Source organism: Cuculus canorus, chromosome 13, assembly GCF_017976375.1.
Source record: "Cuculus canorus isolate bCucCan1 chromosome 13, bCucCan1.pri, whole genome shotgun sequence".
NCBI classification, from domain to species: Eukaryota; Metazoa; Chordata; class Aves; order Cuculiformes; family Cuculidae; genus Cuculus; species Cuculus canorus.
Window position 1 is genome coordinate 20,990,839 of NC_071413.1, and position 101,672 is coordinate 21,092,510.

General features: G+C 48.3%; 6 protein-coding genes and 1 long non-coding RNA gene across 9 annotated transcripts; 4 read left to right on the plus strand and 3 right to left on the minus strand.

Moving 5' to 3' along the window:
• Positions 1 to 1,537: 1,537 nt before the first annotated feature.
• Positions 1,538 to 2,703, minus strand: LOC128853527 (metallothionein-2). The gene is made up of 3 exons (XM_054079125.1): positions 2,558 to 2,703; positions 2,369 to 2,434; positions 1,538 to 1,777 (listed from the first exon to the last, which is right to left on the minus strand). Exons 1-3 carry the CDS (start codon positions 2,586 to 2,588, stop codon positions 1,683 to 1,685), a joined length of 192 nt encoding a protein of 63 aa, XP_053935100.1. The 5' UTR covers positions 2,589 to 2,703; the 3' UTR covers positions 1,538 to 1,682.
• Positions 2,704 to 7,385: 4,682 nt separating this feature from the next.
• Positions 7,386 to 8,630, minus strand: LOC128853528 (metallothionein-1). The gene is made up of 3 exons (XM_054079126.1): positions 8,509 to 8,630; positions 8,192 to 8,257; positions 7,386 to 7,657 (listed from the first exon to the last, which is right to left on the minus strand). The coding sequence occupies exons 1-3, from the start codon at positions 8,537 to 8,539 to the stop codon at positions 7,563 to 7,565; spliced, it is 192 nt and encodes a 63-aa protein (XP_053935101.1). The 5' UTR covers positions 8,540 to 8,630; the 3' UTR covers positions 7,386 to 7,562.
• Positions 8,631 to 17,888: 9,258 nt separating this feature from the next.
• BBS2 (Bardet-Biedl syndrome 2) lies at positions 17,889 to 39,653 on the plus strand. Of its 2 annotated transcripts, XM_009557134.2 has the most exons (17): positions 17,889 to 18,116; positions 20,064 to 20,291; positions 20,681 to 20,806; positions 21,076 to 21,138; positions 24,639 to 24,716; positions 26,867 to 26,971; positions 27,893 to 27,979; positions 29,114 to 29,249; positions 31,496 to 31,635; positions 32,378 to 32,522; positions 33,080 to 33,251; positions 34,238 to 34,367; positions 35,688 to 35,819; positions 36,358 to 36,495; positions 37,245 to 37,357; positions 38,052 to 38,200; positions 38,830 to 39,653. In XM_009557134.2, the coding sequence occupies exons 1-17, from the start codon at positions 18,000 to 18,002 to the stop codon at positions 38,934 to 38,936; spliced, it is 2,166 nt and encodes a 721-aa protein (XP_009555429.1). In that variant the 5' UTR covers positions 17,889 to 17,999; the 3' UTR covers positions 38,937 to 39,653. The 2 variants fall into 2 exon arrangements, with proteins under 2 accessions (XP_009555429.1, XP_053934505.1); XM_054078530.1 differs by lacking the exon at positions 26,867 to 26,971.
• A 3,829-nt stretch (positions 39,654 to 43,482) lies between these two features.
• Positions 43,483 to 54,165, minus strand: OGFOD1 (2-oxoglutarate and iron dependent oxygenase domain containing 1). 2 transcript variants are annotated; one of them, XM_054078532.1, is made up of 13 exons: positions 53,993 to 54,164; positions 53,771 to 53,916; positions 53,648 to 53,694; positions 52,535 to 52,635; positions 50,894 to 51,010; positions 50,311 to 50,402; positions 47,956 to 48,084; positions 47,510 to 47,623; positions 46,713 to 46,792; positions 46,285 to 46,580; positions 45,412 to 45,534; positions 44,527 to 44,585; positions 43,483 to 44,012 (listed from the first exon to the last, which is right to left on the minus strand). In XM_054078532.1, exons 1-13 carry the CDS (start codon positions 54,144 to 54,146, stop codon positions 43,851 to 43,853), a joined length of 1,620 nt encoding a protein of 539 aa, XP_053934507.1. In that variant the 5' UTR covers positions 54,147 to 54,164; the 3' UTR covers positions 43,483 to 43,850. The 2 variants fall into 2 exon arrangements, with proteins under 2 accessions (XP_053934507.1, XP_053934508.1); XM_054078533.1 differs by having other exon boundaries at positions 43,875 to 44,012; positions 45,408 to 45,534; positions 53,993 to 54,165.
• Positions 46,550 to 47,949, plus strand: LOC128853468 (uncharacterized). The gene is made up of 3 exons (XR_008452003.1): positions 46,550 to 46,688; positions 47,106 to 47,172; positions 47,772 to 47,949. It is a non-coding gene; the product is annotated as an uncharacterized LOC128853468 (long non-coding RNA).
• A 661-nt stretch (positions 54,166 to 54,826) lies between the features above and the next one.
• NUDT21 (nudix hydrolase 21) lies at positions 54,827 to 62,138 on the plus strand. Its single transcript, XM_009557133.2, has 7 exons — positions 54,827 to 55,044; positions 56,945 to 57,145; positions 58,639 to 58,702; positions 59,349 to 59,438; positions 60,060 to 60,135; positions 60,498 to 60,612; positions 61,862 to 62,138. The coding sequence occupies exons 1-7, from the start codon at positions 54,929 to 54,931 to the stop codon at positions 61,881 to 61,883; spliced, it is 684 nt and encodes a 227-aa protein (XP_009555428.1). The 5' UTR covers positions 54,827 to 54,928; the 3' UTR covers positions 61,884 to 62,138.
• A 1,903-nt stretch (positions 62,139 to 64,041) lies between these two features.
• Positions 64,042 to 90,855, plus strand: AMFR (autocrine motility factor receptor). The gene is made up of 14 exons (XM_054078641.1): positions 64,042 to 64,246; positions 65,525 to 65,617; positions 67,614 to 67,778; positions 68,526 to 68,678; positions 73,442 to 73,482; positions 74,248 to 74,380; positions 74,946 to 75,079; positions 76,688 to 76,798; positions 80,345 to 80,535; positions 82,171 to 82,274; positions 84,035 to 84,169; positions 85,195 to 85,278; positions 89,159 to 89,340; positions 90,645 to 90,855. Exons 1-14 carry the CDS (start codon positions 64,076 to 64,078, stop codon positions 90,793 to 90,795), a joined length of 1,848 nt encoding a protein of 615 aa, XP_053934616.1. The 5' UTR covers positions 64,042 to 64,075; the 3' UTR covers positions 90,796 to 90,855.
• Positions 90,856 to 101,672: the final 10,817 nt, after the last annotated feature.

The window sequence follows — 101,672 nt, forward strand, 5'->3', positions numbered from 1 at the left end:
TTTGTTTGGGGTGCAGGAAGCAGGCACCCAGCCCCAGGGGGCTCAGCCCACAGCTGTGCAGACTGGGGATGCAGTCCTGCTGCACTGGGCTCCAACACCAGGGCCACAGAAGCCCCTGGCAAGCTTATTTTCCAGCAAAGTGCCTTTCCATGGCATTTGTTGTTTTATTAAATGGATTTAGGGCAAGGCAGACCCTTCTGCCCCACCTCCAGGGCTCAGCCTCTGTTCCAACAGGCAGTGCTGCGAGGCTGCTTAGGCAAAAGACATCCACTAGTGCAATAAGGCAACACATTTAAAAGGCAAATGGGTGCTGAGCCTGGAGCTTTTCTCACCAGCAAGGCTGGGCGCCGAACAGGCTGGCACCCACCACAGAGCTACATGCTGGAGATGAGCAAACCTTTGGGGAAGGGGCACGCAGCCCCCCCTGGGTGCTGGGGACCGATAGTGCCACTTTCCCCCCTTGCAGCCACCCCACCTCGTGCCCCCCAGAACTGTAGAAGGGGCTGCACAGGTACCCACAGGTCTCTGTTTCGGGGTTGCCCCAGTCTGCTGCCTTTTAAATTCATCCTGTGATGGGTGCCTGGCCACCAAGGGCTGGAGTGGACATCCCTGCCAGGCTGAGCCATGCCCCTACCCTGAGAGGCAGGGAAGAGGTGCCAGCCCTGGCAGCAGGGCTGGGAACCTGCCTCTGCAGCAGACATGGGACATGCAGGGGCACGAGTTCCTGTGCATAAAAAGCCTCTTTCACTTGGCAGAGACTTTTGGAAGCAAAGCGTGGCCCACACACCTTCCCATTACCTGCTCCCCCTGTGCTCCCAGTGCCCACCCACCAGCAGGGCAGCTGAGCAGTGTTTAACCCACACAGGGCTCATTCACTACTACTGTTGCCTGCCCTCCTGGGCTTGGAGGTCATCGCAGTTCCAAGCAAAGTGGTCCCAAAAAAATGGGCTGGAGAAAGGTGCTCTGAGGTCATGCCAAGGGCAGAAGGGGCCAGGCATGGTAGCTGGAGGCATCTGGCATGGGGATGCTGCAGAGAAAGTGTCCCTATGGGGACAGATCGGCTCTGCAAATGGGCTGGGGTTTGCAAAGCACGAGCTCTCGTGGAGGATTTGTTCCAGCCCATGAGACAGCCACATCCCCATCAGGGTGCAGCCATGTGCTCTTGAGCATTACTGAGGGGCTGGCAAACTGCCAGCCCATTCCATCCTCCATCCCATCACACTTGTACCCACAAGTTCTTTCATGCAGAGGAAGCCCTGGAGGTGGTGCAGAAACATCTCCACAAAGCCAGAGAAAGGCAAGAGGGGGCTGGAGCCACACCATCACCCCTTTTCCTCACCAAGGGACCAGCACCTTAGAGATGCCTATAGCCACCCCCATGCAGGATGAGGTTTGCCCCCAATCCTGGGAATGTGCTTTTTGCCCCCAGGAAGGTGCAGAGCACACTCAAGGATGGCCATGGGGCGGGGTTGCGAGCAGCCCACCAGCACAGGCAGTGACCGGGCTCAGCCTCCAGCCCAACAGCATCACTCATACCTCTGGTCAAAGTCTTTTATTTTCATCCAGTTTCACCACTGGTGCAGACAATACAAAACATTAAAAAAAAAAAAAAAAGTATTTTCTGTGCCCCCCACCTCCCGTCCCCGAAGCATGCTGGCTATTTACAGGCAGAGGCGAGCAGTTCAGTGGCAGCAGGTGCACTTGCTGCTGGCCGGCTCCTTGCACACGCAGCCCTTGGCACAGTTGGTGCAGCTCGCGGGGCAGCAGGAGCAGCAGCCTGTGGAGGGGGACACAAGAGTTAGCGGGGACGAGGGTTCTGTGGGGCAGGGAAACAACCCACCCCACAACAGGCAGGGCCGCGATCCCAACGGGGCAGTGGTTAGGGGTGTCCATGGGGGATTGGCAGGGCAGGAGCACCCCCATGGGGGAGAGGTGGGGTCTCCACAACAGGTTTCACAGGGAAAGGGTTTCCGTGGCGGAGGGAGGTCTATGGGGCGAGGGTCGGGAGGCCGTTCTATGGGGGTCCAACAGGGCAAGGAGGGGTTCCCTATGGGGCAGGGAGGACTCTGAGGGTCCAACAGGGCAAAGGCTGGAAGGTTAGGATCCAATGGGGCAAGGAAGGGCTCCTCTATGGGACAGGGATGTCCCCATGCAGGTCTATCGAAGCAAGGAGGGGCTCCTCAAGGGGGCAAGAAGGACCCCATGAGGGTCCAATGGGGCAAAGGCTGGGAAACTGGGATCCAACAGGGCAAGGAGGGTCTCCCCTATGGGGGTCCAACAGGGCAAAGGCTGGGATCCACAGGACAGGGAGGTCCCCATGCGGGCTCCACCGGGGCACGGCTCCGCCCATGCCGAGCCCCCCACTCACTCTTGCGGCAGCTCTGGCAGCGGCAGTTCTTGCACTTGCAGGACCCGGCGCAGGAGCAGGAGTCACCTGGGCGGGAGAGCAGCGTCAGCGGGACCGTCAGCGGGACCGGCAGCGGGGACCGGCAGCGGGGACCGGCAGCGGGGACCGGCAGCGGGGACCGGCAGCGGGGACCGGCAGCGGGACACTTACCAGCAGCACACGTGCAGTCCTGAGGGTCCATGGCTCGGGTGGGTTGGTTGACTCGGTTCAGCTCGTCCCGGCGGGTTCGCAGCGGTGCCGGGCAGTGCCGCCCGCCCGCTATTTATGGGGCGGAGGAGCGGGCGGTGCCGGGCGCTGCGCACGGCGGGGCGGGACGTGGGTCCGTGCTCAGCCCCGGGCCGTGTGCCCTGTGCCGTGCCGTGCTCAGCCCTGTGTCGTGCTCACCCCGGGTCACAGTCCTTCTCGCCTCTATCCCGGCTCCCAGCCATGGGATTCCACCTGCGCCCCTTTTTCTACACCCCACCCCCAGCTCACAGCCATGAGATACCACTCACACCCCCTTTTCTGTCACTCCTGGGATCCCACCTGCACCCCATTTTCTGGTGCCCCCACTCTCTAGTTCCCACCCACGGGATCCCATATGCGCCCCCTTTTCTATAACCCCAGGCATCCCAGCTACACCCCCTTTTTCTGCCATCCCCATTCCCTAGCTCCCAGCTATGGGATTCCGCCCATACCCCCCTTTTTGCCACTCCTGGGATCCCACCTGCACCCCTTTAATGTCACTCCACTGCTGTGGTTCCCACCCATGGGATCCCAGCTGCACCCCCTTTTTTGCCACTCCCTTGCTTGGCTCCCAGCCATGGGATCCCAGCTGCGCCCCCTTTTCTGCCACTCCCTAGCTCCCACTCATGGAATCTCACTCGCACCCTCTTTTCTGTCACCCCGGGATCCCACCTGCACCCCCTTTACTGCCACCGTCACTCCCTAGCTCCCACCCATGGGCTCCCACTCGCACCCCTTTTTCTGCCCCCCCACCCAGCAGTGTGCTGCATCCCAGGGGATGGAAATGATGGAAAATACCACGGGTGGAGGTGACAGTGCTAGTGTGGCGCTGCCACCAATTCCTGCACATCTGGGGCAGCCCTGCCGTGCTCTGCCCCCCATCCCCGGGGCGGCTGTGGGGCGCCTGTGGCTGTCCCCAGGGTCGGGACAGTGTCAGCACCGTGCCGGGGAGCGGGGTGGCCCCAGGCAGCCCGCCAGGAGGGCTCAGCACGGAGGTGCAGCGCCAGGATGCGACGCGGGAGCGTGGCCAGAGGCTGCTGGGAATCGCAGCTTCACGGAACTGCTGGGTTTTACCCCTCATCACGGTGTTTACATGTTGACTGGCTTCCACCCCCCCCCTCACGCCGCACACGGCACGGAAACCTTCGGCTGGGCCAGCGACAGGCTGTCCCCGCGGCCGGAGTTTGGGTACTGGAGGGATCTGTGTTGCACACGGGGCACGTCTGGGCTGGGAGCGGGCACTGCGCACGGGCCCTGGGACGTTGTGCCAGAGAATGGCTTACGCTTGTTTGGAAAAACACTGCTTTTTTCTTTTTTTTTCCTCTGGCAGTGTTTTGCACACAGCGGCGAGAGTGTAAACACGAGGCTAAGCCAGCGGGCGTTGCACCCGCCACGGGCCGAGCGGGAAAGGAGGAAAGGTGAAATCACGGCGCACGTGTCCTCTTATTGCACATAAACATGGGTTGTGAAATCGCTTCCTGGACCCCCCCCAGGCCCGGCCCTGCCAGCCCCAATCCCCCCTCACCTGTTGGGAAGGGGCTCTGCTGCACCCCTGTTTGAGGGCAGGAAAGCCCCTGCCCCCTTCGGGGGGTTGCACCCCGACATGGGGCCGTGCCTGGCAGCAGGGAGTGGGCACACAGGGGCCAGGCTGGAGAATTCATGGATTTCTGGGAATCCTGCATGTCACACATGGAGGGGCCATCCATGAGGCACGTGGCCCTGGAACCTCGTCACTGTAAGTGGGAAGGGGCAGCGCAGCATCCACACAGGACTGTGCTTGGAGCTGGGACGGGAAAGGAACATGGAAAATTCCCTGTTTCCCAATCGAGACATTTCCATTGGATGATGAAGTCATCCGGCAGTGAGACAGCGAGGGATGAGCTGTGTCTCCTGTGAACTGCAGGCTTCCTAAAATGCTGGGACGCGGGGCACGTGCCGGATGCTAATGGAGAGGGGCACTGTAGCGAGTTTCCTGCGTCGGTCCTCTGATTTCCTGGGTCTGGCACGGAGTGGTTAATCCCTTGGCTGTGCCCATGGAAGAGGAGTGCCATGTCCAACTCTGACTTTATAGCAGCTATAAAGTGAGTGGAGGAACCACAGCTGCCCAGCACAGGGCTCAGGGCTCAGAGCTGAGCTGCCAGGACCCCCATCTGTCCCCCCGTCCCACACAGGCAGGGGACGGCATCTGATCTCCATCACGCTGCTATGGGCATGGGGACAGGTGAGGGGCAATAGCCATGGGGCAAGACCGACACAAACCCCGTGTCATTGTGGGCAGGGGATCCAGGGAGATGCCCCAGACATCCTCTCTAAATTGGAGAGATATGGATTTGATGGCTGGACTGTTCAGTGGATGAGGGACTGGCTGGATGATCCTGTCTGGAGAGGAGTGCTCAGTGTCGGGCTGCAGACCAGTGATGAGTGGTGTCCCTCAGGGGTCCGTACTGGGACCAGTGCTGTTCCATATCTTCATTAGCCACATAGGTGCTGGGATTGAGGGCACCCTCAGCGAGTGTCCAGGTGACACCAAGCTGAGTGGGATGCCATCCAGAGAGACCTGGATGAGCTGGAGAGAGAAGTGGGGCCACATGAACCTCATAGGTTCAACAAGGCCAAGTACAAGGTCCTACACCTGGATCGGGGCAACCCTCGGTATCAATACAGATTGGGGAATGAAGGAATTGAGAGTGGACAAGAACTCAGCAGATGAACAGGTGGACGTGAGCCGACTCACAGCCCAGAAAGCTGATCGTACCTTGGGCTACATCACCAGAAGGGTGGCCAGCAGGGTCAAACAGGGGATTCTCCTCCTCTACTCTGCTCTGGTGAGACCCCACATGGAGCCCTGTGATCAGTTCTGGAGCCCTCAGCACAGGAAATTTATGGACCTGATGGAGCAGGTCCAGAGGAGGGCGACAAAAATCATCGGAAGGCTGAAACTTCCTTTGAGGAAAGACTGAGTTGGGATTTTTCAGCCTGGAGAACAGAAGGCTTTGGAGAGACTTTATAGCAGCCTTCTACTACTTAGAGAGGGCCTATAAGAAAGACAGGGACAGACTTTTGTTAGGGCTGGTAGCAACAGGACAAGGGGTAATGGTTTTAATCTAAAAGAGGGAAGAATTAGAGTAGATATATGGAAGACCTTTTTTTTCAATGAGGGTGGTGAGGCACTGGCACAGGTTGCCTAGGGAGGTGGTAGAAGTCCCATCCCTGGAAATATTCATGGTCAGGTAGGACAGGATGCTGAGCAACCTGATCGAGTTGAAGATGTCCCTGCGATGAGGGTGGACTGGATGGGCTGGAAAGGTCTCTTACAACCCAACCATTCTATGATTCTATGAAACCTGCCAGAGACAGCGAGGCTAGAAGGATGCTCTGAAACCCGCTGGTTAAACCACATGTTTGGGGATAAATACATTAGCAACCTCTCTTTTGCTCTTGTTGTGGGCTCATCAACAATGTTTTTGCGTGGACGGCACTTACATGTCTCCAGATAGGAAGCAATAAAGATAACCCTGCTATTGGCAGAGTTTAGTTTGACACTCTAGGGCTGAGGCTGCACCCTGCCTGCGGCAAGCCTGCCCTGCCCTACATTCAGCTGGCGTAAGGACGTGCTTCACACCCGTCAGAAGCAATGGGGTGATGGGGACACCTCAGGGGACACACTGGGGAAAGAGCTTTCCTGGAGCAAAAGCACCCCTCAGACACTGGCACTGGAAGCAGCTATGGGCAGGGGCAGCCTTGGCTGTGCCGAAATACCAGCTGAGTCCTGGCAGTGATGGCTGGATAGGGTAAGAAAGGTTTTGCAGCTGAAAAGAGACCACAAAGGGCTGAATTTGAGGGATGCGGGGACAGGCAGGACCCCTTGTGTGTCCTGGGAAGCAGCATGGTACTACATGGCACCTGCAGTGCAGCATCCTGGCAGTGATGAGGCTGTGCTTGGGCAGGGTGAGCATCACACCCCGGTGCAGGCATTGGGTCCCATCATGGGCATCACACCCTATTGTGGGCAATCCATCGCATCTCAGATATTGCACCCTGTCATGGGCATCATGTCCCATTGTGGACATTGCATCCTGCCATGGGCAACCCATCCCACGAGTGGGCATCACATCCCATCACAAGCTCCCATCTCCTTGTGGGCCCTGCACCCTGGCACGGGCATCACGGCCCATCGGCAGCATCGTGTCCCATTGTGGGCATCGCAGCCCCTCACGGGCATCGCAGGCATTGGACATTGGCATAGGGGTTACAACCCATCACGGGCATCCAGGTCCCCTGGAGGTGCCCCCAGAAGCTCCCTGATGGGCCGGCAAAGGGATAAGCAGAGTGGTTCTTCCCACCAGTTCAATTAAACTGCCAGAAGGAAAACTAAACCTGTTTTCCTGCTGCTCCACCTGCAGCGGAAACATTATCCCTGGAAAGGGGCAGGGCGGCAGTGGTGATTATGCTGTCGGTGAAGGTTTGTAATAACGAGCTGCTCATTAGCCCCGAGGATTTCTGGTGGAGGTGAGAGCATGGGATTTGCCCTTGGGTAACAACAGGGCTGAAGATAAAAAAAAAAACCTCTGTAAATTACCTTGTTGTGCAGGAAAAGTGTTAAAACAAGAATCAGAGCTACTGGTGAGGAGGACAGAGCCAAGATCAGAAGAGAGGAGCAGAAATAAGACAAGAGCTCTTTGCCATGACCCTCCCGGGATGCACTGCCCTCCCGCTCCCCAGGGAAACCTCCCCATCCAGCCAAACACTCAGGTTCTTTGTAGACCTTTATATACACACTTTATTTAGTAGCTTATTACACATTGCATGTGACAAACTAAAGATATCTGAACATATATATAAAAAAGAACCCCAACATACACAATAAAGTTATTCTTATTTGGCCCCTCAGCTGTGCAGCACCCCCAGATGTGCAGGCAGGCAGGGGTCCCTATTTGCAGCAGCTGCATTTGGCGGAGGGGGGGCCCTTGCAGACACAGCCCTGCGCACACTTGGCACATCCCGCCGGGCAGCAGGAGCAGCAGCCTGTGGGGGGAGAAAAATAAGTCAGGGATGTTCCCAAGGGGGTCTTGGATGGGTCCCATGAAGCACGGCTGCTTTGGAGACCTCCCGCCACCCTCTGCGTCCTCTCCCCATGCCTGGCAGCGTCTCCCAGGGTGTTTTTGCATCCAGGGCTGGCACTGGGAAGGCAGCAGGAGGGTGTGGGATCCCCTCAGGGTCCCCAGCCCTTGTCTGTGCAAACCCTCCCGCGCACAGCTCTGCCCGGCAACGGTGGCATCAGGAGCGGCGGAAGAAATCCCGCTGGTTTCCTCCCCGCGCAACGTCTGGTGCTGAGCGCGGGGCGCCAGCGAGGGGTACACTGAGTTCTGGGTGATGCCAGGCGGCTCGCGTTGCCTGGCAGGGGCGGACAATTCACCCTGTGCTCCTTGGGGGGCTAAAAAGTGCTGGAGGAATAAACTCAGCTCCGGCACTGCTGAGCCTGATGGGATTCAGCGTGCCCGGGGAGGTGCACTGAAACCCCTGGAAGGGGTCTGGTCCCGCTCGGGAATCCCCCCTTACCTTTTTTGCACGATGTACATTTACAGTTTTTGCATTTGCAGCTGTCCCCGCAGGTGCAGGTGCCACCTAACGCACAGAGAAAAGGAGAAAAAAGGGGTTGGGAAGAGATGGTGGGAGGGGACCCCCACATCCCCAGGACCAGCAAGGATGCGCCAGGGCGAGGGATGCGGGGAGAGCATCACCGTCCCTCCGAGCACCCCTCTACGGCAGCACCGGGCGGGAGGTCCCGGCGGGATTCTCCGGGACACCGAGAGAGGATTTGAGCGAGGATTTGAGAGCGGGGGAGGCCGGGGTCCCGCCGGGATGCTCTGGCTTACCCGCGGCGCAGGGACAGTCCTGGGAGTCCATGGCTACCTGGATACCGGTTGTGGGAGATGTCAAGCAAGGGAAAAAGCGGCTTTGGCAGAGCCGTCAGCCTCCTCCTATTTATCCTCGTCCAGGCGGGAGCGAGTGCAAAACCTCCGCCCCCCGCGGGCTGCGCACGGCTCGGCGCGGCTCCTGCCCCGGGGCTGCTGATTCACTGCCCGGGCGGCCGGGGGGGCCCGGGGCTCCCGCACCCCCTCAACCCCTCCCCGGGGGCGGCGGGGGGGGCTGTCTAGGTGACCCCCGCTGGGCTGGGCGCAGAGAACGGGCAGCTCATCGCGCTGATGGCACCTGCCGCGGCGGTGCTGCTCCGCATCCGGGGTTTATCGGGTGGGTGTGAATCCCGGGACCCCCCCCCACCCTCTGCCCTTTGGCAAAATCCATCTGCCAAGCCTTGAGGGGGGGGGGTGGGTGTTGACCCCAGGGCTGCCGCCACTGTGGGGAGGTTTCTGCCCTGTCCTCCCTGCGCTGGCGCATGGGGCGATGGGGAACCGGCACTGCAGGGTGACGGGGATGGGGTCACTGCCCCAAACCCTGCGACCGTGTCCCGTCACTCTGACCCCCTCCCCGCGAGCGGGAGCAGCGACAGGCCAGACTGGCCCAGCCACAGCTGGCCATGCCCTCCCGGCATGGCAGCGCCCAGGCCGCCTTGGCGCCGCGCTCGGCTCCTCAGGGCCCGTCTCCTTCCTGGCTGGGCGCTGTGTCCCACTTGTCTTGAGTTAATTTCCGTATGCCATTAGCTGGGTGTGCAGGGGAGGACACCCTGGTCAACTCCTCCGGCGGGTTTTACCCACCCCCTCCAAAGAGCAGTGAGGGTTTGGGGTGGAAGGCATGAAAAAAATGTTGCGTTCTGAGATTTTGGGTGTGGGGAGGGACTGTGGGGTGCCAGGAGGCATCGCCAGCCGTGGAACATCCCTCTCCTCACCCCTGGCATTTTCACATGCTCCCGTGTGTTGGTGGTACCCGTGCCAGCTGCCTCGTGCTCTCAAACGTCTTTGCTATGGGGTTTTGTACTGGTTTGTTGGAGGCAATGCTAATCCAGCCGAAACAGCGGGCCAGGGAGTATTTTTACTACCCATGCCTGGGCATGTTTGGAGCTTGTTGGGTGACCTGATTGGGAGTAGTGCTGGTGCCCCGGCTCGGTGCCTCCTCCAGCCCAGCCAGGCCAGGGTGGGAAACTGGTACATAAAAGCCTGAGGAAGGCAGAGCCGATGGGCCTCCTCTTCACCCCTGCCAGCCCTGCAGCGCCTCATTGATGCCTCGGTGTTCGAGCCCTGTAGTCGTGTGAGAGTCACGCTGCTGCTGATGCACCGCGGCGTGATGGCAGGGGACGGTGCCAGCGACGAGGTGCGTGCCAAGGGTGTCAGTCGCTCCTGAGGGAGCAGGAAAACACAAACGTGCTGGGGAACGCACGTGCAAGCGACCGCCTGCCAGGCCCGGCCGTGGCTCCTGTGCTGTGGGTGTCACAGCAGAGGGGGAAACGTCTCCTCAGGGTCCTGCGCATGCTCTTCTCCTGAGATACCCAGCCAAACTTTCCAGCAGTGCGGGAATATGCCCGGGGAAATGCTTCCAGCCATGTCATGATGGATGCACGGGGAACGGCAATGACACTGTGGCAGCCACTGTGTCCTCCTGCACTGCCTGACAACTCTTGACCATCCAGGCAAAGCAAGTTGTCTCTTCCCTGGCTGGTGGTGGCCCAGGACGTGGGGACCCTCTCCTCCTGCCCACGGGGAGGAAGGCAAAGCCCATGCCGGGGGAGCAGAATAATGTTGGCTATGCTGTGCAATCCCTGCCACACAAGGACCAGCAGAGGAAAAGTTCTCCAGCACCTATTCTCAGCTCAGGCCCCAGCTCTTTTTCTCTCTTTTCCTTCCTTTCTCTGGATGAAAGAAGAAAAGCATCTTCCAGGTGATGCGGGACAGGGGGTCAGGACTCTGGGAGGTCTTGTGTTGCTCCTGGTCTGTTCTGTAATTAGTTTGGAACAGGGCTGGAGCAGCGGGTTGTCGACTGGACACACATCAGCCAGGACCACTCTAGCAGCCGGTGGCTGGGGTGATGAGCTGCAGAGACAGGAACCCAGCAAGACCTTCCTGCTGCTTAAATCCCCTCAATTACACACCCTGTGAGCCCCGGTTTGCCTTCTGGTACCTGCCCTCCACTTGCTGGGAAAGCCTGGATCTTCATCCTACTAAAGCCTGCTTTAGTGGGATGTCCCTGCCCGTGGCAGGGGGTTGGAACTAAATGATCTTTAAGGTCCCTTTCAACCCAAACTATTCTATGATTCTATGATTCCCCAACTTTTAAATAGGCCCGATGCTGCTCCCCAGAAATGGGCAGAATCCCTGCTCAGCGACTATTTGCCAGCCCTTGCCATCTCAGAGCCGAAGCCCTCATCGGCCCTGTCACCTGTGTGGGATACATGGCTCTGCCTCCAGGCACATCCGTGGCAATCACCCCAACATTGCTGAGTGAATTAGTAGGAGTGAGTAAGCAGGATGCTCCGACGCTCCAGGCAGAGCCGGAGATGATGCTCCCCAGTGGGATGGTGATGGCTGAGCTGGGGAAATGGCTCTGCAGGGCATGGCAGGGACAAGGCTTCCCAGAAAGGAGGGAAAGAGGCTGTCAGCTTTCAGGAAGATGTGGTGGAGGCACCTGGCCCTACGGCAGGTGCCAGCAACACGCCGGGTGGCGGGAGATGGTTGCCAAAAGCCACAGGCTGGTGCCAGGGCTGGCGCCGGCTGCTGGCACTGACTCAGTGCCTGTGCCAGGCAGGTGAGGAGGTGACCCCGCACAGGTCTGCTCTGACTCTCCGCTGGAGGACGTGCGGCTCCAGTCACCCACCCACGGTCACGCAGCGACACATGATGAACCTGATTCTGCCTCCAGTTGCCCGTGATTTTCCGCAGCCATTCCACATGTCACCTTCAGGGGACCCTGCAGACAACTACAGGTCTCCTTCTCCCCTCTCTGAGGACACATCTCCCTGAAGCACTTGCTCCAGGCTCATTGTCCCCCCTCAAGCAGTGCTAGGTTTGGTGGCCAATCCTCCACCCACTGGCAAAGCACCACCGGCAACGCACCACCGGCAAAGCACCCTGGCTCGAGTCGCTACAGACCACAGGCAGGGATGCCAGGAAGCAAGGAAACCAGTGTGGGCACAGGATGGAGACCCTGGGGCACAGTCCCCGGGGTCCGCTGCCCCTCACCTTTGCCTGCTGCTCACCAGGCAGGAGCTGATGCCCTGTGGCAGTCAGGGCTGTCCCCGACACTGTGGCAGCAGCGAGGGCAGCTCAGCTCTGCCCGCTCCAGCTGCCTGTTCGCCCTGGACCCTGGAGGAAGAGCCATAACCCACCTGGAACCAACCTTTCAAACCGTAATAGAGAAAACAAGGGGGCTTATGCATTTTCCCTACCACCCGGTGACCACATGGCGCACTCAAAATGCCAGAACCCTGCAGGAAGCCATGGGAGTGATCGCTGCTTAGAAAGCAGGCTCACTTTTATTTGATGGCTATCTCAGGTTATTATTTGATGATGATAAATAAGTGTTTAAAACTGGAGAAATAGGTGCTGACGTCGTTTTGTTTTGACAGCCCTTTGGTAGAGGAGGAAGCGGATGAATCACCCTTTGCCTGTCCCGGGAAGCCATTCCCAACCTCTCCCCATGCACATAGGCAAAGCCTTGAAAACCATTTGGGAGCGAAACTGGGTTAGTGGGGTGACCTCACACTGTGAAGGCTTCTTTCTTTTCTCCCCAAAATGGTGAGCAAAGACGTGTTTTGGTCTCAGTGGCTGACATGAGCTAAGCCCATTATCTGCTTTCCCTCCTTGCTCCTTCCCCAGGAAATGCCTTGGTTCCTGCCAAACCTCTGCCTGCACCTTGATTCCAGCTTTGGGAAAACAGCTAGTGCTTCTCTGGGTGCTCGGCTATAAGCAAAGACACAGCGTGTGTCCATTTACTCAGGTAAATTCCCCTCCTTGGTGGGCTTCGCTGGCCCATGATTGTGTCCGGAGCCATAGAAACACAGCTTTGGGGAGGGCCCGCTCGCAGCGGGAAGGGGGTGAGCAGGTTCTCATTAAGCAGGAGTTGCACCACGTGCAGTACTGCGACGCTTTCACAACCCGGCAGCACGCTTTGATGTGGGCTTTTTGGGAGCCGCCTTGCAACCCAGCCGGCTGCGCTGGGGCTGGGACTCCCAAATCCCGGTTTCTGAGCTGGGCTCAGCCCCTGGCTCATCCTATAGCTCCGGGCAAGGGCTCGAAATTTATTCTGTATTTCTTATCTGGAAATGAGCTATCAATATCACCTTCCCCTTGAAAACCAGTGCGGAAAGCGTGGTGAATTGCTGATTATTTATCCTTAGCAGGAAAGGCAAGGAAGAAACGCTGAACCTATGCAATTGGGTCCAGGAGGGTGAGCCTAACCCTGCAATCTCCCTGCTGGTTTTGGGGTGTGCATCCTGGGGGGGGGGGACCCCAGAACAAGCTCCCACCTGGCGATGTGGGGGTTTAGGGCTGAGCAATGTGTGTTTGGGCACGTCTGGAAGATGAAAGGGTTGATTCCTCTTTTGATCATGAAGCTCTCATAAATGTTAATGGGAATTACTTCGAGGTCTAAAGAGGGCAGAATTGCAGCCCCCAAGGGAAGGAAGGGGGTGAGGACCAAGTCAGCTTTGGCTGAGAAATAAAAGGGCTCGAATTACCTTGTCCCCCACCTGCGAGAGCAGAGTACCGATGGGTCAGGGGCTGCCCTGCATCCCTGCAGACCCTCCTCGGAAAGGGGGTCCCCAGCAGTCCACCACCTCGTGCAGCATTGCTGGCACCTGCACAGACAAATTTTAACCATCGCCTTAATCCTACACATAAATTAAACTCTCAAATCTGATGTTTACCCACTGTACAAGTTGGACTTTCTTCCTTTTCCTGGAGGTTTTTTTTTTTTTTTTCCCTCTAAATTTTCCCTTCTCTTTTGCGTCTTTCAGGTTCCCACAGACTTCAAACTCATCTGCTCCAACTACTTGCCGCCTCCCTTGGCTGAAACGTGACTTGGAAGTTTCCAAGTATCGTTACCTTGGGCATATTTAATTATTTTTTTTCCCCTTCAGTTGCTAATTAGAAGCCAAGAGTAGAGGGGATGAGTAATCCCCTGGGATGTCGAGTAGACACTTGCCTGAGCTTGCAAAGAAAACACAACCTCCATATAAAGGTGTGAAATAAAAGGATGTGATGTTTTCCTTGATGTTTTCATAGCCCTGCTCCCAAGATCCAGAGATCATGGTTGTCTCTCCTGGGAATGATTCACGCAGCCACTGTGCTTGGTCCTGCCTCCTCTAACAGCTGAGGCAGGATCCAGCCCAATGGCTCTTCCCAATCCCATCCAAAGGCATCTCCCATCTCATCCCAGGGATGTGCATGGGATGGAGGGAGAAATGCTGCTCTGGCTTGGGACAAGGAAAGAGAAGAGCCCCCGCAGACAGCAAAGCTGGTGTGCTGCTGCTCAGACTGGCTCCGTCTTCATTTTAAGCAGTGTTTAGGTGTGCTGATGTTATTGCTCATCCCGCCCAACTCCCTCCAGCCATATTATCCCCTCCTTGAGGGTTGGGGGTGGTTATTTTTGCCAATGTTTTTCTAAGCTCAGTAAGTGCTCCTCGGGTTTAGCATCTCACTGGGGGAGACCAAGCAGGAGCATCCCCTGCCAGGCAGATAAAGCACTCATGAATTTTCAGTTAGATCTGAAGGCTGCACAAAGAAACAGCTCCAGGGTGGGTAATGATCCTTGTATTATATTAAATTATATTCACAGAATCATAGAATATCTCAAGTCAGAAGAGACCTGTAAGGATTGAGTCCAATATATGTTATGTTATGTTATGTTATGTTATGTTATGTTATGTTATGTTATGTTATGTTATGTCGTGTTATGTGATGTTGTGTTGTGTCATGTTATATGATGTTGTGTTGTGTTGTGTTCCGTTCCGTTGCGTTGTGTTGCATTGTGTTATGATTAGAGAAATATACACACACATATATATTTATTTTCCCCCAGGAGCTGGAACAGAGCAAACGCTTGTTTTGCAACAAGCAAAACTTGTTGCAGAGCAGCTCCAGGGTCGCACAGGAAGGAGGATGGTGAGGATGTCTTGCTGGATAAGGAGCCCCCTGCTCTGGTGACACAGCCGAGCCACCCCTTGAGCGTAGCCGCGCTGCCCCTGGCTGGGCAGCACTGGCACCCAGGGGCTCAGGAAGGATTATAGGGGGTTTTCCCCACTATGAAGATGAGGAAAGGGAAGGATTTCTGACCTGCGTGCAGCCAGATGGCTGCGACTTGAGCAAAGTCAGGACTAGATGCCGTACATATAATACAGAATCGTAGAACTACAGGATGCTTTGAGTTGGAAGGGACCTTTACAAGTCTTCCAGTCCAACCCCCCTGCAGGAGCAGGGACATCTTCGACTTGATCGCATTGCTCAGAGCCCCATCCAGCCTAGCCTTGTATGTTTCCAGGGATGGGGCCTCCACTACCTCCCTGGGTGACCTGGGCCAGGGCCTCACCAACTTCATAGTAAAGATTTTTTTCCTTATATGCAGTCTAAATGTCCCCTCCCTTAGTTTAAAACCCCTCATCCTATCACTACACTCCGTATATAGACGGCAGGCCTTTCAAATGAAGGGAAACAAGTACTAAAAAGGCCCAGCAAAGTCATTATTTCATTTTCAAGACTTTCAGAGACAGCAAATTCCAAGTGGCAGCTCTGCCAGGCAGTGCAATTTACCTGCTCTGCAGACACACCAAACCCAATACCCTAATTAAAGATGGAAAATAATATTTACAGCTCAAACCATGCATATTCAGCGAGAAGTTGAATTTTTCATCTCTTTACAATTTCACCAGCCTAAGGGCTCTGAGCGCAGTTTCCCCCTGGTTTGGCTTGGTTTGCAGAGCCTGGCAGAGCAATGCCTGGCGCTGCTGAGAGGGGAGCTGGGGATCACCCTGAGAGGGAAGATCCTGCTTGCTGGGCTCAAGCAGCACCTCATTGCCTGTCTGAGTTCACGCTGGTGCTTTGCATTTGTGCTCCGGTACCCAAAGAGGGGAGACCCTCTGCAAAGCCAGCACCGAGACCCACGTTTGTCCCAGATGGATGCAGAAAGGGGACACCCCTCTCTCTTTAATATGCCCCGTGCAATTGCTGCCACGTTATCCGCAAGCATAATGGCTCATTGAGAAAACTGCCAGGATAACTTGGTGAAAACAATTAAAAGAAAGAGAAAAAGGCGATTGTCACATTTAGAGTCGCATGGTCTCCGCTCGAGTTCTGCTTTTGAGAGCCCTTGTTCGCAAGCAGGGCACAGACACTGCTGCCGGCCAGGGCTTGGCTGAAGCACAAATAAACACGTGCTGGGACGTGCCTGCCAGCTTTCCTAGAAATAAAGGGATCTTTGCCTCAATCCGGTGGCCTCTGCAGGGAAGGGCTGTTGTCCCAGCGCACGCATCCTTTTCCAGCCCTGCCCCTTGCTGGGGTAAGGTGCTGGCCGTGCTGGATTGGGGCACAGGTTGGAGAGGGTGCTGTATTTACGACACCCATGAAGGCTGTTGTGTCAAAATTATTTCTTAAACACAAAATAAGAATTTTTAAAGTCATGACCTTGAGACAGGTTTTCCCCATCCAGCCAGGTAGGAAGCAGGGGGAACGGGCCCTGGAAACCCATAAAGGTCTGAGTACCAAAATCCATGCCAGGATGGGGACCAGCACCGGTGCATACACTGCAGCGCGGGAGGGGTTTGCTCTCCATCTGTCGACTTTCCAACCTCCTCGCAGTGCCCTCATGCCCGGGTTCTGCACTAAATGGTGCATAAGCCCATCAAACAGCAGCAACAACGCTTTGAGGCTGCTTTTTCCTGGGTGGCACAGAGCCTTTTAACACCAGGTTTGGCTTTACTGGTTTCTTGCTTCTCAGTTGCAGGTTTCCTTGGTTTGGAACTGAGCGCAGGGCTGCTGGAGGTGTAAGTGACGGCAGCAGCATGGGGTGAGGCACGGGTGGCTGGGGACGGAGGGGGGACACCTCTTGGCCCCAAATGGGTGCTAACCCCGCAGGGGGCCAGGGTGGGGGTGCCGGGTGTCAGGGGCTGCTGCTGCTGCCCAGGGTGCCATGGCCTCTGCCCTCCTGCCCCCAACTCCCCTCACTGCCCCCCTGCAACCCGCACTGCCCTCCAGCTCTCCCAGCTGCCCCCCAGTACCTCCAGTTGCTCCCCTGACACCTGCAAATGCCCCCCCATCCTACACCCCCACTGCCTCCCAGCTCTCCCAGTCGATCCCAGCTCCCCCAGTCCCACATCTCTGCTCCCAGTCCCACACCCCAGCTCTCCCAGACCCCTCCCGTCCACACCCCAGCTCCCCAAGACACCCAGTCCCACACCCCAGCTCCTCCCCCTCTACCCAATCCTCCTCAGCCCCCTCAGTCCCAAACCCCAGCAGCGCCCCCGCAGCCGCCCCCCCAGACCCTTCGCATTAGCCACGCCCCTTCTGACACGATCCCTCCCCCGGCAACGCCCCCGTCTTAGCCCCGCCCCATCATAGCATGGCCAAGCCCCTATGACCCCGCCCCTGTTCTGACCACGCCCCTACTATTACCCCGCATAGGCCCCGCCTCTTCCCACTCGGCCCCGCCCCCAGCGTTGACCACGCCCCATTCTATTTCTGACCACGCCCATGTCCATGTCCATCCCCGCTGTGACCACGCCCCTCTCGCTGTAGCCCCGCCTCCTCACATCGCCCCACCCCTTTGCTGTATCCCCGCCCCCCCGCTGTGACCCACCCCTTTTCCATGTCCCCTTTTGCTGTGGCTCCACCCCCTCTTCATGCCCCGCCCATTCGCTGTACCCCCACCCCTTTGCCGTGGCCACGCCCCTTTGCTGTACACCTGCCCCGGTGGTGCCCCGCCTCTTTGTTGTGGTCCCGCCCCTTTATCACACCCCACCCCGTCATGGCCCCGCCCCCCGCTGTGGCCCTTTCCTTTGCTATGCTCACCCCTTGCCATGACCCCGCCCTTTTACTGTTTCCACGCCCCTTTGCCGTACCCCTGCCGTGGCCCCGCCCCTTACCCACACCCCCGCCTCCTCGCCGCGTCCCCGCCCCTTTGCCGTAGCCCCGCCTCTTTACAATCCCCCGCCCCCTCGTCGTGACCACGCCCCTTTGCCGCACCACTCCGTAGTCGTGGCCCCGTCCCTTTAGACATGTCCCTGCCCCCTCTCCGCGCCCCGCCCCTTTGCTGTACCACCATTCCCCGCCCCTCGCTCCGCCCCTCGCCTTGGCCCCGCCCCCGCCCCACTGCGCCCCCCCCCGCAGTCCCGCCCCGCGCTCCGGGCCCGCCGCAGCCCGTGCTCCGGTACCCGCGGCCCGGCCGCCCCTCCTCCTCCTCTCGCCCTCCGTCCTTCCCCGCCGCCATGCTGGTGCCGGTGTTCACGCTGAAGTTGAACCACAAGATCGTGCCCCGCATGGTGGCGCTGGGCCGGTTCGACGGGACACACCCCTGCCTGGCGGCCGCCACGCAAGCGGGCAAGGTAACGGGGCGAGGGCGCCGTGCCCGGGCCTCACCGTGGGGGCTGGAAGGAGGCGGCTGGAGAGGTGTGAAGTTCGCCGAGGCCAAGGGCGAGGCCCTGCAGCCGGGCCGGCCCATCCCAAGCACAGATACAAGCAGAGCAGTGGCTGCCCCGTCCCTGGAGGGGTTCCAGGCCAGGTTGGATGGGGCTGGAGCCCCTGATCCAGTGGGAGGTGTCCCTGCCCATGGCAGGGGTGGGATTGGATGGCTTTGAGTTCCCTTCCAGCCCAAAACTTTCCGTGTCTTTGAAATACTCTTAGAGCAGCTTCCAGCACCGAAAGGGGCTCCAGGAAAGCTGGGGAGAGGCTCTGGATCAGGGAGTGCAGGGACAGGGCGAGGGGGAAGAATTTTAAGCTGAAAGAGATTGGGATGAGATCGTAGGAGAAAATGTTTTGCTGTGAGGGTGGGGAGGCCCTGGCCCAGGCTGCCCGGAGCAGTAGTGGCTGCCCCATCCCTGGAGGGGTTCAAGGCCAGGTTGGATGGGGCTTTGAGAACCCTGATCCAGTGGGAGGTGTCCCTGCCTATGGGGGGATTGGAAGGGATTGTCCCCATGTACTCAGAGCTGGTGAGGTTGCACCTCAGATTCTGGGTTCAGTTTTGGGCCCTTCACTACAAGAAAGATGTTCAGGGGCTGGAGCACATCCAGAAAAGGGCAAAGGAGCCGGGGAAGGGTTTGGAGCAGAGATGTTCTGAGGAGCGGCTGAGGAACCTGGGGCTGTTTAGTCCGGAGAAAAGGAGGCAGAGGGGAGACCTCATCACTCTCTCCAGCTCCCTGAAAGGAGGCTGTAGTGAGGTGGGTGCTGGTCTCTTCTCCCAAGCAACAAGGGATAGGATGAGAGGAAATGGCCTCAGGTTTTGCCAGGGGAGATTTAGATTGGATATTAGCAAAAATTTATTTACTGACAGAGTGGTGAAGCACTGGCAGAGGCTGTGGAGGGCAGTGATGGAGTCTCCATCCCTGGAGTCTCCATCCCTGGAGTGGTTCAAAAACCATGTAGACTTCCAACCCAATCCATCCCCTAATTCTATGACAGCAGCAAACCTTAGTGCTGAGCCTGGTGTCGAGGAGCGCAGCAGAGCTGAAGTGTCAGTAAAAGGTGGGAAGACTGCCTGTGGGAGCAGAAAACTCATGTGCACTCCCTTGTGAGCTTTGGAATACAAACAAAAGAGGGTTTAAGTACAACTGAACTAGTAAACATAACAGAGGGTGAAGCGTAAAACCCGCAGAGGCATTTAGGTGGCTGTAAATACAAACATGGTTTATCTGTGATGTTTCCCAGCATTGTTATTAACTTATTTTGGAGCCTTTAGGAACAGCATAGAGCGAGGTCTTGTTCGAGACAGGCTGTAAAGCAAAGGCTATTAAGTATAACATCCTGAGATCCCCGATTCTGCCTCAAGCAATTACATTGACTGAAAGTTCGTCAGTGGCAAACTTGCTTATCACAGGCCCCCTTTTAAATTAGCAGGGTTTGCCAACAGGTGGAGGTTACAGATAGGTAGGTGGTGAATTGTCCCTAAATGTTTAGAGGTTTTTGGTAACTCTGTTACCAGATGGCTGCATTTGTTAGTTTGTGTTGCTCCCCTTTGACTTTGGTTTGGTTTTTAGCTTCTGAAGACTTTGCTATTTGCCATTTGTTAGAACCAAACAAAGCAACGGTGCACAACTCTGCTGGCCAGAGCAGAATTTTCCCCCTTTTTATATATATATTTCCCTTTTCTAGCTATAGTTTAAGGAATAACTGTCAGAAACAGTATTTGTCAGCGAAGCCCCTGCTCTGTTGTCCTCCCTTTGGTTGAGTGGATGACCTTCTTCCCCATCACAGTTATTATCCAAATAATAGTCTTTAATGTTTGTATACAAACATGTACATGCATTGTGATAATATTTATATCTTTGTTTCTGCAGGTTTTTATTCATAATCCTCATGCCCGAGGACAGAGAACAAGCACCAACCGAATGATGCAAAGTAACCAAGATTCTGACATTTCGCTTCTCAACATCAACCAAGGGATCACTTGTCTGGCTTCGGGAGTGCTGAACCCTCAGCTTGGTTACGATTGTCTTCTGGTTGGAACACAGACTAATTTATTGGCTTACGATGTATTTAACAACTCAGATTTGTTTTACAGAGAGGCAAGTTCATTTAACTGCTTTTCTTTGATATCTTCACTGTTTTTTTTTTCTTTCCATTCTAAAAATCATTGGTTTTGCCTAACTTTGTCTGCTTCTCATCTTTGCATTAGTTGTTTTACTGTATTCAGAACATTTTGCCTTTACAATATCTGGAATATTTCAAAAGAAAAAAAATATGAATGTATTGCGTATGCCTGCGTATGCACGTGTGAGAGTGAATTTTCATAATATGTCACACGCCACCTAACAAGATAAAAGTCCAAAGATTTAGCAGGCATTCAGAGCTTAGCTAAATTGCTAGTGATAAGGTTGGAAGCTCTTTTTTGATTCGTGTACCCTGCTGTCTCATTGTCTGCTATGTTTCTTTCTCCTTTCATGTTTCTCTGTAGGTTTCAGATGGAGCCAGCGCCATAGTTCTTGGAAAACTGGGAGATATTTCATCTCCGCTTGCTATTATTGGTGGAAACTGTGCCCTGCAGGGCTTTGATTATGAGGGAAATGACCGTTTCTGGACGGTAAGGCTGTGTGTAATGCTTTTGATGGTATTACAAGGCTCTCTCAATGGTACTAATTCCTTTTGGGTTTTTTTTATGTGATAAATATTAATTTGATATTGATCTTTCTTAACTTATCTCAGACCTTAAACTGTACTTTGGTTGTGTATTCAGTGCACTCACGTTGCTTGAATGTTGACTGTGCTAATTGTTCTGTAGCACTGAGATCATGAAGTAGTTTCTCTTCTGACAGCCACCATCAGTAATGAGGACTGTCTTTCTTCCCTTAGGTTACCGGAGACAATGTTCGTTCATTAGCACTGTGTGACTTTGATGATGATGGTAAAAATGAGGTTTGTACCGTTTTCATGTGAATTCAGCAGTTTTTGTGGTCTTGGAGTGAAATCATAATAAAACCCTGTGGGTTGTCGTATATGACTGACTTATATCACCACCTAAAGCAATCCCTGTGTGGAAGTTGTGCCTTTTTGGGCTCCAGTCTGGCAAAAACATGCACAACCACTCAGTCTATGTCCAGGGAGCAGCACAAGTCTCTGGGACTTCTCAGAGCAAGCGTCCTTGGGGTCTTTACAGTGTTACTACGTTGCTTTGGTGAATTGGTTGCCAGCTGTCATGGAAAACTACTCTCATTTTTTAACTACACCAGGAGAAATGCAATGAAATGCCCGTGACCATCAGTTGCCAGGCATCTATTTCAGTGGCATTGCTTGAATATGGTTATAAATACTTTGTTAAATTTCAGGGAAATAACTTGCAAGCACCTTACATGTAAAAGGGAGCTTTTTAAAGCTTTTCTGTGATGATCTTTACTTAGGGTTGGCAAAACCATGAGATCTTTCTTCACATCCAGTCCTCCTGTTTCTTTGTAGTCACATAGGGAAACGTTGGAAAGAGTTGTGGTCAACGGCTCAATGTCCAAGTAGAGAGTGGTGATGAGTGGAGTTCCTCAGGGGTTGGTATTGGGACTGGTGGTGTTTAACATCTTTGCTGCGGATGTGGACAATGGGATTGAGGGCACCTTCAGCAAATTTGCAAACAACACCAAACTGTGTGATGTGGTTGACGCGCTGGAGGGAAGGGATGCCATCCAGAGAGACCTGGAGAGGTTGGGCTTTCCAAACCTTAAGAAGTTCAGCAAGGCCAAAGGCAATGTCCTACACCTGGGTCAAGCAATCCCAAACAGGAATACAGGCAGAGAAGTCACAGATGCTCCATCCCTGGAGGGGTTCAAGGCCAGCTTGGATGAGACTTTGAGCAACCTTTTCCAGTAGGAGGTGTCCCTGCCCATGGCAGGAGGGTTGGGACTGGGTGGGCTTTAAGAAGGACCCTTCCAACCCAAACCATTCTGTGATTCTTTGAAATATTCTTAGTGTTTCTGATTTAAAATGAAGATATATTTTATCAGCAAGGTGCTTGTTGGGAGTTGAGACAATGGGAAACAGCTGCCATTCTGATCGTGCAGGCTGCAAGGGATGGGCCAAGTCGTGAATTTGTATTGCATTCTCTTTAAAAGTTCTTCCGTTCTGAATGAATTGAAGGATCGTGCTTATAGATAGGAGTATTTAAGAAAAGTAATGGCTACCTAGTATACATCAGGTGCAAGTAAATACCGTGTTAAATCACTGTGCTGAAAGTACTTTTGTCATCTGTCTTTCAGTTTTAGTCATAATCATGTAAGCCTTTTTTTTAATTCCCGCCAGATCCTCGTTTGGAATGTTTACTTGGACTAAGTAATGTCTATAGTGATATGTAAAGTGTCTCTACACCTTTTATGTGTTTTTGATAAACACTGAACTGGTTCAGACCCTTTGTTTGATGGGGGTCATCAGAAAGTGGAAAAAAATCTTAGGTTTTCCAAACCATTTCTGTGCAGCTTCTCTTAGGGTGTAGTTTTTTAATATGCTGAGAGCTGATTATAGGAAGTGGAGGCAGCATATGAAGAGTCCAAAAGCACGAAACTGATCTGTGGTGCTAATTAGAAATGTTTTGCACTTGTACTTCTGAGTGGGGTTTTTGTTGTTTTTTTCTTTTCTGCTCCAGAAAGGTTTATTCTGAGCAGTTGGTGTAATCCGATGCTACTTGGAGCTAAGCAGAGTTGGATGCGTTATCCAGCAAACTCACCCTGCCGGTTAGCCCAGCATCCGTTTGCTGGAATTTTTTTAGTGTTCTTTTAAATCTTAATTATCTAGGTGATTAATTTTTTTTTCTTCTAACTTGTGGCTTTTGCAAGGCTGCCTCTGGTTTAAAATTGAAGTTCTGAGAAAATGCAAAAGACCATGTTTTTAAATTGTTGTTTATCACTTTGTGTCTTATCTGATGAATGGGTGTGTGGGCTTCATTTCCGTCTTCCCTCCCCCAGTAAAAACACATCTGCATTTAAAATTGACTTTAAAACTGCACGAGTATACTTCTGTCATTTAGTATCTAACAAAACTACTTAGCTGTAGTCTCTGTCTTCCTCAGGATTTTAGACTGGTACAGGTTACTTTCTCCCATCTGGTGAAAGACTTGGCGGGGAAGCGGGAAACCTGTTTCCTTGCTTTTTCATATTCCAGTGGTGTGAAAGTCATTGAGGTGGACAAATTGAATCAATTTTAATGAACAGAACCTATCTTCCAGGCACCTTTAGGAAACACAGTATCACCAGTAATTGTTTCAGGATCCTATGCTTCTAGGTGGTCATTTTTTGCTGGCAGTTAGGAGTTGTCAAGAAATCTGGTGTTATTTGTTGTAAATCATTTCAACAGCTAAAGTAAGCTTAGGTTGGCATGATTAAGTTTGTCATAATTTGAAGCATCTCCACTTTGGAAGAGAAAAAGCATTTAATCTTTTTAAAAAATCTGACTTTGGTATGGAAATATGTCTGTTCTGCCAAGTAAAGATGGAAAACTTACCAGTTCCAGTGGGAAAAGGCACTACCAGGTTTTAAACTTTCATCTCTAATTCTGTTTGTCATTGATTTGATGGATGACTTTGTGGGCAAGGCACTAAGCAGATCTGTTCCTTGGTTCCTCAGTTTGCCAAACAGAAGCTGTGACTTGTCACTGTCTTTAGAAAATGTTTTTCCACAGGGCCTCCTTTTCAGTTATCACCTTCTACCTGCTCAACTAGGAAACAGGAAACGAGAACTGAGATGTAAGGAACGATAAGGAATGAGAATGCAGAAGGCCAGATTCAGTGGTGATGTCCTATTTATGTGATCGTTTACATCAAGTTAAAGAGCCTGTTTTAGCCATGCTTCTCATTGGTGGCAGCCACCACTTAAGCTGGAAGACTAGTGATGGTTTGATACTTGGATTAATTTGCTCTTAGTTTTTTTAAATGAGGGATGTTCAGTGCTCAGCAGCAAACGTTTTTTCCAGTTGCGTGCTCACAGGCTGATGACCTGGAGCTGGTGTTTCTCGGAACCTGGGTAGTGCAAGTCAGAACTGAGCCACAGGTCTCCTGTTCCAAAACAGGCATCATAGTGTTTTTGGTGTGTAGAATTGTGGCGAGGAATTATAACACTGACTCTTACAGTAAGAAACAGTCATAGTCCTGATGTTCCAAAGTGTCTTTTCTCATTACCATCCCAGGTATTTCACTATGCTTTTGTAGAGTCTAGCTTGACTAAAAAAGGTAAAACTAATACTTGTTCAACAGGAGACTCCTGAAGCCTTCTCATGACAGAGGGTACCTTTTGTTCCACTGGCAACTTTTCATACAGCTGTTACAACCTCTTTGCTGCTAGACTTGGAATATTTATTTGCCCTCTGGGTCCTTGAGTGCATCCTTTTTATTTCCTTAGCTTCAGTAACTATTTTGAAGGTACACTATTTTTTCTTATTTCTAGCTTCTTGTTGGCTCTGAAGATTTTGACATCCGTGTGTTTAAAGAAGATGAGATCGTGGCAGAAATGTCAGAGACGGAGGTAAATTACTTCTAGCTAATGTTTGTTATAATTGCTGATGGAGCTGAAAGTATTGTGTACTGTAAAGCCTCTCTGGTTACTCTGGTTCAGATTTATTGTGTAGTTAAATAGTTACTTAACTATTTGGCACAGAATCTGTTGTGCTAGAACTGCAAAAGTTAGAGTTTAATAATGTTTTCCATTATGTGTGGGTTTTGGTTTTTTTTTTTTTTTGCTTTGTTTATTTACAGATCTTTCACCAGGTTGAGAAAGTTAACTGTTGCTTGACTGAAAGTCAGAGCCCTATCCAAAGGTGACAGAGGGTACTGGACTGTGATTGAAGCTTTGTGCCCTCTGAACAAGAGAATGTCTCCTACAGTTTTCCTCAAATGCGTTGGCATGATCCTGATGAATAACTCGCCCCAGTGTGTATCCAGGTGGTGCGTGGTGGAGTAGAAGGGAGTTGCCCAGGCAAAACAGGAGGTTTATGTTGCAGTTAGAGTCACACAGTGGTTGTATAAACAAAGCTGCCCCTTTGCAGTGACAAAGGGAAAATATGGGGCAGCTAGGCTTTCAGAGGGACAACCAAAAGGTATGGGAATTGCATTTGGCTTAAGAACTGAGGCACCTTACTGTTAAATTCTAGTTGCTTGGAATGGGAGAAAAATACCGTTATCATGGCATTTAGGAGTTTCCTTAGCCTTCTTGTGAGCCTGGCTGGGCCCAGGGTAGAGGAAGAACACTTCAGACCTTGGCCCTTGCAGATCTGAGGTCTCCCTGCCACCACAGTTAATACTAAAAGGCTTAGTTGGCTATTAAACCACTTAGGAAGAGCTATAAAGGGCAGATCCGGGCAGCATTTTAAGGAACGGAAGCTGTTGCTATAGCCAGAGTTAGAACTGGGCCAGTGATAGGTTCTGCAGTTGGTACAGGAGCCAGTCTAGAGTTGAGTTGTGATTTCTAGTTAAAGGGAAGCTGAAGGGCCATCACTCTCTGGTATGGTGTATTTCCAGATACACACTAGAGTTGCTATAAATTCACACCTGCAGAGCCTGTTACAACCCTGCTGTTCTGCAAAGGGCACAGCTGCATCTTAACCTTTCCTTTAAATAGGTAAATTGAGGGAACTATGGCTTTATACCCCTTGTTTTGAAAGACTTGAGTAGTTTGCATTTTCTGTGTTTAATCAGTTAATCTGGTGAAACTGAAACTCTAGACTATTGTGATTCTTGACTTTATAAATGGACCATCAGGTTTTAAAGGAAGTATCACTGCCTTTGTGAGTTCCTCACTGTTGCTGAGGTCTTGTGCTTGGATTTTGATACTTGGGAAAGGCTTTGAAGATCTGTCAGATGGAAGGGTAAAGGATTTGGAAATCATATTTTATGGTAAAAAATCAAGAACACAGTCAGCTGAATTTAGTTAAGAAGTTTGTCAACAGTTTAATTTAAGGAAGTCTCCTGTGCTACCTTGTATAGAAGACCAGACAGACAATTGCAATATTTCCTCCTGATGTGAAGATCTTTAATCTTAGTGTGTGGAAAAACCTGCATTTCCAAGCACTGAGAGCCTTACCTCAGGGAAGAATTGGAAGTGTCTTACAAGGAGTAAGAAACGGGCTGAGTTATGGCTCTAGGGTCTATCCCTGTAGCTGGTACATATCTACCCAGTGTCCTAATTGTGTTCCAACTGAGAACTGTGGATTTTTTTCTCATTAATCTTGGCCAAAGACTTTCTACCAAAAATAGCTGTAGAGCTTTCCTGATCCATGTAATGCTGAACTCCATGGCATCATTAAGTCTTGAAGCTTGAAGGAATGTTTGGAATCGGTTTTCAGTGATAATACGTTAGCCACAGGAATCACCACAGGAATCCTGTGAACAGTTGTGCTACTGCTCATGGAAGGAAATATTTGGTTGAAGTATGCAGTTTGAGGCCAAATCTGTGAAGGGTATCTTAATGCTGGCAATGCAGTTGGTGCGAGGAAATCCTATGAGGCCTTGGGTGATTCCAAACTGATTTTTAAAAATAGTTACTTTAGTATTTAACGGACTTATTTAGCATCCAAGTAGTGTAAGGTTCATTTGCTAGAGAGATTGTGTAGTCTGTTCTCTGTTACTTAGAGGTGGGGCAATTTTCACTCCTGTCTCCTCTCTCTTTCCCCTCCCAAGACGATTACTGCACTTAGCCCCATGTACGGCAGTCGGTTTGGTTATGCTCTTTCTAATGGAACGGTCGGAGTTTATGACAAGACAGCCCGCTACTGGAGGATTAAGGTTAGTCTGATGTCAGAATATCAGCCCTGAAAGTTTGAAGTCTGCTAGGGGATTTGGCACCTAATTTAAAATTGTTCTGATGTTATCCAGACTCCTTAGATGAATTTGAGGTTTTCTGCTGAGCATAGCACTTAACATGATTTTTCTTTCTTGTGAAATCTACCTATTTTTGTAGATGCATGCAAAATTAATACCACGTCGGTTCCTTCAGTGCTTCTGGGACTGTTGGTGATGGCTTAAACAGCACTGATACAACTGTGTGGCTAGGGATGCTTCAGCTTCACAGCATCGCTCAACCAACAGAGAAATTTGAGTTCACTGTTAGGAAACGGCTCTGGCTGTCTTGTTGAATCCATAAATTGTTTTTCAGATATGGACTTAATCTTGTGTTGTCTATATTGGAAACTAACTTTTCATATCAAGTGCAATTTGCTGCAACAAGTCATATTGGCAAGATCCTTTCCTGATGCTCGTTTTAATGTTCTTAGTAAAACACAGATTAGAATGGTCTGTATAATAGGAAGAAGTCAAAGAATTCCTTGGGAGGTGCCAGGAAGAGGCCAGTGGCTCTCCTCAGTGGCGTCATTTTATGGGTGTTGAGGCTGTGATATTTCTTCTAGAGAATTTGGCTTTTTGCACCTGTTTTTTGTGAGTTCTGGTCATCTGTTTGGATGAGAATGTATTTCAAAGAAAGATCAGGTCCTTTGAGAGCAAGGGACTACGTTTATAATGCATTGGCGAAGATTGCAGATGTGTGTGTGACCTTAGAGATAGCGATGCTCAACTTCCCTGTGAAGAGACATTTTACCATTCATTTCTGTAACCTCTGTAGCCTCATACTCCAGCATCTTGCACGTGTCGAGCATGTGCAATGTAGAAAGCATACCCAGCCTTAATTTGTGCTTTGTTTTCTGTCCTCAGTCTAAGAACCACGCAATGAGCATACACGCGTTCGATCTGAACTCTGATGGGGTGTGCGAGTTGATCACTGGCTGGTCCAATGGGAAGGTGAGTTTGTACAAGGGGGATACAAGAAAAATCTGGCAGCTGCATTTGAACAAGACTGCTAAATCATATAAGGGAGAACAGCCAAAAAATTAAACAGACTGTTGCAAACAGAGTGCTGAACAATTACTGCAGTAAACCTAGTTTGGCTGGGGAATCCTGTGCCAAGTGCAAGATCAGAGAAAAGCTGCTTCCCCTGCTTAGCTCGGAGTCAATTGTGAAGGTGTGGTAAGTTGTTTCTGTGGCAGCAGAGATCGTATGCCACATCCTGGAGCTCAGGTGTCTCTTCAGCTTGAGCACATGGTAGTAATCTTCTGCAATGTTTCCTGAATATTCTCAGACTGCAGGGAAGACAAGTGATTGTGTAACAGTGGAGCAGCGTCGGTCTGGAGTACGGCAGGATTAATGAAGCATTATTCATTTTTATGTAAAGGCACTATGTACAGCCCAGTCCTGCTCTCTTAAGCCTGTTGCTTGGTATTCCCCTTTGCCAGCAATGATTGTTCTAGCTTCCAAATCTCTCCTGGACACAGCTTGCCAGGTTTATTTTGTAAAGCTATGCTGCTTTCTTCACACCTCTCATTACTCTCATTAGCCTTGGGGAATTTAATTAACTTCATATCAGGCTGGCAGTCTAGAGCCCTGATATGTTGTAACTAATGTTAGATTAGGTGTATAATGTTAAAGAGAGAGCCTCTCACAGAACTGAACCCCTCCCTCCATTCTTCTCCAGTGAAAGATAATTCAGGGTTGTTGTATTTGTGTATAAAAATAATTCTTCAGACACAGACTGCAGCTAAGAGGAGAGAATGTAAATATTGCATTAAATTTATTTCTGATTTAGTGCCATCATTGCTGGATTTGTGTGTGCATAACCTGCCCAATGCAGACCTGCAGTCCCCTTCTTTCCTTCCTCTTGTTTTGAACTTATGAAACATCTCTGAAGAGCAGCTCCTTCTAGCAGAGTCTATCTAGAGCTCATTTGTTGGTGGTACTTTTTCATGTGCGTTCTCACCAGCAGAGCTGCAAGTTCACCTGCATTTCCTTGAGCGGAGCAGCTTGAACTATGGCACCATCTCTGTTGTTGGAGTTTGCTTTTCTGTTCATGCTGTGCCTTCAAACTCTTTGTGGTTCCAGGTTGATGCACGCAGTGACCGCACTGGGGAGGTCATCTTCAAGGACAACTTTGCTTCCTCAATCGCAGGAGTGGTGGAGGGGGATTACAGAATGGATGGGAGCACCCAGTTAATCTGCTGTTCAGTTGATGGTGAAGGTAGGGACATTGTTCAGGATATTAATTCACACACAATAATATCAGGCATATCACATCATCTCAGGTTAGCTAAACACTGTTTTGTTCCGTAGGCATTTTTGTGTGCTAAATTCCCTTCACTTTATGCAAAGTGAAGGGAATTTTGAGTTGTGCTGTCTGCAAACAGGATTTTGAATATTGCCTTCTCTGTGATAATCAGCGTGAGTTTCATTATGATTCAAGAAACCATCAAAATTCACTTGCCTAATGAAAGAAGTGCAATCTAATAATCACAGAATCACAGAATTGTAGAATGGTTTGGGTTGGAAGGGACCTTAAAGCTGATCCAGTTCCAGCCCCCTGCCATGGGCAGGGACACCTCCCACTGGATCAGGAGGCTCAAAGCCCCATCCAGCCTGGCCTTGAACACCTCCAGGGCAGCCACCACTGCTCTGGGTAATCCAGGCAAATGTCTCATCACCCTCATCGTGAAGAATTTCTTCCTAATGTCTAATTTAAATCTTTCCTCTTCTGACTAAAGCCATTCCCCACTGTCCTGTCACTCCAAGCCCTTATAACAAGTCCCTCCCCAGCTATCCTGTAGCTCCTTTCAGTACTGGAAGGCTGCCATAAGGTCTGCCTGGAGCCTTCTCTTTTTCTGTCTGCAAAGATAACTCTCTTGAGTACAGGTTCTTCAGGCAGTGTTGTTATAGATGAACATATAGGAAGATTTTTTGCCTATATGTGATAATTCTTTGGTTGTTTTCCAGGGGGTAAAGGTGTTCAGAGAACTAAAAGTGTGCCTGTTTTGGTTTTCTTCTAAATATAGTAGTTTTTATATTAGAACTTCTAGGTGTTAATGGCACTTTGTTTCCTGGAAAATGCTAATCTGAGGCTGGAGTGGGTGGATTTGTCCCACCATGCCCTTAAGAAGACAGACCTGGGTACTGTGAGTGGAAGCAAATGTGATCACAGATAATTTAAATAAGGTCAGCATGAATTTACAGGGATGGCTTCAAGAAAGACACTGGTGTGATTATCTGTATGCTTGACGTCAGTGGCTTGGGACAAGCAGGACTGGCACAACCCATTTGGAACAAAAACCTGTCCTTGTTAAACAGAGCAGTGTTTTACTGTCTGTCTTAATCACGGACTGCAGGGATGTGCTGTGCTTGGACTTGAGTGTAAAAGCCTTTTTTCCACGCTTATGGAAGAGGAACATCATACACTGTTCTGAAAATATCACTGTGCATGGTCATCTTTTTTTGATGGGTCCATCCTAAACAAGCCATGGCACAATGGGGATCCCTTTAGGCACTACTATATAGCAATAACCCTGTTATTGGTGTTGCAGGAATGATGCATTTTCACAGTCTGTGTCTTTGGAGCTCTGTTTGGGGCCAGCATCCTTTTACGAGGGGTGGTGTGCTGTGTTTCAGTGTGTTTTCTGTCTCACTCTCATTTTACACGAATGGTTCACTCAGAAGTAACACAGTGGATCCTTTCATTGGAGGACAGTGTGCATGCTGAATGTTTTTCAAGTTCCCTGCAACTTTTTATGGGAATTCTGCAGTCAGGCAGCTTGTTCTTTGTAGGTATAGGATTTCTGTCCCTGGCTTTCATTGTCAGCTGCAATCAGAGCACACAGATGTAAAGCAGAATGGAAGTTTATAGCAAGCATCTTTGTCTCATTATCTTTTCAGCTCTTCTGTCTCCACAGGCAGTTGGAGATATTTCCATATCTCTGCTCCACTGGGCTATTGGGAAACTGGTCTTACCTCTTGGAGTGAAATAATCTTTTATTTGGGGAAAAACTAATGTGCGTAAATCTTGTTTGCTGGCTGATCGACAGTGACTTACAGTCACTTCCAGACAGTAACAACTTCTCTGACCAGATCTAGAAATCCAGGTACACGTTCTATTAATTTTGTGTGATTGCAGACTTACCTAAGCAGCTGAAAGAATGATTGCAGTGGGAATCCTCTTGCAAAATGACCAGGCGCTGCACTTGTCTGGTCAGGTGAAGACAGCTTAAAGATAAGTTGTAAATTCAACTTTTTTCTATATTTAAATGCACAGGTCTCTTATCACCAGGAAGGTCAAAGCCTCTTGAGTGTAAATCAATGCTCCGGTTTTCAGATAAATGGTACCAGCTGAAGACCAGAATCAGTGTCTGCTGCTGAGGTGCTACAAGGGGATCTTGTCACAGAAACTAAAGTTTTCAGGAAAGGCTTTGATGGAATTGGATATGTTTTGTTTCTGTACAGTCCGAGGCTATCTGCCAGGAGGTGAGGAGATGAAAGGAAACCTAATGGATACGAGTGCTGAGCAGGATCTGATCCGAGAACTTAGTCAAAAGAAACAGAATCTGCTGCTGGAATTAAGAAATTACGAGGAAAATGCAAAGGTACTCCTTAAATAATGTGTAGGGCCAAAACACACCTCCCTGTTGCTGTAAATCTGGAGTAAACTGTGAAGCTGGTTGTGGGCAGTCCAGACAAGTCAAAGCTGTAACCTGTAATGATGCAGCGAGATTGTCTACTGGGGCTTCCTGCTTCTGCGTATGTCTTGCTCTTTGTGTGTGCAAGTTCAGAACCTGCTTTTTGTATTTTAATAAGTAAGATTTTTCCATGCTCCTTCATCTTGCCAGAGCACTTGTGTTTGGAACTGGATTCATTTCAGCCCTGTGCTTATGACTGCAAATTGTAATTTTCAATGCATGAACCACCTTGGGGGTCAGTAGGAAGCACACTTTTTGACTTGATGGTGAAGCTGCAGAAATGAAGAGCTTCAAAAAATAGTCTGAGGAAAGAACAGACTCATATTTGAACAGTAAATCACCACCAGAGCAAAAGCATGGAATTATATAAGCTTGTGCTTACAATTCAATATGTGTTAATTGCTTTTTCTGAATAAAGGTTTGGGAACGGAGCTCAGCTCCATTTGACAATGAAGTGCTTGAACAAACTGTAGCCCAGGTGTCCACAGCTCTATCCCTAATCCAGCTGCTGTTCATAGCAGCGTGAAATGTCTGGGAATTGCTTCTAAGACCTTCTCCTGCAGGAAAAGAGAACTGACTTGTGTGTTTCTAGGTTGCTTGAATGAATATCTTGAAATCCTGATACTGAAGGGTGTGTGTTTTGCAACAGGTGGACCTGAACACTCAGCTGAAGGAAGCAGATTGGCAGAGAGGTGTGATTCCGGCAAACACCCAACTCCAGACAGCCCTCTCCGTTAATCTGGGCTCTGACAGCCAGTCTGCCCATGTGGAGCTGTGCATTTCCACCACAAATGGTGAGTGGTAACCTGCAACCATTGACATTCATTTAATGTAAATTCATGCAAACGTTTAGTTATTTTTAGCTGCTGATTTGCCTGTCTCCCTTTTATTGTCTGTAATTTCCCATTTGCGGTCGCTTTCCTTTCACAGAGTTTTGAGTCAAGCTGCGTTCCTTTGGTGGGTCTCAGGGGAGAGGAGTTTGATGGGATTTGTTTCTTGTTATGTGTTATTTTCCAAGGCAATTAACATTTAACTTGTATGAAATGAGTCTTGATGATTCCTGCAACACTCCTTGTGTTGACTCTAAACATCTACAACTGTGTTAGTGAAGGTGTCCATGGATGTGAATGGACCTCAGCTGGCTTTGTCTGCAACACTGGGTGAATTCACCCAGCATGGGGTGTGGTGAGGATGCAGTTGGGTCCAGAGGTGGTAGTGCTGGTCACCTGGGGTGTTTTAATAACACAGAGGAGTGGTGTAAATAGTTGACTGGGCTTAATTCTGAAAATGGTGATTTGTTGCTAGAGGAAAGCCATTAATTTAGGAACTGCTTTTTCTTCCCGTTGCTGAGACACAATCATCCGTGCTGTGCTGATCTTTGCGGAAGGCATTTTTGAAGGAGAGAGCCACGTGGTACACCCCAGTCTCCAGAACCTCTCGGGCTGCGTTCGTGTTCCCCTCACTCCACCCAAAGATGTCCCTGTGGATTTGCACATCAAAGCCTTTGTGGGTTACAGGAACAGGTGAGTTTTGTCTTGTGATCTCTTCTGGTCTCCAGAGCTAACTGTGTGACTAGGAAACGGCAACGAGATGTGGCTTCGTGCTTGTCCCATGAGAAGTTAACTCCCCGGTGTCTCATTTCGCTGTGTTACTGGAAGGAGAGATGGAATGCTTTCTTAAAAGCACTTGTGCACCTGTGATGCTGAGCTCTGCTCCAAAGTCTAATTGCTCTGGAGTCACTGGGGCCTGCTGTGGTCTGGCTCTGCCTTCAGGGGAACAGTGAGCATTCCTTCTCTGCAGAAGAAATTTGGTGTCTCTAGGGGAAACTGAGAGAGTCAGAGGCTGCATCCAGGCTGCCTGGTCTTAAGTGGCTCCTTCTCTGAGGCCTGGACAAAGTACTTGGGCAGGCCTGGTGGCACAACAGTGTCATTTAAGCTACAGACCCATTTATCTTCAGGGCCAGCAGAAAGCGGCATGTACCTGTTTTCAAGACAACACTTTCGAGTTTCCCATAGAAATAGCATGTCTGTTCCTATAGACTTGACACCAGCTTTCTCCCTGCTCACATCTGCCAGAACTACTGGTGCTGCCCCAGGAAGCTGCATCCTTTCCTTGAACAGGGAGGCATACGTTGAGAGCCAGCCAGCCATTGCAGAAAGAATTCTTGGGACTCAATTCCCTTTTTGTTTTCTCTCTTTGTCTTTATTATTGCTTTTAATAAGACTTCACTGAACCTGTAAAGAAAATATCCAATCACATTGTAAAATCATAAGTGTATTAGCCTAGAGAATGTATTTCATTGGATGGGTTATGGAAATTGTCAGCAATGGGGAGGAATTCCAAGTTCCAGCATTTTTTCTGGGAGGTGGTAAGCAGCTGATGACATATCTGGGAGCTAAATTCATCTGCTGGGTCAGTAGCCAGCTGAAAAAGAACCAGTAAGCGTTGGAATAGGTGAATCCCTGGTATCTTGATAACTGTCTCTATTTTGCCTTTGGATTGCTTCCAGCACACAGTTCCATGTATTTGAGTTGACAAGACAGCTTCCCCGCTTTTCAATGTATGCCCTGAGCAGCCCGGACTCAGCCGTGGAGCCACTGAGTTTTGTTAACTGTACAATGAATGAGAGGCCGCAAAGGGTGAGTTTCTGCTCAGCTTCCGATTTCTCGGTCCTGTATCCTACAGATGCTGCAGGTGAGGGGTTTGCAGTTCGCTACAGATATCTGAGAGCAAAGGAAAATGATGCAGTGAACGGCACTGCTGGCCTCTGGAGTCTGTGTGTTACAGCTTGATTCTGTTTTTCAAACAGTGCCTCAGTTGAGGTGGTCCCTGCTTCAGTAATTCCCTGCAGCTGCAGGAACTAACGGCCTGTGATGGTGAGGCATTGCAGATAAGTGTATTCTTTGCTGTGGAGGAACTGGTGGAATGCTAGTGGCTGGAGCCCTGTAGGGAGTGATGAATTGTGTAAATGAGCAGAGGGTGTAAAAAAGGCAGTACAGCAGCCAGAAAATGGCTCAGATTTGTAACAGATGAGAAATGATGCTATCGTTTTGGTTCTAAAAAATCTGAATAATGGATGACAGTGATTAGAGCTGGTTATTTTCCTCATAACTGTAGGGCTCTGCCATATTTGCATGACCTTTGCTGTGTTAAATGGCCAAGTAAAAAAAAATGAGATGAAATTAAGCTTCCCTTTTTAAATTCTTGTAGTAGAACCAAGCCTCTCTTCCCAGCTTTTTCTGGTCTCCGGGCCTGGGCTTATATTTTGACCTTGGGCTGTGGTCTCTGGTGGTTGGATTTGATTTTCATCGGAGTCCAGAGGAGGCCGTGAAGATGATCCGAGGACTGGAGCACCTCCCATAAGAGGACAGACTGAGAGATTTGGGGTTGTTCATCCTGGAGAAGAGAAGGCTCCCAGGAAATCTTAGAGCAGCTTCTGGTACTGAAAAGGGCTCCAGGAAAGCTGGGGAGGGGCTCTTGATCATGGAGGGCAGGGATAGGATGAGGGAGAGTGTTTTGAAGCTGAAAGAGGGGAGACTGAGGTGATATTTTAGGAAAAAATATTTTCTTCAGAGAGTGGTGAGGCCCTGGCTCAGGTTGCCCAGAGGCGCGGTGGCTGCCCCATCCCTTCAAGTGTTTGAGGCCAAGTTGGATGGGACTTGGAGCAACCTGATCAGTGGGAGGTGTCCCTGCCCAGGGCAGGGGGATGGAACTGGATGGGCTTTAAGGTCCCTTCTAACCCAAACCATTCTATGACTATTCAGCTTTGGAGCAGGGAGTCAACTGTCCCCATTCTAAGAAGTTCATGACATGGATTTAGGGGATAAAAGTTAGTAAATGATATTTCCAAGGTATACTGGACATAGGACAGGGGAGCACATCACGTACAAGGGATTTGTGTGGTTCTCCAGGCTTTCCATGCAGCTGATGGCTGATGCTCTCCATTTTATTTTTGCCAGATTGTTATGTGGCTGAATCAGAGCTTCTTGCTGCCAGAGGATGCAGAGTTTCAGAATGCTCCCTTTCAGGTTTGCTTCACTTCCCTTCGTAATGCGGGTCAACTCTTCATCAAAATCAAGCCTGGCGGAGAGGTGAGTATCTTTGTGGACAAGGGAAACACTCGTTTAATTATACTCTGGTGAAACTTCAGGGCGGTGCCAACATGAGGCAGTAAAAGTGAAGGAAGACTGAACAGACAGAGAAAGTACTCATGTTTTAGGGATGTCTTTGGAAACTTTTTTGCTTCTGTTTTACTGTTGGTGGGTAAAATTCCAGGGCCAGTTAATGAAGAAAACTGCTCAGCCTACAGATCTGTAGGAAAGTATTTGTTCCCACACAGAGTGGTTTCAAGGAGCCATAATTTGAGGCACAAAGGCTGCCTGTAACTTTTGCACTGGTCCTGTATGCACAGCTGCTGCTTTACCCCAGGCGTGAATAAAAGCCCTTTTGAAACCACTGTCTCCTTATCTACAGAAAACCCTGGAGCTTGCTCATGCAATGTTTTTGCCTCTTGATAGAATGAGATGCTTTGTGCCTGGGTAACTATTTGAGAGGCAGACCTGCTGAGTAATTCCAGCTGTTTTGGCATGGAAGAGCACTGAAGTACTTGCTTTCTTGCCTTTCTGACAGATTTCTATCAACACGGATGATATTGATTTAGCTGGGGACATTATCCAGTCAATGGCCTCCTTTCTGGCCATCGAAGATTTGCAGGTGGAAGCAGATTTTCCTGCGTACTTTGAGGAGCTGCGGAAGGTGTTGGTCAAGGTTAGGAGGCATTGGGCATTTTTAAGTTGGTGGCTGAGCAGTTGCTGGGGGCATTTGTATGGCAGGATCTCTAAACTACTTTATCTTCTTGGAAATCAGCCAGCGATGTTTGCTGTGTATTCTGTGCAAAGGACAATGGGACACCCTCAGTTTTCAGTTTGTTCTTTGTTCTGTAGAACAGGCCCTTTTTCCCTGGTGCTTGATTTGTAGAATCATGGAATGGTTTGGGTGGAAGGGACCTTAAAGTCCATCCAGTTCCAATGCCTGCCATGGGCAGGGACACCTCCCACTGAGCCAGGCTGCTGAAAGCCCCATCCAACCTGGCCTTGAACCCCTCCAGGGATGGGGCAGCCACAGCTTCTCTGGGCAACCTGAGCCAGGGCCTCACCACTCTAACAGTAAAGATGAATATAAATAGTGTTAAACTAATGACCATAAGAAGCAAGCGGTCCAATCAATTCCAGCAGGACAAATGTTTCTAATCCTAAATGTTGTCTGAAAGACTGAGCTGTGAATTTGTGTCAGGGTATAAGGTCTGTGTCTCAGCCTGATTCCCCCCACTCCTTTTGCGAGACAGAGTACTGCTCTGGCAGCCAGAGGGTGAAGGGAAGAAGGATGGTTCAAGGATGCTGGTAGGTTAAGTTGGAGTGTTATTTCCCATTGCCCTGGACCGAGGTTTAGCTTGAACCATTATCACCTGTGTGCCCAGAGTGCCAGGGTCCTTTCTCATGATGGTTTGCCTCGAGCAGGTGGATGAACACCACACAGTGAACCAGAGGCTCACTGCTGACATGGCTGAACACTCCAACCTCATCCGCAGCATGTTGGTTCAGGCAGAAGATGCGCGACTCCTGGGAGACATGTGAGCCATTGCTGCTTAGCTTGTGGGGTTTGGGTGTAGAATGACCAGTCTCTGCTTTTCAGGCAGAAAAGAGCACAAAACTACAATATGTGTGATATAGGGGTTGCTTCGTTAAAACTCTCGATATAGAATTGTTACCTTTGCCGGTCCCACCATCAGCTGTCCTTGAGCCTTGTCTTATTCTTTAGGTGGAAAACGAGCCTAGGGAAGACAGAAGGGCAGAGTTAGGGGCTTAGCGTGGAGTGGGTGGGGTGAATCAATCTTAAGATGGTGAGAGGCCTCAGAAAAAATACATGAGGGGAAGAAGGCAGTAAAAGCTCTGTGGGGTGTGAACTTCTGAGAACACCAAGAAAGAAATTCTAGGTGTCAGTCCTTTCAGTTTGGTCTGCCGTGTTCCGCTAATGTCCTGCTATTACTGTCAAGGGCAGCAGTAAAGAGGTCAGAGCTACTGCAGGGTAATACAACTTTCACTGCGGAAAGTGGCATCTCCTCTTTGAACTGTAAAAACAGATCTTTTTTTCAGTGAAATATTGTGTGTAACCACCACGTCTAGACAAGTCTGTTGTCCTGTAGTTGGCATGCGGGTAGCTGTGGTAGCATCACAGCCATGTATCACTACACCTTTACATTGACTAACCAGTAATGACTTGCTTATCCCCAGAGATGCAAATAACTGGGTTCATTGTTCCCCCAGGAAAAACATGAAGACACGGTACATTGCGCTGTATGATCTTAACAGAGATTTAATAAATCAATACAAAATCCGTTGCAACAACCACACAGAGCTGTTGAATAATCTGAAAGCTGTAAATCAGGCAATCCAGAGGGCTGGGCGGTTACGTGGTAAGTACATGTGTTTGGAGGGAACAAGCATTGTTGGACCCTACTGAGGCAGATGAGACATGTTCCAGAGGCCGCCTGGGTTAGGTGACTTCAGGATTTTAGGCTTAAAAGCTAAATTAGTAGAAGTAATCTTTTGTTTTTTCAGTCACAGCCAATTGCCTGTGAGAGGGGACTCTGAGCATCCAGTATCATCTGGGATCATGGTTTTAGAAATAACAGCTCAAAGTAGTGGTACAGAAATCACCAGTTTTGTTGAACACAATTTAAAAAACATTTTTGAAGTAGTGTTTCAGTTCTTCATTTATAATTCTGCTTTAAGAAGCAGCTATAAGCTTAAGCATGACTGTTTGTCTATGTTATTAGTTCTGTACTTCTCTGAGGAAGGAGGGGTTTTGTGTTTATAGATTCCCCTTTCAATAAGCCCTTTGAGTTCTACTCTGATAGTTCTACAGAATATAGTTCTTTAAAGAGAGGCTTTTATTTATGTGTTAGAAAACAGATGGCGCTTCACCATGTTTTTAAATATATTTGAAAGAACCCTAAATTGAGACTAGACCTAGTGAGTATTTTCACCAGTTTCCTAGTAACTGAAGTGTTTTTTCTTCCCTTTCCTCTTTTTCTCTTTACAGTTGGCAAACCGAAAACACAGGTGATCAGTGCCTGTCGGGATGCAATAAGAAGCAACAACTTTAACATGCTGTTCAGGATAATGCGTGTGGGAACAGCCTCCTCCTAAAACAGCTGGAGGTGCAGCAGCACCGGGGCAGGGATTCCACACAGCCAGCAGATAACAGAGCAGTCAGGACGAGTGGTTAGTTAGGTCCCCTGCTGCACCGCAGGGTGAAGTAATTGCTAAGGTAGCATCTTAGTTATGCCATTGGACAATAAATGTTATTATGCAGGCCAAAGGACAGTGAGCGTCGTGAAGAAAGCGTCAGAGTTTAAGTGCAGATGTGATATTTATGTGAGGCAGAGGTATGACTTTGGAAGTTATTTTTCTTACAGTAACTTATTTATGTATTTTGATATATTTTGTAGCTAAGGCATTGGCCTTTTCCATTAAAACATAGACAGGTTTGACTGCTTTTGGTCCAGTTTAGTTGGGGAAAGTTTATTTGTTAAAAAAAAAAACCCAAAGCACTGCTGGTTTTGCTGCGTAGTCTCTGTGCTCGCTAAGCACTTAGAATCCCAGGGTTCATCGCAGGGATGTGCTGCTTTCTAGGTAAACTGCAGTTCAGTACACTGGGAGCACCGAAGGGATAACATCTCCTTACTGGCTTTTAAGCCAGCAGATCTTTGAAAGCCGCCCAGTTCCCTGATCCGCGCAGGTCGGAAGCTGCCTGTTTTATATCTGACACTCTACCCACACCTGCATTGCAGGAAGTTTTGCTTCCAGCTACTGGTTCTGTGCTGCTACTGGGAAAAAACTGCAGATACTGAGGTGGGCAAGGGCACGTTTTGGGAACAGTGGAAACAAACCGCACACGCAGGCTGGTGCATACAGACGAAGAGCTGGCAGTTCTTAATGTGATCAAAAGAAGTTATTGAAAAATCTCTTGGCTTCTGGCTCAAACCTGTTTATTAATTGTGGGATCTCTCAGAATTGAATTAAAATATTACAGTAAGGCTCTGTCTTAGATCTAAAGATATTTTAGAACCCTTGCCAAAGCAAGTTTCTTCTAGAAGCTAAAAATATCCTGCACGGGAAGGAGGTCGTGCCCCAGTGCTCCAACCTCCCACACCGTTCGTGGCATCCACCACCGCATGGATTGGTGTGGCCAACATGGGCAGGGAGGAAGCAGTCTTTGCCAGTCTTTGCTGGGAATCAAAGTTCTTAGGTGGCTTCTTGAGGCTGTATTTGTGTCCCATGACTGATTTGTCTCTTACATAAAGGCAGCTGCCCACCATTCATTACAGAACAACCGGTAAGCCTGCAGCCAGCCGCATGGGCAATGGAGTTCTTGCAGTGTGTTTTTATCCCCCAGATGGCCCCTTGCTGCGGCTTCGGCCCCTTCAGTAGGGAACTGCATTGCTGAAAGCACAGATCTCTGTCACTTCCAATCTACAGCAGGAGCTCATTTGAATCCTTTTAAGAACCTGGTTGTTAGTCAAATCCAGATCCTTGGTAAAAAGGGCAGTGAGCCACCCATGCTGTTCTAAGCAACTGTGCTTTAAGACTTGATTATGGAACAGTCTCCTGGCATAAGCGCTGGGCTGTACCTGTTCCCACTGTTTGAACCTCTCGTTTTGTTCTTTCCACTCAAATTCTTCATGCTTACTTACATCTATGTAATCTATCCAGGGATAAGAGAGTGGCTCTGATCAGAAAGCAGCTTTCCTGGCAGCCTGATTTTCAGGGCTCTACACCAGGCACATCCAGTCCCAGCTCTGTTTTCTTCTCGGCAGTGAGGTCAGCCCTTCCTTCTGTCACAGTCCAGACCTCTGATAAGGCTGACTTCCCCGGCTACACTTCTGACAGCAAATTTGTCATTTATTTTCCTGTAAAAACAACCTTTGCCTTTGCCAAGTGTGAAATCCGTGTCCAGTAAGCTGAAGTGATACCAGATTTGCAGTTGCCTGTTGAAATCGAGCAGCCGTTGGCTGGTGTGCAGCAGCCAGCTGATGTAAGCCAAACCCCTGCCAGGAGATCAGTGGCAAACAGTCCCCGGCTGGGATGATTCAGGCCAGGACTGACACCTAGAGATCCCGTTCTCGGGCATGGGAGGGGCACTGGTCCTAGCAGGTTAAGCCACTGGTCAAGTACTGAATAACCTCTAAAGCACACTAGTAGAGCTGCGTGTGGCTAAAATTTCATGGGTAAAGCCACTCATATGGCACCACACCTTGGTAAGTGCACTGAGGATCCTGTCTAGACTGCTGTCCTGCTCCCCTGGGGCATGGTGCCTGCCCAGAGCTGCAGTCTGGGCTGGACCAGTGGCTGGAGGAATGTGTGTGACAGTGATATCCAATGTCCCAATTCCAGTTTAGAGTTAAAACAACAAAACAATTGGAACCGATGCTTGACAACAGTTATCTGGTTTGAGCCCCTCTTTCTCCAAGTCCTGTGATTGCTGCTCATCTTCGTCAATATTAGTGCACTGAATACCCAGTGTCTTTACTGCATGTTTGTGATTGCCATTCTTTCAGCCTGGGCTGTAGCTACACTCTTTTATTTTGCTCCATATTGAATTGTTCACGTTCCCAGCTATTGGCAAACTGATAACCATCAAATCCACAAAATTTTGCTGTGAAGTGTTTGACTAACTCAGCACTTCAGCAACCAAAAGTTGCTGCTACCCTGCATCAAATGCCAGGCTTCGGAAGGGCAGGCAGCGGTGGGAGATGTCTGTCCTTGTACAGCCAAGCTGATCGACGTTTGCACGAGGCCGTCCTGCAGGCGTATGCAGGTATGAAGTTCCTGTTCTCTGTTGTTCGATCTGTGACTCTGTTTACTCACTGTTCTTGATCCTCTCTTTCTATTTTGTCCTGCTTACTCATTTCGTGGGTATGTATTTCATATTAGTGTTCCTTTCCATAATGATCAGAGTACTTCACAAGCAGCTACACTGAATTGTAAATACAGACTTGTATCCAGCAAAAGCGTCTCTAGAGAGAGCTCAGTTCTCAGTGCAGGCCAAACAAAGACCACTCACTCTTCCCCATGTAGCTCAATACATTTGAAATTGTGGCAAGTGGAGTCTTTCCCCGGTACCTGCAGTGCCAGCTGTGCGTCGGGCTGCCTTTGGCTTTCGGGGTGGAACAGGAGGGGTAGGACAACAGAGACGTGTTGATTTTTAAATCTTTGAATGCCAACTGCAAATTTGGCTACTTAAATGACTTCATCTCAGTCACCCTAGGCAGAAGGGTGGTTCCGTGTGGGATCAGGTGGATACGGGCTGGCTCAAGCAGAGGCTGGTGTGCCCTCTAGTGTATTATTTATTGTTAAGGAGCAGAGAGCTTTGGAGAGCCCAGCTTCTCCCCAGCCTTCTAGGAGGCTGCTCCAAGATCTATCAAATACACTCTTAGGCTTCCAATGCAATACAGTAATTGTGTTTTGTTAATTAATTGACCCCCAGTTTTGCCTAGCTGGCTGTGCTGTAAATAGCTGGGGTGCAGGACCTTGCCCTTGTTCTTGTTGAACCTCAGGTTCACACAGGTCCAGTTCGTCCAAGTCCCTCTGGATGACACCCTGACCTTCTGGCTTGTCAACTGCACTGCTCAGCCTGGTGTCATCTGCAAACTTGCTGAGGGTGCGCTCGCTCTCGCTGTCTACATCCTTGATGAAGATACTAAACAGCCTTGGTCCCAGTACGGACCCTCAAGGGATGCCACTTGTCACTGATCTTCACTGGGACATTGAGCTGTTGACTGCTAAATCAAGCTGCCCTCTTCCGATCCAAGCAAGGCAAGAGGAATGAACGAGTACACGCTCTCCCTGGCCTGTTGCAATCCCATGACCTGACTTGGATGAGCTGAAACTACACCCGTGTCTCCTCACCAAAAAAAAAAAAGGAGTTTCAGGCAAGCATGTGCAGGCCAGGGCTGAGCCTCCAGCAGGGCGTTCTGCAGTCTGACCAGCACAGCTCTGCAGCAGCACCTCTTGAGGAGCTGGACACCTCTGAGGTGACAGCCTGGCACAGTCCTGGTGGCAGTGAGGGTGGAGCAGGTGAGCAGCGCTGCACGTGTGTGCAGGAGTGAGGAGCTGTGCCGAGACCAGCGCCTTCACTGTACTTCACTGTACACGAGGTGGGCATCCGTGACCTGGAAAGATCTCAGTGCCCTGTCTCCGGTGCAGAAGCCGTGCCAGAGCACAGCAGACCCCAGGACAGAACTGACAGGATGCAAGGCTACACGGTTGGTGACTCTGTGGGTGACAAGCCAGGGAGAGGGCAGTGAGCCCCTCCCCTGCTCTGCGGCTGGAGCCACAGCCCTGTCACAGCACAGGACAGAGACCTCTGCGCCCCCATGCACAGAGCGAAAGGCGCAGGAGCAGGTCCCTTCGTCCAGCTGCTGTTCAGCTGGTAAGTCCTGGAGGGCTGTCTGCGCAGCATTTAGCATAGTAAGTCCTACTCCTTGCTACAGTGCCAAGTCTTCCTCAATGCCAGCAGCTTTAGAGCCTTGCTGTCTTCCTTCTCAACTCCACAGAGTTGTACAGCTGGAAAAACCTATTTCCCATGGCGGCTCCTTTATTTCTACAAACAGTGAACACAATTAAGCCCAGAAAATGTCTTGGGTATTTTGTAACAAAACTTGCCCAACCAGAAGTATTTAACTGACCCATTTTATTTTTTTTCTTAATAAAAACCATCACCCTGTGGCAACGCACAGTTGTAATTCTCACCCGGACAAATGAGAGCTGCATTGCACCCTGTATCCACGAGAGAAGAGCTGGATGCTGACAGTTGTGTGACAAGAATCCCTCCACATGGCATTACGAGCAGCCGAGCGCGAGTGTTGCAAGTGGGCTCAGGAGACTGGGTTTGTTTGTACAGATAAAAAAGCCACACGGGGCGGGGCACTGCTCGCATGCAGTGTGATGAAGGTGGCAGCAGCAAAGTCTGTCCTGGTTTAGACTCCCGTGCAGCACCTGGATGGAAACCTGCCCCCACCCCACTGCTTTCTGCACGGCCCTGGCCACAACTCGGCATCGTCACTCATAATAGACAAAGGAAAAATCCCAAAATCCTGTTCTGTTTGGATCCTTTTTCAGCCGTGCCAAGCTGCGATGATTGATGTATTTCACAAACTTCATAGTTTCCCTGTCTCTATAAACTAAGGCCAAGCAGTTTTCTTCTGGATTCACTGTCAACAGCTAGAAGAAAGGAAAATAGGGAGGAAATTATGTTCACAAAAATGGCTTTGAGATCATTCCTAGGAAGAAATAGAATTGTTTCAAAAGCCAGAACAGAGGTCTGGTGTTAGAAAATGAATGAGTTCACTATTTTTCTTTCAACACCCCTTAACCTAAAGCATTTATGAGGCAACAAGGTTCATTTGAAGGGATTCTGGTTGTCTTATCAGCCTGACTGCTCAGCGCTCTCACCAATCCTGTTGGGAAGGGACACTAGTGAACAGCACTGCCCTGGAAAAGCCTCCTCCAGGTGCAGGGATGAGGGCACTGTCAGCATCAGAGTCAAAGCTTTATGATGAACACTCACCTCTTGAAGCCGGAGCCAGAGCTACACCCATGAGCTGTAATTCAGGCAGGGAGACTCCAGTGTGAAACCCAGCACCCTCAGGATTATGTTAACATTACGACAAGGTAATTATACCTCCCCACCCTCAATAATTTTACCTAATTTGCAGCTACCAACTGAGGTCCTTACCTCTTCATCTTCACCTTTAGCGATGTAGGAAGTAAAGCCACCATATTCTGGATCCCAGTCTTAAAACAGAAAAGAAAGATTCTTAGGAAGTTCAGCACGGGCCAGGCTCCATGCAGCCTTCCTGGTGATGCAGTTTTTCCACTGCCCTCTCCAGTTACTGGATACAGGATGGTCCCCAGCTCAACTCCTGCCAGTCTATTTTCCCTAATCAGAAACAACTTGAAGTAGAAGTGCAGGGTTTGCCTCTTAACCACTGTGGGGCCGTTTCTTATGGCCTGGGTCTCTTCCTCTCACATGTGGAACAGTTTTGCCTTAGCAGATATGCAAAAGGCTTTCAGTATAGTCCCTGCCATGTGCCAGGTGGTTTCAGCCGGGCGTTCCAGGCTCAGATCGCCCCAAATGCTTATGTTTAGATTTTTGTTTTCACTGCTGTCTAACTAGCAATCAACCCAAAATGTCCAGACATGCCTAAAGTAACACATGGAAACCCTGGGCTTTGTGAGTTGGAGGTGATGATAATTTTGATGAGAAAAGTAGTGAAATGGAACACTTCCAGCAGGCATTCTGCCTCCCTCCCTCTCCTCCGTGCCCAGAGCCACTGCTCAGGGAGAGGAGAGGCCCGGGGGACACAGCCTTTTCCTCTGCCCAAGCGCCACCCCCTGGATCCAGCCGGGAAGGCCAAAGTTGATCCCAAGGCTACAGTCCCACTCTGTATAAGAACTACTGAAACGAGGCCTTACGCAGAAACAAGGACTACGATAAAGCCTACAGAGCCCTTATATGTAGGAAAAAAAACAAGGCAATTTCAGCTATTGTAGCACTGCTGAGAATACAAAAGAGCTTCCCTTAGTCAGAGAGTCTGACATCTGTGTTTTGCTCACCTACCCTCACAGCCACAGAAGAAGAGCAGGTCGAGAGCAAATTCTGTTGCTTGAGAGTCATGAACGAGAGTGTAGTGCCCATGGGCCCAGCGCCTCAGCTCCCCGGCACACGTGGGGGTCCCTGAACCTAGGAGAGGGAAAACAACGACGCTGTACGGTTGCTGCCGCCTGCTGAGCTTAAGGTATGGAGACGGCAAGCCCCTGTGCTGCTGCAGAGCTGCTTTTGCCAGCCCCAGCAAAGGGGAAAGGGAAGGAAAAACACAGACCTCACGTTAACTGCTTTTCTAGACAGGGCTCTTAAGTTACGTTCTTTAAACAATGTTGTGGGAAGGCCCAGGTTTGCCCTTTGAAAGGGGCTGAGTTATGATGTGCTTTGGTTTACCTCACTGCTGACAACTAAGTGGTTATTTAGGCTGGCAGCATTTTCTGAGAGGTTATACCCTAATTTGGGGTATCGGTTTTCTAAGTCTAGTTCTCTTCCAATCTGTTCACTCTCTTCCTTTTGATTTGGCCTCATACAAGAACCTACTTGATGCAAAGCAGGAGTCTTAACTATAGGCAAAAGATTACTGCAATTATTTAACACCTCCTCACGTACCCCCTCACTATTACAGAAGTTCCCCAGGGGCTTAAGTCTGTTCCAAACGGCATCTTCAAGTCAGTAATTACTTTACTCTAAATTCTTTTGCAATGGTAACTTATTTTAAATACTCGGCCTGACATCTTCAAGTCCCGTGTTTGTGCTGGTGCCTCGTGCTGGCTGCAGCATAAGGTGAAATGCTAGTTCCATGAAAATTATTGGGAATTCTGCTGCTGACATCCTTAATATCAGGATTGTGCTCAAGTCCTTTTGTGCTGCTGCTGCTGCTGAACTTACCATTCTGTGTCTCGCCGTCTCGTGCTTCAGGGATGTCCTCAGGCTGGTCTGGCTGTTGGGGGTGGCTGTCAGCCTGATGTACAGCCTCTTCCTGCTCAGGTTCGGGACTGCTGTACTGAGCAGTGTCTGTTGCCGTTCCTTCCCCAGCATCTTCATCCTCAACAGAGGGAGCCAGAAAGTGCAGCTTTAGGCCAGTGAAGTTGGAAAGCAGTAAAAACAAGGCCTCGGAACGCAAGAACTGCAGGAATTTCTTCAGGACGTTGGGGAGGCTGTCTTCCTCTGCTGTCTCATAGAGCCTGAAAGAGCGGAGAACCTTTCAGTGAAGAACCAACAAAGCCCACGTCCATGAGCACGACATCAACGTGGGCAGCCTCACAGCAGTTCCTGCTTGGCCTGATCACCAGGTACAGGTCATTGCCATTTCCCACCTTTTATTGGCAGGCCCCCGGCTACTCCACTGGATGTCTTTGTTCTCCAAAGCTTTGCACAGTAGCTGGTATTTCTCTTTCTAGGAGAGAGAGAGAGTGCAGAAAGTTTACTATTTAGCTCCCAGGTCTCCCTTGGCATGTGAGAAGCAGCCATCCTTTGCTCTCAGGTAAAGGCCTTTAACTTTTTTTGAGGTGCCTAAGGACTGCTGAACTGAGGGGCATAGCCTGGTGGGCATCGTGTCTTTTCAATGCCAGCGACCAACAGATATCAAATGCTACTTGATTGTCTGCTGGGTGAGAATGCAGTTTCTCTGTGACATGGACACCCAGTAAACTAGAGGTAAATCAGCCTTGAGACACAAAACCGTTACGAGTCACTTGTTTCCCACACAGGTGGAGTCCCCCAAGTGCTGAGCTGTGAGAGCTGAGGGACAAGGAAGGACGCTGTGGTCACCACAAGGTAGGTAGGCTGGAAGGATGCAATGTGCTTCCATCCTTCTGCTTTGCTTATTTCCGGAAATAAGAATGTTGAAGCAAAGTGTTTGATGTTTGATGAGTCCCTCAGCAGTGGTGTACAGGCAGGCAGAGGGGATCCATCCACAGAATCACAGAACAGCTGAGGCTGGAAGGGACCTCCAGAGGTCATCCGGTCCATTCCCCTTTAGGGAGCGAAGCTAGAAGATGCTTTAGCTGACAGCCATACGAGCAAGCCCTTTCCCGGCCTGCAGGACACGTGGTACCTGCCAGCTCTGTGACTTGTCCTGGCAGACCACATCAGATGGAACCACTGGGCTCACCTTAAGAAAATCCTTCAGGAGAATTTCTGATCGCTCCTCAAATTCCTCCTGGATTTGAGCTTGGGAGTCCATGTCCAAATAAATGAGATTGATCCACTCATAGAGAATTTCGTGCTGGAAAGGAAAAAAAGGATTCCTTGATTCCCCCTCCCGCAGCTGGCCACAGGGCTTGATTCCTCCACATGCTCACTCCATTCCTTTCCTTTTTTTTAAATGCACCACAAGTATTCAAGTATTTGCTGCATTCTCTGCACTGTCTTAGGTATGCAAAACAGAGAGACAAGAAAGATATACGAGAAAGAAACAAGCTACGAATTCACAGACAGGAAACAAAAAAAGAGGATGGGCTAAGTTAAAGACTCAAGCATCTCCAAGCATCAGTGCATCCCATAACAGGTAGAAAGGGTACAGAAATGCAGATAAGCAGATCCAGGCTTGTTACTCACATCATAGGGGATGTGTGGGCTCCTGGGCAAGGGAGCTTCGACGTGGCGTGTGGGTCTGACTATTGATGGGCCATGAAACCAGCCACTCACGGACAAGCGGCACTTCTCCTCAGACAGAACTTCCGACACCTGGAACAGCATTGAGCAGCACATTACTGCTCAGACTACAAAATGTTTAAGGACCAAGTGATGGCTCATCACAGGGCGTGGCTGTGGCTCCAGAGAGCCTGCTGCACGCACAGAGAAGTCAGACAAGGCCTAGACCAGGCTGGGTTATTCTTGGCTCACAGAGAGATGGTTAAAGGAAACTTTGATGCTCACGTCCATTGTACATCTCCAGAATCCCAACCCAAGCTTTTACGCTAAGCTCCCAGCAGAATCCACTCCTTCTCTCTGACAGCTTGGAGTCATTCTGTTATTAAAAGTAATCGTGTTTTATTTTTCTACCACTTACGCTGTTGAAGAACCACCTACCCTAGGCTGCAAAAATTAGCTGTCACAGCTTAACCTGGAAACTCGGAGAACACTGGGCATCCGTGGGCCACAGCAGACTGTACAGGTCTACTTTTTTGTCTTTTACTTTTAAAAAGTGCTGAAATACCAGCCATCACAAAGGGCATTTGCCCACTACCTTCAGCCATTTGTCTACCTTTTAGACTAAGAGCGGCCCCTCTATCCTGGCATTAACCTGGTCTGTGGAAGCCCTTGGGTTTTGCACAGTGATGGCCACTGTTAAATCCCAATTTCATCAAATCATGCAGAGGTGAATTGGGCTCGAATGACCCATTTCACATTCTAGGGTGCTGCACTGTAACAGGAGCATGAAGAGGGAGCCATGCCTTTATGACTGCTTGCAAGCCACAAACTGTTGGAGATTTTCCAATAGCACATAAAGACTGCACTGCTTTTGTTTTGAGGTTTTTTTAGGACAGTCTGATGGAACAGAGGAAGAAAAACAGTCCATTCTAAAAAGGTTCTGGCTCTTACTGTTTGGCACAAAGCTGGAGTAGCCTGTTCCTCGCATAACTTAGAGGTGTTCTAGGTTATTCGTAATGGCAACTGAATCCTACATCACTTGGGAAATGGAAACCAGAAAAATGCCTGGCATTAGAACCTCATAGACCCCCTCCACTCAGCAAACACCCACAGCTCTATTTTCTGTACCCTGAAGAAACGTACACCATGAAGGCCAAAACGTGGAGATGTCTTACTGACTCTGCCCAGTGACTGAGAGGGATTTAAGGCCAACGTGCGCTGTGAAGGCTTTGCATCAGTCTGATCCTTGTATCGTCTGTAACGCTGATTTGCAGGCTCTACGCTTTATGGATGAAAGGGTCAAAGACACGATTCAGTGGTTCAGCAGATGCTCTGGGCCCAAGCAGTGAGGTCCACGTCTGGGAAGCTGATTGACAGCACTCCCAGGTAAGCTTAATGCTTATTTTAGGAATAAGTTTATTATTTAAGCTGTGTTTCTTGCCCGTGTTAATAGTATCAGAGGGACCACACAGGACTCTGAATAGTGCTGATGTGTGGGATTAAGTTTAGGTCAGCGGGAGGCAGTCACAAGGTGAAGTGGAACATGGATTTTTACAAGATTTAATCACTACCTGAAAAAAAATAGGGCAGTGACCAAGTAGATACTTGTGTTAATTAATTGTAAGACATAAATGACACAAAAATGAACGCCTAAGCAGTCTAGGTGAGGACACGCCCAACGTCCATCACTGATCTTCCTCTACACCCTTCTTCTCTTTGGCCTTGTTTGTTACATCCCTGCTCTTCTCAAGTACGCAGGTGTTCCAGAAGTCAGACAAGTGTTGGGATCATGCCATTCCAACGATTATACACCCTGTTCCCAAGTATCTTCCTGACAAGTACCACAAAGCGCCACTTAACCATGTCAGCGTTTCTGCTGCAGGGCACCGCCCCGCATCTGTGTTACTGAGGTCCGAAGCCATAGCTGTGTAGTGCCCTGCTGGCAAAGGGACACGCTGGGAAGCTCCTTGGGAGCAAAGCCATGGCATCCATGTGAAAAATGTGAGCTAGTTTAAAATAAGCAAATAAACAAAAATCTCTCTCATCACCACAGCCACAGCACAGCAGTGGCTCACCAGGACAGTGACACAAAGTAGAAATGGAAGTTTTTTCTTCTCCTGGGATGATGAAGCTAGACTGACAGTTTACAGTGGGCTCTGTCAGTTCTTGTCCCTACCTTTAACATAGCATGTACCGGAGCATTCACTCTACCCACCCTTCTCCCTTTCCCTCCCTCCTTCTCCTCAAGACTGAAATAACACAGAGAAAGAATAACCACAACAATGAGAATCAAACAATGAACAAGAGACAGCTCCTTGCCTGGTGGAAAGAGACTGGAGACACTTCAAAGAAAACCAGCGTGTTCCACGAAGGCACTAATGACTTGACAATTTGCTGTGGCTGAAAGTGTTCTGAGGAGGAAGAAAACATACTCTGGTTAATGCGTTAACTACGACTCTCTAGAAACTGCTATTTCTCTCTGACTTCATGATGTTGCAACTGGTGAGACACCTGGGTATAAGGGTTGGTGCTCAGAGAAAGGGTTCAGTGAGGAATCAGTGGGCTTCTGCTGCTGGAAAGGGGAGTTATCTCCATCACTTTAGAGTTCCAGGCACAATTACTGGCATCGCTTCCACCCTGCCTCCACTCTTGGCTATTAAAAAAAATATGGAAGAAAAGGATTCACATCTTCACTCCCTTCTCACGTTCCTCTGCTGTCACCCACTGTCTGCAAAGCCCACTGCAGCCCATCTCTAAGGTGCAAACGTCACCTACGCATCAGCTTCTTTGGACAAAGAGGAACGTCTTTATCTCCCTGGTACTGTTTGAGGAGAGGGGTACTGCAAGGGATGCAGAAACTCCATCTTTTTCAGCCTCCTGAGTCTGAGCTCCAAGCGCTTACCATCCGTGCTATACAGGTCCAGCGTTCCCCCGTCGCTTTTCTCCCAGGGTGGCACGAGGTACAGGATGAAAGCGATTCTCCGACCTTCCAGCTCATCATCGTGACACAGCAAGACATCTGCAATTACACACGTTTTGCTGCAGTAGCACCTTCCCAGTAAACCTGTGATTCATTCCAATGGCTGCTTCCCAGCTTTGTCCCCATAGGATACAACAAGAAGAAACATGTCCTTTCCAGGAACTGTATTTTCACTCGTCAGCATCATAAGCCCAAGATTTGCAAGATTAACTTTGGTGGGATCACATGGCACTTGGCAGCTCAGCCCACTCTTAAGGTACAGGCAGTTATAACTCATCACCCTCCCCTCTGCAGATGTCGCTGGGCAGAGCGGACAGGTTCCTGACTGAAACAACGATTCAAAACCCAGCTCCTAAATACAGAACTGCCCTTTGAATAGGTTTGTTGCTGGAATGGGGGGAGCCCTAGGAACAGAAAAGCTGGACCTAAAATTAATGATGCAGATTAAATTTGCTCCAAACAACCCAGGCTTGGGGAAGGAAGAACAACTGGAAAGCTGTCTGGTGGAAAAGGACCTGGGGGTGCTGGTTGACAGCAGCTGAACATGAGCCAGCAGTGGCCCAGGTGGCCAACAGCATCCTGGCTTGGATCAGCCACAGTGTGGCCAACAGCACCAGGGGAGGGATTGTCCGCCTGTGCTCTGCACTGGTTCAGTTCTGGGCCCACTATAACAAGGACATTGAGGGGGTGCAGTGTGCCCAGAGAAGGGAACGGAGCTGGGGAAGGGTATGGAGCACAGGGGCTCTGGGGAGTGGCTGAGGGACCTGGGACTGCGCAGCCTAGAGAAGAGGAGCCCGAGGGGAGACCTCATCGCTCTCTGCAGCTCCCTGAAAGGAGGTTGTAGCGCGATGGGTGCTGGTCTCTTCAACCAAGTAAGAAGTGTTAGGATGAGAGGAAATGGCCTCAAGTCATTCCAGGGGAGGTTCACAGAGCGGTGAAGCCCTGGCAGAGGCTCCCCAGGGCAGTGGGGGAGTCTCCATCCCTGGAGGGGTTCAGAAAGCATGCAGGTGTGGAACTTTGGGACATCGTTCAGTAGGCACCGTGGTGCTGGGCTGGCAGTTGGACTGGATGCTCTTAGGGGTCTTTTCCAACCTTAACGAATCTATGGTTCTATGAAAAGATTTTTAAAAAGTAGAATTGACAGCAGTAAAAATTTTCCCCTTCCTACAGTGATTTTTCATGACTAAAAGGACAGGAGCAGCTGTGACCTGGGCTCACCAAGGTGGTGTTTTAGTTGCACTTCACAAATTCAACATTTGGAAACTGAAGACGTTGCCCTGCCATATGGAAGCAGGCATGCAAATGTGGGCTGAACATTGCCAAAGAGTTGGAGGTTTGCAACAACGCTGGGCCCAGTTAAAGCCATCAGCATTGCAACTACAGCAACGTTTTTTCCACAATTGGGACTTCATTTTCTGGGACTTTGATTTGCTGCTGATAGCTCCTAGGACCCTCTGGAACTAGAAAGGAGTTGGGGTGGGTTATGCAGTTAGGTATTCTGGACTCACTTTGTTTCCCACGCACCCACAGAAGCTTTAGGGAAAAGATCACTTATGGACTGACCGGTATATTCATATTTAGCACAGGAGATGTCAATAGTTTGGTCCAGCTCAATCAGGGTCACAGCAGAAAGCCACGCTCGGAATTCTTCACACAGAGCATGCCTGAGAAGACAAGCACAAGGTAAGTGCCCTCCTGTGTTGTAAAACCTATCACTATAGGTTATTATTATCTGCCTTTCAGCTATTTCAACAGTTAAAGACGCTGTTTCTTCCACAGACACTGTAAGGTAAGAGGCTTCCTGTGTTGAAAACCTGTCACCATAGCTCATTATCTCCCTCTCAGCTATTTCAACAGTTAGAGCTGCTGTTCCTGCCAGAGCCACTGTATTCCCATAGGACCACACAGGAGCTGGCCAGGAAACCAGCTCAGCTCAGCACTCACAGCCTGGATGACAATGAGTAGCAGTGAACGTGAAACCCACTGCAGGGGGAAGACATGAGCATTTCAGCAGCGACAGTGATACCAAAAATGCCAGCAAATAAAACTCTATAGACTTGTTTTGGATTTTAGAAAGCAAGCATCCTTTATCAGGCCTGGGCAACGTGAGGGGGTGATCTCCATCAGTCGTGTGCAGTGAGGCAAGAGCTGGGGACAGAATGTATTTCCCACTTAGGCATATGGATAAATTTTGCCAGAAATCTTATGCATATTCTATTACTTTCCAAGGTCTAATTTTAATGTTATTATAACCTTCACAACGGTGCAATCTCTGTTAATTTGGAGCTGGCTCCAGCTCTGCCTGACCCTGCATTTGAGATGGGGAGAGGCTGCAAACTGAGGTGTTTAGAGCAGACACATTTGTACAGCACAGACCGTGCTGAACACACGGCGTTATCATCTCCAAGGAACGAACAGTGTCTGGGAAAACACTGCTTGGAAGAAAACAGCGATCAGAGGGACAGTCTGTCTAGCTTTCAAAAAAATACAATTGTTGAGATGAAACTTTAGATGAAATCAAAGATTTTTTTGTAATAGGAACTCCTCCTCGTGCCCGGGAAGCCCCACGGCTGCCTCACTTCGCACTGCTCGGAGGAAAACTGCCGCCGGTACTGGGATTCGGCGGTCAGGAGCCAGTCCCACCCGCAGCCCCTCGTCTCCCCGGCTCCCGTTTACCTGAGGGCGGCGAGGCGGGGCTCCGGGCTCGCCGCCAGCTCCCGGGACTGCGGCGGGAGAGAAGAGGGGGTGTCGGTGAGGGCGGCGGGGGCACGGGGGCGGCGGGGGCGGCGCGGGCCCCACCTGCCGCAGCGAGAGGAGGTCGTTCCGCCGCCCCGTGAAGCTCAGACCCAGCAGCTCGTCCCGCAGCGCCTCCGCGAAGCCCGGCGCCGCCAGGAACCCGGGGATGAGGCCGTGCGGGAACGGGCCCGGCTCCACCGCCGCCGCCTCTGCAAGGGAAGCGACACCAGTGAGCGGGGAGGGGCGCGGAGCGGGACCGCCACACCGAGGCCGGCGGGGCCCTACCGTGCCGCAGCGGCTCGCCGCCGCCCCACGCCGCCGCCGCCCGCCCCCGCAGCGCCGCGTCCCCGAGGGCGGCACACAGCTCGGCCCGCGCCTCCCGCCTCCCCCGCTTCGACCCCGCTGCCGCCGCTGCCGCCCCGCGCCGCTTGGCGCCCATGGCTGGACAGAGTGCCGGACTACAGATCCCAGCAGCCCCCGCGGCGCCCGGCGGGCCAATCGCATCGCGCGGGGGCGGGGCCGCTAACAGCCGGCCACTGAGAATGGAGTAGCGCGTGACGTAGGCGCCGTCGGAATACAGCTCCCAGCAACCTCCGCGGCACCCAATAGCAGATAGCACTGTAGGACTACTGCTCCCAGCAGCCCAGCAGGGCCCAATCGCAGATAGCACTGTGGGACTACAGCTCCCAGCAGCTCCCGCGGCACCAAATGGACCAATTGCATCGCGCGGGAGCGGGGCCGCGGGAAACCTGCCAATAAGAACCGAGGGCGTCTTGACGTGACCCCTGTGGGACTACAACTCCCAGAAGCCCCCGCGCAGCACAACAAAACACTCGCGCCGCGGCCAGCGGGCCAATGAGAACTGGGCGGCATTGTGGGACTACAACTCCCAGCAGCTTCTGCGGTGCCAAACGGACCAATCGCGTGGCCCCGCGGGCAGCGGACCAATAAGAGCAGAGAGGTCCTTGGCCCAAGCGCACAGTGGGACTACAACTCCCAGCAGCGCCCCGCGGCGCCCAGCGGACCAATCGCGTCGCGAGGGAGGCGGAGCCGCGCCCTGCTGGCCAATAGGGACAGAGCGCGCTACCAGACGCAAGGGAGAGCGCACCGGATGTGCGTCACGAGTTTCTGGCGGGGCGGGCGGTCCGGCCTGGCGGGGTCCTTAATGGCGGAGGCAGTTCCCGCCGCTGAGTTCTGAGTGCGCCCTCGCCGCCTCCCGCCATGTCCGTGGTGCCGCCCAACCGCTCGCAGACCGGCTGGCCCCGCGGGGTGAACCAGTTCGGCAACAAGTACATCCAGCAGACGAAGCCGCTCACGCTGGAGAGGACCATCAACCTGTGAGCGCCGCCCCGCCAGCGCCCCCGGGGCGGCCCGAGCGGGACAGGCGGGGCCCTGCGGGAGCGCCAGGGGTGGGAGCGTGTCTGCGGTGGCTCCCGAGAAACGAAGAGGGAGGAAACGGGGTGATGGGCATCGATTTTTTTAAAGTATAGGTTGAGGGAAGATCCGACGTCTGGAGCAGCTCCCGTGCCGGGACAGGCCGGGGGAAGTGGGGCTGTTCAGCCTGGAGAAGACAAGGCTGCGAGGAGACCTTAGAGCAGCTTCCAAGACTGAAAGGGGCTCCAGGAAAGCTCTGGATCAGGGAGGGCAGGGATAGGTCAAGGGGAGGGGGTTTTAAGCTGAAAGAGGGGAGATTGAGATGAGATCTTAGGAAGAAATGTTTTCCTGAGAGGGTGGGGAGGCCCAGGTTACCCAGATCAGTGGTGGCTGCCCCATCCCTAGAGGGGTTCCAGGCCAGGATGGATGGGGCTGGAGCCCCTGATCCAGTGGGAGGTGTCCGTGCCCATGGCTGGGGTGGGACTGGATAGGCTTTGAGGCGCCTTCTGAGCCAAACCACCCTGTGCTTCTATGTATAGACTAATTTACCCATCTTGATACAGTGTGGAATAACTTAGTAGTTTCTTAATAGAGCTATTTTTGTGTCTAAAATAGGAATAAATGAAAGGAAATTTAGTTTTTCTTAGCTGTAACTGGAAATGGGGGATTTGCTAATATATTAATTTGAGGTTAGGAAAGTGGTTATTTCAGCTCACTTGCCTGTGTGAGAAAGGGCTCCGACAACTGTAGCTGGCTTGGAAGCAACCTTAAGCCTCATCCAGTTCCAACCCCTGCCATGAGCAGGGACACCTTCCACTAGATCAGGTTGCTCCAAGCCCCATCCCACCTGGCCTTGAACACCTCCAGGGTTTGGGCAGCCACAACTGCTCTGGGCAACCTGGGGCAGGGCCTCATTGCCCTTGCAGGAAAACATTTCTTCCTAATAGCTAATCTAAATTGGTCATTTATTCTGCTAATTTGGTTGCTGTCTGCCACAAGTCAATAAAACTCTGGTGATCGTTCCTTACTGCTCTGCCAAGAACCCCTTTTCCTCTCCTTTGACTTAACCTGCTGATCATGTCGTCTCTCTAAGTCTTATGCTAGCAGATCTCCAGGTTACTTGGATTTTGTTGTACCACAGCATTTTCCTGTTGCTCTCTGTGCTCTCTAGGACTGACCTGTTTCTTGCCTAAGCATTCCATTCTTTTCTGACTCTTTTTCAGTCCATCCTGCCTGGAGAAATCTCTCAGGTTTCCACTGTCCTGTTGCCAGAGCATGCAGAGCTCCATCACCCGGCCCAACAGAATGATCTGCTCAGACTCTGGCTCTCACTCTAGGCTCCTGGCCTATGCTTAGCTGCTCAGCATTCTCCTGTGCTCTGGTCCAGATGTCTGATTTCCCATTTGAAAACATACACACTTCCAACAGTTTAGTTCTCAGGCACTACATTAATTCTGTGGAACCATCCCCTGCTGTCTTGTGCAGCTTCCTTCCTTCCTGGCTGAGCTTTTCTCCTGTCCCTTTCCCATCTCCTTATAGAGCCTCAGCTGCCTTTTCTCTGCAGTGTGAGGATCGAAGAGAGGGTGTCTGCTGACTAACAGTTGCTGGTTGTTCTAGACTCCTTCCCTTTTGAATCAGCACTGCAGTAGCATGTTGGGATCTTTCTGCGCTTGTTTGTATCGTAGCATGGACCTTCACGTGGCAGGGACCCTGTAGGTCACAGACGAGAACTAGCCCAGCACTACGAAGGAGTTCCCATTCCTCAAGTGCAGAAGGTTCTGCCTCAGGGTAGGGTAGATCCTGTGTCACAGTGATTTAAATTTAGAGTTCTTGTTAGGCAGTAACATTTTTTTCCCCGTATAGGTATCCGCTGACGAATTACACATTTGGGACAAAGGAACCCCTGTATGAGAAGGACAGTTCCGTGGCAGCTCGGTTTCAGCGGATGAGGGAAGAATTTGACAAGATCGGCATGAGGCGGACGGTGGAAGGCGTTCTGATTGTACACGAGCACAGGCTGCCCCACGTGCTGCTGCTGCAGCTGGGAACAACGTTTTTCAAGCTGTAAGTGTCTGCTTCTTGAATGTACTTTTGGTTTAACTTTATTGTCACAAACCAGTAAACATCTGGGATAGAGGCTAAAGTGTGGTTAACCGATAACACGTTTTGAGTGTGATTCAGTTCTTGCAAAGACTTGGTCTGGGAAAACTTTTTTTGAGCGGTGGGATTTTCATCTAAGGTGTATTTATCTGACTGTGCTCATGAGTGGGGTGAATTAGTTTTGAACTGACTGGAAAACTTAGTTATGGTGCTTCAGCAGGGTAGATTCCTGTTTAAAACTTGTTAGAATCATGGAATGTCCTGAGTTGGAAGGGACCCACAAGGATCACTGAGTCCAAATCCTGTCCCTGCACAGGACAACCCCAACATTAACACAACATGTCTGAGGATGTTGTCCGAATGCTTCATGGCTTCATGCCATGACTACTTCCCTGGGAGCTGTTCCAGGGCTCCACCACCCTCTGAGTGAAGGATCTTTCCCTAATATCCAACCTAAGCCTCCTCTGGCACACCTTCCTGCCATCCCCTCGGGTCCAGAGAGAACAGCTCAGTGCCTGCTCCTCTGCCTTCCCTTGTGAGGAAGCTGTAGACTGTGATGAGGTCTCGCCTCGGTGTCCTCCAGACTGAACAGACCAAGTGGCTTTAGCTGCTCATCCAGCTTCTCTTCTAAACCCTTCACCAGTTTTGTGGCCTCCTTTGGACACTCTCCAGTAGCTTTATACTTAAATATGCTTATACTGTGGCTACAAAATTGATAAAGTGAAGCTTAATGCATAAACACCAGTAAATGCAGAATAATATTTGTTTGCAAACTACTGTTTGAGCTGGGGACAGAGGAAAGATAGAATTTGAGAAAATTGCTGCAGTTCATCTTGTGATTATTGATACCAGCATGAAGTGTCTGGATCATATGATCGCAGTGATAGTGGCAGGACTTGTTTTCTTTCTTGAACTGTTCTTCAGTGAGTGCTGGTGTTGGGATAAGAACAGATATGGTTGGCGTTGACAAGTGTTTCTTCAACTTCTGATGCTTTTATTATTGTTAAAACTTTACCTTTCAAGTGTCCCAGTTATTATCATGTAAGGAAGTTGTGGCTGCCCCATCCCTGGAGGTTTTCAAGGCCAGGCTGGATGGGGCTTGGAGCAACTTGATCCAGTGGGAGGTGTCCCTGCCTGTGGCAGGGGTTGGAACTGGATGGGCTTTAAGGTCCCTTCCAACCCAAACCATTCTGTAAATTTATGATATTATTGTACTTTGTCCTGCTGAACTTAAAGTATTTTATACAGTGTTTTTTTTTTTTTAAGGGACATGTAATAGGCATTTTAGTTATGGTTTTGATGATGGCTATCCTACTGCCTTCAAACTCAGACCTTCTGACTGAAGAGCCATGAGTGAATTGTACCTCCCTGCCTGGAAGCATGCCCAAACTTACCTGTGGAAGTCTGGAAATGCAATAAAACATAACTTTAGCTTTCACTGTTCATTATTTTAACAGACCTGGTGGTGAACTCAATCCAGGAGAAGATGAAGTAGAAGGGCTCAAACGCTTAATGACAGAGGTCTGGTTTTTTTTCAATACTTTGCTGTACTGGAATGATAGATTATTTTAGAATTAACAGAAGAAGCCAAAGCGTTAGGATAGTCTCCTAATCACTGTTGTGATATCCTCAGGTAGTTAATGAATAAAGCGGTATGCTTTCGTTTTATCTGCTTTGTGAGTGTGGCGGCATGGTCTAGCAGCCAACTTCCTGCCTGCTGCTCAAGTCCTGTCTTTATTTGCAGCTTTGCCTCTGGGCCGTCTTCAGGCACACGAGTGTGCAGATGGGCAATGACATGTGTTGTGGGGCACAGCTGATGAATATTTGCCTTTGGGATTGTCTTCCTGATGCACCAATTAACCTGCCATGCTCTCCACATAGCCTAAATTAATTCAGTTGGGGAGCGTAACGATGCGTTTTGTTCTTCCCATTGGCCTGGAGGGACTCAGTTCAACTGAATACAGCATGGAATTCAAAATGCTTTCTAAAGTCTCCTTGCCCTGCCAGGTGAGGCTGTTGCTAAAAAATGTCACTGATACAAAAGTACTCTAAATTAAAAGCCATTCCAGAGCAGCTCTGAACTACATCAAACCCTTCTTATAGCAAGTCTATTCATTTCTAAAACATGGGGTAGTCAGAGTTCTGACTGTTACTGGATCTTTGATAGATACTGGGCCGTCAGGATGGTGTTCAGCAAGACTGGGTGATTGATGACTGCATTGGTAACTGGTGGAGACCCAACTTTGAACCGCCACAGGTGATTACTTGTGTTGAATTTCATCTTTTTCAGTATTGATTGTTCTTCTAAAAGCCTTCAACCTACCAGTTGGGCTTTTACCTGCTGCACGAGCAATGAGTTTTTCTGTTTTAAATCTATTTCACCTCCTTTCCATGGCTGAGACTGCAAGCTGTCTTCTGGAAACTCCCCTCTCTCTCCCCACACCCATGCTGTCGGATGAGAAGCCATGGGCTGTGATAGCTCCCAGTCTGGTGCGGAGCCAGACACACCGTTTAAATGCCTGGTTTATCCACAATTAGAACTCTTGCACTGCTGCATCTGGGAGAGACGCCCTGTGAATAAAATAGTTTACTGTATTTCTAAATGCTTTAATGCTGAGAATGTATGCTCAGTTTGCTGTTATGTGTTTCTGTCTTGTTTTAACTACACGAGTACTGGTGCCTCTGTAGATCCTGTCAATAGCTGGGCCAGCAACAGCATTCCTTTCTGAGTAAGGGTGGTTTTCTTTATTTGATGCCATGAAAGAAGAATACATGACACAGTGAAAGCTTGCACAGTGCTTGATAATTTATGAAGTAGCACTTAAGACTGCACAGTATTTTGAGCTCTGTACAACTCATGTTTATTGTTTTCTTCCAGTATCCCTACATCCCAGCTCATATTACAAAACCAAAAGAACATAAAAAGCTTTTCTTGGTCCAGCTTCAAGAAAAGGGTGAGTGTTTGTTTGCAATAAAAGATTGGATTTATAACAATGTTTAAGTGCTCACATTTCATGTGAGTAAATGTGGTAGCAACTTTCTGTTCATATGCTTGTGGTTGTTTATAATTGATCACTAAGACAGTTAAATGCTGGTATGGGTTTTGAAGGTAGGTGATCCTTTGAACGGGAGTGCCTAGTGAGTGCTCCTTCCTGCTCCTGCACCAGTATATGTACAGCATATGAACCCCGTATTTAATAAGTAAAGGAAGAAGCCTCTTCTCATGCTGTAGTGCTATCTTGTTTTGGGGTGTGGAAGGAGGTGATGCCTTGGCTGAATGCATGGTGGCTTCTCTTATTATTGTATTTGTTTTTAGCTTTGTTTGCAGTCCCAAAAAATTACAAGCTGGTCGCTGCCCCATTGTTTGAGCTCTACGACAATGCACCAGGATATGGACCCATTATTTCCAGCCTTCCTCAACTTTTGAGCAGGTATGTTGTGATTTACTTGTATTATAGTTCTTGGGACCACATTTGCTGTGGGACACTAGAGCAAGGTTAGGCACTACAGAAACCAGCTGTAAAGAGGTTGCGGCTGTCCCAAAGGGCTCAGAGCTTACCTCAGACAAGATATGATGGACATTTAGAGGCACTGATCACAACTCGATAGTGCCAAGGTCCTATCTCACAGTTGTACCGAAGGAAGATGTGGAAGATGATACTGTGGGTGAAGCTGTGCATGGGCTAAGGAACAGCTTCTTGTAAATGTTAGGGACAGTGTGAGAGTAAAAGTGCTGCAAACACACAGCTTGGCTGAGTTAGGTGTGCTTATTAACAAAACTTTGTGCTGATTAAATGTGGTGGGCTTTTGCAGATTCTGCAGAGCAGAGTTTATAACGTGTAACATGTTGATAACACAGGTATCTGTAGGGACAGCTGTATTACTACTTCCTTTTCCCAGCACACACACTTTGGCTTTCTTAACTGAAAATAGCTTGTACCTTGGGCTGAGCTCACTGGTCTTGCTGGTTTCTGTTTCAGCAAGTGTCACAAGCTCTTTCTTGGGGGAGTAGTTGTGTCTCATCCACCTACTTGGATGAAAAGAGCCTGTTAGCAGAGTGCCAGCGCTGGTATTGCCCAGAACAGGGTGGTATCTGGCTTGATTTTTGACTCTATCCAGTCCCTGTGTTGGCAGTTGTAGGTATGGGGGCTTCTTCCTCCCTTCGCTGTAAGGGCAGTGGATATTTTCTCCCAAGTACCAACAAAACGCTGGTTATTATGCAGCCAAGTGCCTGTTTGGTACCAGTGCAACAGACACGTTTACAGCATGGGCATCTGGAAGCTGAGACGGATGCTTGCTTTTGCTGTGTGAATGCTATTTATTGTGAAACTGAGTTGAGAGGAATTAGATCATCTGTTGAGTGTGTTTTTATGTCAGCCTTGGAGCCTGTGAGGTTGATCCTGGCAGCAGAAATGCTCTGGAAGAGTCACTGACGGGTGAATGTAACTCACTGGCATTTTCACATCTATGAAGCTCTTGTAAGAGATGAAGTGTTAATAATTTTTCTGCAACTTGATGTGCAATGCTAGTGTCTCATTGGCTGTTAAAAAATATGCTTCCTGCTATACTATGAAAGTGTTACTTAAAAAATACTTTTGTTCTGTGAGATGGAGGCTTATCAAGAACAGAGGCAAAACATTAATTTAAAAATGTCACTTGCTGTAATCCTTTTAATTTTAGGTTCAACTTTATTTACAACTGAATTCCTGCGTACCTGAAGAGTCTGACATAAGAATTCGTCTCTGTGAGCACAGCTTTAAGAAGTGGAGAAACAAATAGGTGTGATGCAAGGATTTTTTTTAATGTCATTCTTTTCCTGAAGGCCACTCAACTTTTTGTTGTATGATAGAGAAGCTGTTTAGGTAGTGGATGCAATGCGATTTCAGTGTGTTAATCCCTTAATTGTGATACTCACCAGATTTTTTTTGTACAACATTAAACAAAATGTTTAAGATTCTGTTTGTCTTGGGTTTGTGGGTTGTTTTATTTTATTTTGCTTTAATTACTTCCTACTTTTAGGTACATATTTTAAACTTTATTACTTTCCTTCAGGAATGCAGAAGATTTTGGGAACAAGAAGAGGACCTAAACCGTTCAGGGACCTCTTGGATGCTCTGGTATGCATCCCTGAGCAGGAAATTATACTGTTTAATTTAATTATACTGTTTAATTAGGTGCAATACAATTTTGAGCCTTAACTTGGAGAACAGAATTGCTCTTTTGAGGGAGTATGAGTACTTACAGGCCAGTGTAGCCTTTGTTCAAAGCTTACCAGAACTGATCTGGAAGCATTAATGTTTGTACAGGGCTTGGAGGAGATGTAATGTCTGTCTTCTTCCTCTGTGCGCCCTTAAGAAAATAACAGCCCAGCAGATGCTGTTGGACTGGCCTGGGATCCAGGTAAAATATAGAAAGTGAAGTTTTCTATGTGTTTTTTTTCTACAAGTGCAGGGCAGAACTGGGGTCACGTGGAAGTGTTTTGCCAGTGCCATATGCAAGGGGTTCCATGTTATGCCACGCTGTTGAAGCAGACCAGCGCACTGAGTCATCCTGCAAGGGTTACGCTCGCTTGTGCTGCTTCTCAACATTTCGGCTTCTTGCAAGTGATAAACATCAACCCTTATGGTTTTGGGTTTTTAAATGCTTGACTAAACATCAGTTCCATTTGGATGTGTCCCTTCCTAATGCCTTTAGGCCTTCCATGGTTTTGCTTGACTATTTTTAAAGACTGGTTTCCAAATTCTGCTTCCACTGGGAAGATGCACTGGTGTTTGGCACTGTCCTCATGTACGAAGGTGGCACTGGAGAGCACTTGCTGCCAAGAGAACTGAAACTTGCCCAGGTGCTCGGTTCTGTGGCCAGTTGTACTGGTAAGCAGCATGCAGAACAATTGTGACAGTCAAACTGAATCATAGAATCATTAAGTTTGGAAGAGGCCTCTAAGGTCCTCCAGTCCTGCTGTCAGTGCAATGCCACCGTGACTGCTGAACCATGTCCTGAAGTGCCACACCTACACACTTGGAAACCCTCCAGGGAAAGAGACTCCACTGCTTCCCCGGCAGCCTCTGCCGGGGCTTCGTATTTCAGTAAAGAAATATTTCCAAATATCCAATCCAAACCTCCTGTCATGTAACTTGAAGCCGTTTGCACTGTGCAAACGTTTGCAGTGTGTAATTGATCCTGAAAAAAATGCTGGAGAACTTAGTGGAAGGACTGTTCCCTTTGGATAGAAGGCCTGGATACGCGGTTGGCAAGACACATGGGTTTTTAGGGAACTGCAGTTGGGAAAAACAGGCTTGCAGGGAGGTGCTGGAGTGGAGCAACTGCAGGAGAGGCTGAGGAAGGGGACGATGCAGCTTTGGGTTTGAAAGCTGTCAAGGCCAGGTGTTTACTGTCATCTCCCATCACTGTGTGCAAGTTTGAACTGGAGCAGTTCGAAGTGTTCTGAGCAAGCTGGAGTGTGGTGGAAGTGTGCTGGGCACTGGTGGCTGTGGAGTGAGCTGGGTGGATGAATTGGGCACGGATGGGAGTGCTGGGTACCGGTGGGATCCCGTGCCAGTGGGCTGGTGCATGTGGGATGGCGCTGGGTGCGGTCGCGTTGGGCATGGGTGGGAGCGCTGTGTTACTGGTAGGATCGCGCTGGGTCCTGGTGATGGGGCACAGGCGGGATCTCGTTGGCCGGGGGTGAGAGCGCCGGGTCCCGGCGGGACGGTGGTGGGTACTGGGGGATCATCACACTGGGTACCAGTAGGGCCTCAGCGGGCAGGAACAGGAGCGCCGGGTACCGGCGGGATGGCGGTGGGTCCCGGCGGGCCGTCCCGGGGCGGTCGCGGGGCGTTCCGGGGCGGTGCGGAGCCGCTCTCCGCCCCGGGGCGGGCCCCGCGCGCTGCCGCCATGCCGCTGCTGTTCCTGGAGCGCCTGCCCTGGCCCAGCCTGCGCACCTACGCGGGGCTGAGCGGGCTGGCCCTGCTGGGGGCCGCGCTCAGCGCGCACCGCGGGCTCGGGCCCGGCCCCGCCGCCGGGGACGTGGCCGCCTTCCTGCTCGCCGACAGCCTCTGCGTCTGGGTGAGCGCGGGGGGCACGGCCTGCCCGGCCCTTCCCCAGCCCGCGGCAGCCGGGGCCTCCCAGCCGCGCCGGGGCACGTTGCTCCCTCGGCTCTCATCTCGATCTCTTTTAGCTTAACAACCCCCCCCCCGCCCCCCCCGTCCTGCCCCTGCCCCCGCTCCCCGATCCAGAGCCCCTCTCCAGCTCCTCTGGAGCCCCTTTCAGCGCTGGAAGCTGCTCTAAGGTCTCCCCGGAGCCTTCTCTTCTCCAGCTGAATAGCCCCAACTCTCAGCCTGTCCTCGTACAGGAGGTGCTTCAGCCCTCGGATCATTGCTGTGGCCTTCTCTGCGCTCGCTCCAACAGTTCCATGTCTTTCCTGAGCAGCCCAGGAGCTCTCCCGGCCCTACGCTCTGCTTTTTCCCCTCTGGGGACTCTGTGGACTCTGTGGACAGTCCTCTCGTTTTGCCCATCCCGCACGTGGAATGCTGTAGATGGAGCAAGCAGGAGGAAAGGGGGAACGGCCTCCGGCTGCGCTGGGGGAGCGTCAGACCGGATACCAGGAAAAAAATTGTCACAGACAGGGTCATGGGGCACTGGAACGGCTGCCCGGGGAGGTGGGGGAGTCGCCGTCCCTGGGGGGGTTTAAAAGACAGGTAGACAGGTGGATGAGGTGCGCGGGGACGTGGCTTAGTGGCAGTTGGGAATGATTGGACTCGATTAGCTATGAGGTCTTTTTCAACCTGGTAGTTCTATGATTGTATGTTTTCCTCCTGGTGACATCAGGTGGCATCACCAATGCAGTGTTCCTTTCAGTACTGGAAGCTGCCTTAAGGTCTTCCCACAGCCTTCTCCAGGCTGAACGACCCCAACTCTCAGCCTGTCCTCGTGTGGGAGGGGCTCCAGCCTTTGGATCATCTCTGTGGCCCCTTCTGGATTTATTCTAACAGATCTGTGTCCTTCTTATGCTGATGCTTCCTGTTCTTGGTGATAAGATTTCCTAATTTACGTATTAAAAAAAAAGTCTATCGTGAAGAGGCAAGTTTGTTTCTTGGATGCACTGGTGCAGAAAAGTGACTCTGTTAATGTTTCTAGCAAAAGGTTAAGTGACTTATCAGCTAATGTGCATGTGTTGAAAGAGGCCAGGTTTAATTTTCACCAAAAAAAAAGGCAACTGAAACTCTTCTGTGAACAATGGTTGACAGGCAGAACAATGAACAGACTCATTCTTTCCCTTTCTCTCCCTTTTGCTTTCTAAATAGGGTAAAAGTATTTGTCCCTGACTCTTATATTTCTTTACAGGTATTGGTGAACACTGCCTGCTGTTTTCTGATGTTGGTTGCTAAGCTGATCCAGTATATGGTGTTTGGTCCTCTTCGTGTCAGCGAGAGGCAGGTAAGACAGCTGTTTGTTGCCTTGGATATCTGTGATATGGCATAATTTCTTGGTGTACAACTGGTGTGGTTTTCTATATGGAATTGCTTGAAAGTACACAAGGCGAGTGAATTTTAGAACAGTTTAAATCTTACCATTTGCACCGGGCTGGAGCACCTCCCATACGAGGACAGGCTGAGGGAGTTGGGGTCGTTCAGCCTGGAGAAGAGAAGGCTCCGAGGAGACCTTATAGCGACCTTCCAGTACCTAAGAAGGGCTACAGGAGGGCTGGGGAGGGACCGTTAACAAAGGTCTGTAGTGATAGAACAAGGGCAATGGATATAAATTGGAGAGGGGCAGGTTTAGACTAGACATAAGGAGGAATTTCTTCACCATGAGAGTGCTGAGGCCCTGGCACAGGGAAGTCGTGGCTGCCCCATCCCTGGGGGGGTTCAAAGCCAGGTTGGATGGGCCTTGGGCAGCCTGATCCAGTGGGAGGTGTCCCTGCCCAAGGCAGGGGGGTTGGAACTGGATGATCCTTAAAGTCCCTTCCAACCCAAACTATTCTATGATTCTGTGCACTTACTGCTTTTGAAAATGTTGTCCAATAAAAGTGTACAGAGAACAATCTGCCTGAGAAACCCTTTACAGTTTGCTAGGGCATCCACAGCCACCAGCTTTCAGTTTATTCCTGAAGGCAACTTTTCTTTTCCCTTGCTACTGTATGTTATAAATCATCAGCTTGAAAATCCTGCTTTCTTGATGAACTTTATCAGAAATCTTTCAAGTGCTCTCTCATTTTGGAATATTTACATGTTTTCTTTTATTCTGTTTGCATTTGGCAGCCTTTCTCCGTTGCATTTTGTAGTTAGTTTTCAGCACCAGCAGGCTGAGTTCCATCTCATACCTTGTTTTGTGCTGTGATTGCTGGAGAAGCGCTTCCCATCCTCAGACGCTGAGTGGATGGTTCATCCACCCTCGGGTTTAAGAGGGAGCGGGCAGGCGCATGCCCAAAGAAGGGAGAAAATACAGAGCTGAAAAGTCAAGCTGTTTAGTCCTGCTCTTGAGCTAAGTGAGAAAGTTTGTAAAAGTTCAGCAAGAGGACTTTTTAAAACCAGGGTCCTGCAGAAGATAAAAGCAGCTGTGGTGGTTTGAATAGTATCTATGTATATTTTTTTTTTTTCAAGAAAGGCAAATGCATAAATTGCTTCGGTAAATGCAGTGGTAGTGATTTGAAGTGCGTTCATATATTTTTTTAGAAAAGTGTGTAAATGTAGTTGTTAGCAAACTAAGGCTTCTTGACACCCAGAAGCGAGGCACGTAAAGCTTTATAAATAGTCATGCATCTCTCAGAGGCTTTTGTCTTTATGATTCATGCCCTATAGTGCCTCCGAGTGAAGTGTATTTATTAAAAACAAGGCACTCTCAGACTGCATTGGGCCAGATTTTCTTTCCAGTCCACATTGACTATAAGGATGTGCAATTTTAACCAGTGATAGTTTCCGGGATATTCTCTACCCTCTTAAAAACTGAAGCGAAAGGCAGTCAGTGTGGATCTCTTTGCATTTGGATGGTGGGCGTGTGCTTCAGTTCTCATGTAAAGGAAAGCTCGTTATTAGAGTTGAAGTCAGAAATGTCAGTGTCATGAAGGAATTCTGGGCCCGTCTTAACTAAACACCTGGTGATTTCATCGTGTTCTTTAACAAAACATTTTATTTCATGAATTATTTTATCCCCAAGAAGCTGGCTTGCTCTCTGTTGCTTGAGACCATCGGATTGTTTCTTTCGTACTGCACGTGCATGGGAATAATTGTTTATCCATCCTGTTCTCCACTTTAGGCATTGTGCTTTTTAAGTGCAGGTTATCAAATACTATTCAAGATGTGTATGCAGCAGGCTTTTGCTAACGTGTTGTCCTGTTTCTAATTCCATCTTTATTTTTATTTTTCTCTTTTCCCCTCTTTCTCTCCCTTCCATGTGGATTGTTACTACAGTAACAAAATATCTTCCTTTACAGCATCTCAAGGATAAATTCTGGAATTTCATTTTCTACAAGTTCATCTTCATTTTTGGTGTGCTGAATGTTCAGACAGTGGAAGAAGTGGTGATGTGGTGTCTCTGGTTCTCTGGACTTGTGTTTCTTCATCTTATGGTTCAGCTCTGCAAGGATCGCTTTGAATATGTAAGTTTTGATTAAGGGACATGCAAATTCTGTTTCTGGTTCAGGTACTGGCTCATGATGGCTTACAAACAGATCATTTCTCCCCACCCTGCGGTGCTGAACTCGTGCACCTCCCAGCAGCTTCGAATACTTGCTTTGAAGTGTTAGTCTTACTCCTTCAGTTTCCCTATCAGACAAATGGAGCTGAAGATACTTATTTTCTTTGATAAATTCTCCTTATATGCATCCTGCAGTTATTATTATGTAACTCCATGAGATGTCTTTATAGCTGTCCTGAGTGCAAGACTCTTGGCAACAGAACACCCCTTAGATTGGTGCCCTTTGGACTTGGTCCATAGTGCCTGTTTCTCTGGATTCTGTGCTCAGGCTTCAAGCTCATTTACATCCACTAAATGTCAACTGCCAGTGTCTTCACAATGTGCAGTTCAACTTTCGCCATAAGCTGTATCCCGGTTTTACAGAATTGTTTAGGTTGCGAAAGACCTTTAAGATCATCGAGCCTAACTGTAAATCTCGCACTGCCAACTCCAGTACTGAAATACACGCACGAGACTTTTGGGCTGGTGCATGATTTTAGCTTTATTCTGTGTCAGTTATTACTGCATCGCATGGTCGAGGTTGTAAAATCGGTTTTATTCTAGAAAGCCAGAGATTCTCTTGAATGAGGGCTTGTTCGGTAACTGTGGAAGGCGGGGGGGCTGAAGGACTCCTTTAAATCTGCTATGTGTTGATACATTTGTGTTGCAGCTTTCCTTTTCTCCTACTACGCCCATGAGCAGCCACATCAGAGTCCTGAGCCTGCTCATCGCCATGCTCCTCGCCTGCTGTGGATTAGCTGTCGTCTGTGGTGTTATTGGATACACTCACGGCATGCACACCTTGGCTTTCATGGCAGCAGAGGTGAGACTTCCTTTGTACGTATCCTAGTTTATGCTTTGTTTTTCACCCCTCACTTTGGGGTATCTTGGCCTGCAGGTGGGTTTTCTTTTAGTTTCCCACAATGAAAAAAGCTCTGAAGAGCCAAACAAGCTCTCCCCTGTTTTGGAGTAGTTGCCAGATCTGCTTGCTTTCTCTCTTTAGAGTTTAAGTCTGCAGAAAAGTCTTTGTCTGAAGAAGAGGGTGAGAGGGTAAATCTGCAAGGTGATGCTGAAATCACAAGGCGGTCTATGAAAGAATAATGGTTGTGCTTCCTGAGCATTGGAGGAAGGGTTAGTTGAAATGGCTGCTGGAGAGAGTGTATGAAAGTGTAATGCGCACTTCAGCCTGTTCCTTTGGGGTTCTATTTTCTATTTCATCCCTCTCAAAAAGGAATGAGACTAACATCCTTTCCTTAAGGCATACTTGTGGGATTTGCTTCTGTTTGTGCAAAGACCTGCATCTCAACTGAGATGAGCAACTCGTGTTTGTGCACTCCTGAACCCTTGGCAGTGTGGAGTAAACGTCAGTATGGTTTTGATGTTGTGGTGGGTTGTTGTGCTCTGCCTGATGAAGCGATAATATTAAACAAAGGGGAGGTAACCAGTATAACTGCAGGCTGTGTTAGCAGATCCTTAGCTCGGGTATCAAGTAGCATGCACAGTTTATTTTTCTTCTCCTGTCTAGAATTCAGACTTGGAGTTAGTGAGGAGGAAAGAGAACAGTCAGCTGATGGTGAGAGAATATGATGCTGGTCACACCACAGTTGGATTATTTAATATGTCAGTTTACTTTTCCCTAAATGTGAGAATATGCCAGGCCAGATTTGTAATTATGCAGTGGAAGTGTATTGAAGATTTGACAGTGTCTCTAATAAGTGGGGTCTTGGTGGTGATGTGTCTCTTATCTTGGCTTGGCAGAAGGATGCACTGGCCTTGTAGCAGTGTGGTGTAGGTTTATCAGGGAGCATTACAGTGTCAAAGTTTGCCTTATTAGCGCTGCCCCCTGTGGTCTGTACCTGTTTAAGGTTGCAGAATTGGGCCCAGCTGTTTATTCCTGTGGGAGCTGTTCCGTTTGCTTATAAACAGAAGAGCAGCTCAGCCAGCGAAAATGTATGGTTCTCCGCCAAGCCATGGATCCATGCAGCCTGCTGTGCTGCTAGTTTGTAGGGAATAGGAAAAGGTCTCGTGTATAGGAAGAGGTCTCCTACCCTTGTTTGCATCAGTTGGCATTTGAGAACATTCCTGTGCTGAGACTTGCACAAGCCTGTGGGGTTTGATAGCGTGAGGTGGACTCTGGAAAGTTGTCTGATGGTGTATTGAACTCGTTTATACTTTGGCCTCCAAATATTCAAAGGCAACAAATTCCACTTCTTAATTCAGCTTTGTGTGCACAGAAGAGCTCTTTCATTTGTTTGGAATCTTCTATCTGATAATGTCTCTGACTATCACCTAGTATGGTGAAAAGCCACAGAGAGTCGTTCCCTCTTTACTCTTCTTTGAACAATTTGTGATGTTTACAAATCATTCTCTGGTTCCTTTTCTGAGTTTCCTTCCAAGCAAAAGAATACTAGTTTGTTTAATTTTCCTCACGTGAGAATGTCTAGTATCTTGCCCTTTCCTGAACCTCTTAAACAGACCCTTTATGGGTTGGGTGACCACAAATAGTTTCTTTGATTTGAATACCCAGCACTCGTAAGTGGACTAAAACATTTAGGTTTCTTCCTGTGCAGGCATGAGCAGTGACACCTCGTGGCAGTACTCAAGCTCTTAGCAAAAAGCATTAAATCTTGCAGACTGAAGTGTTTTCCTGGCAGTGGCTTTTGTGATGCTGTTTGAGAGGGACCCTGCCAAGTGTATTCCATTAGCGTGTATTTAATTACATTAAGTTACATTAAGCTATTCATCTCTCTCCTGATTATGCAAACATTGATTTAGCTTGATGCCTCAGGTTGTTCAATGAAGCAATATGGATGTTTTTCTTGGCTTTTACTTAGGCTTCCCCTTGTTCTGTGTTGTTTGTCAGCATATGAAGAACATTGTCTCCTTTACTCAGCACTAGGAAGGCTAAGGCGTCTGGATCCAGTTATGCACACCATTGCCAGGGTGGTGAGGCACTGGCCCAGGTTGCCCAGAGGAGTCGTGGCTGCTGGAGGTGTTCAAGGCCAGGCTGGATGGGGCTTTGAGCCCCCTGATCCAGTGGGAGGTGTCCCTGCGCATGGCAGGGGGGCTGGAACTGGATGGGCTTTAAGGTCCCTTCCAACCCGAACCATTCCATCATTTCTTTCCTGCAAAGGGTGGATGTGAAGTGTGCAGATGCCTAGAGAAGGATGAATTGAATAAGGACAGTCTGTATTTTTGAATAAACATTGAGTTGTTTTGCCTTAATGTATGGTATTGCAGTATTACAGTTTAGCAAGCGATGTCCAGTCTATCTTTGCACCTTTTTTGTTGTAAGAAGGAATTACTCCATTCCTATAGCAGCTGATCCTGTTCCATGCAGCTCAGTTAAGGTGCATAATGATAGTGATACTCAAATCTTAGATTTGTACCGTGCAGATAACAGTGTATTTTCCTCTGTAGGTTCTGATGCTGCATCCCTTCTCCTAGGGCTTCAGTGCCCTCCCGTCATGTGCTAACCTACGTGACTTGTGTCTGCCAGCGTCACAGAGTCTCTGGGGCATAAGTGTGTGTGTAGTGAAGCAGAGGAAGAGCTTTTGAGGTGTCAGGACTAAAAATGTCCTGCTGTACGTTTAGAACCTCAGATTAGAGTTGTATAACTTGTGATGCAATATTGTATTTTCTACGAAGTACTTCTTGTGGTAGAATGCTGAAATGCATTTCTGGAAGCAGAGGACGAATCAGAGACCAGAGCCTTTGTAGAATCAAAGAATCGTAGAATCCCTTGGTTGGAAAAGACCTTTGAGATCATCAAGTCCAACCGTACCTGTCTACTACTAAATCATATTCCTAAGCACTTCATCTACCTGTCTGTTAAACACCTCCAGGGATGGGGACTCAATCACCCCCTGGGAAGCCTCTGCCAGTGCCTGAGAACTGTTTCAGTGAAGTTTTTCCTGATGTCCAATATTGACTCAATCTGCCCTCGCTTGTCCTTTTAATTGTGATGGTATTACTGCCTCAGCACTAACCAGTATAAATAATGTCTTGGTCACCCAATGGTGAATGAAAAGGAAGCATTGAAATGCCACAGATTCTGAGTGCTGGCATATTTTAACTTCTTATAAGTTGTAAAGACTGGCTCTTCAGACCTCTGCCTGACATATGTCTCCCTTATCAGAGACTTTATGCCATATGTACTGGTTTGACACAAATTTGTGCTCTGTGGTGCATCCATCCAGCAGCTTGGATAATCCTTCTGCTTCACCATTTGCGCAGTGAGAATTTGGACAGATCTGCTTTTTCTCTGTGGTCTGTGCAAAGTTTCTCCCTAGCAAAAAAAGCCATGTGTGAGCAAGGTCCAGTCTCTTTCTGGTACCCGCATGCAGGGTAACAGGAGACAGGAGAGGGTCTTGTAGGAGCAGCTACTGTGCTAACAGAACTCTCCTAACAAAGGTGTTCGTGACGAGCACAGCATGGTGTGCTGGGTGTCTTGCTGTTACCTTCTTGACTTTTTTTTGTGCTGTTTGAATGATGTGTTTGTTTGTCTTACCCTGTACCTTCATTTGGATAAAAATTTGCACTGGGGTTTAAATAGTCACAGGAACACTTATTTTAAAGCCAACTAGTAAACAGTTGGCAGATATCTTGGACATTGTGAAGGGTTAAATATGCATGGAAACATTTTAAAAATGCTTTTTACAGATGGGAAAAATATTGCAACCAACTGTTTCATTGCTGTATTGGGAAGTCGGTGGTTTTGATAGTCGTTCTGTGCTGTTTGTAATACTTATGCTGGAGGCACGCCACCAGAGCAGTCCTACAGGAATGGCTTCAGTTGCTCGTTACAAACCCCCTGCGTCTTGGTGACCCTTGCTAAAGGCAGGGCAGTGTGGGCAGTCTCTGAACAGGGTTTGTCCTGTCCTATTTTCTTTCCTTGGGAGGAGACTACAAAAGGGCAGGGCATTGTGGGCCTGACGGGTTAGAGAGAGGTGATGAGGCCACGTTTCTTAGATGACAAGAGCCCATGGAAATGTGGTTAGTTGTTCTGGAAACAGACCTTGCTGGTGGATGTCTTTACACTTCTGATCTGCTCGTGCTTTCTGATAAATTCAGTTTTTCTCTATACTTAGACAGGAGAGGGAAGCATGATTAAAGGGGGAAGTTGCTTTTGCGGTGTTCACATCTCAAAAAAGGGGAAAAAAATATCTGAAAGCACTTCAGTGGTTCTTCCTCAAGTTCCTGCTGCTGTTTGGTTCTTCAGGTTTTTCTTGAGCAGTTGAAGGTAGGTGGTGAGATTGTGGTCTGAACGCTCACTGATCAGTGATAAGAATTGAAAAAGATAGTGTGCCCTGTACAGTGAGGGGACAAGTGGGACTTCACAGCAGTGATGCTGGTGTTCCATGAACATCATGTTTTTGAGAACAATTTCTTCCCTATCTATTGATAAGCTTTGTGTTTGTCACAGGTGTGTTGTGCACACAGTCACCTATAGTGACCGCCAGTTCACAGGAACTTGTTATGCTACAATAAAAGCGTTTTGTGTTTTAGCCGTTTAGCCCCTGCCTCTGGACCACTATCCCTGACAGAATGTTGTTAACATTTTTTGGTTTTCCACTTTCTCTACAGTCTCTGCTGGTGACTGTCAGAACTGCTCATGTGATTTTACGGTGAGTAGCTTACGTTTAGCAGGATGGTTATTGAAGAAGGTAGTACATATAACATGTTGATTGAAGAGTTCTATGTAGTTACCTTCTTGAATTGCAAACATGTTTGGAGATGAGCAAAGGTGGTTAACTTCAGCCTGTACTATTTTTAAGCATGAGTTCTGCAATGCATGGATAGATTTAGTGGGTGCTGATAGATTGAGGCGTGAATTAAGATGGATTGGTGTGCTCTATGAGGGTAAATGATACTTAATGCCATCCTACTGGGTTTCTTTTAAGATCTCTATTTCTAGGACTTTGAAAAAGTAACAGTGTGTATCTATAACGCACGTGTGTTTGCATATGTAGGACACGACATGTAGCACAGAACCTTTGTCCAAGTAACAGCCAGCATTGCAGGTCTGTCACAGAGCTATAATGCCTCAGCTGCGAAAAGCCTCATGTACTGAAAAAATGTGGGTCTGTGGTTCCTATAATTTTGGTACATGCAGGAGTTTTTTGCAAATGTTTTTCGCTCTTATATGTCAGCTGATGGTGTCTGTAATGGCACTGTGGGCTACGCATTGATTGCTTTTTGCCTTTTTAAAACGTTACCGTTTGAAACCAGTGGCATTAAAATAAAAAGTCCCCCAGGAAGGCACAGAGTGTGGGCTCAGAAAGGCACAGAATCCATATCCAGTTGTTTGAAGAATGGATAAAATAGTTGGAATGCTAGAGATATTATTTAACCAAAAAGATAGAATAATGTTGATTTCCATGCTTTTGCAGATATGTAATTCATCTCTGGGATCTCAACCATGAAGGAACATGGGAGGGCAAAGGCACTTATGTCTACTACACAGATTTTGTCATGGAGCTAACCTTGCTTTCACTGGACTTGATGCATCATATTCACATGCTGGTATGAAATACTGGACATAATACTGAGCCAATAGACTGGCCTTAAAATAAAGGCTGCTGGGTGTATGCGTTTGGTATATTTTTTTTCTTTGTTTGTTTTATGAACCATATATTAAAGAGAGGCTCTTCATTTAAAGAGGGGAATATAGTGTGGGGGTTCTAGCATTCTTTCCTCCTGTGTAATTGGAATCTTCACAAATAACTTTGCTATGGAGAATTAACTACTGTGTAATTATCTATTTATTAGGTGTTTAATTAGCTTTATCATCGAGTAATATCAGATTGAATTATTTTTGGTGGCAGCAGGGGACATTAAGCTGAACAGGTCTGAATACAGTTTATATCCTTTTTATCCATGCTGCGCTGCTTAAGTTTTGTCTGAGGGTGTAACGAGTAGCAATACCTGTGAACATTTGTGGTTATTCTGAATGGTCTCAAAACAAGAAAAATCCTTTGCTGCTCATTTCTTGATTTCTCTTTCTCTTAAGACTCGATGCAGTATGTTGTGGCTGCCTTTTGGTTGCTGTGGTGTTTGTTTCTAATCAGCCTTCTGTCTTTTTCCAAAGCTGTTTGGCAATATCTGGTTGTCGATGGCGAGCCTGGTGATTTTTATGCAGCTGCGCTACCTGTTTCACGAGGTTCAACGAAGAATTCGGCGGCACAAGAACTACCTTCGTGTGGTTGGAAACATGGAAGCTAGGTGGGCCTCTTTTTTGCTCCTCGATCTTGATGTGGACCTTGGAGTGAAGATCCTGATGAAGTAGTTGGGGTTCTTTTATGTTCCTTTGATACACAATGGCACGATGTAAGCTGGAGAGTCTTGCAAATTCAGTTCTTAAGATTTTACACTTGTAGAGTGTGCTTTTTGCATTTTATTTGTTACTGGGGGAACCCCTTTCTGCTTTAAACAGAAATGTTGGATCGACTTGTATTATAGTAGTGTTACTGGTACTGTATTACTGGCAATAAGGGAACTCCCCTGTCTGGTATTTCTTCTCCTGTAGTGTACACCCTGTTGGAGTGATGTACGCTCTGCAGAGCTCTGCCTGGTTCAGTTTTTAAACACTTTTAAACACTGGATTTGGCTGTGATAGAAAGAAATGCTTTTAATTTCATTAGGCCATACTGTTCAGTTACTTCCTGAAATAAAAGAAAAAATATTAATTAAAACCTGCCCAGCTTTAAGGATGTATTTATTAAACCTGAAGCCTGTACGTGTAATCCCAAGTGCTCTCAGCTTGACTGCTTTAGCCCATCGCCCTGTACTGAGGCAATATAGAGAAATCAAGAGGCCTACTGAGACCTAGTATCATGCCAGGTATTACTGCATCTCTGATCCAATATTTTCATCACTGAGCTATGTCCTTAGTCATTTTAAGGGCAACAGGAAGTTTTACTCTTTCTGTGCATTGCTATACCATTTTCATTGTGGAACTTCGGTGGGTTTGACTAGCTCTCATGCCTGCTGCTGTAGTCCAGAGGGAGAAGACTGGCTTCTTTAGAAATTCCCAAGACTTTGTGAAAAGTTGTTTAATGGCTGTAAAATCAGGTTAAGAGCTACATATCAAAGTTCATTCACAATGCTTTTTTTTTTTTTTTCAGTAAGATGCAGCTGCTAAACCCCTTTAAGCTGCTCACAAAGCTATTCTGAGTTGCAAATGTCTGAGCGACTTTGTGTTTTTGTCATTTTGATTGTTCTGGAAGAGCCACATTCTGGCTTCCTCCTGAAGCTGCCAATGGCAGCGAGCTCTCTGCCGTTGTGTAGTTGTTTTTCCGGTATATTCCACACGAGCAGTGCTGTGAAATGTTGTTATACCACTCATCTCTGTATTGTCCGTGTTTGGGTACCAGGCAGTAGCTGTTTGCATGATGCTGTAGTTCAAAAAGAAAAAAGATATCAAAGACAAATGAGGGCTGGCAAAATCTGATGCCAAAGTTAGTCAGACCTTAAATGCTTACGATCCCAAGAAGACATCTTAATACATACACTATTAAAACTCATTTAGAAAAATGACATAAACCAAATCTATACAGATTCTAACTTGAGGTTCTCAGCTTAATGATCATGCTTCTTGGAAGACACTAAGTCAAAGCTTTTTGCACTTAGAATGTTGGTAGTTAAGTGAAAAAAATGTGCCTGTAAGAAGGCATGGGAGGGCTCTGTGTGTGTGTCCTCCTTTGCAGTACGAGTTTGTGTTCTGGAAAAATGTGGAGGGTAAGGTTTTGTCAATGCAGGATTCTCTAGACAGGAGGCCATGCTGAGCTGGTGTAGTCATGACTTCTGTCTCTGCCTTTTTCTTCTTTGTAGGTTTGCAGTTGCGACACCCGAGGAGCTAGCAGTCAATAATGATGACTGTGCCATTTGCTGGGACTCCATGCAGTCTGCACGTAAACTCCCTTGCGGCCATCTCTTCCACAAGTATGTTTCTGGTGCTGGAGGGGATGGGAAGGATATTTGGGCATGTCTGAAAGTTACAGCAGGGTGACAAATAAACTATCAGCAAAGCTGTGAATGCTTCCTGCCTGGGTCGTTGTGGTCTGCTTCTACTAGCAAAGTACAAGTCATGTTCACTTTAGTCATTTGGGTGTTTGAGTTGTTTCACCTGATGCATTCTTTTTCCGCCAAGCTAAGAGTGTGCCTCTTATCAGCTAACACGTAGATAGTGTCGAGTTATATCTCAATTGCAAGTCTGTGCTCTGCCTTGCTGCATAGCTGCTTGGTAGAACACACTCTTTTCCCCCTTTACTTTATCCTATACATCACCTCTACCATGAGGGTGTGTTGATTTTCAGGTGTGGAAGAAAAATGTGGGTTAGATCCTTAAGTACACTTCAGATATTTAAAGAGACAACAGGGAATATTTTTATATGGTGCATCCTTGTATGGTGGTGCATCCTCCAGGGCAGTTGTGGAGGCCAGGCCTGACTGTATGGTTTCATGGTGAGGATGAGTCCAACAGGGCTGTATAAGAGATTAACTAAATTAGCCGAAGAGGACCCTAAGCAGATGGTAGCTGCAACTGGGAGGCTCTTGGGCAAAGAATCTGCCCGTATGGTGTTTCTTACACTCACTCAGTAGTGAACAGTAGCTTGTGGAGACAGTGAGCTGAGCTAGACGTGCCTTGTCTTAGCTCTTTGATAGCAACGCTTACATTTTCATGCTCATGCTTAAAAATGAGAGGAGATACAGGAATTAACCAGAAGTTTCTGAAGTGCCATGTGATTACCATGCACTATCTGTTAAATTGTCCCTGCGGTGTCACATAAGCAGGTTACTTTCTGCCAACAGCTTTTTACTATTCTGGGAACTGTCAAACCAGAGGTTATAATCCATGTGCTAATTTGTTGTCATTTATGACAAACCTTGCCATAAATATTTATCTGTGTTCCAAGAAGTCTCTAATGAGATAATGTGCCTCTGTAGCAGAAACTCGTCTCCCAGTGCTATTGAATCATATGAATATTTAATCACCTACTGAGCACTTGAGAAGCCCAGGGTCTTCTCTTCAGGAAGCTGTTTTCTCTGTGTTTAAAAGGATCCTTTTATATTTTTTCTGAAGCTAAGTTACACTTAACCTCCTTGGCGCATTTAGGGAGGGAACATGTTGCAGTGGATGACTTAAGTTTGCATAGAAACGGAGTTGTAATTAATAACCCTATTTACAGGATTTCTCTCCTCAGAAAAGCCTGGTGATTTTGCCAACAGGCTAAACATTGTGTCCATTCTCAGTTACATGGGATTTTTTTTCATAGCCAGTTTATTTGGACTAGAAGACATGTCAAGGAAGAATCATACTGCTGAGGTCAACATTTTGCCTAAATGTTAAGGAAGTTTAATAGGAGTGGGAGTCCAAATCTTTTAGTCTCTATTGAAACTCTTATCTTTTAGGAAGCAGTCACCTTCAAGAGTTGTTGCTCTGAAATGTTGACAGCCTTGACCTGTTGTCAGTCCTTCTTCTGCTGAGGTGCTGTAGGAGGCCGAGTCCTTCTCCCCATGCAGTACCGAATGGGTATAACCACGGCCGGCTTGCTGCAAGCCTTTAGGGGTTGATGCTGGTGCCAGCTGATGTGTCCATTCCAGCATCTCAGTGGCTGAGCTGTTGAGGAGCAGCAACGTGGTGATAGCTTATGTCCCCCTGGGTGTTTCACAGGTGTTCTTTGCTACGACTGTAGCAGAGGTTTGAGCTGGCTCTGTGCAAGGTGGTTTTCCTGTGACGATGGAGATGAAGTTGGACAGCACTGGTGATGCCAACGTGCTGGGTGTGCCGATGACTGAGGTGATGGAAGACGGTAGATTTTTACTGCAGTGCTTTGGTTGTTTCTGGGAAACCCATTACTAATTTCTGAACACTGCATATCCCTCCATTTAAATATGATGAAAACCACTTTGGTACTATGTCTGCATGATGCAGCTTCAGGAGTTGTGTAGAGCGCTGGTATCCTTGACTTTGCTATAGTCCTGCGATGAGGGCTATTTCCTTGCTCTGTCAGCCCCAACCTGTGATCTGTTCCTTTACTCCATTGGCAGATGGGCAATTTGGGAAACGAATTGATTTGATCTTTTATATACCTCTACCTTTCTAAAGTGTTTTGAGAGCTGCTGCTGGAAAAAAGCCCCCACTGTGCAAGTGTGTAATACTGCGATGTGTTCAGTTCTGTGAAATTCACTTCTTCCACACTGAAAGTTAGGTTTAACGTGCTAACAAATACTGCGGCTGGGTCATATCAGTCTGAATCAAAAAGTAAACACAGTTGTGAGTGTTTAAACCTGCATTTCAAACACTTCTCGCTTTCTGCAAGGCAGTGAATGTTTAGACTTAAGTAAACATTGTAATGGCACAGCACTGCTTGGTATTAATAAATCATACAATTATAGAATGGCTTGGTTTGGAAGGGACCTTTAGGCCCCTCTAGTTCCAACCCGCTGCCATTGGCAAGGACACCTTCCACTGGATCAGATTGCTCAAAGCCTAATCCGACCTGGACTTCCCAGAGTAGTGCTCATTTCAGTGTTGGTGTGGGTATTGATAATTTTGAAAAGATGTTTGCAAAGCCTTGGAGGTGCCATTGCCACATTGCAGTAGCAGAATTGTGAAGATGTGTCATTGTATCTTAGATGCTTGTACATTTTCTTTTGTCCTTTTTCAGTTAAGGGTGGTGAGAGAAGTGCTTTTTTTCCCCTTCCAGGCAAAACTTGCTTGTTCCGAGCTAGAGGGACAACAAACTTGGAGAGTGTTTTGATGGATCTGTTAGAGCGAGTCTAGAGGAGGCCACAAAGATCATCTGAGGGCTGGAGCACCTCCCCCTATGAGGACAGGCTGAGAGAGCTGGGGTTGTTCAGCCTGGAGAAGAGAAGGGGAAACCTTAGAGCAGCTTCCAGTACTGAAAGTGGCTCCAGGAAAGCTGGGAAGAGGCTCTTGGTCAGGGAGTGCAGGGATAGGACGAGGAGAAATGATTTTAAGGTGAAAAAGAGGAGATTGAGATGAGACCTTAGGAAGAAACGTTTCCTGTGAGAGTGGTGAGGCCCTGGCCGAGGTTGCCCAGAGCAGTGGTGGCTGCCCCATCCCTGGAGGTGTTCAAGGCCAGGTTGGATGGGACTTCGTGCAACCTGATCTAGTGGAAGGTGTCCCTGCCCATGGAAAGGGCTTGGAAGTGGATGGGCTTTGAGATCCCTTCCAAGCCAAGCTGTTCTATGATTCTGTGCTGAGTTTGTGATAAATCTGCATGCTTGCTTATAAAAAATGAACACTTGAGTATTTTCAGCTGAAAGAAATACGATCTCTGTGTCAGAATCATCAGGAGCTCGTCAAGTATAGATGACAAATTACCTCTGAGCAGTGTGTGTGTGTGTGTGCATTTGTTGGTGTTCTGTACAGGGTATGCTACAGCTGCTTGATGTACTTACGATACTGATGTGTTGGAAAAATGCTGCAAGCTCACCACGGTATTACTCTTTTCCTGTCAGCTCATGTCTGCGCTCCTGGCTGGAACAAGATACATCTTGTCCCACCTGCAGAATGTCACTTAATATCACTGACAGCCATCATGTGAGGGAAGATCACCAAAGGGAAAATCTGGATGAGAACCTGGTCCCAGTGGCAGTGGCAGAAGGCAGACCACGCTTGAACCAGCACAATCACTTCTTCCACTTTGACGGTGAGCTAAGCAGATTTAGTGCTGTTGCTTAGATAAATGAAGGGAACAGCCTTCTGTAAAAGGGAATTCTGTCCATGTTTCAATTGAATTTTAAACTGTGTGTCTACTTATGTTTCTTACAGCTGTTTTGTAAGAACTCGGGTAAGTGTGTCTGAAGTTGTCCGGAGCTTTCCTGAAAGATTTTGTACGAGAGCTCCCTTTGACTTCATTTGTCGTGGTTGGCAATTTTACTGTTGACATTTACTCATTGCGTGTGATGTTGACCAACAGAATGGGAAATTCATGTCTTATTTTGTTACCAGGTGGCTGGTTAATCAGCGGCAGTCAAGGAGGAAGAAAACCTATATGGTGCAGTCTAAAAGTTGATCTTTCCCCTATCCCTAGCTGATGTGAGGTTGTTAAAAATGTGTTTGCCACTCAGTTTGCAATAAATGTGCAGTGCTTGGTTAGGTGAAGAAGTCTGTAGAACCTTGCTGTTAGGACGGATTGTGTAACTGGAGCAGTTGTACATGGTTCTTTTTCAGTGTTGTCTTAAGCACTTGCAAAGCAGATATGATTTCAGACTGTGATGAGTTCTCTGTGTGCAGACAAACTTGTTCTGAAAGAGGCAATTTCTGTTGCTTATCTTCCAGATTTTTGTTTATAGTGCTGTTATCAGCACGTGCTTGTTTTCCACAGTTCCCCAGGTTTTTGACAGGAGTCTTGTTCCTTCTCATTAGATTTCATTAGTGCAAATACTCAGCTTTGGCCTCTGTCCTTGTGGAGCTCCCATCACACAGTTGAGGTACTTCAAACTTACATAGGGATCCATTCTTTGTCTGCCCTGGTTTTGCAGTCTTTGGAGATTGTGGGAGGAGAATAATGAGCAGAGAAGGGTTAGACATTTCTAGGTACACTGTGACTGGCTGATACCTTCTTGCTCCCGCTTTTGGGGTTCTTTAGATCTCCAAAAGACATTTATATTCAGAATGCCACTCTGGTCTTGGATAGCTGTCCCCCACAGTGCTCCTCTGTGGCTTGTAGACCTGCAAAATGACTATGAAGATAGAGGAGAAGCAGCACAGAGCAAACCCTGGGTTTATTGAAATGGAAATGCAGAAGGAGGAAGGAGCCAGCCATGTACCCTACTCTTTTGATCCCAAGCACGCAGTGGCAGCAGTCACTTTGTTTGGTTGCTCTGTGTGCCTTTGTAGTACCATTTTCCGAGTGCTGCCAGGCAGGAATAGCTGACACATTTTGGGACCAGGCTCAGACTATTTAGAAGCTGGCCTGGTTTTAGTAAAATTGCTGGAGTTACTAATGTATCACAGAACTGAATTTGGCTCTGGGTTATTTTAGTTTTCCCTTTAATGGGAATATTAAAACAGAGAAAACAATAATGTGTTGTTATCTTGATCCTCTTCTGGCCCTTGAGAGTGTTAAGCCACTATGTTACGTGTGTTTCAAGAGAGCAGGCAGTTGCTGATTTAGTCCAGCCATGTGTGTGTTTGGAGACCTCAGGGATGGATTGCACTGCAGAACCCCGTATGTACCTTGTGGAAGTATGAAGATTTATGTTAAATACATGTAGAAGTACTTCGCCCACTTTAAGGTTTGTATTCTTGTGTGACTTTTTTGGTCATTTCTCATTCTCAGGCTCTCGGATTGCCAGCTGGCTGCCCAGCTTTTCAGTAGAAGTGATGCACACGACAAACATCCTCGGTATCACCCAAGCCAGCAACTCGCAGCTTAATGCTATGGTAAGTCTGTCCTAATAGCTTGCACCTCAGCCTTCCTGTTTGTGTTGTAGCAGGGAAAGAGGTACTTGTAGATGGAGCACATCAGAGGGAAGGAAGTCAAAACAGTGTTTAGATGCTACATGAAAGCTATTCTTTTGAGGGAGAGAAGCTTTGTTTTACTGAGGTTAAGGCTATATATTGGTTCAAAAGTGCAAATGGGACAGTACAGGCCTGGAGGTAGGTAAATGAGGGAGAAAAATTACATGTGTAGATAAGCAGGCTTTTTCTCAGCTCGCTCAGTGCAACTAAGTGCAGCTTTTTTCAGTACTTACCTTCACTCACAACTTGCAGTAGCGAAGGGTGTGAGTCTGTAACTGGAGGATTTGGCTGTTGGTCAAGTGGTAACTGATCAAACCCGTTCTATAGCTTTTGATTGTTGTTAGTATTTATTTTTAATAACACCAAACTCCAAGATAGCTGTTGCTGCTTGAGTGTCTTGTCAGTCTGAGCTGGAGCGCTCTGTAGCACATCCAATTCTTGCTTGTTCATGATGATGGTGGTAGTGTTGAGGATGGAATCTTCATACATAAATACTAATGTAACAAAAAGAGAAGGATATGGCCTCATGAAACACACAACTAATTTAATTTGAGAAGTGCTGTTTCCTTTGAGTTCCTAAAATGCCCTATGGCATGTTAATAAGTGTTCAGTGAATTATCCCATAAAAGTGACGGAATTTGCAGAATGTGAGGTCTCTCCCATAGCCTTCACTGCTGTTTAGGCGTCAACGGGATAAGGCCCAGTTTCAGGGGATCTGAGGTAGGGAGCAGGAAGGTATTGGCAGGTGATTTAGTACTTAAATATGCAGGACTCTCCATCTAAGGTACTTTAATTATTCTTTTACTGAATACAGTGACATAAATTGGCTTTTTCTAAAGGTGAATACTGATTTCTTAGTGGTGTGTGTTATTAAAAGTACAGTAGCTACTTATATTAAAATGCCTACTTCAAAGGAAAAGCTCAGGTTAGTGAACTATTATAGATGGCACATTTTTAGTAGAAAATAAGTGGAATTCTCCTTTGTGTTACTGAATGAAAACCTAAGGAAGTATTTCAAGGGAAAGGCCAGAGGCTGAAATACTAGATCGGTTGTTTTGGTCCCAGGTTAGTACAATGGAGAGTTAGGTTTGCTTGCATTCAAATTCAGCTGGTATGTAGTTTTTGCTTTGCTCTCAAAACTCCTTCCAGCCTTCTTTTGTTGTTGTTCTCATTCCTCCCTACCCTATAACTTTCACCATTAGTTAAAATATGGATTTTAATATTTAATGATAGTGAATAAAACTTATTCCACTTGTGCTTACTGGGACCATTTCGGAACCCCTCTGGGATAAAGAAAAATATTTTATTTTTTCAGTGTTGATCTAACTTCCAGTCACTTGTGAATTTTATGTAGATCTTAATTTAAAAGGCTGTCATAAAAAGAGGGTTGGGAAGCTCTTGAAGCCTTTGTGCATCTACAAGCACTGTTCAGAAATCTAAATTTTTGGGACTGTGTAGTGTCTCCATAGGAGTTTGTTTGCTGATGGCTTCAGTGAAGTCAAAATATTGCCCTGTAAGTCCGTGCCAGCATGGGTTTTCTTTCTCTTGTTTTATTTTCTGTGCCTGAGTTGTCACATCATAAACAGCATCTTTGAACTGTTTGGTATTTGTCTCTTGCTGCTGAGAGACTTTCAGCTTTTTTTCACTGCTGATACTTACTGTATAAACCTTGTTTTCTCCAGGCCCATCAGATTCAGGAGATGTTCCCTCAGGTTCCTTATCATTTAGTTCTACAAGATCTACAGCTGACGCGTTCCGCAGAGATCACCACTGACAACATCTTAGAAGGGCGCATCCAGGTGCCTTTCCCCACACAGGTAAGTTGTAAGATCATGCACCTGAAATGACTGATTTTCTTACATGCCATAGAACCAAGCTGGTTAATACTGAGGCACTGGTGAATCCAGCTTGGCTTAAAGCAGTATTATTCCTCAGATGTTACCTGTATAAAGGTGTTGCAGTCAGAAGTGCCAACCCAGTTTTGGCAGTCCAAGTGTGTGTTAAATCTCCATCTGACTCAATTAGAATGTCTCGCAGCGGTGTATGATTGAGGTATACGTATCTGTTCCTTGCTGTGGCTCTTAGAAGGCCTTTTAATGTATTCACATGGGTCTCAGGTGTGCTTTAGTGATATCCATTTGTAATACAGGGTATTTTCTTTATGAAGGAAAGTTGGAGTCTCTCACCCGTGCCCTATAGCTTACCCCTTCTTGATGTGATTGGACTGCAGGATGCATGGAGTGCTTGCCTGTACAATCTTAAACATGTTATTTAGTGGCAGAAGTCTAGTAAAAGAACCTTGAGATTTGTTTTTCCTTTGTTTAAATCTCTGTAAATGCAGTAAATTCAGTCATGTACCAAAAATACATTAAAAACACCCTAGCCAGACTAGAGACAAATATTTTCTCAGTTAAAGCAGCTCTTCTGGGTCACTCTTGTTCAGAGCCTTTAGAACATTTCCAGTTGATTTCTCTGCTGAGAGATAATTGAATTGTACCACTTACGAAGCTTTTCTGCAAAGAAAGTAGTCACAAAATGATGCCTTGTTCTTAATTAGTGATAGCAAATTTCAGTAAAGCAGTCTGGGGACAATGTTTCTGTTAATAAGAATATTAAATTCTGGTTCTGTGCTCATCAGATAGGACTGTTATCGGGAGTCTGCGCGTGGGGAAGCACAGAGAACTCTTTCACACAGTGCATTCTGTTTATTGCTAGCTTATCTGTTTCTAAATTGAACATAACACATGACGTTGCAGAGAACAAAGTTGGAATGCGTTCAAAGCACTTGTTATTGTTTTGCCATTTCACACACTGTATTAAACCCATGATGTTTGCATTTCAGCGTGTGGATAGCATTAGACCTGCATTAAACAGCTCTGTGGAGCGGCACAGTACTGATCAGGAGGATACTGAAACTGTCACCCAGGTAAAGTGGCATAAAAATGGGCGAAAAGCACAATTAGAAGCTGTGTGAACAGATAAGGGCATTTTGTTCAGTTCCACATCGGGCTGGTGGAGCCCTTCTTTGCATTTCACACCAGAACTCATACTGTCAGGCAACTGCAGTAAGAGTTCAGCATAGTGCTTCTGCAAAGACCGATCTGAGTGCTCTTCTTTTTCCTCCTTGAAGGCAAGCATTCTCAAGTGACACAAAGAGCAGAAAAAGGTCATGTCTGTTCATGTCTGGTCAGGCCCAATGTCTGTCTGTGGAATATAAAGAGCAGGATACTTTGTTCTTCCCCTTCATTCTTCCCATTCTGTACCGCTCCAGACACTTCCTTTAAAATGAGTAGTATTTCTCTTCTGGATATAAGAAGTCTTTTGTGTCCTGGAGGAAGCACTGAGAGACAGTGGGAAGCTTTGGTGTGAATGGAGTGGGATACAAACAAGACCAAAATTCCTGTTTTACTTATCAGCAATCGTTTTACTTATAAAGCACAAAAATGGGTGTTGCTGTGTTTCACTAATGGCTTTGTTAAACGGCGTGTTCTAGCTGAACTGTGATGGAAGAAAAAAATAATTAGCCTGTCAGTAGAGTAAGGTCTCATTCCACTTTTATTTTCCCTGACTATGGAAGCAAAATCATGAGGGCTTCTGTTTTATAAACCTCCCTTTCTGTCAGCTTAGAGAGAGAGTGAATTTGTGAGGTGTATGACTTTCTGCTTCTGCAGCCTTTAGTAATGTAACTAGGAAACCTGTTACTCCTGAAAGTGAACTGTGGCAGCTCCCTCGTTAGCAGCTTGCAAGACAGAAAAACCTTTCCTTTAGTTTGGTACTGCAGTTGAGGCTGAAGAAGGGGTGGTGGAGGTGGGTATAGGTGTTTGATAAGAGCCTGGGGTAGGTGATGAGCCACGAATGTGTGCTTGCAGCCCAGAAAGCCAACCCTATCCTGGGCTGCATCAAAAACAATGTGACCAGCAGGGCACGGGAAGCATTCTGCCCCTCTGTTCTGCTTTTGTGAGACCTCGTCTGGAGCCCTATGTTCAGCTCTGGAGTCCTCAGCACAGGAGGGGCATGGATCTGTCAGAGTCAGTCCAGAGGAGGCCACAAAGATGATCCAAGGGCTGGAGCACCTCCCGTACAAAGACAGGCTGAGAGAGTTGGGGTTGTTCAGCCTGGAGAAGGTTCTGGGGAGACCTTAGAGCAGCTTCTGGTACTGAAAGAGGCTCCAGGAAAGCTGGGGAGGGCTCTGGATCTGGGAGGGCAGGGATAGGATGAGGGGGAACGCTTTTAAGCTGAAAGAAGGAAAATTGAGATGAGATCTTGGGCAGAAATGTTTTCCTGTGAGGGTGGGGAGGCCCTGGCCCAGGTTGCCCAGAGCAGCGGTGGCTGCCCCATCCCTGGAGGGGTTTGAGGCCAGGTTGGATGGGGCTTGGAGCCCCTGATCCAGCGGGAGGTGTCCCTGCCTGTGCTCTAAATGTTGACAGCTTCTAACAGTCCTTGCCTGTACACTTGATAGATGCTGTGCACATCCTTTTTTCCAGTTGTGCATTGAAATGCTAACACTTAGAGCAGTGTGCATAATGCTCGACACGCTTGCTCTCTATCCCTGTCATATTTTCCCTCCCTCCCCCCTATTCTGACTGTGGTGTTACTCTATAAGAACAGATCCCTGAGTAGCTGTAGCTGTTTTCTGCAAGCTAGTATTTTCAGGTGTTAAAATGTATTTAAAGATAATCCTTTAAAATGTTTTGTGTGTTTGTTTGTGTGTTTCTGTAATCCTGGGTGGAGACCGGGTAGGACTCCTCGGACCTAATTGTAAGCTATTATAAAGCTGGAGCTTGCCTGGTGCAGCTTTTGCTGTGTCGCCTTGAGAATCTGCATTATTGTCATTGCTTAAGTACTTGGTGACTCTTTGTAGAGACAGTCCTGACACATTCCTTGGCTTTCATGAAACTAACTCTCTTTCTCTCAGAGCTTGATGGAGGAGCAGTTTCTGTAGTGTCCAGGTTTCTCTATCTGAGATCTACTGTCATACTGAGGCATGTCATAAACTTTACTTCAATTAGTTTTGATATTTCTGTCTCTAAAATCTCCTTGGTAGCCACTCTTCTTCTCAGATGGAGGAATGAGCTCTGGGTATTGATGTTTGCGTCTTTGTAACATTGCAGGAAAAAAAAGCTTAAGATAGCTTGCATCTTCTGCTACACATGGCCCAGGGAAATAAAGAAAGTGATCTTGTCTGATCATCAACCCACAATCATAGAATGGTTTGGGTTGGAAGTGACCTCAAAGCCCATCCAGTCCCACCCCCCTGCCATGAGCAGGGACACCTCCCACAGGATCAGGTTGCTCCAAGCCCTATCTAACCTGGCCTTGAACACCTCCAAAGAGGGGGCAGCCACCGCTGCTCTGGGCAACCTGGGCCTGTGTCTCACCACCCTCACTGTAAAGAATTTCTTCACTGCCTGACGTCAGCAGACCCAGAGGAACCAGTATGGAGCAACCGGACTGGTGCTTCCGATTGCTACACAGTTTGACACAGAGAAGCAAAGCTCTGCAGGGTAATCTTGGCCCTGAGTCCAATCCATGGGATCATTCTGTGGAGCTCTCACTTCTTCATCTGGCACGTGGTATTACTTTGAGGCACCCTATCACGTTATCCCAGCATACCAGTGTGTGTGGTATGGGGATCCCTTCCATAAATTCTAGCACACTGGGGGTTTTGCTGAAATTGGCTGAAAACATGTACTACTGTTTGAGGCTGCAGTGTTCCTACTGCTTTCATATGGCCCTTGGTTCACGTGGTTGAGGGGAAGTGGTGCTTGTCTTGGTTTCTGCTCTCTGAAGGCGTTGCCTTGGGGAGATGGTGTTACTGGTACGTCTCTAGGGCTTTGGAATGACTCAACTTGTTTTGCACGTCAGCTGCTGAAGCCTGTGTGTTGCACGCTGTGATGCTGCTGGGACTTGAGTGGAGCCCACGTAAGCAGCTGCTGAGGCTCCTGCAGTGGTTAGGCGAAGGCCTGAAACTGGGCCGTAGGAGCTGACTTGGCTAATACCTCTCCGATGCATCCTACTTGCTTGAATACTCCTCTGGGATACCAAATGATGGCTAAATCCTTAAGCCCTTCACTGAAGTGATTTGTTTCTTGGCGCTACCACGTTCAGTAACATCTTGCTTTTCCATCTCAGTGCTGATCTGATTGTATATGACAGGATGTGATCAGAAAATGCTGTTTCACCTATGCTAGTTCGCCAGCGTCATCATTCATCAGCTCAGATTTCACGTTAGTGTTGTCGGCCAGCTGTCAAGGGTGAGGAGGGTAGTGTGTGCAGGGCTGCCAGCTTCTCTTATTGACACGCCGTGCTTGGGACGGTTGCCAGCCTCCCTCCGGCAGCCCAGATACATGATAATTTCGGTGAACCGAAGCCTCATAAATTCCCTTCTCAAGCAGTCATCCTCTTTACAGATCCATTTGCCATTCTTACTATATAGATTTCTGCTTTTTCAGCTCTTTACTGTTGTGTTGCTTGTCAAGTCAGCTGCAAAGTCTGACTAGTTCAAGTGCCCCGTTTTCGTAGAGCATTAATTATGAGTAAATAATGTTTGAGATTACTTTCTAGCATAGCATAAAAGACAGAGCGTTATAGAACACAGGCAGTTTGAACACGTTTTGAAATAGCTTTGTTCTGTATTTTGGCTGGAGTTTTCCATAGAGCCCAAGGGAATTGATTAGAGCAGGTAAGAGTCTTCGTTCTTCCAGTGCCTCAGATAATGGCAGTTCTTTGTAGCTTGTGGATTTGATGCGAAGAAGTGCTCTTAGCAAATTTTGCAAAGCCTTATGACTTTTCTCCTTTTCTCTTAGACTGAGAGAGTGCCACTTGAACTGAACTCAAGACTGGAAGAAATGGAATTCAGCGAAATGGAAGCAGAGCCTAGTGAAGCAGAAGATTTTGAGGCCAGGGGAAGTCGCTTTTCAAAGTCAGCTGATGAAAGACAGCGTATGTTGGTTCAGCGGAAGGAGGACTTGTTGCAGCAAGCTCGAAAGTATGTTCCTTCCTAAAACTCCAGCCTGGCCACTCGGTTGTAGTTCCCTAGAATGGATTTCAAATGGATTATGACCACTGAGAGCCTGGGTTGATGCAAAAAGTAGTAAGAGGAATGATTATATCTACCATAACAGGCTCAGGGTGCTCTTTAAGGCAACCACTGCTCATAAACCCAGTTCTGAAAGAGCATCATGTGTCCCAAGATGTACACAGCTTCCTAAGTTCTTGTTCCAAAGCTCTTTGAAATCAGAGGATGATTTCTACAGCGTCAATGGGCTTTAGTTTGACCTGTAATAAGTGAGAAAGTGTTACATGGGTTGAGTCCTTTAGTCACCTGTAGCTTGTCACCTGGCATAGGTGTCAGCCCACACTACGTATGCTGTTACACCTGAAATTACTGTCAGGCACCGCTCTTTCCAACACAGAATGAGTATTTTAAGCACAAAGCAACACAGAATCAACAGGTGACTAAAGTGTGCCAGGAGAGCTCATGACCAGTAGGTGAACACCACTGAAGAGAGAGTGACAAACTTTGTTTCTTTGAGCCCAATTAGTAATAGGTGTCATAGGCAGAGTTTAGCTTCTTTTCACGTGTTCCAGTCATGTTGGTGAACTTACTAGCATCCAATGGCTGATTAAAAAGAGAAGGAAGGGTGCTTTACTGGTTTTAGCATTTGTAACAAATGTTGTCCCTTCCTTTGTATCACAGTGAGACTACTGAAAGGGTCTACAAAAACTACGTCATGAGTCCTGTGATGTTATCACACTACCTACGCTCTTTTTTCACATCCTGCACACAGTGAAATGCCTTTGTATAACTGGGGGTATGACACCTTTTACAAGTTTGTCTATAAATAGACTTGCTCCTTCAATGATTTTTCCTTCGTGTTTGAAAAAGTAATTTATGGAGACAGAGTATTTCTGACTTTCTGGTTTTCTGGTTCTCTTCCTGCCCTGAAGAGCTGTGCAATTGCAAACCACCATGTTTTGTGTAAAAATCCATTAGGATGTTAACCCTAGCAGCTGCTTCCTTGTATTTTTGCCTTATCTTACACTCGGCAGCCCTAGTGCCCCTTCTGTCAAAGGCTTATTCGTCATCATGAAGTCACTTCTTGTGGTGGACACTGCCCTACTTATAAGTGGTGGGATAACAGGAGTGGAGAGATGCGGTGACTCACCTGCAGCCTCAGTGAATGGCTCCAAGTGAATGGCTCTTACGTTGTGGATGTACCAGTGAAGTATTTTCCGGAGCCAAAATGATGTGGGTTCTGGTCACCCATCTTTTCCTTTTTCCTCTTGCAGGCGTTATTTGAACAAAACCTCTGATGAGGAATTGACCACAGAGAAGCCCTCTCCTCTGCCTGAGGGAGCATCCGCCGATCCTGTCACCTTGCGTCGCAGGACGCTTGCAGCTGCTGCTGAACGGAGACTTCAGATGCAACAAAACTCTTAGCGCTCATTGCCCCTCCTTCCTCCTCCTCGTGAGCAATGTCAAATAAATAAATTTAATACACCCCGCCCCTCCACCCCGCCCTGCGCTTTCTCTACCTGCAGGAAAGTATCTCTTCGGAGTTCAGCTAGCTGTGCTGCCGAGTGAGCTGGCTGCCTCTCTGCTGTATAAAGCATGTGGTATGGTAATGTTTGGACAGCTGACAAATTAACCTCTTTTTTTTTGTAACATTTTCTATATGACCTTGGTCCCCTCCACAAACAAAAGGCAATTTCTAAACCACGGGCATGATTTCTGCAGCGAAGCGTGAGGCATTAGGCTGACCGCACCGCAGAGGTTGGGGAGGAGTGTGTTCCTAGCCAACACGTTGCGAAGGGCACTGGCACGTTCAGCTCGAGATCAGGGAGAGTTACCCCAAGAGGGAAGAAAGCTTAGAAGGCTGCAGCAAACTCCACATTAGATGGGCAGGTGCCCACTCTTCAGTCCCCGTTTGTGTTGACAGCGAAGGGTGTAATGTGGGCTGGCTTGAAGGGCTCGGGTAGCATCGCTGGAAAGTCAGTTCCTAGGCTGGAAGTTGTCTAGCTACATAATACAGAAAGAAGCAAATTTGTGAACTGTGCAGTGAAGTGCCGATTGACTTCAATTCCTGTGTAAAATAGTTTGTTGTTGGTGGGCTCCCCTGCCCTGGCAGATGTCTGGCACTGTTCACTCCCCAGGCCTGCACTGTTTTCCTTTGCCTTCTATGGCCAAAAACAAGGGACAGACTGAGGGGAACAGAGTGAAAACCAGGGGCGTGTGATGAGGCTGCAGCCCCTGCGATTCAGTGTTACTATAAGCCAAGGCAGTACGATAGAAAAACCTGCCTGTTCTGGCCTCCAGAGCAACACAGATGGGACTTCATGGAGATAGCTCCACTATCTCACTTTTTATTTCATTTTTTTACCCCACAACTTCCCTGTGAGTTTATTTGGGAAGGCTGGAGGAACTGGGGCAGCTGAAGCTCAGGCTGGCTGCTGCCCAGCCTACTCACCAGGGACTTCTCTAATGAACTTTTGACACGAGATGCGCTTGGAGCTGCCGACGCCAGCTTGCGTAGTTGAGTTTTACGGGGCAGTGACTTAATTTTTAAACTGAGAAGTGAGTTCTAGTGTCACTGCTCTTTAGGAGGAGCTCAGTATTACCTAGAATTGCTAGTTAACTTTTTTTACTGTTGGTTTTTAGGAGGTTGAAAGGTGAATTTAATGAGAAGAGTCGCATTGATGTTTAGGTGACGATAATTTATTTCAATAAAACTTCGGGAAGCCTTACTTGCAATGCTGTTAGTAAACCTCAACGGATTCTTCTTGAGGTCTTTGGTTTTGCTCAGAGCACAGTTGTTTGGGTTTTATTGTTAAAAAAAAGCCAAAACCAACCAAAAATAAAATCTTGATCAGTGTTGGAAATGGTTTTGGAAATGTCTGTAGTGCGACTTTTCATGTTCTTGGCATGTGTTTGGTTTGTAAATGTAGCACCTGCACTTTAGTCCCCTTCAGTTGCCCCTTTCTATCGGGATGAGAGGGAGCACAGCCAATTATAACACCACATTTAGAAACGTCGTCCCAGGCTGCAGAGCAGTAATTGCTGCTGGAATTCAGTTGTGCTGTGAAGGTGGAAATGGAAGAGAGACTGTCTTGAGGGGCTATAAAAATAAAATGAGGTTTTGAACTGTCTGGCAGCACCTGGGAGGGACAAGAGCTGCTGTACGTGTGTGCAGTACAGAGTCTGGGTCTTTATTCAAGCAGGGGAGTCACCATTCTTCTGAGAGCACAGAAGGGAGAGGAGAAAACAGCGCAGAAATCCTTCTCCAGGATCTGGCTTTCCTGACTTCTCGCTGTGTTTCTGTGAGATTTTTGTACATGATAGTGCAAAAGGTCCTCAGGTTCATCTTGTCAGAGGGGATGCCTGCAGCCAGAGCAGGTTTCGACCCAGGTTTGGGCTTGCAAGATTACCACCACCTTGGCAGGCCCTCTCCCAGCCTGCCCACAATGTGGAGGGTTCCTTCCCCCTTCTCGGATACAGACGGTGAAGAGCCCTTGGCTCCCTAGGAATTAGTTGGGCAGCAGCACTGCACAAGCCACTTCTACTCTCTGAGCTGTGTGGCACCTCAGCTACTCCAAATTTCACCACTAACCCCCCCAAATAATTCACATTGATCCCTGATTTCTTAAAATTTGTGCTGGTCTCAAATGGTACCAGTAAAGCAGTCCTTCTTGGCCACCAACCCTCTCTATGTGATGTAGAGTCCAGTCCTTCGCCCAGCAGCAGTCCTTGGGAAGGGGAAGGTGCTGTGAGACTGTCCTGGATAAAACCCTCTTGCCTGAGATCCTGCAACAGAGATGAGGGAAGGGGCTGCCTGGCTTCCGTGGGTGGAGGGAGGCTCCTGGGGCTCAACCAAAGAGGAGTGGGGATGTTTCAGGGGCTCTTGGGCTATTCCTTCTGGACTTCTGCTGGATTCCTGACCTTTTCCTGGGACCTCTTCCCTTTGCTCCTGTGGCAGCAGTTCCTGGCCAACTGCTGGCCGCATCTTGCCTGCAACATGTCCTACTTCAGTGATGAAAGGCTGAGGAGCACATGGACCAGCAGTGGCCCTTGGCTGGCTTTGTACCCCTGGAAAGGGAGGTCATAGAATCACCAGGTTGGAAAAGGCCTCTTAGATCATCGAGTCCAACCATTCCATCTGCCTCTAAACCATGGCCCTGAGCACCTCGTCTGCCTGTCTTTTAAAATTCCAGGGATGGTGACTCCACCTCCTCCCTGGGCAGCCTTTGCCAGGGCCCAGTGACGCTTTCTGTGAAATTTTTTTTCTGATATCCAGCCTGACCATCCCCTGGCACAGCTTCAGGCCATTCCCCCTTGTCCTGTCCCCTGTCACTTGGGAGAAGAGCCCAGCTCCCTCCTCTCCACAACCTCCTTTCAGGCAGCTGTAGAGAGCAATAAGGTCTCCCCTCAGCCTCCTCTTCTCCAGGCTAAACAACCCCAGCTCTCTCAGCCGCTCCTCGTCAGACGTTCTCCAGCCCCTCACCAGCTTCATTGCTCTTCTCTGGACACGCTCCAGAGCCTCAACATCCTTCTCGTTGTGAGGGGCCCGGAACTGAACACAGTATTTGAGGTGCGGCCTCACCAGTGCCGAATCCAGAGGCAGAATCCTCTCCCTGGACCTGCTGGTCACGCTGTTTCTGATCCAAGCCAAGATGCCATTGGCCTTCTTGGCCCCCTGGGCCACTGCTGGCTCATGGTCAGCTAACCAACACCTCAGGCCCTTCTCCTCCGTGCAGCTCTCCAGCCACTCTTCCCCCAGTCTGTAGCTGCACAGGGCTGTTGTGTCCCCAGTGCAGGACCCGGCGTTTGGCCTTGTTGAACCTCCGGCCAGACGTCATCGTGGAGGAGCCGTAATGACCTTCCCAGCATCACTATGAGGATCGCTGCAAACAGCAGGAACCTTGATGACACCGTGCCGGTCAGGAGACACTGCTGCACGATGGAACATCCTTTCTAAGCAGCCTTCCCTTCTGGTGTGACGCCGGATGGGTGGCCCTACATGAAGCTGAGCTGGGGGCTCCCGGCCGTTCAGGCCACCTTCCCCGTGGCTCCTTCACTGGGTTTGCAGCATTCCTGGGGCTCAGGGGGGACGGTGGCTGCGGTGCCAGCCTGTCCTCAGCCCATCAAGAGTGAGGAACCCGCCTGGTCCCCAGTGATGCCAGAGCTGCACCGAGAGGCAACCAGCTCCCGAGTGTCCCACCTGCACACGGAGCCTGGTGCCGGCGTGTGCGGAGCCAATGCACTGGGGATGGCTGAGAATGGGAAAAGAAAAAACAAACAGCGAAAAATCCCATGCCAAATTGTGGAAAAAAACCCCAAACTGCAGAAAACCAAGCCCAAACTGTGAGAAAAACCCAAATGGTGGGAAGAAAATCCAAACCTCGTAATTGCTCCTACAGCAGGGAGTAAAAATATTGGCTTTCTTAGAATCTTCTCCTGTATCTTAGAGAAAAAAATCACCCATTGCGGGGTTTTTGATGTTGCTACGAGTTGAAAGCCTCAACCTGGTGACTCTCTTTGCATTCCCAGAAGAAATAACAATATTTTCTTGCTTGTGGGGGAGGGCGGAATTTTTGCTCCCGGTGATGCTCCGGAGCAACCTGAGCCACCCAAGGTTTTCCACCCACCGATTTCCCCAAGATTTGCACCCAGTCCTTTATCTCGGCCCCTCCTGAACCCAACAAACCCCTCAAAAATGTGATTTTTTTTTTTTGGTATTTTTCCTTCCTCCCTTAGGAAGGAGTCAGGCAGGAAAGAAGCAGGCGGAGGCGTGGGAGGGTCAAGCCCGGGGTACAGACAAACATTCTCTTTATTGAGCTACACATGAATTTTTCCATTAGTCAGAGAAAGAGATTGGCAGTGTGTAATATATCACAGAAACCTCACTGATTGGTAATAGAAAGGCTTAGAAAGACCTGGCGCTTTATATATATATATATAATATTTTTATTTTAGTTTCCTCTTTATTTATTCGTTTTTCTTTTAAACAGGAGTGACCGCTCTGCTTCAGCAAAGGTAACTCGTAAAAGTGAAACTGTGAAGACGTCTGGTTACGAATCAAAGTAGAAATGATGAAGGATCGGTCATGAAAACGGTGGCTTCGATGTAAACACTACATTCGATTCTTGTTTTTTTAAAATTATTTCTGTGGTTTTGTGTGTGTTTTTTTAAAATTTTTAAATTCATTCTTGCTTTTTTTTAAAGTTTGCTTTTTAAGTTTTTTTTTTTCTTTTTTTCCCCTTTTTTTTTTTTCAGCACAAACATCCCAACATGAGAGAGAAAAAACACCATTCACTATCAGGAGAGAGGGCTGGGGAGGAGAGGGAGGAGGGAAAAGCAGCACAAAAAAGCGTTCACTGGAAAGAGTTAAAAATGAATAAAAACCAAACAAAACCAAAAAAAATACCCTAAACAAAAAAAAATAAAGATAAGATAAAATAATATATATATCTATATATGTGTGACCCTCCCCATCTGCCCTGCGGGAGGGAGGCAGCCTGGCGGAGCTGTGCTTTTGGATGAGAACCCAGAGACTGAGTTTGAGCAGGGAGTTATTAAACCAGGAAAACGAAGGGAAAACCTGCTGGGCAGCGAGGGCTTTGGCTGAGAGTGGGGACCGCTGAGAGGGAGCAGCAGGAGATGCTCCCACTGCAGCCACCATGCTGCAGATGGAAAACGGGAAAAGATTTGTTGGTGCTGCTGCCATTTCCATTTTTAGCTCCGATTCATGGCCAGAGGGGGAGAGTTTTCCATTTTTTGCCCTCCTTTTTTTTTTAAAAAAACCACCTAAATCTTTCAGTTTGTGGAGGCAGCGGCTCACGGGGGTGGGGGCAGGGCTGGGCAGGGGAGGCTCTGTGCTGGAAACGGAAATAATGAGCCATCAATAATAATAATTAAAAAAAAACCCCACAATAATTATTAATAATAATAGTACTTAAAAAATAACCCCCCATGGTCAAACAACTGATGGGAGGAGAACCCCCCTTGCTCCACAGCACCGGGGGCTTTCGCTGGGGGGACCCCAAGGGCTGCCCCTTCGCCCCCTCTGTCCCGCTGGTTCCCCAGGGATGTCGGGGTCCCCCGGTTCAGTGCGAGGAGCTGCCAGGGGACAAGGCTGCCCACGGCTCCTTCCCATGAACTAAACAAGGGGGGGATGGATTTGTTTTTATATATGTATATACGTATATGTATAACTTTTCCTTACGCCTTTTTATTTACCAACTTGCATGATTATGACTACAATTTTTTTTTCTCTCATTCAATCCGTTTTTTTTTCTCGTTTTGTTTCACTTTTTGTTTTGTTTTTTTTTTTTTTTTGTTTTTGTTTTTTTCCCGTGCGTGCGTGTGTCGTGTGTGTGTCTGTGTGTGGTTGCCTTGGGGTTTCTTTATATTAATTTTTGTTGTTTCTTTTCTCTCCTGGTGCCAAAATCGCCCCCAAAGAAGTCGTTTTGCGCCAGGGGGATCAGTACAAGCCACAGCCCCGCAGATTGTTGGCGATGATGATGTCGGTGACGGCGTCAAATACCACCTGGATGTTGTTCGTGTCTGTCGCACACGTCATGTGGCAGTAAATCTCCTTGTTGGGGGAGCGGTTTTTGCTTTCAAATTGTGCTTGGATGTAGGCGGCCGCGTCCTCGTAGGTGTTGGGACCTGTGAGGGGACAGAGCAGGGGGTGTCAGGCTGTGGGCCGCCATCCTCCTCCTCCACAAAGGTAGCAAACTGCTTTATTGCTCAATAAAAAGAGGCAAACCCTATTTATCTTCCATTTCCCCCCCTCAGCATGGTCCAATTACATCTTTTAACACCCCCACCTCCGTCCTTTCACCCCCACCCACCCTTTTCATGCCTTTCTGCCCCATTTCCCCCCAAACTGCAGAGCACCTGGGCTCTATGGGAGGCTCCTCCCCACCCAGGTGCTGCTGCTTTGCCCTCTCCAAGGGCTCCCTTTTTCTCCCCAGGGAAGGGCAGCAGCCCCCAGTCGTGCCTGGCTGGGCTGTAGCCAAGGGATGCATCTTCTGGCATCACTGCTGCCCTCGCATTGCTGCTGAGTCCCCATGGCACACCCTGTGTCCCAAGGGAGCGTGGAGGGGGCAGAAAGGCTGGGGAGCCTGGTGGCAGGTAGGGGAGGGATGGTCGAGGGGGTTGGTGGCTGTGCCCTCCCAGTGGCTCTCGCTCCGGCGTGGGTGAGGGTCAGTGGTGGGACAGGAGCCCCTTGGATGCGGGGTGCTTGCTTGGTGCACCAGGGCAGTTTCCATTGCCTCCCTCCTTGGTGGAGTGGGTGAGGTTTGCTTTGGTTCCCTGGGCTGGAGAGGGGCCAGATGTTTGAGCTGAAAAATGTGCGTTATTGCATTAAGCCGCTTACAGCAGTGAGTGGCTGTGCCCGGCCCCTCACTGTACGCCACAAAGCCTGAATGATGCCCCTGAAATCGCCTTTGGAAGAGCTGCTATTATCTGGAGATTTATTTTCCTTTTCCAGCTCACCAGTTTACTCCTTCCCGAGGCAGCAGGTGGCCAAAGGAGAGGGGAGGTGGCCTGGTGCCACCAGCCCGTCCCCCTCCCCAGGGTAGCCAGGCTGTGCTATACAACTACACGAGGGATAGTTTGGAATGTCTCACCAGGTGACTAGGAAAAAAAAGCACTGCTGCCTTTATGATGGAGAAGCCTAAAATCCTCCTGTGAAAATGCTGGCATGTCCATGCCATAAGTGAATGGGTGTTCTCTGGCTGAGAGACCCCCTTGCCCCCAGAGTCCAGCGTGGGTGTGCTCTGGGTGGACTAGTTTAGAGATATCCAAGTAATTGTAGGAGATGCTGGAGCCTCTGAATCTCAACTGATTTTTTTTTTTTTTTTTTCCTTCCCTTAGAAATTTTGGAATGGACATCTATGACATCTATTCTTATCGCACTTTTTTTTTTTTTTTTTTCTTCCCCAAACCATGTTGGCTTCACTTAAAAATGCGTGATCTTCTTGTGGCTTCACTGACTTCTGCTCTAAAGCAGCTCTCCTTCTCCAGCTGTACCCTGCGCAAATGTGCTTCTGGGAAGATGCAAAAGGGAGATGTAGCTTGGAGGCTCCACATCTTGGTCTCTCTAGCAGGTGCTTCTCAGGATGCATCAGCAAAAGAGATGGCTCGAGTGGTGGGCAGCTGGCTCTCACCAAGGCTTCTCCTATGTCCGGACTCATTAAAGCTCATCTCTGTTTATCCTGACCATCGTTCTGTCCCATCAGCTGGTCATGCACCTTTGCCGCCAAAACTGACCGTGAACAGGACATCCACCACCCCACGAGAAGGGTGACGGAGCTGCACTGCGGTTCTTGGAGGTGGAAATTACCTTTGCCCCCTAGTAAAGGTGCCCCATTCGCTCCGTCCCCCTGCCCACCCCTGGGTGAGACACAGACCCCAGCGACGCAGCGGCGGGTGTCGCGGCGGGCTGTGCTGTGTCAGCCCCAGCACGTACCTGTGTATTCAGGGAAGCAGATGGTCAGAGGTGATTTCTTTATCTTCTCAGCAAACAGGTCTTTCTTGTTGAGGAAGAGAATGATGGAGGTATCAATGAAGAATTTGTTGTTACAGATGGAGTCGAAGAGCATGAGAGATTCGTGCATGCGGTTCTGCAATGGAGAGCACGGAGAAAGGAGAGAGAAAGGCAAAGAGAAAAGAGAATTAGAGAAGAGGAGAATATTTTTTCAGAACAGGAATGGCTAGAAAGTGAAAAATCTCTGAAATAAGACAGTGGTAAACATAAGATGGTTACAAAGGTGGAGGAGACAGTATTGCTTTACGCTTGGGCTGCAGGACAAGGCAGGCGTGGAGGTCACGGCTGATCCTCCACTGTGTCCCTGCGGGGCTGCTCCTGTAGGGCTGACAACCGAAGCCTCACAGAAGAGCAGAAAGATCATTTGCTCCTCACCTGCTTAACCAGAGGAGTGTAGGAGGGGCACCCCCGAAGCATCACCGGCAGAGCCTAAATAAAGTAAAGACAGACACTGCCAGCCAGCAACTGGGGTGTACTGGGCATGCGGACTGGGATGGAAGGTGTTTTGGCTGTCTCGGAGGGGTCCTACGGACGTGCCCAGAAGGGCACTTGTGCCAAGCAGTGCTGTTGCAGCGAGACTGGTGCTGAGGGATTCCCAGAGGCTGAGGCAGGTCCTGTCCCAGCTGGACCCTCCAGACCCTGGAAAAATCTTCACTGTATCTGTGAAAACACCACAGTGATGACCACGTTTTCACTGAGAAACCCCAGCAGTGCTGCATGGGGGAAAGGGATGCAGGTGCCCCTGCCAGCCCACCCTGCAGCTCTCCAGAGTGCGATGGGCTCGTGGACTGCTCCAGGGAGACTTTAAGCACAGAAGAGTTTTAGTAGGAGCGTAAATAGAAGCAAATCTCTAAAAGCGGTCATCTGTTCAAGTTAATTTTCCTTTAACATATGGACAAAAGCCACATACAGTCATTTCCCCCATGCTACAGAAGTTGTTACCAGAAAGGAGTGGAGAGTGGACAGAAGGACAGGAGAAGGAGGAGGAGCTGAGGTTGTCCTGTGCCGGATCAGCTGTTGCAGGTCATCATCAAGCAGAGTACTGTAATGCTTTGCTGGAGCAGCTGCGGGGGTCTGTGCGGGCAGGCGGGTGCCTTTTCCATTAGCATGAAGGTGCAGCTAGATGGGATAGGTATGGCTCTCTGGGAGCCCTCAAACCTTCTCCATCATCAGCTTGCTCTTTAAAATGAGCAGGAAGCTGTTCCCTGCAGCTCTACTGATAATGCTGGGAGATATTTTAGGCAGTCCACACACCTTTTCCGTTGCAGTTACCCATCTACTCAGACTTGCAAGACTTCTGGTTCAAAACCAGGGTTCAGGGAACTCGCAGGCTGCCGTGCCCTGTCCTGGCGTTGAGGCCCCCTAGTCCTGGCTTGGCTGCATGCCACTTGCACGAGGACACCCAGCTATTCGCAAAAGCCTTGTGTAATGCCAGGAGCAGCAGAGATGTGTCGGGACAGTGAGGGTGCTCAGCAGGCAGTGGGAAACCATCCAGCATTAAACAACACCCCCTCCCAGAGCACCTTTTTTTCGGAGATGCAGCAAGGTGGGGCTTTGAACTTGCTGAAGATTGGTGAGAACACAAGTGTTTCCTAATGAAATGATGACCCAATTACACATTTTGGAGTTTTCCATGAATGTTTTATTAGTGAGTCATTTTATTAGCTACACTTCAACTGCAGCTTTGCATGCAAAATTTAGCAGATGTCTGACTTCATCTTGAAAAGCTTTGAAATTACACTGTCAGTTCCTTGACAAAGAGGAGCTAGGGATGCCAAACAGTTGCTTTCCAAAGCTTTGGGAACTCATTTGATTCTTATCTTTACAAAAAAGAATCCTTTTTCATGGGGAAAGCAGAAACTGCCACAAAAGGACGTGGCTCCTCTTGACTTTTGGCTATTGCAAAGACGACAGGTCTTGAGGTTTTCATGGGCAGTGTCTGGTTGGGTTTTTCCCTTTTTGTTTCCCTGTGTTGTCCCATGAGTGTATCTTATTTAAATAAAGGAGTGAGGTGGTGGTGGAGGAACAGTTGAAATAAGGCACGCTCACAAGGGAATGAAAATCCCTGGTGCATGGAGAACAACCCTGGTGACATTTGAGCCCTGGGCACCAATGCAGATATCCCGGAGGGCATTTGAAAAAAAAAAATCCCAACGCAAACATACAATGAAAAATCCTTTCCCTCGGAGCCATTAGTTTTTCCCAGAACTGGCACATAATTCTCTCATCTGCAGGGTAGGACATATGGGGATATGCGTCCAAGGATGGGTCCAGCTAGAAGTTCCATCACCGAAATTGGTGTGGTCAATAGGACTAATGGGTAATCTTTTTCTTTGCTGAGGTTTATGGAATTTTTTTCTCTTGGTTTCTTCAAGTTCTTTGCTTCTACTTCATGCCCCAAATAACAGAAGATCTTTGTTTGAGACATAATGCTTGGGCCAGTTTGTCTCTTTACTTTAAACGGGAGATGCTCCAAGTACTGAGTTACTGCAGGGAGGTGGAGGGGGAAGTACTATTTACTGAGTTGAACCAGAAACAGCTCTTTTAACTTTGTGCTTGCAAGGCTCGTGTGAAGAGGCGCTGGAAAAGAAATGCAAAGCTTTCTATTTGTAATAGATTTGCAACCAAGATATGGGAGGAAGCAATAGGACAGCACGGATGCTCTGCCCCACTGCTGCTGAAACAGCAGCTGGACATGGACAGACAGATGTCAGGGAAAAAGCGTGGATGGTCTGACACAGAAATATGGAGGCAAGGGACTTCAGAA

Coding starts and splice junctions, on each gene's coding strand:
- LOC128853527 (XM_054079125.1), bottom strand. CDS start 2,588: ATGGACCCTCAGGACTGCACGTGTGCTGCTG. Junction 2,435..2,557: donor GGACTGCACGTGTGCTGCTG/GTAAGTGTCCCG, acceptor TCTCCCGCCCAG/GTGACTCCTGCTCCTGCGCC. Junction 1,778..2,368: donor CTGCCAGAGCTGCCGCAAGA/GTGAGTGGGGGG, acceptor CCCCCTCCACAG/GCTGCTGCTCCTGCTGCCCC.
- LOC128853528 (XM_054079126.1), bottom strand. CDS start 8,539: ATGGACTCCCAGGACTGTCCCTGCGCCGCGG. Junction 8,258..8,508: donor GGACTGTCCCTGCGCCGCGG/GTAAGCCAGAGC, acceptor TCTGTGCGTTAG/GTGGCACCTGCACCTGCGGG. Junction 7,658..8,191: donor ATGTACATCGTGCAAAAAAG/GTAAGGGGGGAT, acceptor CTCCCCCCACAG/GCTGCTGCTCCTGCTGCCCG.
- BBS2 (XM_009557134.2), top strand. CDS start 18,000: ATGCTGGTGCCGGTGTTCACGCTGAAGTTGAACCACAAGATCGTGCCC. Junction 27,980..29,113: donor CTGGCTGGTCCAATGGGAAG/GTGAGTTTGTAC, acceptor TTGTGGTTCCAG/GTTGATGCACGCAGTGACCG. Junction 38,201..38,829: donor GAGGGCTGGGCGGTTACGTG/GTAAGTACATGT, acceptor TTCTCTTTACAG/TTGGCAAACCGAAAACACAG.
- OGFOD1 (XM_054078532.1), bottom strand. CDS start 54,146: ATGGGCGCCAAGCGGCGCGGGGCGGCAGCGGCGGCAGCGGGGTCGAAG. Junction 52,636..53,647: donor CCCCGCCTCGCCGCCCTCAG/GTAAACGGGAGC, acceptor TTGTCTTCTCAG/GCATGCTCTGTGTGAAGAAT. Junction 47,624..47,955: donor GCCCACACATCCCCTATGAT/GTGAGTAACAAG, acceptor TTTCCTTTCCAG/CACGAAATTCTCTATGAGTG.
- NUDT21 (XM_009557133.2), top strand. CDS start 54,929: ATGTCCGTGGTGCCGCCCAACCGCTCGCAGACCGGCTGGCCCCGCGGG. Junction 55,045..56,944: donor CTGGAGAGGACCATCAACCT/GTGAGCGCCGCC, acceptor TTCCCCGTATAG/GTATCCGCTGACGAATTACA. Junction 60,136..60,497: donor GGTCCAGCTTCAAGAAAAGG/GTGAGTGTTTGT, acceptor ATTTGTTTTTAG/CTTTGTTTGCAGTCCCAAAA.
- AMFR (XM_054078641.1), top strand. CDS start 64,076: ATGCCGCTGCTGTTCCTGGAGCGCCTGCCCTGGCCCAGCCTGCGCACC. Junction 67,779..68,525: donor GCAAGGATCGCTTTGAATAT/GTAAGTTTTGAT, acceptor TTTGTGTTGCAG/CTTTCCTTTTCTCCTACTAC. Junction 74,381..74,945: donor TGCATCATATTCACATGCTG/GTATGAAATACT, acceptor CTTTTTCCAAAG/CTGTTTGGCAATATCTGGTT.